The 140,364-nt window shown below is 37.3% G+C and overlaps 7 protein-coding genes and 3 pseudogenes across 10 annotated transcripts; 5 read left to right on the forward strand and 5 right to left on the reverse strand.

Annotated features, from left to right (window-relative positions):
* Positions 1 to 11,048: 11,048 nt before the first annotated feature.
* Positions 11,049 to 11,880, reverse strand: LOC147486274 (uncharacterized; annotated as a pseudogene). The gene has a single exon (XR_015201505.1). The product of XR_015201505.1 is annotated as an uncharacterized LOC147486274 (transcript).
* A 7,291-nt stretch (positions 11,881 to 19,171) lies between these two features.
* On the forward strand, positions 19,172 to 24,431 carry LOC147486275 (5'-3' exoribonuclease 3-like). The gene is made up of 19 exons (XM_086573696.1): positions 19,172 to 19,395; positions 19,508 to 19,610; positions 20,250 to 20,326; positions 20,414 to 20,605; positions 20,805 to 20,924; positions 21,057 to 21,119; positions 21,212 to 21,367; positions 21,457 to 21,621; positions 21,729 to 21,806; positions 21,892 to 22,059; positions 22,153 to 22,290; positions 22,748 to 22,843; positions 22,953 to 23,048; positions 23,547 to 23,617; positions 23,715 to 23,843; positions 23,916 to 23,992; positions 24,068 to 24,108; positions 24,196 to 24,270; positions 24,369 to 24,431. Exons 1-19 carry the CDS (start codon positions 19,213 to 19,215, stop codon positions 24,429 to 24,431), a joined length of 2,091 nt encoding a protein of 696 aa, XP_086429822.1. The 5' UTR covers positions 19,172 to 19,212.
* Positions 24,432 to 24,456: 25 nt separating this feature from the next.
* On the forward strand, positions 24,457 to 25,704 carry LOC147486276 (uncharacterized). Its single transcript, XM_086573698.1, has 5 exons — positions 24,457 to 24,493; positions 24,598 to 24,696; positions 24,770 to 24,845; positions 25,406 to 25,482; positions 25,584 to 25,704. The coding sequence occupies exons 2-5, from the start codon at positions 24,605 to 24,607 to the stop codon at positions 25,702 to 25,704; spliced, it is 366 nt and encodes a 121-aa protein (XP_086429824.1). The 5' UTR covers positions 24,457 to 24,493; positions 24,598 to 24,604.
* A 20,760-nt stretch (positions 25,705 to 46,464) lies between these two features.
* On the reverse strand, positions 46,465 to 47,730 carry LOC147486277 (uncharacterized). The gene has a single exon (XM_086571333.1). The coding sequence runs from the start codon at positions 47,280 to 47,282 to the stop codon at positions 46,659 to 46,661; it is 624 nt and encodes a 207-aa protein (XP_086427459.1). The 5' UTR covers positions 47,283 to 47,730; the 3' UTR covers positions 46,465 to 46,658.
* A 4,844-nt stretch (positions 47,731 to 52,574) lies between these two features.
* On the forward strand, positions 52,575 to 60,306 carry LOC147486278 (5'-3' exoribonuclease 3-like; annotated as a pseudogene). Its single transcript, XR_015202761.1, has 21 exons — positions 52,575 to 52,757; positions 52,870 to 52,972; positions 53,610 to 53,685; positions 53,773 to 53,968; positions 54,167 to 54,285; positions 54,418 to 54,480; positions 54,573 to 54,667; positions 55,342 to 55,417; positions 55,511 to 55,648; positions 56,110 to 56,205; positions 56,317 to 56,415; positions 56,912 to 56,982; positions 57,080 to 57,208; positions 57,281 to 57,357; positions 57,433 to 57,473; positions 57,561 to 57,635; positions 57,733 to 57,857; positions 57,962 to 58,060; positions 58,134 to 58,209; positions 58,768 to 58,844; positions 58,943 to 60,306. The product of XR_015202761.1 is annotated as a 5'-3' exoribonuclease 3-like (transcript).
* A 13,285-nt stretch (positions 60,307 to 73,591) lies between these two features.
* LOC147486279 (uncharacterized) lies at positions 73,592 to 74,053 on the reverse strand. Its single transcript, XM_086573699.1, has one exon. It carries the CDS (start codon positions 74,051 to 74,053, stop codon positions 73,592 to 73,594), a length of 462 nt encoding a protein of 153 aa, XP_086429825.1.
* Positions 74,054 to 84,544: 10,491 nt separating this feature from the next.
* On the forward strand, positions 84,545 to 89,106 carry LOC147486280 (uncharacterized; annotated as a pseudogene). The gene is made up of 8 exons (XR_015202388.1): positions 84,545 to 84,991; positions 85,067 to 85,157; positions 85,418 to 85,563; positions 85,841 to 86,085; positions 86,491 to 86,595; positions 86,684 to 86,867; positions 87,004 to 87,211; positions 88,315 to 89,106. The product of XR_015202388.1 is annotated as an uncharacterized LOC147486280 (transcript).
* An 8,518-nt stretch (positions 89,107 to 97,624) lies between these two features.
* Positions 97,625 to 102,177, forward strand: LOC147486281 (uncharacterized). Its single transcript, XM_086570755.1, has 8 exons — positions 97,625 to 98,090; positions 98,164 to 98,254; positions 98,503 to 98,648; positions 98,927 to 99,170; positions 99,581 to 99,685; positions 99,774 to 99,956; positions 100,094 to 100,295; positions 101,395 to 102,177. The coding sequence occupies exons 1-8, from the start codon at positions 97,726 to 97,728 to the stop codon at positions 101,889 to 101,891; spliced, it is 1,833 nt and encodes a 610-aa protein (XP_086426881.1). The 5' UTR covers positions 97,625 to 97,725; the 3' UTR covers positions 101,892 to 102,177.
* A 4,394-nt stretch (positions 102,178 to 106,571) lies between these two features.
* LOC147486282 (uncharacterized) lies at positions 106,572 to 107,006 on the reverse strand. The gene has a single exon (XM_086573700.1). It carries the CDS (start codon positions 107,004 to 107,006, stop codon positions 106,572 to 106,574), a length of 435 nt encoding a protein of 144 aa, XP_086429826.1.
* Positions 107,007 to 117,224: 10,218 nt separating this feature from the next.
* Positions 117,225 to 119,435, reverse strand: LOC147486283 (transcription factor DIVARICATA-like). The gene is made up of 2 exons (XM_086571360.1): positions 118,330 to 119,435; positions 117,225 to 117,969 (listed from the first exon to the last, which is right to left on the reverse strand). The coding sequence occupies exons 1-2, from the start codon at positions 118,713 to 118,715 to the stop codon at positions 117,471 to 117,473; spliced, it is 885 nt and encodes a 294-aa protein (XP_086427486.1). The 5' UTR covers positions 118,716 to 119,435; the 3' UTR covers positions 117,225 to 117,470.
* Positions 119,436 to 140,364: the final 20,929 nt, after the last annotated feature.

Consider the following 140,364-nt stretch of genomic DNA (forward strand, 5'->3'; position numbering starts at 1 on the left):
CATGAAGGCAGGTGAGATGTTTCTCAAGTAAAAGTTTGAAGTTGAAAACCGGCTTAAGCTGTAAGATTAAAAGACTTCGGTCTGATAGGGGTGGAGAATATGAGTCTAACCCCTTCCAGGACTTTTGTGACAAGAATGGCATTATTCATGAGACTACTCCACCATACTCTCCTGAGTCAAATGGAGTAGTCGAACAAAAAAACAAAACACTAAAAAAGATGATGAATGCTATGCTTGTAAGTTCTAGAGCTTCCCTGAACTTGTGGGGGGGGAAGCAATCCTATCTGCTTGCCATATACAGAATAGGATACCCAACAAGAAAACAGGGAATAAGACACCATATGAATTATGGAAAGGTCATGTACCTAACCTGAAATACTTCAAAATGTGGGGGTGTATTGCTAAGGTTCTTGTGAACGAACCTAAAAAGAGAAAATTGGGACCTAGAACTGTTGATTGTATGTTCATTGGTTATGCTCATAATAATGTTGCATATAGATTTTTAGTAGTAAAATCTGATAATAACTTTGTCGATGCTAACACTATTATAGAGAGTAAAAATGCTAATTTCTTTGAGAATTTGTTTCCTTTGAAAATTGGCATTGAGAGGTTGGTTGCTCCTAGTAAACAACAATCAGATCTGAAATTCTGAACAAGAAATTCGGAAGAGTAAAAGAGACAGAAAATCCACCAATTTTGGTGATGAGTTTTAAATGTTTCTTCTTGATGATGATCCTATGATGTATAATGAGGCAATCAGTTCTCGAGATGCACCTTTTTGGAAGGATGTTATAAACTCAGAACTAGATTCGATTATAGCTAATCACACATGAGAGATAGTTGATCTACCTCCTGGGGCGAAACCTATACGTTATAAGTGAATCTTCAAAAAGAAACTGAAGCTAGATGGTTCCATTGAGAAATATAAGGCTAGACTAGTAGTCAAGGGATTCTCCCAAAAAAAAGGCATTGATGATTTTGATACTTATGCTCCTGTAACTAGGATTTCTTCTATAAGAGTTCTAATAGCTCTCGCTGCTATTCATAATTTATTTATTCATCAAATGGATGTAAAAACTATATTTTTGAATGGTGATCTTGATGAAGAAATATATATGATACAGCCTGAGGGTACTATAGTACCAGGGAATGAGCAAAAAGTATGCAAATTGGTTAAGTCTTTATATGGATTGAAACAAGCGCCAAAACAATGGCATGAAAAGTTTGACAGTGTCATGATGTCTAATGGATATCACATAAATGATGCTGATAAATGTATTTACTTTAAATCTTTTGATGTGAATACATATGTGATTATCTGTCTATATGTGGATGACATGTTAATCATGAGTCCTAGCCTTGATGTTGTGAGAAACACCAAGATGTTCTTATCCTCCCAATTTGAAATGAAGGATTTGGGAGAAGCTGATGTGATTCTTAGAATCAAAATTATCAGAAATAGTGATGGGCTATACACTTTCACAAGAGCATTATGTTGAGAAGTTTTTGAAAAAGTTTAACTTTTATGATAATAAGCCTGTGTCGACACCTTATGAGGCAACTAGTGCACTTCAGAAAAATGATCAACATAGTGTCCTTCAGTCTAAATATGCCCAAATTATTGGTAGTCTCATGTACTTTATGAATTGCACTAGACCTGACATTGCTTATGCAGTTAGCAGGTTAAACAGATACACTTCATTGTCTAGCCGGGGAACATTGGAGACGCGTTAGAGACTAGCCAAGTACTTGAGAGGCACAATGAATTATGGCATACGGTTTAGACAAACTCCACCTGTGATAGGGGGTTATTGTGATGCAAACTGGATATCTGATTCTCATGATATCAAGTCCACTAGTGGTTATATATTCACCCTAGGTGGAGGTGCAGTCGCTTGGAAATCTTCTAAGCAGACCTTGATAGCTTGTTCAACCATGGAGTTCGAGCTTATTGCTTTAGATAAAGCAAGTGCTGAGGCTGAGTGGCTTATAAACCTCTTGGCAGATCTTCCTATTGGTACAAAACCGCCTCCAGCTGTACCTATGCATTGTGACTGTCAGGCTGCGATAGCAAAGGCAAAGAGCAAATTGTATAATGGGAAGCGAGGCATATCCGATGCGAGACTACTGATCTATAAAGCAGCTGTTGGAATCTGGAGTTGTGGCTCTAGATTATGTGAGGTCAGAGTTAAATTTGGTTGATCCTCTGACAAAACCACTTAACAGGAGACAAGTGGTTGAAACGTCGAGGGGATGGGACTTTTGCCTTAGATAGAGGGCGACACTGACGGCAACCCCGCCTATGTGATTGGAGATCCCATGAAATAGGTTCAAAGGGAAAAACAAGTCACCTCGTCGCTTTGGTATGCTATTGTCTTTCTTTGAGACGTCCACCCTATGACTAGATAACATTTTTTGTATACTTTGTATAACTTAAATTGCAATGAGAAAAGGATGAGTTATTTTACTCTTATTGGAATCCATAGTCCATTTTTTTATGAGATAGTGTATTTTAACTGCAATGTACACTTGATGGATATCCACCTATGTGAATGTAGAACTGGGTCAGTTCTTATGAGTATTCAATGCAAGTACTCTAGAGCATTCATGGAACACGAGGTAAGCCTTGAGGGGCCAAAAAGCCTTAACACCATGAAACGACCATATAATGAAAGAGCAATGTGGGTACATGTGATCTATTTTACTATAAAGGGAATGTTGGTTCAAAGATTTTTAATCCACCACTTTCCGTATTATAAGACATGTTACCCTATGGTGGTTCAAGCCCAGAAAACCCGATTATCTTATGCATTGTTTTTCGATTCTCTCTGGCATTTCGTTAACCCATTTATTTTGTAATATCCTATTCCAAAATAGTGGGGGACTATTAGTATTTTGAAATAGTGGGGAATTGTTGGAATCTCTATGAGTATTTTGAAATACTAGTGTGTGTGTGTGTGCAAAGTGGAGAAGATGAACTAAGTGTGTTCTCTCCACTTTAGTGCATTGTGGATAGTCCCACATTGGTTAACCACCACTAGCAAGTGAGGTATATGGGGAATTCCTCTACCATAAGGGCGTGCCCTTAGGGTACAAATGCTTTTGTGTTAGGAAGGAGGACTCACCCAAAGCCACACACTTGGGCTTACTGTCTAGTGGGTAGTGGCTAACTAAAAGCCTAAACTTGTTTTGCTTTTGCAGCAAGTTTCGATGGGTGTCCTATTACGAGTTGGTTTTTGCTACCTTATCAGTTTGTGAAACCGACTTTGAGCAGTCCTTCTCACATCTGGAAACCGGCTACCTCCTCTATATAAACACTGTTGTGCGTCCATAGAGAGTATCCAATCCAAAACTAGAGAAACAGAACTCATGACAGCCCTTCATCACCCCCCACACGAAATCAGAGAAACAAAACCTCATCCTATTCTTCTTCTCTTCTTCCTGTCAGCCGCCAGAGAGAGTTATATTGCTGTTCTAGAGGGTAGTATGTTCTGTTCTAGTGCAAAGTTAGGCTGCTGTTAACTATTGAATCATGTGAGGAAAACGCCACTGTTGCCTTTCTGCACCATTGGAAGGGGCGAAATCTTTTTTTAAGGACAGCCTAATCTGCGCCTTGGTTATTACCTTTTATTCTGTCCTTGTCTCTCTTTATTGTTTTCTTTATCAGCATACAACAACTTCTACTACCCAAGAACCTCTCTCTGGGCACAAATGGAGAGCTACCTTGATGCAAGAGTATTTCAGCAATACGTGGGCATTTCTTTCTATGGTTGGTACGGTGCTGTTGTCTTCCTCCTACTCACCACTGCACAGACTCTCTTTTCTGCCCTTTCCCAATTTACCAACCCGTTTCACACTTCTTAAGTTCAGGCCCAACAGATCAAGTTACAGGTGTGTATCCGGTTATAGATGTTTATTCTTACTGTTGTTGTTGTTGCTGCTGCTTATGTTAAATGTTAAGTGTCACCTCTTTAAGAACCGGCATTAGAGCTAATGGAGAATAATCTGTAGCTTGTTGTACATGTACCTACGACAGGTAATGAAGCAGCTGTGAAAATCAAGCTGCAGGTACTCAAGCTATATATTGGGTTGATTATCGGAAAAAAAATCAACCTATTGGGTCAAGCAACAGATAATCAAGCAGTTGTAGAAACTTTGTTGATCTCTTAAGCAAATTTAGCAGAATATATAACATAAATCTAAGAATCTACTGTTCCACACCAGAAACTTTCGAAAATAAAAAACACGACTACAATAGTTTCAGAACTTCTTTCAATCTAGCAAAAAGAAGTATAACCCACCCAATTAAATACTAAGTAAGAATCAACGAAGAAAACCCTGACTTCTTCATAGGAGTTGCCCTCCAAATTCCTACCCTGTTATTCATATTTCATTGTCTACAACATGTATCAAGGAAGAAATCTCCGTGTTACGTACAGCTCGCAAACAACAATGCAACTAACCAAACTGTAAGCTACATAGGCATAACTCGTACGTGAGTGTCAGTGTGTGTTTTTACAGCAGTTGCACTAGAACATTGGTTAACATTAAGTGGAGTTCATATTGAGAGGTTGTGATTTCGGTGTTATCTGCATCAGTGATTTTGGTGAGCTTGATCAGTGCATTGCAAATAAAAATAAGAACAAGTCGAAATGAATACATGTTAACTGAACTAACACTGCGCATATACGTTGTTTGCAATTGTGTTTCTTATGTTGTGCAAATGCTATAAAAAAAAAATGCAATAGGAAATTAGGAAGTGTGGAGACATGAGAAATATCCACAAGCTGTTGATCATCTATATATACTTCCAAGAACTCCAAAAATAGTAAAAGCGTAACACGAGCAATCAGTGGATGAGTAGTTTAAGGAAAAGAGATATGACAGAAGAATTACTCAGTACGTATATATTGAGGAGATATCTCTGGCAAGTTAGAATCAATGTGTTACTGCTAAGATAATTGCTCTAACCTCCTTCACTCAACTTACAGTATATGTTGGATTATACATTTCCACTTATACTAGTCGGATTCACCAGAGATATGAAAGAGATTTTGCAAATCGTGGGAGAGTTTCAGCTCCAGTTTTTGAGGACTTACCAAAATTTATAGGGTCTTTTAGGTTTTGGTCCTCCTAAATAATTGGTATTTGAAGTTTGGCCCGCATTGATCTGCTTATCAAGTAAGCGGAGAGAACGTTTTTGGGAAAAGTTGGGGTACGTGGGACAAAAGGTAGTTTAGTAGGTTTTGTCTGTCTGTCCTCACCTCTCCCTCTCTCTCCCTCTCCCTTGTTCCTTCCCTCTCCCTCTCAACCAAATCCTAACTCTCTCTCTCTCCCCACCCACAAACCCATCTCTCCCTCTCTCTTCTCCACCCTCCGCTCACGCCCCACTGCTTAGCGGTTTTCTAGTTAGGTTTTGGTCCTCCTAACTATCAGTCAACCAAGTTGACTGTTTATTGACTGTTGATATTTTGTAAATATCCGTCTTACCCTTACATATGTGAGTCACGTGTCAACTTGGTTGACTGTTAGTCAGGATGACCAAAACCTAATAAAACGATTAGTGCGGACCAAATCCCAAATACCAATTATTTAGGAGGATCAAAACCTAAAATACCCCAAAAAAAAATAAACACGTGTTAAGATCGATTAGTTGAGGAGGACCCCAAATATTGATTATTTAGGAGGACTAAAACCTAAAAAATCCCAAAAAAAAAGTAGAAGAGTTTAATTTAGTTTCCCCTTTTTTTCCTACTATATGTATTTTTAAGATTGTGATAATACATGTGTGTGTGTATAACAATGGTTTATATCAAGTTAATCTATACAGTATGGTGGTCAGGTTCCACTGTGTAAAAAATCATGAAATACGATTAGATTCAAAAAAACAATAACACACAAATTTTTTAATCCACACTCAAAAGAGGCACGTGTCAATTTGGTTGACTATTAATCAGGAAGACCAAAGCTTAATAAGCCGATTAGTGCAGACCAAATTCCAAATACCAATTATTTATGAGGACCAAAATCTAAAAGACCCTTAAATTTTGGATAGTTCTCTTTATACTGAATCAATTATTACAAGGACTCACAGGTGATGTTGCAGGTATTTTGTGAAGGCTGGTTATGCATTTATCTTTCTACATCAACGATGAATATTATTTCTTACAAGCTTTTGAGTGTGGATTAAGAAATTTGTGTGTTATTGTTTTCTTGAATCTAATCGTACTTCATGATTTTTTTTACACAGTGGAATAACCTGCCCACCATACTATATAGATTAACTTGATATATATAAACTATTGTTATACAGATACGTGCAGTGTATTATCACAGTCTTAAAAATACATACGGTAGGGAAAAATCGAGAAACTAAACTAAACTCTTCCACTTTCTTTCGGGATTTTTTAGGTTTTGGTCTTTCTAAATAATCAATATTTGGGGTTTGCTCCTCCTAAACTAATCAATCTTGACACAAGTTTTTTTTTTTTGGATCTTTTAGATTTTGGTCCTCTTAAATAATTAGTATTTAGGGTTTGGTCCACACTAATCGTTTTATTAGGTTTTGGTCCTCCTGACTAACAATCAACTAAATTGACATGTGACTCACACACGTAAAGATAAGATGGGTATTTACAAAATACCAATAGTCAACAAATAGTCAATTTGGTTGACTGTTAGTCAAGAGGACCAAAATCTAATAACCCGATTAATACGGACCAAATCTGAAATACCAATTATTTTGAAGGACCAAAACTTAAAAAACCCAAATTTCTAAGGCAAAGGCATTATGAAATACAATGATGTTGCCTTGGGCTTATAGATAGTGAGTTAATGCACCACCTCCCGAAGTAAATCTTCCCTAGGTGGCTAGGTAGTAGATACAACTATAATGACATGGGCAATTGAGGGTCCATGCTCGCTTTCCATCCATGTATAATAGAGATCAACAGCCTTAATCTGGAGCCTGGAGGTCCCCTTAATTTTGACCATTTCAAATATCAGGCTGGAGCCCTTAATCTTGACCATTTCAAACATCAGGCTGGAGCCTGGAGGTCCCCCTAATCTGGACCAATTCAAATATCAAAAGTGTAATATATATCAGTTTCTATTGCGTATTAATGTCATATGATCTTGAGCCAATTTTTAAAAAAACATAAGAGTTATATAAACTCCACCTTAGAGTGACTCCAACTAACCTCCACCATGCACTAAAAGTGTATTTATAAAATGAATTGAGGGCTGATTTTTTCTATGAAGATAGTGTTATCATAAGGGAGATCACCCTTAAAAAAAAACAAACAATTTAATTGAATATGTCATAAATATGGGCCATTGGATTAGGGGCAGCCCTGAGACTATAGGGCCCAAGCCGAAATCCAATTAGGAGGCGAACTAAAATGTGAATCATGAAAAAATAAATAAATAAATAGATATCTACAAATTATATGCCAATCTTACGGCCAACTGAGCTACTTGTGTTTAAGTCTATTGTTTACTAAGCTAATATACAATACATTGTTCGGAGGGTGGGGCTCAAATGTTGAGCCAACTTTTGGAGGGCCCAGCCACTCGCATTGGGTGGTGTGGGACCAACCACACCTCCCCTAACCTTTGGATTGTGACGACTAAAAGATGACGACTGTAGTCACTCCGTCTTCAAGGCCTTTACCCTTTGTGAATCGGATAAATACATACATTCTAAACATCTTTTGACAGTGTTAAGTAAGTCATCTTCAAATAAATGAGCTATATTTTTGTAAGAATGAAACCTACTTTAGTACACCCCTCAAGCCTTAGAATCTCAAGTTAATATTTCTTGCTTCCCTGCGATAAACTTTGCTTCTAAGAACAGTCAAGAGCAAAGATTTTCTTATTTAGAGCAAGCCCAATGGAGACAGGCAAATATAAGATGCTAGTAGTGTGCCACCTTGGTAATTTGGTATTTTTAGTTTGCAAAACATATTTAGCATGTCAAACCATTCTAATTGGAGTTTTTACCATGTTTAGTATATGTTGAACAACGAGGAAAATTGTGTCGTCTATTATCCACATAGAACAATCAACAACCAATAAAAAGAGTCCTATAAAAAAAAAGACACCCTAATGTCATGCATTGGGTTGTTTCCGAAAGGTACTTCTTGTGGCGTGATGGTCTCCGAGCTCAACACTTGTTGGATACCATGAGTGATGGTACAGCAACTATATCGTCTAATTTGCTAGATGCATTGACCTCTGTGGTGAATCTTTAGTTACAGGGACGATGTCCACAGCCGTTAGCAAAATTCATAGCGAGTGCTCCGCTTACTCCACTACTTAAGTCGGATAATAGTATTTGTCTTATAGTTGTGGGCATGATTTGGCTCCGTCTAGTCTCTAAGATTGCAATAAAATGAGTTTTCAAAGATGTGGTTGGGTACTTACAGGATTTCCAGTATGGGGTGGGTGTTTCTGGTAGAGTAGAGGTGATTTTGTACGGTGTCAACCGTATGGTATATGCTGACGGTGACAATACCTCTCTTTCTATGTTGCTGGTAGATTTTCAAAATATTTTTAACATGGTTGATCGGACCACCATGTTGAGAGAGGTGTATCCGATGCCCAGCTATTGCCCCTTGGGTCGAGTACTTGTATTGTCAACCTACGAGCCTATACGTGGGGGATGGCTACATTTGGTCTGCTACTAAGGTCCAGCAAGGCGACCCTTTGGTTCCCCTTTTTTTTTGCATTGGTGTCCTTTGATTCTACAGATCCAATCCAGTTGTCAATTATTGTTATAAGCTTGGTACCTAGATGATGGGACTCTGATTGGGAATACAGAACAAGTGGCAACAGCTTTGGGTATGATTCGGGAAAAATGACATTCTTACGGGTTGGTTCTTAATGTGGCTAAAACTGATATACTTTGGCCATCACTGGATCCATGTCGCTCTACTCCCGGTTTCTTTCCTTCAGATTTCTCACATCCCCAGCAAGGGGTCAGGTTGCTTGGAGGTGCAGTTAGCACTGATGCATCTTTTGTCATGGGTCTTGCTCGCAAGCATATTGACAAGGCTATAACTTTGATGGATCGTTTACTGTATTGGAAGATCCACAGTATGAGTTAGCGTTCTTTCGAGCTTGTGTTGGGCTATCTAAGTTGGTCTTCGTGATTCATACTTGTCCACCATTCATTTTCAGAGAGGCAACTAAGACTTTTGATCGGCATCACCGCAATATTCTCCAGGGTATTGTGGTTTCTGATGGTCCTGGCTTCGGTAATTTGCAGTGACGTTTATCAACACTCCCATTGCGTCTGGGTGGTTTAGGTATTTATTATGTCACTGATGTCTCTACATTTGTATTTGTGGCATCCCGTTTTCAGATTTCTGAGCTTTAGAACCACATTCTTAGGAGTTATGGTCCAATGCCTTTGGATGAGATTTTTGATATTTCTAGCAGTGCATTAAGTCTCTACTTATCCGATTTTGACCTCAATTATCTGGCTGTGAATGCTACCGTCCCCTCAAAACCACAAAATATTTTGGCGGAAGCGTTTTATGGTAAGATTGTTAGTTGCTGGTCTTGAGAGGGAGTTTGATTTATTTGCTCATCAAAAGACAGTCATGGGATGCTTGCAGTCGGAACAAGCAAAGGATTTTTACTTGCTATTCCGATAGAGAGACTTGGACAACATATGTCGCTGATAGAGTATCGTTCTATTCTCCGGTACCGTCTCATGATTCTTTTGTACTCTGACGGTGGTTTATGCCTTGTTTGCAAAAAAAGTAAATTGGGTGTGTTTGGGGACCATGCAACACATGGTCGATATTTTCCAGGTTTCAAATACTGACATGATCATGTCAAAGACATTTTATGCAATATATTTTGGAAGGCTGGAGTACAAGTGAAGAAAGAGGCTTCTGTCAATTTTCTCACTGATCCGAATGAGAGGAGATCAACACTTCGGCCTGTAGATATATTGATCTACAATTAGTCTGAAAGAAAGCATGCATGTCTTGATGTAACTGGAGCCTCTTCATTGGTAAAATTTGGGAATAGAGTCTTTGAGGTGGGAGAAGCAACTAATAGAACAGCGGCAGAAAATATTAAAAAAGACGAGAATGCTTGTAAGGCTAACCAGTATTGTTTCATTCTGTTTAATTTTGACACATTTGGTTTCAAATTAAACCAATCAATAATAAAAAGATTTTAGCTAATATAGGGTAGAAATCTTAGGAAAATATGAAGTTTAATGAACAGGTAGGGATAGGGATATGTTGTAGCCCACCCACAACCTTTTCAAATATATATATATATATATATATATATATATATATATATATATATATATATATATATATATATATAGGATAGAATTTTTGGATTCTTGTATTTGGGATATAATTTTGATTTGGGGTTTTGTCATAAAAATCAACATTATAATAGATTCATATTTGATAAGTTTTGGGGTTTCTATCCTATAACGGTAGATTAATTCATCTTTATAATTTGGTGGATGGTCTTCATGTTTTATGTCCAAATTGAAGCTTACACACATAACAATTCTGCCTTTTGTACACAAGTTGTGTACATAGTACATACAGCATATATTGTGCCCTCTGTTACCTTGAATTTAATTATAGCATCTGCTAGATAAGACCATAACTTTATATATTGTGCCCTCTGTTACCTTGAATTTAATTATAACACCTGCTTGATAAGACCATACCTTTCGCACCAGCCGAATTCAGACAAAATCTAGCAGCGCCATTGGAAACACGACTTCATCGGATGCTAAAAGCCGTATAGCACCTCTTAAATACAATTGTCATGTTTTCAAGAAAAAAAAAATACAATTGTCATGTCCTGGGCAACAATAGAATGTGATGCATACTTCCTACATAACGTTTATATTCCTAAAGATTTGTATTTAACACTGTCTTCCTTATCCTATACCAATTTAACATTGCTCCATCTTGAAAACAGAGCATCATAGATCCCATTGAAACCATCTAATATAATCTCTGAAATTAAAGATCCGTTGGACATTTCGAACTATGCAGGCATTATTCATAGAAAACTGTATATTGCGAACCTAGCTCATAAAGAAGAAAATGTCACTATCAAGATTACAATAAGAAGATGCGTAAGACAATAATTTTACTATTTCTAACAACTAGACCTAATTAATGTCAAATCCATATTTAAACCAAAACAAATACGTACAAAAAACATCTTACTCAAGTCAAGTCAACTGAAGTCAATCACCATGGCTATCTCTCTCCCCAACCTTTCTCTGCAACTCATCAATGCGAACAACAAAACAACAATCAATTTCCTTCAAATGCTTCACTTCACGAGGTGGTGAGGAAGATGGAGAGTAATAAGGAGGAGAACCACATGGTGTAAAAAATGGAGACTCTATCTCTCTCTCCATACTCATCATTACCACTTCTTCATCATTCAATGAATAACTACCCTTTGTCCTGAACTTTCTATCTGAACAAGATTTCTCACTTTCCAAATCTTCTTTCTCTTCTTCCTTGATAGTAAACAATACCCTTGATGGTCCTTGTATTTCCTGCATTTCTCGCCATTTCACTAACTCATCTTGTTGTTCATCGTTGATGGGATGAATGGTTGTTGAAGCAACGTTTGGTTCAGTCCTAGACTTGTTTTTGAAGCAGAACAAGTAGTAAAGAAGATGTTTTGAGGATGAAGAAATGGTGCTAGTAGTTAAAATTTCACCGGAGTTTTGAGATTCTGGTGAGTTGGTTTGTTTCTTTCGGCGGCAGAAGAGGTAACAGAGTTCAGTGAACAAAGCTATGAGTGAAATAACGAAAACTACAGTGAGTCAATTCCTAGTCGACTCAGATCGCTCATTTCTAACACTGGAGAGAAAAAGAGTCAAGAGCTAGAATCATAGAATTTTATGAAGGAGTGATCCCTGTTGTTGTGTGTTCTAAGAGCCGGTAAAACGGTAGATTTGAGTCATTTGACTGGGAAGTGAAAGGTAGAGAGTGAGTTGTAGGACCGTTGTGTGACTGGGTATAGAAGGTTGAGAGTAACGTATAGATATGGAAAAAGTAATTAAAGGGGGATTTTTTGGAAACTAGTGCAGTGAAAGCGATAGATGAAAAATAAATGGTGAGGTGATTGTTATTTTGGGTATTTTTAAAATTTTGGATTATTTTATGGACAAGAGGATTGAAATATTGAATGCTCCGTTCCACAAGTCAGAGGGAATTATGAATTATCAATGTGTGCACCCTCCTCACCATCCTTCAATTTAATTTCGAAGGGGGTCGATGGTGTAGTTGGTACTTGGTACTGTAGTACAAAATATCAGCATATGATTATTTATTGATTTCTGATTTATGGATATGTATCGTGAATATATATATATATATATTTTTTTAAGATATTTGATATTCTTTCACATGTAAATATTGTGGATATATCCAAAATATCGGCAAATATCATAGATATTGTGAATATTTTTTAATTTATCATGATATATTATTTATATTTATTTGAAATATAATGATAAATATTAAATAAAATTGTTACATATACAAAATATCATTAAATATCACAAATATAAAAAATATCATTGAAATATCATCGATATTTGCAGTCGTATATATCTCTGAACATATTGGGATATTTATATATCTTTTTCTGAAATCTAGATAAATATCGATAAATATCGCGATATATCGGGATATTTTGTACTATGCTTGGTACTATAGTTCGTGATTCCCAACAAACTTCAGAATTTTATTCGGAATTTCAATTTTTTAAAAAAACGGAATTCCAAATATAGAGTTGAAATATCTGAAATTCTAAAATTATATGAAATTCCGAATGTGATAGGAGTTGAAATTGAGTGAATTTCGGATTTTGGATTTATTGGAATTATGTGAATTCCAAACTGTGCTTGGTCCTTCGTACTTGGTATTTCAAAAGGGGTAGATGTGTCAATGCCAGTGATTTGGAGTTTTGGATTTCAAATATACACTAGATTATGATTATCAAACTGAGATCAGAGTTTGAGACAATTAATCAAGGATCCAAGGCTTTGATGGACCACGGAATTATTGCTGATATGATATGGAAATTCAACCAAGTAGAAGCCAAGAAGTATGCAACTTCTGTTATGACTTTTCAGTTATCAATTATGGTTATGATGGCGTTGGATATCGGCAAATATCATAGATATTGTGAATATTTTTTAATTTATCATGATATATTATTTATATTTATTTGAAATATAATGATAAATATTAAATAAAATTGTTACATATACAAAATATCATTAAATATCACAAATATAAAAAATATCATTGAAATATCATCGATATTTGCAGTCGTATATATCTCTGAACATATTGGGATATTTATATATCTTTTTCTGAAATCTAGATAAATATCGATAAATATCGCGATATATCGGGATATTTTGTACTTATGCTTTGGTACTATAGTTAAGTGATTCCCAACAAACTTCAGAATTTTATTCGGAATTTCAATTTTTTAAAAAAACGGAATTCCAAATATAGAGTTGAAATATCTGAAATTCTAAAATTATATGAAATTCCGAATGTGATAGGAGTTGAAATTGAGTGAATTTCGGATTTTGGATTTATTGGAATTATGTGAATTCCAAACTGTGCTTGGTCCTTCGTACTTGGTATTTCAAAAGGGGTAGATGTGTCAATGCCAGTGATTTGGAGTTTTGGATTTCAAATATACACTAGATTATGATTATCAAACTGAGATCAGAGTTTGAGACAATTAATCAAGGATCCAAGGCTTTGATGGACCACGGAATTATTGCTGATATGATATGGAAATTCAACCAAGTAGAAGCCAAGAAGTATGCAACTTCTGTTATGACTTTTCAGTTATCAATTATGGTTATGATGGCGTTAGTTTCTCACTCTACTATAGAGCGGTCAATGGATCGGTTTGAGTTAGATTATGGGAAATCCAAATCCGAACTGATAAAAGTTGGGAATTCAAAACCGAGCCGAATCAAAAGAAAATTGAGAACCTCAAATAATACTGAAACAAACCGAACCAATAAGATATATTGTAAATTAAAACCAAACCGAAAATTATAAAATTAATTAAATTTTAAATTAAATTCTAAATTAAATTAATTAATTTTAGCTATACAATTGATAAATATATACAAAATTATTTATAAATATTATTAAAATGTTATTTTATTGGTTTGGGTTAATATTGGTTGGGTGGAAAACAAATCCAGAACCAAACCAAACCAATATCTTACTTTTATTAGTTTGGTTTTGGATTAGTGGAGGACAAACCAAATTATCAAAATCTAAACTATTTTTTATTGATTTGGTTCGGGTTCGAAACTATTGGCAGCCCTATAACTATAGCCAGTAGGGTCACCCGTGCAAAACAAATTTGAACATAGACTGTGGCCTGGCCCCACTTATTTCTAGTAGTCTATCACTCTATCTACAGTTCTACACATTGAATGAATCGGGCTTAGGGGGGTGGGCAATGGGCGATTTAGGGCAACCCCTAAACATTTAAAGCCCTTCAAATATTAGAGGAATTAGGGCCTAACCCTCGCTTCTAAAATAAGATAGGGCGGGCCGGGTCATAAATCTAAATCTCAAGCCGACCACGACCACAGCCTAGCTTTTTAAGGGCTTTAGGGTCGGCTTTAGGTGGGGCTTTAGGGCTTTGGGGGTAGGCCTATATATTTTTTTTTACTACATGGGTTTTAAAACTTCATTTATATTACAAAAATGTCTAATAATCTACAAACTCAAAGTCCAACCAATCTAGTAATAATCGCAGTATAAGTCCAAAATTTAAAATCTTGACATCCACAATCTAATGAATCAAGACATCGAGAGTTCAAAATTTGTTCTTCCTCAGACTCAAACCCTCATTAAAATTACATTTAACATTGAAATACGTAGACAAATAATTATATTATCATTTTAAAGGAAGAAGTAATAGATATAACGAAGAAACATAATAGTTTTGGTTATGGTCATGGAAGTTGTTAAACTATTTGTAATATCATAAATTATTTTATAATAGATTCAAACAAATATAATATTACCTTTCTTCAATTTAAAAGTGATTCAAGCTTTGTATATGGAAATGAAAATATTGGCTTTTGAACAAGTGATGGAGAAAGGTTTGAGATTACAAATGTCATTTTTCGACAAAGGTTGTTTTGGTTTTACATGTTCAAATGTCATACGTATTTTTCTTTAATGGTGTGAAAAGGAAACTTTTAGTTTTAGACTTGACTTGGATGTGAATAAAAATATAATTTATAAAAATAAGTGAGAAAAGAAATTGAGAATAATAAGTTATGGACTTTGACTTGATGATCGAAAGGAATAAAGTCTTATTTTTATTAAATTTAGTCTTATTGTTTCACATTCATTTAAGTTGACAAGTTTTTGTTATATAAAGATGAGTTATTGGAAATACCATTGGGTGTAAGTGATAAATTACTGAAAGGAATGATGTTATTTTAATTGAAAATATTTAACAAAAGAGTTGGACAATTATGGTATGTGTATTTATAGTGAAAGTGTGAAGCAGGGGCGGTTAGGGCTTGGTTTAGGACTTAGTTAGGGTAGGGTTAGAATCGGGCTAATGAGGGGCTGAATTAGAGATTAGGGCCCATGTTTTAGAATCTTAGCCTAGCCGCCGCCTAGAAGGCATTAGGGCGGTAGGCCCTAACCTCATGAGGGCTTTAGTTGTGAGGGCTTTATAGGGGCTTAGGGTCCGGATTCGGTCGGTAGGGTTAGGGTCGTTAGGGCCAAATTCCCCCCTAATCGGGCTTATAATCGAGAGTAAGCTTGTGATGACCGGGTTGACAACCAACAAGGCAATTTGCGGACTGCACCTAACGAGCAAGCGGTGAGGCAAGTAGGCGACCACATTACCCGGGCACCTTTTGCAAATAGAGTGGTTACTCTCCATTTTTTGAGCAATTCATAAACTCATTCTAATCCAACCCCGGAGCGGATGGAGATTGAATACATCTTTCAATGCAAGTCCAATAGGGGTTATATGCAATGCCCAAAATATCGATATCGATGAATATATCGGTGTACCCAAAAAACGATATATATTGGATATATTCAATTTTGTTTGTGACCATTCCAAATTATTTAAAATATTGGAAATATCGGATATATCGGAAATATCATATATATATCGGAAATATATTAGAAATATCGGATTTATATTTAAAAATGGTCAAAAAGTCAACTGATATATATCGTAAATATCGGATATATCGATTATATCGACGGTATAAAATTTCATATCGGAAATTCCGATATATATCGGGAAAAAAATATTCAATATTCGGTGGATATATGTCGGAAATATCGATATCGGTGTACCAATTTACCGCGATATATCGAATATATCAATGATATTTTGAGACTTGGTTATATGGGCTGCTAAAGGCAAATATAGCACCCCAACTACAAAAATATCATTCTAATGAGACTGCTAAAAAGTCTTAAATTTAGAATAAATCAAAAATCCAGCCAAAGTTAAGACCTTCGCTAGCAGCTGCCATAATAAATTTCGGGATACGAACTGCCGTCTGTTAGTTATGTATGTACGGACGGCAGAAACTATGATGTCTGTCTCCCGTTTTAATTAAATGGACGGACGATAAACACTCTGCCGTTTGTACCTGGCAGACCTAAAAAACCAAAAAAAATATTTTCTACTAAAATTTATGTACATATAACTATTAAGTTTTATCGTTTTCTTACTAATCACCATTAAATTTTCTCGTTTGTACAATTTTTTTGCTTATATAAAAACCATTATCAAACTATATGAGATTAACTAAAAAAAACAATGTCTCCTCTTACATATTTATTTCTTTCTTTAGTTGCTTTCATGGCTATCCCCGAATGGTCTCACTAGTCGGATTGCCCTACCAGTGAGTATTCAGACTAAGAAATAGACAGTGAAGAAGAAAAAGATGATGATGATGAATGACTTCGAGACCCGTATTGTTATGAAAAGGGTAATGACGAAACAAATGATGATGAAGATGATGAGGATGAAGATTGATGCTCTGTTTTAATGTTCTATTTTATTTTCCTAATGTTAATGTTCTGTTTACCTTTAAAAAGTTTGAATAATAAAACACCTTTATAATAAACACATCAAATGAAATATTGCCTAAATGTTTATAATAATGTTCCTAATTATGTTCTCTTTATATTCTTTTATTTTATTAATATTCCTAATCATTATGTTCAGATTGCCCTATTTAGTTATTGTTTTTTGTTTTTGTGTGTGAGAAAAGAAGAAGAGTGAGGGATTGAAGAATTGAAGGAGCGAATTGAGAAGAGATTCGTACGTTATAGCGTCTGGAGTGTACAAACGACAGAATTTGTGTCGTCTGTTGTAATTTAACATACAGACGGCAGAAACTCAGCCGTCTGTCTCCCGAACTTAACAACTGTTAAAAAATGTGATTGGAATGATTTTTTTTGTTTTGGGCTACTAAGTATGGCTGAGCCTGCTAAAAGACCTCTGTGACACTTTTCAGCAGCCTGAACTTGCTCTCGGAAAGATTAAGTTTCAAAATCTAAAACCTTTGTTAACACTAATTAAAAGGAGCTAAGTGAGTGGTTAGCCCGTTATGTTTTATCGTACTTTTATTGGTACTGTGTTTTCTTTCTTATATTTCCAATAGGACAAATCTCTTATTTTGTTTTGGACTTGTATTTTGGTTGTTTTCTTAAATGCAAAGTAAATTATCCTCTAAAGGCATCTCTAATGGGGAGTGTAAACAATATAAAGTGTAAAATTTACACTTCAAATGCTAAAAAACTCCTTCTAACGGGGGTTGTAAATCATAGGTAATAAGTTATTAGTCAATAGATGGGGTGGGGAATTTTCCATCCCGCTATTAGTTAATGAAAAAACTCGGACGTCACTTATAGTAACGTCTGTTCAACTTAAAAACTCGAACGTCACTTCAACTCACGTTTAAAGCTTTATTTTTTTATTTGCGACGGTCTAAGTATGTCGCTCAATGATTTATAACTATTACAAAACACGGACATTACTTTGAATAATGTATGAAAATGGACCACTATTTGTTTTAAGCTTTTGCGACGGACCAAATCCGTCATTTTTCATTATTTTGAATGGGATGTGACAGTTTAAGTCTGTTGTTATATATTTTTACACATTTGTCTCAACTTACCATTGGAATAGTTACAAATAGTAAATATACACTTTATGTATTTGGGATTTAGATAGAGTGTATATGGAGGTGGATTTTTACACTATTTATTGGAGATGCTCTAACCCTTAGATAGAACATACGAGATTATTTTTATTAAGGAGATTTTCTATTTTTTATTTTTTATTTTTGTAAAAGATTACTTTGAAATTTCTAACATGGCCAAATTAGCTTTGCAATATTCACGGTCATTTGCTCGGTCCAAATTAAATATCCAACGCCACAGTACAAAATATCAGGATATAGGTATTTATCGATATTCAATTTCTGGATATGTATCGTGGATATATTCTCATCTTTGGGGATATTTGACATTGTTTCACATGTAAATATCGTGTATATATCCAAAATATCGATAAATATCGTAGATATTATATATATACATTATTTATATTTATTTAAAATATAATAGTAAATATTAAATAAAATTGTTATATACACAAAATATCGCCAAATATCACCAAATATATCCAAATATCATAAATATCGTCAAAATATAACTGATATTTATAGTTGTATATATCTCTAAACATATCGTGATATTTATATATCTTTTTCTGAAATCTAAATAGATATCTCCAAATATCACGATATATCGGGATATTTTGTACTATGTCCAACGCTATAAAATCCAAAAATATTTTATGAACCCAGATTCCTAGAAAATACAAAATCAAAATATCTGTGTTCCAGGGAACTCTAGAGTCGCGCGCTTCGTTAATCGTTATTTTGAGTAACGTACACAAAAACGGCTCAGGGGTCAAATGATATGATGACATCCTCGATAAGTGTTGGCATGCATAATTGTCTCGACTCTCCAATTCGTTCCCCTCGAAGCTTAGCGCGGTTCAAGTATAACCATAACTACTACTTAAAGTACATAACCGTAACTACTACTTCTGTGAGAGATTAGAGATTTAGAGCGAGAGAGAAAAATGGGAGTTCCATCGTTCTATAAGTGGTTAGTTGACAAGTACCCCAACGCGGTGGTACCCGTACGAGAAGCAAAAGGAAATGAAATAGACACTAGAGATCCTAACCCAAATGGAATAGAGTTTGATAATTTGTACCTTGACATGAATGGAATTATCCATCCTTGTTTCCATCCAGATGATCGAGTTTGTTCCTTTACTTACTTTTTCTAGTGTCTCTATGTGTCTTTATGTTCCTCTTTGTTGTAATAATATGCTTTGTTTTGGTATGTCTAAAATGTTTTTCATGTGCATGCAGGAACCACCAACGACCTTCGATGAGGTGTTTCAAAACATATTCGAATACATCGATTGGCTTTTTAAGCTCGTTCGGCCAAGGAAGCTGTTGTTTTTGGCAATTGGTGAGTTTTAATTCTTGTATCAACTTAAGTTGTCCATGACAAAAAGGTTGCAGTGTTGCTGATGCAACTCTTCAAATGCATTAATTATAACCATAAAAGTGGTTCGCTCAAAAGGAAAAGTAAATTACAATTTAAACTCGTACAAAAAAAAGCATGGCAAATGTACTGAATTTTTTTATTATACGATTTGTGCATGTCTCTGCTTACGTGGACTCAAAAAAAAAATCAGTCAATACTCAATATTCCTTGCACCTAAGAAATTGAACTTCAATTTAATGAAGGAGATATTATTGTTTGAAAGTATTTCAAAAGAAAATTTAAACATTATAGAATGGTCATATATATAAATTTCCTTCAAAACATCTGTAGGAAAGAAAAAGAGAAAAGCAAAATAATAAACCTTCAAAAGTATCAGTAGATAGAGTGAAGGAAGTTGAGCAGTGTAACTTGAAAAAAACTGCAATAGTATAATTGCCATTCCTACATGTAACTGAGTAACTGACTATGCATATTTTTACACAAGACAGCATTTTCACTTTCTAAAATGTAAAACTCAGCAATGTTGTCCATCTCGCGCCTCATCCAACTAGCTAATATAATATTATTTCATATTGTTATGGTGTTCATATTTTCATGTAGATGGAGTAGCTCCAAGGGCTAAAATGAATCAGCAGCGTTCAAGACGATTCAGGACAGCTAAAGATGCTGAAATCGCTGTGGGTGTTTAGTTGGTTTGTTTCACCATTATGTTTGTAGAATGCCTTTTAAAGTATTTACAGTATGTGCTTGTATGGGTATTGTAGGAAGCTGAAGAGGAACGCTTGCGAAAGGAGTTTGAAAGGGAAGGCAAGAAGGTTCTTCCAAAACAAAAGTTGGAAGTATCAGATTCAAATGTTATTACTCCAGGAACAGAGTTCATGGAAAAATTATCAAATGCTCTAGAAGTTTATATATGTTTGCGACTTAAGAGTGATATTGGTTGGAAAAGTATAAAGGTTTAATGCTAAACTATCTAGAGTGCTACCTAAATTTTGGTATTATGTATTTATCTAACCTTTTTACAGGATTATGGATATATATTACAAAGCTTTAAGTGTCCGACAACAATTCCCTGTTCCATGGAATCTTCATAATTAATGAATCATTATTTAAAACTTTATCATAACGGTTGATAGTATTTGATGTGCTTTGAAGGTTATTTTGTCTGATGCAAATTCTCCCGGTGAAGGAGAACACAAGATAATGAAGTTCATACGCCTTCAAAGGAACCATGATGGTTATAATCCAAATACTCGTCACTGCCTATATGGTCTGGTATGAACATCGAACTTCATGTTCTTGTGCCTCCAGTATGTCAATGCAATATATTTGATAATTGTTTATCCCTTGTAGTTTCCTCCGGGGTCATTACCATGTATTGTATCTTTTGGGTATGTTGTTATGCAGGACGCAGATTTAATAATGTTGGCCTTAGCTACCCATGAAATACATTTTACCATTCTAAGAGAGGTCAATTGAGTCCATAAATATGGATTTTGTTATTTCCATAAATACATTTCACTTATTAAATTAACAAATTTACATTAATAATTATTGTGTAGGATGTGATCATGGAACAAACGCGAGGAAGTATGGGTCGACCTTTACAGAGCTGCCTTTCTAACGTGACCTCTGCCTCTTCACCATTGAGTGAAGAGTGCTCTAATAAATGGAAGCCGGCCAATGTATCTAGAAAACCATATCAAAAACCATATCAGGTAGTCTTGCCTCGAACTTTTCTAGAAGTGCTTATGTGATGCCAAAAAGTCATTTGAATGTCTTTATTTATATGGTCATTTCTTTGCAGTTCCTCAACATCTGGACCGTGAGGGAGTATTTGGCGCTTGAACTGGAAATTTCTAGCCCTCCATTTAAGATTGATTTTGAGCGAATTATAGATGATTTTGTGTTCATTTGCTTTTTTACTGGGAACGATTTTTTGCCGCACATGCCCTCTTTAGAGATTAGAGAGGTCTATTGTCATGCCTGATAATTTTCAGAAGCAATTATTAATTGAATAAGCTTAGGTATATGAAGTTTAATTTTTGAAATATGTACTGATTTATATTGTATTGGCAGGGTGCGATTGATCTATTGATGGATGTATACAAAGATGAGTTTAAAACTCATGGAGACTACCTTGTCAATACACACAAAGTATATACTATCTCTTTGTTTTTACATGCATGGTAGAAACTTCAATGGCTGTTACACGTTCTGTAATTCAAATGTTTTTAAGCAGCTGGAGGAGAAAGCAGGATATCTGAACCTGAAGCAGATTGAAAAGTTCATACTTTCCATCGGATCATATGAAGAAAGAATATTCAAGAAAAGAATGAATATGAGCCAGAGTATGAAGAAGAGAATCATGCAACAAATGGCTAAAGAAATGGATGATCTGGAAATTAAGGTGAGCATATCCTGTGAAGTGCTTGGCCGGCCTTCACATACAATTCTCTTCAGCAGAGTATACTTGACTAGTTTTATTATCTTCTATGTGCAGGAAGAAGACCCATTTATTCAATTCCCTGTAAAGGACTTGGTGTTGAATGGAAGGCATGAGCATTGCAAAGTACCAACTGTGAATACTTCTAAGTCTGATTCAACATCAAGAGGAATGTGTGCTATTATTGAAAATGAGGTATATAAAATGTTTGAATGTAATTTAGAGCTTGTTCTGTTTATTTTGGTTAATACATAAATATGGAAGGTTATAGTTTTGGATGACTACTTTAGTTATCTCCTTGGAAAAACATCTAATGAGTAGATATAGGATTGTTGGGGATGCAAACAATAATTCTGTGCATTGCATCTCCAATATTTTTCTCAATTAATTGTCAATTAATGTGAAATTGCCAATGCAAGTCCTTTGTTCTACCACTCACTAAAGAGCGAAGCCAACATTTCAAATGGCCTGATTTAGTTTGAATAGCATGATTCATTCGATGGATAGTTTTGCTCTTCGTGATTCATCTGTAGGACATCAGAGGTCTTTACATAAACAAGTACATGTGGGTGGAAGCTGATTCTCTCTAGATGAAGCTAAGGTATGTCCGTCGTTTTCAGAATTGAATGAATCTCTTCCATGGTGTTTGCAGGTGCTGAAGAATACGGAAGAACTGAAGAGAAGGGTGAAAGAGGTAATACATCAGAAATCTGACTTATTTAAACTAGGTGGCCTGGAGAAAGACACGGTATGTGCTTGTTTCTTTGTGAGATTTTCCTTTGGTTTGCTATGCTCCTTGGAAGTACAAATGTTCATTGGAAACGTTTGTAAAGGTGGCAATCGGTTTTATCTTGCAGATCCAATTGGGTATGCCAGGTTGGAAAGAGCGATATTATAAGGAAAAATTCTCTGCACAAAGCGGGAGGGAAATTGAAAGTATACGTAAAGAAATTGTATGTACCGGTTGATATCCTTTTATGAGCACGTTTATGACTTCCTCGTTAATTTAGAATCGAAGTATCTGCAGAAGATTTGTGTTCCATTTGAAATTCAGCGCAAAGGTGTTGTTTATTGATTACATTACACATGGAACATTATTACCTTAACACATAAAGAAACCTTGAGAGATAGAAGGATATATAATGTTGACACTACATTCTGAAATAAATGATTGGATTATATTTGACTGATGAAAAATCTTTGTTATCCAAGCAGCGCCTTAGGCTTGTACAAATATCTTTGTCCTACTAATTTTTCAGTGTGCTTTATGACAAGCATCTACATGCATGGTGCCAATGTCACTCTCTTGTCAACAACTTACATTGACAACTTAGTACCAAATTGAAGGCAATCATGCTAGTGCTCTCAATCAGAGCAATTTCCATGTACTTGGGTATATAAGGTAGTATATATTTTCGGTTCTTTGAGTGTTCTCTTTTTATCCTTTGCAGGTTGGAAAGTACACTGAAGGCCTATGCTGGGTGCTTCAGTACTACTATTTTGGAGTCGGGTCATGGAATTGGTAAGTTCTGTTTGCATAGTGAAATTAGTTTACTCATGGGTCGATGTGACTTCGACATTCTTTCTGCTAAGAAGCTTACATCTGCTTTTGTGCGTAGGTTTTATCCTTATCATTATGGTCCATTTGCTTCCGACTTAAAGGGCCTTGGTGGGGTAAATGTCTCATTTAATATGGGGGTACCATTTAAACCTTTTGATCAGCTGATGGGAGTCCTTCCACCTCGTAGGTTAGAACATCTCCTTGCTACATTGTTTGTCATCTTGTTCTTCACATAACACATCTGAAGTTGCTTTTGTAGTATTTATGCGCTTCCCAAAGCTTACTGGCACCTTGTTACTGAGGAGCAATCCAACCTCATTGACTTTTATCCAACTGGTAATATCAATTTATATCTGGAATGTAATTACTACATTTTAGTCAGATACTAATTTTTTCTGTCCCAATGACCAGATTTTGATGTTGATATCGATGGGAAGCGGTTCTTGTGGCAGGTTTGCTCACCTCTTATTATGATGTAAAAGTCATTAACATACTTTTAACTAAGATCCATCGTTCACTTCAAATTTTATTCATGTAAGGGCATTGTTAAGCTTCCCTTTATCGAGGAAAAACGACTTCTTGCAGAGACCAGCAAATTGGAAAATGAACTTGAGGTACACTGTCATATTTTGTTATCCTTTTTCAGAAGGTAACTTTAGTCTTGAAGTTGTACATTTTGTTGATATTGTTGCAATCCATGATATGATCTCAGGAATATGAAATCAATAGAAATTCTGAGAGTAGGGAAAAGATTTTTGTATCGAAGTTCTCATGATTTTGCTTCTCAAATTTCTCTCTTTATGAGCAAAATGCAACTAAGAAAGAGATCTTTGCCAGGTATGAATGGACAATGTTCTGACAAGGATCTATGTTGTTATTTCTTAAAACTAAACATCATTCTTACAAGTGATATTTTTGAGGTGCTGTTCTCTTTCTCTCAGTGGGGATATGAATGGTTTTATAGCCCCATCTAGTGAGTATTCAGGCTACGATACCTCATCTGTGAAACAAGCGGAAAGTGCTACGAAGAACGATGTACTGTAAGTTAAATAACAAGGTTGTGCATATTATGAACTGAATTTTCCACAGAAGTAATAGTCTTTACTGTTCCAGGTGTGCAACATATGAATTCCCTATTAGCAACACACATATTCCTCGCCTTCTTGAGAATGTAACAATTCCAGAAAAGGTAGAGTTGCTTTGAAAATGCCGTCTTTACATTTTATTTTATGTTCATTTTGCAAAATTATTTTTGTTATAATTATATATGTATTTAAGTAGCTTTGTTGAAAGGTAAGATACAATGATTTCACGAATCCAAATGTTCAGTTAGCTCTTGATTTTTGTGTTTACTGCAAATACTTGTGGAAGAAGAAATTATCTTTCTGGCTTGTAGTTCTCGTTGAGAGTCGTCATTACTTTTTATAATTAAGAAGCCATAATTGAGTTGGCCTCTTACTTGTGTCCTTGTGATTTTTGTCAAGTTGTGATCTTTAAGATAGGTTATGGCATTGTGTTGTGAATACACACTTGATGATAAATATTTATGTAATATAAGTATACATATCTTTTTAGGCATTGACTCAAGTTTAGTATCTGAAAATAGGTTGATAATGTGCTGAGAACAGTCCTAACGTATCTGAAAAAATTCGATCCACGATTTTCTTAAACATCACCAGTGGAAACTTCTGAGACGTATATTTTTTTTCATATTTTCATCTGATGGAATTGTTCCCTGTATCTATGCAGACACTAACTGAAACAGACAATGTGAAGCGGCCACTTTGGCATGAGTATGAGGGTCATCGACCACCAAATTATAACAGGTAAGTTGGTTGATCCAAGTAGTATAATGTAGTTTTGCAGTTCACCTATAGAACCTGCATGCACTGGTCTTTTGGATATAACTAGAAATTGCTATCAGCAGTTTGCAAAATCAAGAAAGATACAGGAAAGTGATTAATGGGGGAAACGTTGCATCACCAGATGCAATGTCCGTCGGAAGGAAGCAGGTCATGCTTGGAGAGGCAGGGGAAGAGGAAATATAGAAGCAATTCACTCTACTCACAACAGGTCTCATAGAGGAATTGGTGCAGCTTAATAATGTATCGGAAATTGGTAAGTGGGGAGAGGTAGAGGAAAGACTCTGGAATCACAATGGAACAGAACTCCTGACTTGCGTAGGAGGATTCAGTCTCTACATGGTTCTCCTGCGGCAAGTGGGTATGGCAGAGGAAATGGAGCAGCAAACAATATGAGACCTATGACATCATATAGCTCCTCATTTGAAATAGGAAAGTGGGGCAGAGGTGGAGAGATGGATGATATCCAATCATCATGGAATCAAACTTCTGATTCTTGTAGGCGAGTTAACCCGTCTTTGGCACATGCGAAAGATATGGGATCATCATGGAGCAGGATTTCTGATTCCGGGCAGATGCGGGCCTTATCTGGTACACCTGTTGCCAGTACGAACAATGTCCCAGTCAGAGGCAAGGAGTATATGGTGTTATGGAGAGATCAAACTCCTGAGTCTAATAGGATAGTACACGCACCAAATGTTGGGAAGGTTGCTTCACCATCAGCAGGGGGATGGGCTGGTGCAGGAGCCAATCAAGGCCTCGGAAGAGGTAGGGGTGTTCCGATAGTACACACACCAAATGTTGGAAAGGTCGCTTCACCATCAGCACGGGGATGGGCTGGTGCAGGAGCCAATCAAGGCCTTGGAAGAGGTAGGGGTGTTCCTGAAGGAACATGGTTGGCAAAGAACAGTTCCTGAGCGTCAAGAAATGCCACAAAAAATGATAGTAATTTTGCCTGGCAGTGTGATTAATTACATCTGGTTGGACAAATGGTTAAGCGGAATATATTTGGACTTGCCACAGTGGTGACAGGAGGAAAATGCAAGCTACAATCAGACGACTCTGGCCTTTTTGTTGACACGTCAATGGGTTCCTCATTCTTGCGTTGATCCTATTTTTGGTGCAAGCGTCAGGAGAATGCTGCAAGCATCTTGTACTTGTTATATGGCAACTGTAAGTACAATGTGGTAAAACTGTAAAAGCGTATTTCTGGTGTACTTGTTATATGGACTGTAAGTAGAAGGGGTGATCGTATTTTGGGGAGTGTGGTCTGTAAGTTGAATGCGGTAAGCTTCTTGTATGTTTTTTGGACTTTTGGGTAGTGGCTGTAAGTAGGACGCGGTAAGCTTCTTGTAAGTATTACATGGCAACTTTATTAAACAACCTTCGAAACCAGACTGTTTATAAAGTAAACATTTGAGTGAGAAATAAGCAACAAATAAGGTAGCACATTGTCACATACATTTAATATTTTGAAAAACTAATAATAGTTCTCAATGCATACAAAACGAACACAAAAATCCCACCTTCATTGTTTTCAATAGAGCCAACCCTTCCATTCCAGAAGTCACATGTAAAACACCAGATTTCTTGACTACTACTTCGGTCGTGTATTCTCAGGCCCAGCTTCGAAGCCTAAAAGTAATAACATGTTTATAAAGCATAACAAAATTTACAGCGGGGAACATCCCATCAGTCACGTGATGTGCACACACAACTTTCTCAACATAACGTGACCCCAAACATTTGAACAACCATTGCACTCACTACATTAGAATACTCGCATACTCAGCAGCCTAGTGATTCGTTACTCGACTTCATCTCGTGATATCATCACCTATTACTGTCATTATTACCAACTTATCTTTAAGCTCATTTTCCGCCGTAACACATGCACCATTACAGCCATCCACCATAATTACAGAGAACACTATCATTACATCATATGCCAACTCAGATAGACCTACAACTGCTATCCACATACCTCTCACAGGCACATATCATCTACCTCGACCGCACGTCTGTATTCATCAGTACACGTGTCGCTTCTGATGCTTACTCTCAATAATTATAATAGCCATCCTTCAAAACTACGTGTGGCTTTATTCCAATCTCACTAACACAGTACTGGATATGTAGACATCTTTTTACTCATGAAGAGTAACCATTAACACTACATAAAATCATCCCCTCCTTAGAATAAATCCAATAGGGGCTATATGAGCTGCTAAAGGCAAATATAGCACCCCAACCACAAAAATGTCATTCTAATGAGATTGCTAAAAGGGTCTTAAATTTGGAAGGAGTAAAAAACGCAGCCAAAGTTAAGACTTTCGCTAGCAGCTGCCATAATAAGTTTGAGAGACGGATGGTATAGTTTCTGCCGTCTGTGTGTTAAATTTCGACGAATGGCAAAAACTGTGTCGTCCGTCCAAAAAAAATTCAACCTAAATTACAAAATAATGGACGGACGACAGAAACTATACTGTCCGTATCATTTAGCACTTCAAAATAGAAAATGCGATTGGATTAGTTTTTTGATTTTGGAGTGCCAAATTTAGTTGGGCAAGCTAAAAGGCCTATGTGGCACCTTTTAGCAGCTCTCTATTGGACTTGCTCTTATTACCACAACTTAAAAAGCTAAAAACTAAGTCTTAATCCTTGATGTAAATTTAGACATTTACAAAAAGTTGTGAAAAAACGCACGCGAATTTGATTAGTATTGTTGAAGGCTTGAAGCCATGTCAAGCCAGATGACAATTTATACACGATGTCTTTATTACAGCGTGTCAAATGTATTTCACGCTTCATTTTCTGCTACAGCATCTGACATGTAATTACTTTCTCTCCTAATCTCAGTTTCATACCATTTTCTACCTTCTTTGGCGTACAACTGTTGAGCAAGACACATTTGCATGAGCTTAAAGGTTTTAAATGAGGTGCCAGTAAAAACCTACTTTTAAGTCTTTAGATCTTTACCAAAAAAAAAGTCTTTAGATGCTTTAGCGAAAAAAAAGTGTGGGATAATTAATTGAACCCCTAGAATGACACATCACTATAGGCAAATTTTGGTCACAAATCATTGTTACATGTTACCAAAGCATCATTCCTCGAATCGACGAATCCCTTATATGAAAGTGTGTGTGATGTGTGGACGACTCTTGAATTGTCAGACATAGAAGCATTAGGAAAGACAGAAAACGATTGGACTGTTCACGGTAAATAAACTATATAACAATGCTCATGTGGTTGACCATCTATATATACCCGTTCCAATGGCTTCTCCACTATTTCTATAATGGCAGTTGTGACCTGCATACCATGCGAAACAGTACATAAGTTAAACAGAAAGATAACCACAGGACAACCAAGTTTTCACAACAAATTAGAACGAAAAGCATCTTCAACCTCTTTTTTCTTTTGAGTAGCTAAACTACCCATAACCTTCAATTTGAACCAAAATAGTTAATACGTTTTCGAGAGAATGATAGTCTGTGTTTGAATGAGCAGACGGGATACTTTGGACAAGGAAAGCACCACCTAGAATCAAGCAAGTCGGCCAAATGGAACCTACTAAGGAAACATCATAAGGAAAAATATCAATCTTCATTCCGTGGAAACCTCATAATCCAATAACCAAGTTTTGAGGAATTTTTTTAAGACTCGTCTCATGCAGGCTTATCTTCTCATGGTGAATCTGTATGTAATGCGGGTGTAAATTTCTTGGAAACAAGATGACCATTACTAGGGTGTGAAACAAATGATACTTAGTGAACAAGAATATCTGTGTGCAACAAAGGCGATCGACTCTAAATTGCGGTGTCTATTTAGGTGCATGCTATACGTATATCAATTAATTAAACGCCCCAAGCTACCTCCCCAAGTGAACCATGTAATAAACAAAAAGACAAACATAAACAGTAGAAATTAGAGTAATTGAGGACCTCCCTCAAGTTATATACATATAATAAAATGCGAATTTCAAATTATTTACTGCCCATGGTTAATGGCTCAACACGATGTTATGGTATATTTTTTAAATATTTTCAAACGTTGGTACAATTAGTTGTTTATCATAGGTTTCTTGAAATTAAAAAGGGTTAATGAGTACACGATGAGCCAATTAGAATTTTCCCACCGCTTTTAGATGAGAAATTAGAGTCTCTCTCTAAATACACACAAAAAAAAGTCAAATTGAGTTTACGGTGTTTTTTTTTTGTGTATATTGGGGGGCCCTAATTTCCTATGAGGGATCCTAATTGGCTCATCTAGTACCGGAGTAATACTCGTTAGCCCAATTAGATTGGGCCTGAAGCCCACCATTCTAATTTAATTTCGGATAAAAGACATAGACTTTTGTAATTATGTTAAAAGCCCACCCAGTCAATTTTTTAGTAATATTACAAATTTGTCCCTCACCCCATCTTCTCCAAACAGAAATCTAAATAGTTTGAAAAAAAAAAAAAAAAAACCCTAGTTCCTCCAAATTAAACTGAAAGTATGAAAAGTGTAACATGGAAATTTGAAATTTGAAATTAATGGCGATTCCACCGATTTTGTACATTAAAAACCGAGATCTACTCGAAACAAAAAACAACCAACTATTACAAAAGTAGGAAACTAAATTTAAAATTTTCATATATATTATATATATATATATATATATATATAATTTTAGTTGTATTTTGTGTTTTGGTTTAATGAACTTGCTTTTTGCTTAAATGAACATGAAGCTTAAATGTTGATGCTTGTTGTTTGATTTTACATGTTGTTTTCAATTGTCAACTCCTACTACAACATGGGTGTTACACTATACGTCAATTACCATTGCAACATGGATGTAGCATGATATTTGCTTTTACGACCACTTAGAGTTTAGAACTCTCTAAATTGAAGCAAAAGAAATCAAGGTTCCTTACTCACGATCTTCGTTGAGTAGAGTTAGAATAAGGATTGAACTACCAAAAAGTATAGAACAACTACAAATTGGATGTTACAATAAGGAACCTAAGGAGTAAGGGTCTATTATAAATGTTAGATTTTTATCATTCCTACTTAAACATTAAGAAAACATTAAGTTGAAAACATGCACTTGATACTAAAAATAGAAATTTGGAAGAGAAGTTGGAGAGTTAATCCTCCCTCATGTGAGCTACCATTAGTGTTGATTTGAAATAGGTTTTATTCTTCCTAAACTCATAGACAAGTCCCTAACGGAAAAATATAATTGATCCCTAGCATGCATGACTCACTTAAGAGCTTATACATGCTAGCAAGTGAAACCAAACAATGACTTATCTCTAAGCTCATTGTTTGATTTCTAACTAGACACTACACCAACTATCATTTTGGGATAGGATGTAGTGTTAGTTGTTTATCCTAAAAACCTACCAAACTCTCAACCAATGTTTTTCCCTCACATGAGTTGGATTAACTCCCCAAAAGGGAAGTTAGCTCATGATCCTTGGGACAAGGACTTATGAACTACTAAAAACTCAAAAGAGAAAGAGAGAGAGAGAGAGAGAGAATCCACAACCAAACTCACTTATATATTTCTAGAAGAACTAGAAGAACAAGTGTTCCTCCATTAAAACTATTACAAGCTTTTTCCAAATAAAATAAAACTTCCTTCTCATTTTCACTTAAGGAACTAAAATAATGCCATGGGTGGAAAATAAGTCAAGGGAGTAAATGGAGTGTCCCCCACCTTTGTCTAATTTCTTCTCCATTTGAGAGAAATCTCATTTCCTCCCACGTGAATTATCAAACCACATTGATTCATTTTTATCTACCACATTAAAACAAAGTGACACCTTGCCTTTTTCTCACTATTAACACCTAATCTAATTTATTACATGCAAGGTGTCAACTTTGCACCAATAATTTGTTATCTTTGTCTTGACATGCTCCATGATTGATGACTCATCCATCTTGTAGCCCCACATAGTGGTCCATGTAGTCCATTGGAAACCGGTATTTATTTTGGTTTACAACTTCAGCCTATGCGTAGAGTTCATGCATACGATTGTCCGAGCAGCTTTCTTGTGTCGATTCGGAGGCCCTGGTTAGAGAGGTAGGAGCTTTGGAAGTTTGATGCTTCAACGTGGATTTGGGAGAATTCATATATACTGATTCCTCGTCTTTTTATTGCAGGTTTAACCAATATTTCCATGTTTATCGCAAATACCGCAAAAGTATGAAAACACATTTATTTCATAATTATTAAACACATAATGAACCAAATTTATATGTCTCAATGGGGTTTCATAATACACTTTTGGGTGCTTATCACACTACCCCCAAACAGCACTTTGCTTGTCCTCAAGCAAAGAAGAGACACTAACTTAGATAAGTGGCAAAAATGTGTCCTAAACTAATTCTCGTTTACAGAAGATGCGATTGCATTGACCATATGCAACAAGGCCTTAAACCACTAGGAATTCCCTAGTGGACGAGTTATAGCCTCGTGAGAGTTTTCCAGAAAAGATACTCACAAACTTCATTTATACTACAACGATTCAAATGATGTAAACTTGTTTCCTAAATTAATCTCGGATATCCATACATCTCCTTAGAGGGAACGAGGATTTATTTCTTTGAAACTCAAGTTAATATGTATTCAATAATTAAAACATCTACATATGATTATTCATGCAGTGAACTTTTCATTGAAATATACTAGCAGGGTTGTTTTGGATCCTTGAGAGCATACCTAAATGGGTTCTCACGGGTATGTGTTGAAACACATATTCACTCAAAATTTTTCCACTCCGGGTTTTGTTAACTCCGGTGTGCAAGTGGGCACGTTTCCTTACATCTCAATGACGGTCGGAGGAGCCGATGTCGATCAATCACGTCTACTACTTATTATCACACCACCCTACTCCTAATTGAGCTTAGGTCTTCTTTATTAGGTATTGTGGGGCTTAGGTGATAGTGTACAAGAAAATGGAAATGGATAATCAAAATTCAGTATGAGAGAATAGGGTCTTCATATATATTTATACTAGAGAAATCCTTTTTCCTTTCCTTCTTCTAACTGAGTTTTTCCAACCTTGTTCTTAAGCCTCTGCGGATACTAAGATTTTTTTATAAGGCTTAAGAACATGATTCTATTTTCCTTTTCTGAAGCAAATCGATTTTTTTTTTTTTTTTTTTTTTTTTTGTTCTTTTTTTTTTTATAAGATTTTTTAAGAACATGATTCTATTTTTTGGGACTTATACACAAGTCTTTCTCTTTATTCTTTCCACATTTCATCCTATTTCATACTCATCACTTAGGTAGGTTCTTTTATTTGGTTTAATAGATGGGTAAGGAATTTTTGTGGTGAAAGTGAAAGGTTTGATGAAAGGTTCGTGGAGTGACTAGCGGTAATATTTGTAAAGGGGTAAGAATTTTTAGCTATATCGATCCAAAGAAGGCCTAAATTCTAGCCTAGGGTTCGGTGGTGATCAAGTAAGTAGATCGTAATTTCCTCTAATCGAAAAACTACTCCTCCGTGTCATCACACACAAATCACTCATATCAAGGCTTTTGGTTAGATTCTCACGGGATTTATAGTTTAAGTAACTAACCGTTGTTTTTAAACTTATCGCTATGTACAATCAATGATACTTCGGTACATGAATATTCATGAAAAAGATGTATAAAACTATTTGCGACGATTATCTAAAATTTCTTAAAACAAATCCTAATTGGGATACTAATGTGAGATTTCTAGACAATTTTCATCATTGAAAAGGAAACAAGACTTTGTCACTAAGTACAATTATTAATATGAAAATAAAAACTATATATAGGCTACAAGATGCCTAATTCTTGCTATAGGTTTAAAGCACCCCCAAAACGTAATGATGCTTAGTCCTCGAAGGATCAATAATTAAAAGAGAAAACACGAGAACCGCGGAGCAAAATTAGGGCTAGATTGTCGGAACCGGAGAGGTTAGAGATCATAATATATTATTCGGAAAGAACAAGAAAATGTTCAATAGCACACTAAACATAGCACACGATATAATAAACCCAAAGATATGAAACATGAAAAACAATAGCACACCAAACAAAAGGTTTAGCTAGATATATGTACAATGGCAAACTCAAGTTTACCATCCGGCCAGATCGTGAAGGTCTGGCGCCCTCTTTAAGGAAATGCATTTCCTTAGCATCGCCAATAGATAATAGTCCGCCAAATTTCTGCCCATTCTTTGTCTCCGGATTCCCTCAAATTGGTCTTCATCTTTTCGTCCTTTGGGTAACATCGAACATGCCTCGGTATCGGCGGGGCGCTTCCATTGACGAAAAACCCTCAATGAGCTTAATGATTCGTTTCTTTGGGCACATGGAATCCACCTTGACCCGATCATGAAAAGTAGCCGCAAACCTGGGAAATGTGTCTTCATGATTCGCAAGCGGTGATGGTAAAAGTATATACTTATCCGAAAAGTGCGCGAGCTCGTTTCAGGCCGAGACAACTTTCACAACCTAAAATGTTAAATAATGCATGACCCTGAGCTAGTGCACTGAATACCACGCAAGCAGCCTCATTGGCAGTAGAAAAATGCCAATCTCCCATAATGTTTAGGAGTACAAATAACATGGCAGTCCCCATGTTCATGGTCATGCTTGCTAATGGAATGGTGATGTTTCGCCATGGCACATGGCCATCTCCTTCCCGTTTGATCTCAAGACCATCACCATAAGAGTCGCGAAACGCTTGCCACTGAAAGGAACGGTAAGAATTATGAAAGATGTACTGCCAAGATGCAGCTGGTTCGTGATATGGGAGGTCCAAAGATGAGCAAGTTGTTGTTGGAAAAGATATGAGGTGTGTCATCAACTCGATTGTGAACCCGTCTAAGTAGAAACCATGCATGGTTGAATGCTGGTGTGTCATCCATATTAGCATAAAGTATGCAGCCAAACTAGGAGAATAAGTTTGGTGGGGTTGAAGAATTAGGGAAGACCACCCAATGTTTGTGATGTAATCATGGAAGAGATGGCCATAGGCATTGGAATCCATCATAGACCGAAAGGATTGTTCGTGAATGATTTTGGGAGGTACCATGGATGATGAAGATGCCATAGTGGATGAAGTAATAAACTAGGTAACGCAACTGGATGGAAAAATGAGTATGTAAGAAAATAGACCCTCCCCAGAGCACATGTTAAAATTATATTAGTCAACAATGGAAATGATGACAATCCTACTAAGCATTTCATACAAAATAAAACAAAAGGATAAGATAAAATACATAGTAACGACGGAAAAAACGTAATAACATATATGATTATATACTTATTGACTTAGTAATATCATGGATCCGATATTGATCTAGGAGATGCATATTTTGCACCGGACCGTTTAGGTCTTCTATTTGTTGGCCGAAGCTGCATCCGAATGTCCCTTTACCGGCAGAGAGTACGGTTTGATTTTCCATTAGAGCCGCGGATTTTGCAAGGATTGAGAATGAGTTTCCAAGATCTCTTCCCGTTCAACATCATGAGTTGCTTGGACGATCTTGGAAACTCAAGAGTTGTGATGATGATATTCGACGAAGGTGTAGTTCCCCAAACCCGATGAAGAAGCTTAATGCCTTCCATGGGGTTAATAATGTTCAAAGATGGCATTTTCATCAAATAAACGGTCGATTTGAGCTTGGGTTGTTCCCGCTCATTTATCGAGTATCGGTGTCCAAAACCAACGGAGTAGTCCGTTTGGAGTACCTTTATATATGCTTTTGAAGTGGTGTCTCTGGAGAAATTTTGGATAACCCTAACGCGATCATAATCTGCGTTACTAAAGTGGGTAGGGGTGCAGACGTTCTTGTTTTCTTGGTGATTACGTTCCAGAGGTGTTGGATTAGACAAAAATCATCTCTTTGAGTTTGCAAAATCCAAAGTAGGTGAATTTGAGGCTTTGTGACTTCTGTTTGGTGTGATGTACCTACCACATTATGTCCCAACCAGTGGAGCACAACACGTTGATTCTGTTTCAAAGAGCGTTGAAGAACAATGTGATGTGTATCTTCGAGGTTGCCATGAGATACGGTCGCTCGTAGTAAAGTTTTTGCGGAATCAAATGATGATTCTTGAACAAAGGGACTCCCGGGTATTTATTGGAATTTGAAGTATGTCGGAGATCATTTCCTTATTCAATTCCAATCGTTGTCCATAGGCATTGAAGTAGAATTTTCCATCTTCATAGCCGCTAAATTGGTAGAACATCAAAACCAATTCTCGTGAATAAAAAGCTGTTGAATGATATAGAAGAGGCGTCCATCCTCGACGTATGATTTCAGTGTCAAAATAAGGAGAAACCGCCGCCTTGAAAAGTTTTTAGGTAGTCTTTTCTGCCAAGTATTTTTTCTTGGTTGAGCCATTTCTCGAGGGAAGGATAGTGAGAATGGCTTAAAAAGAAGAGATTTATAGCCAACTGAGTCCAAGTGTAGTTAATGACCCATGTGATTATGAACAAAGATCATAGGGGATCCACAAAGAAGTCTTTGTCATGTCGGATATCCAAATATAATTAATGAGATTGTTGAATGTTTAGAAAATACGGATGAAAGTTTCACGGGGTAGTTAAACTTACGTAATTTCGTGAATTGATGATCATAACTCAAGAATAGAATATGGATAGAATAATCGAAATGATCCGTGACAAGTGTTATGTGTACCTTGTAGCGTCATGGATTTTCTCCTCGAACACCATGTGTATCCATTAATGATTTTGTTTGAATTTTTGGATGGCCTTTTCGTTGTTATGGTTTGCTTATTTATTTATTATTATTATTATTTATTATATATATATATATATATATATATATATATATATATATATTTTTTTTTTTTATGAAATATTATTATTATTTTATATATACATATATATATATTAGAGGCGAAAAAGACAACTAATAGACACAACTAATTAATACGGAACTTTTCCATTTAATACGTGAACTCGCACAAATGTGTGAGAATTATTTAACACACCATACTAATATACAAAATGAAAATCAGAAAAAAAAAAACGGTTACATAGATCTAGTTATTTGCATCGTGTTATGCATGAGTGACAAGAGAATGATGATAAACACCATCATCACAATTAATGTGATAGCCCATTCGTTGCTCCTTTTCCCATCGCTTCTAGTTTATTCATTATTGTCAAGAAATTGAAAGTTTGTGAAGAAGAAGTTGTTGAAGATCGAGAGAAGGGAATGAGTGAAAAAGGGAGAGGAGAGTTGTATTTATAACTTGGTTTCGACCGTTGGGCATGTGACCGCTTGGATCAGTCCGTTGGGTTCGACCGTTGGCTTTGAGAGTAGGCCCAATGAATCAAGGAGCAAACTCATATTTTTGAAAGTACTATATCTCGCATAACATAAATAATTTCTCATTTAAACTGTTCGAGATACAAAAATTATGAGAAATCAACCGAGATATATAATAATTTAGCACTAAAAATAAAAATGCGATGCATTAGGGAAATAAATGACATAGTCATTTTAAACCAAAGAAAATAGCGATCGGGAATCCTCGGGTTAGCGTAAGATGAACCCGGTTTCTACGCCTTCGGCCACCCACGAACTTCAATTTGAGCCGATCAAGGTGAATGTGGCCTATGGGATCAGAAGAATCGATCTTTGAATTGCGGGCCGATTAGCCATCATCATTCTCTGAATTGGCCTTGGCGATTTCTCAATTCTTCTTTGGAATTCATTTCGAAGTAATCATCTCTTCTGGGCGAAGAAACATCCTGCCAAGATACTAGAATTCATGTTCCTCAAGGCATCCATAGGAGTATTTATTCTGGCCAAGATGGTATCTTCGTTAAAAAAAACGGTGGTGATGAGGAGGAGGAGATGCGTTATCATGCTCAATGTCATCTCTAGCTACGGGTCCCAATGGTCCAAAACACAAGTCTCAAAAATTCCAAAATTCTCGAAGCCCTTGTTTCAATGAAAGGCGTAAGATTTGGAACCCTAAATTAAGCATAAGCCGAGTAACAAGTACGCCAAAGAGGAGCCGACCTGCTTGACGCGCCGAAGAATATGGCCCGTGAAATGGACCATACAGAAAGTGCTTCCTCTCCCGTAGGATCCACAGCCAGTGCAAGAAAGTCTTGTTCACGCCGACGTCTTTGAAGTTCCAATGACGTTGTCGCCCAACCATTGAGTGGCGGCTAATTGGTTACGTCGGCGAACGTTTGGTACCGCATGATTCGAGCCGGTGTTGTACTCCCCCGAGAAAGCGTGTCAAACATCAAATCCCTCGTGGTCGGATACTCGACAATAATGGGTCGGGCTATCCGAGTTAATCCAGATTCGGCATGCGGTATTCGAAATCAACTCCGCGTGAGTTCACGTTCCATCCCATCCGCCGTAATCAAAATTCGTCACCCGAAACCTCCATTGTTATAAAATTTCAACACCAAATCTTGAATATTGAGATGGGATTCGATGCAAAGATATTCCTTAATTTCTACTTCAATTTCCCTCATCAAAATGGGTGAAACATCCCTGGAATTATATAGATTTTGAAATTTTCTCGATCGTAATTGGTCTTCGTCTTTGCCATAAAGCGGTTTAAATTGAATTTTGATAGTGCAAATAGTAAGAGGAGGTGGAGGAGGTGCTTTGCTGGAGGAAGGGGTGGAGTTTAGTGGGGTTGACTACGCGGTCGATTCGAGTCGCCAGGAGTGGTCGCTACGGGTTTTATGTTGGGGACCAAGATCCGTTTTTGTGGAAGAAGAAAATAGGGGAACGCGTGGGTGCCTTGGCGTGGGCTTTGTACCGGATCGTGGGTTTTGGGTCGGGTCAAAAATTTTGGCCCAAGTACAAATGAATTACGAGAATTCTGTTATGTCCGAAATGTTCAAACTTCAAACTTGGAAATTGATTCGTTTCAACTCGAATTTTACCGGATGAGATATCGAAACGATCAAGATTAAAAATGCCATCCATTAGAATATGAAAATCACATTCAAAAATCTTTTTTTTTTTTTTTTTTTTTTTTTTTGGTTTTATTTATTTATCCTTTATATACAAAATGTACAAGTCGAGAAGAACGTGTCAACAACACCGGAAATCCAAATAAAATAACACATCACAAAGCGCCTTTAACTCGGGCAACTTTCATGTCCGCGGGGGAAGACCAATCCACCGGTTGTGGTTTATCCTTTATGTTTTGGGGCCAGGGTTTGGGGCGGTACCATCCTCGACCCGATGTGCAATGGTCTAATAATAATATTACCCTTAGTACATATGGTATAGCCTCAAAACGCCAAAGCAGTCACATAGAAAACTGAATGGTTGGTTCGGGGAATCCATTGCCCATCTGAACTATGAAATATCCGATGGTGCATATCACTTTCTTTTTGGGCACCATGCCGGTGCTAATAAAACAAAACGTGTATATACATGTTGGAGTCTTTTAACGTCGGATCCTCAAGGCGAATATGAGTCTTTTAACGCCGGATCCTCAAAGGCGAATGTGTAGTCTTTAACGCCGATCCTCAAGACGAATGTGAGCTTTTTAACGTCCGATCCTCAAGGCGAATATGAGTCTTTTAACGTCGATCCTCAAGGCGAATGTGAGTCTTTTAACGTCGGATCCTCAAGATTTAATCCCAACCCGTGGGAGCAGCGGGCGACGATGAAGTTTATCTGTATTTGGTGCCGCGTCGACAATAATATACCTTATAACGGCTCATCTCGGATGCAAAAAGATCAAGACACGGACGAAAGGAGTTTGGCCGGTTCATTTACACCACCCATCCTTTTCGCTTTGCTTTGAGCAAAAGTACTCGACCATTACCAATTGAGATGGGTGAGATTTGGACCAAATGATGAGTTGGAGTTTGGCGAGGAAGAGAGAATAGAAAGGAAGAAAGAAGGAGTTGAAATTTTTGGTACCCATTGTTTTCCCGGAGGCACGCTTTGCTTTCGATTATCGGAAGACATTTAAGCATTTAATATTGTAAATTAAACGATTCATTTTAATAACACACTTACTGACTCAAGGGTGTAACTTGAAAATTAAGGGGTTGGATTAAATTTTCCGATAAAAAAACGTGATAATAACATCAGGTTAAAGTGGGCTGGCGGTTTACAAGGGTTTTACATCTTAGCACTCTCCAAGAAATATAAAAGAAAAATAAAAGAACGGAAATATTCTAAAATGGTTAGTTCTTTCAGCAGCTACAACACATGGTTCGTTTCTTATCTCTTTCTGAAATATGTGAAAGGTCCCTCTCCATTTTTTTTTAATTTAGTTGGGTTCATCTTTATTTGTGATTGAATTTTCCAATTTCTTTCATGGGCGTACACTGTAGTGATTGGAATTTATGATACTGACTTTGGAGCAGGAAGAAACAAGACTACTTTCAGCAATATCGACTCGAAGGTGAACTTCATATAGGACAATGTTTCATACCAACACCCTTTGTCTTATCCTCTTCGCCCCGGCTTCAAAAATTATCGGTTTGTAATTAGAATTTGTAATACAAAAGATGACGAGCATTTGATAAATAAATCAACTTTAGTTTCTATTGTTTTGATTTTTGGTTCATCAATACCATTGTTTTGCATATAGACATGGTTGTTTGCACTCACAGGCCACAACCTTCCATATATAGGAAACCAAGTGAGACTCATATATTTTTAATTTCAGGTGCATTAACATCTAAACGTTCTTGGTGGTATTGAAAATTCGTGGGTATTATGGGTTTTAAGATTTGGACTTTTCACTAGCTGGAAGTATTGGTTTGATTTATGGTTTTGTTGGGGTATTACCTAGAATTGAAATTGATACACAGTTTGATACTAATCAATCAGTAGTAGTTAGAGTTATTCGTCTCGAATATTTGATAAATTTTTACTGCACTAGCTTTAGATTCTTTTTCTTTTCTCCATTTTTAGCAAAACATGTTGCTTCTTTTCCCACTTCAATAGATTTAGGCCATATACGTTGTGATAATTTTTTTGCTTCTTTTACGAGTTTTTCTGTTACAGGGTATGGCGATTCAGCCTTACCAAGATCTTGATAGCTTATGTAGAGGAACAGACTGAAGGAAAATAAGGGGACGGATTACAAGAGTGATATGATGGACTCCACTAATTTGAAAGATAAAAAACAACTCTTGGGCCTAAAATTTCTGCTATTGGATTCTAAGGTAGACACTATTCAGGCTTCATACTCATTGGTATTTTAAAGTTTGTGTTGCATCACTACTTTATTTTTTCCAGTTGTGGGCAACTAATATATTCGCCGAAATTTTCATCCGAAGCAGTAGCATAGTTTTTCTCCCTGATTTAATTAGGAAGCAGTAGCTAGCAAGGTAGGTGTTAATGCTCCTTGATAGAGTTTTTTGAGTGGTAGAAGATTACATGGACTAGAGGTATATGAGAAGCTATGACAACCATTTTATTCTTACTTATTGCTTTATTGGCTTCTTTGACATAAAGAAAAATTTATTGTTCCAATCTGTACCAAAACACTTGATTTGTTAAATCTACAATGTCCAGTGCGAGGATCAATTTCATTGTGCCAAATTTGGTTTTTAAAAACAATTTGAAGTTTGGGGATAGATATATGAATTGGTTGAATTGGGTGTAAACATGGCTACTCAATGGGTATAACGTGGCTAAGGGAGGTATAATGGCTTGAAGTTTGTGGGTAATGAGGAAGGGGTATTATATGTTAACTGCAGTGGGACAATTATCCATTTTTTTATAAAGTGTTGAAGGGTGCAAAACCTTTTTAGTTCCAAGTACTTATAGCTTATTACTTTCCAGTAATGGACACATATTTTGTTTTGGGCATATAGTGTATACGCTTTATTGGTTAGTTTTTAATAAAATAATGAAGTATGGGAGCAAATTGCAGACTAAACAAAAGCTTGGAAGTTCAATCCCTCTTGAGATAGTTTGCAACATTGAGTAGGAGTCTCGATCAATTAAACAACTATTTGTGCTTACTATATATTTGACACATGTTGTTGTTGTTGTACGTTGAAATTAAAGGAATTGTAATAGGTCATTCATAATCCGTGATGATTATTTTTTCTTTGCTTTGAAATATTGAAGCAATTGTTCTCTCTCTGTTAATGGACTTAGATTAGTTCGATGAAGACAAGTGTACAAGAGAACCAATACATAAACTTGAAGAGTAAGGATATACCAAACCAAAATTAAGGTCCACCTATTCATTTGGCTATCTAATATTCTCTTTTCCTCTTCCAGTAGTTGTCCACATATATTTTCCACTTGCCCTTTTACTAAATGAAGAAGAATGCACTCTTTATTTTTTGTGACATTGGAGATTGCTATGGCAAATAAATCTTCAATTAATGGTAAGTTAGTTGTCTCTAGAACCAATTTTAGCTTGGGAATGATTTGGGCATATTCATTGTAGTCAAGCTTTACCATTTGAAATCAGACTTATTTTTTTTATTTTTTTTTTAGCAGGTGTGTTCGTGACTTCCACAATTGATTTCCAAGATATAAAATCATTTTCTTTTCTTTATAGATTTTGAAATGGAATGAATGTTTTTTTTTAATGCTAACTAATTTTTTAAAAGATATCACTTTTGTGTTGATGTCATTATTCATCCTCTATTGTTGGATTAATTGGTTTCACGATTGGTGTTATGTACAACCAAAATTTTCATAAGGAAGTGTAAATAGGTTTTCACAACTCCCATACCTATTTTGGGAATAGAGGTACACTTTTGCAGCTCTTTTTCACAATACAATAAAGTTGGGAAAAAACCTATGAATTATGGAATTTTTATGGTATGTGACATCGATACCATTTTTAAATCAACTAGGAACAAAAACAATTACTGTAATGAAGATTCTTTTGAGATTTGACATAGTTAGTACTATTGTTGATGGTTAGATGAGTTCTTGTGGTTACTTCCAAATAAAATGGAAATTTCACTAAGATTAGTAGACTCACCGAGCTTAAAGTTAGTGATGTTAAGTTTCTCCTTTTTTTTCCTGATAATCCTCGATGAGAAATTTAGCCTCCTAAAGTCTAACATTATTCTTTTCAACATGAATACAACACCTACAATATTGGAATGTATGTGTATTCACCCAGTTGCAACAAACACAGCTCAATCAAGAATGCCCAAGAGAAATTAGTAGAAGTTGTTAAGGCATGACAAGTAGGTATACCACCAGCCTTCTTGCCCATCGAATATAAGATAAATTGTGGAAATTGATGAACCTCCCAAAGCAATTGACATGCATGTACGAGTAAGAGTTAGCATTTTTTTGGATAATCATCGTTGAAGCTCCTCCCAAAGCAATTGACATGTATGTACGAGTAAGAGTTAGCATTTTTTTGGATAATCATCGTTGAAGCTTGACCTTATGGTTTGTTGTACCTTGGATGGTTTTACTTAATGTATAATTAGTTAATGTTGTATTGTTGTGTACTTTATTTCATCAAAGTTTTTACTTTATCCATTGCAATAGTTGGCTCATCTGTATTGAAGTTATATGTGATATTTGGTGGAAGTCATTGTTGTACAAGTTATTTGCAGATTGTAAATAGCTTAACCATATATTTTGCCTTTGTCTGTAGTATACTTCAATAAAGAGTTTTTTTTTTTTTTTGCAAAATACATATATTAAGTGAATTTGATGACTTATATTAACTTTCTTTTAATTTTTAAGCACAATGTGCATCAATCAATAAATGTAAATACAACTGTGCCGAAGGCACGGGTTATACCTAGTATCTAATATAACAAGGGAGGGAAGTTTTATGACCTACGGCTGGGATTCAATATGAGCAGGTATAAATCGAGGGCCACCGTTCCGCCACATGTTGGAGTTTGATGGCAATTAAGACTTCCCATTAATTTACCAAATCAAATAATAGTAATTAAGACTTCTATTTATTAAATCAATAAATAATTATAGTTAAAATTTGTTATTAATTAAGCAAATCAATAAATAATGGTTTAATTGGTAATTAAAACTTTTCATTAATTTATTAAATCAATAAATAATGATAGTTAAATTTTTTTATTAATTTTGCAAATCAATAAATAATGGTTTAATTAGGTAATTAAAAAATAATTTTCCAATAATATCAAATTAATTAATGCCTTTGCAATATTTCAAAAATTAAAATAAAGAACTCAGTTCAATCAAAATTTTCAAATTTTGTTTTTATTATAAAAGTTGATATTTAAGGAATCAAAAATCCTACACATCGATTGTTCCCACATAGTCACCACAGTGTAAGGTTTTTGACACCCGACAACAACAAGTTTTCGAGGAGGCCACCCATCCTATGACTACTCCTACATGAGCAAACTTCACTACATAGTTTCCATGAATCCATAAATCGAAAAAAAATCTCTATGTTGGGATTTGGCGAATGAATTACTTATGTCTCGGATCTCAAACAACTTCATAGATGATGCTAGAATTCATACATGAGGCTTACCCTGCCCCACGGGCTAGGCACCTTTCAAGTACCTATTTCAACCTAAACTTCACGGGCTGAAGCGATGCAAGATATTCCCACATGGGCGGGGGGTATTATACTACATGCCAAAGATTTAGACTATCTAAAATACTAAAATAAAATTAGCAAATTATTTAAGGTTTCTACCATTTTTCCAAAAGCAATTTATTAAAAGACAAGTCTAAGAAAAAATCAAAATAAAAAATAACAAGTTTATTGAGAAGTTCTTATAGAGATGATCAACAGTTCAATGAGGTTTTTTCATGGGTATTTTAATTTCTTAATTGATAGCTTACAAGAATTTAAAAACGGATCGGAAAGTTATGACAAGTATGAATTGGATATTACTACAGAGTTAACTGGTTAAAATATAGGATGAGACATACTCTAAAATAGTTGGATTTCAATCTGAGTCAATAACATGTGAGACGTTAAAATATGAGGACGACAAAACCATTATGCAACACTTTAAAATGGATAGTTGGTTTACATCGTCTCGATGAACAGTTGGAATTATAGAAAAACTATGAGTTAACGAAAATGAAATAAACAAAAACAATTCAAACCCATAAAATGAAATCAAATTATGAAATTTAGGAAAAGTACGTACCTCCAGTGCATGTAGTCACCGTTTATATATATATATATATATATATATATATTAAGTTTCTTTTGAACTACAAAATTTCATGTTCAGTCCGTTGAAGTATGTTCAAAATAATTTTTGTAGAGTGAATTTGACACAAATCTTTTTCTATTTTTTATTTCATGTCTTATACTTTTACCGGTTATTAATGAAGTAAGAGATGAGTCAGGTGTCTTTGTCATGAGTCGAACAAGAGCAAATTAACATTTGTTGATATACCTTACAATGTGCAAAGGATTGCTCAAAGTGTAGTTAACACATTGCAGTGAATATTCTCAATTGTATAGTATGGTTCAATTACTGCCCAAGATAACTTTGGTATATTTGCAATTTGCATAGGTTTTTGTTTACATTTTCAATGTCAACAGTGGTTGTATTGCTTCAATATCCCAAAATAACAAACACACACGAAGGTTTTGCCAAAATTCTTTTGCGACATGGTGTTCATAGGCGTGTAGAGATATCACCAAAGATAAAAAGAGGCGACAACATAATTTGTGCCTTCATGGCTAAAGTTGGATTTTTATATCATATTCATATTTTGTATATATATATATATATATATATATATATATATATATATATATATATATATATATATATATATATATATATATATATTTTATTATTTTTTTTTTGTAGTTTATTTTATTTTTAATATCGAAACTAAATCATTAGGAGGGTGTATATACATGCTAGGGATACATATTGCCAAAACATGTGTGATGTATAAAGTTTGTGGACAAGCACATTTAATGTATCATATTAGTCAAAATTGTTTCGGTTGGATGAATTTTTCACAAGTACTTTTTGTTTTTGTTTTATTTCTTGAAATTGTGAAAAATACATGAATTAAAATATATATGTTCAAGACAAAAAACTGTACCAAAATCATAAAATAATGAATCAATAATTATTATTTAAATAAGAGACGAACATAGAGATGATGTTTGTTAAAACTGTGGCTAGGAGAAATATTAGTGAATCTAAACAAGAAAAAATAATAATAAATAAATAAATAATATTAAAAAAAATCAATGCAAATCAAGAAATTTAAAAACAATTGGCACGGGCATTACCTAGTATATAATATAGGATAGAATTTTTGGATTCTTGTATTTGGGATATAATTTTGATTTGGGGTTTTGTCATAAAAATCAACATTATAATAGATTCATATTTGATAAGTTTTGGGGTTTCTATCCTATAACGGTAGATTAATTCATCTTTATAATTTGGTGGATGGTCTTCATGTTTTATGTCCAAATTGAAGCTTACACACATAACAATTCTGCCTTTTGTACACAAGTTGTGTACATAGTACATACAGCATATATTGTGCCCTCTGTTACCTTGAATTTAATTATAGCATCTGCTAGATAAGACCAGAACTTTATATATTGTGCCCTCTGTTACCTTGAATTTAATTATAACACCTGCTTGATAAGACCATACCTTTCGCACCAGCCGAATTCAGACAAAATCTAGCAGCGCCATTGGAAACACGACTTCATCGGATGCTAAAGGCCGTATAGCACCTCTTAAATACAATTGTCATGTTTTCAAGAAAAAAAAAATACAATTGTCATGTCCTGGGCAACAATAGAATGTGACGCACCCAATGTTTATGATGCATACATCCTACATAACGTTTATATTCCTAAAGATTTGTATTTAACACTGTCTTCCTTATCCTATACCAATTTAACATTGCTCCATCTTGAAAACAGAGCATCATAGATCCCATTGAAACCATCTAATATAATCTCTGAAATTAAAGATCCGTTGGACATTTCGAACTATGCAGGCATTATTCATAGAAAACTGTATATTGCGAACCTAGCTCATAAAGAAGAAAATGTCACTATCAAGATTACAATAAGAAGATGCGTAAGACAATAATTTTACTATTTCTAACAACTAGACCTAATTAATGTCAAATCCATATTTAAACCAAAACAAATACGTACAAAAAACATCTTACTCAAGTCAAGTCAACTGAAGTCAATCACCATGGCTATCTCTCTCCCCAACCTTTCTCTGCAACTCATCAATGCGAACAACAAAACAACAATCAATTTCCTTCAAATGCTTCACTTCACGAGGTGGTGAGGAAGATGGAGAGTAATAAGGAGGAGAACCACATGGTGTAAAAAATGGAGACTCTATCTCTCTCTCCATACTCATCATTACCACTTCTTCATCATTCAATGAATAACTACCCTTTGTCCTGAACTTTCTATCTGAACAAGATTTCTCACTTTCCAAATCTTCTTTCTCTTCTTCCTTGATAGTAAACAATACCCTTGATGGTCCTTGTATTTCCTGCATTTCTCGCCATTTCACTAACTCATCTTGTTGTTCATCGTTGATGGGATGAATGGTTGTTGAAGCAACGTTTGGTTCAGTCCTAGACTTGTTTTTGAAGCAGAACAAGTAGTAAAGAAGATGTTTTGAGGATGAAGAAATGGTGCTAGTAGTTAAAATTTCACCGGAGTTTTGAGATTCTGGTGAGTTGGTTTGTTTCTTTCGGCGGCAGAAGAGGTAACAGAGTTCAGTGAACAAAGCTATGAGTGAAATAACGAAAACTACAGTGAGTCCAATTCCTAGTCGACTCAGATCGCTCATTTCTAACACTGGAGAGAAAAAGAGTCAAGAGCTAGAATCATAGAATTTTATGAAGGAGTGATCCCTGTTGTTGTGTGTTTTAAGAGCCGGTAAAACGGTAGATTTGAGTCATTTGACTGGGAAGTGAAAGGTAGAGAGTGAGTTGTAGGACCGTTGTGTGACTGGGTATAGAAGGTTGAGAGTAACGTATAGATATGGAAAAAGTAATTAAAGGGGGATTTTTTGGAAACTAGTGCAGTGAAAGCGATAGATGAAAAATAAATGGTGAGGTGATTGTTATTTTGGGTATTTTTAAAATTTTGGATTATTTTATGGACAAGAGGATTGAAATATTGAATGCTCCGTTCCACAAGTCAGAGGGAATTATGAATTATCAATGTGTGCACCCTCCTCACCATCCTTCAATTTAATTTCGAAGGGGGTCGATGGTGTAGTTGGTACTTGGTACTGTAGTACAAAATATCAGCATATGATTATTTATCGATTTCTGATTTATGGATATGTATCGTGAATATATATATATTTTTTTTTAGGATATTTGATATTCTTTCACATGCAAATATTGTGGATATATCCAAAATATCGACAAATATCATAGATATTGTGAATATTTTTTAATTTATCATGATATATTATTTATATTTATTTGAAAAATAATGATAAATATTAAATAAAATTATTACATATACAAAATATCATCAAATATCACAAATATAAAAAATATCATTGAAATATTATCGATATTTGCAGTCGTATATATCTCTGAACATATTGGGATATTTATATATCTTTTTCTGAAATCTAGATAAATATCGATAAATATCACGATATATCGGGATATTTTGTACTATGCTTGGTACTATAGTTCGTGTTTCCCAACAAACTTCAGAATTTTATTCGGAATTTCAATTTTTAAAAAAAATGGAATTCCAAATATAAAGTTGAAATATCTGAAATTCTAAAATTATATGAAATTCCGAATGTGATAGGAGTTGAAATTTAGTGAATTTCGGATTTTGGATTTATTGGAATTATGTGAATTCCAAACTGTGCTTGGTCCTTGGTACTTGGTATTTCAAAAGGGGTAGATGTGTCAATGCCAGTGATTTGGAGTTTTGGATTTCAAATATACACTAGATTATGATTATCAAACTGAGATCAGAGTTTGAGACAATTAATCAAGGATCCAAGGCTTTGATGGACCACGGAATTATTGCTGATATGATATGGAAATTCAACCAAGTAGAAGCCAAGAAGTATGCAACTTCTGTTATGACTTTTCAGTTATCAATTATGGTTATGATGGCGTTAGTTTCTCACTCTACTATAGAGCGGTCAATGGATCGGTTTGAGTTAGATTATGGGAAATCCAAATCCGAACTGATAAAAGTTGGGAATTCAAAACCGAGCCGAATCAAAAAGAAAATTGAGAACCTCAAATAATACTGAAACAAACCGAACCAATAAGATATATTGTAAATTAAAACCAAACCGAAAATTATAAAATCAATTAAATTTTAAATTAAATTCTAAATTAAATTAATTAATTTTAGCTATACAATTGATAAATATATACAAAATTATTTATAAATATTATTAAAATGTTATTTTATTGGTTTGGGTTAATATTGGTTGGGTGGAAAACAAATCCAGAACCAAACCAAACCAATATCTTACTTTTATTAGTTTGGTTTTGGATTAGTGGAGTACAAACCAAATTATCAAAATCTAAACTATTTTTTATTGATTTGGTTCGGGTCAGAAACTATTGGCAGCCCTATAACTATAGCCAGTAGGGTCACCCGTGCAAAACAAATTTGAACATAGACTGTGGCCTGGCCCCACTTATTTCTAGTAGTCTATCACTCTATCTACAGTTCTACACATTGAATCGGGCTTATACTGCGAGAGTAAGCTTGTGACAGACTGACAGGTTGACAACCAACACCGGCAATTTGCAGCACCTGCACCTAACGAGCAAGCGGTGAGGCAAGTAGGCAGCCACATTACCACAGCACCTTTTGCAAATAGAGTGGTTACTCTCCATTTTTTGAGCAATTCATAAACTCATTCTAATCCAACCCCGGAGCGGATGGAGATTGAATACATCTTTCAATGCAAGTCCAATAGGGGTTATATGCAATGCCCAAAATATCGATATCGATGAATATATCGGTATACCCAAAAACCGATATATATCGGATATATTCAATTTTGTTTGTGACCAGTCCAAACTATTTAAAATATTGGAAATATCATATATATCGGAAATATCATATATATATCGGAAATATATTAGAAATATCGGATTTATATTTAAAAATGGTCAAAAAGTCAACCGATATATATCGGATATATCGATTATATCGACGATATAAAATCTCATATCGGAAATTCCGATATATATCGGGAAAAAAATGTTCAATATTCGGTGGATATATATCGAAAATATCGATATCGGTATACCAATTTATCGCGATATATCGAATATATCAATGATATTTTGAGACTTGGTTATATGGGCTGCTAAAGGCAAATATAGCACCCCAACTACAAAAATGTCATTCTAATGAGACTGCTAAAAAGTCTTAAATTTAGAAGAAATCAAAAATCCAACCAAAGTTAAGACCCTCGCTAACAGTTGCCATAATAAATTTAGGATCTTTACTGCGCGTCACATTAGTTATTTTTATGTGAGGGACGGCATAAACTATCATCTATCTCCGTTTTAATTAAATGGACGGACGATAAACACTTTGCCGTTTGTACCTGGCAGACCTAAGAAACCAAAAAAATTATTTTTCTACTAAAATTTATGTACATATAACTATTAAGTTTTATCGTTTTCTTACTAATCACCATTAAATTTTCTCATTTGTACAATTTTTTTGCTTATATAAAAACCATTATCAAACTATATGAGATTAACTAAAAAAAACAATGTCTCCTCTTACATATTTATTTCTTTCTTTAGTTGCTTTCATGGCTATCCCCGAATGGTCTCACTAGTCGGATTGCCCTACCAGTGAGTATTCAGACTAAGAAATAGACAGTGAAGAAGAAAAAGATGATGATGATGAATGACTTCGAGACCCGTATTGTTATGAAAAGGGTAATGACGAAACAAATAATGATGAAGATGATGAGGATGAAAATTGATGCTCTGTTTTAATGTTCTATTTTATTTTCCTAATGTTAATGTTCTGTTTACCTTTAAAAAGTTTGAATAATAAAACACCTTTATAATAAAACATCAAATGAAATATTGCCTAAATGTTTATAATAATGTTCCTAATTATGTTCTCTTTATATTCTTTTATTTTCTTAATATTCCTAATCATTATGTTCAGATTGCCCTATTTAGTTATTGTTTTTTGTTTTTGTGTGTGAGAAAAGAAGAAGAGTGAGGGATTGAAGAATTGAAGGAGCGAATTGAGAAGAGATTCATTACATTATAAGCGTCTGGGTGTACTGGGCGTGAGAATTTAATAATCGTCTGTTGTAATTTAACATCTGAGGCAATTTAAACTTCCGTCTGTCTCCCAAACTTAACAACTGTTAAAAAATGTGATTGGAATGATTTTTTTTGTTTTGGGCTGCTAAGTATGGCTGAGCCTACTAAAAGACCTCTGTGACACTTTTCAGTAGCCTGAACTTGCTCTCGGAAAGATTAAGTTTCAAAATCTAAAACCTTTGTTAACACTAATTAAAAGGAGCTAAGTGAGTGGTTAGCCCGTTATGTTTTATCGTACTTTTATTGGTACTGTGTTTCCTTTCTTATATTTCCAATAGGACAAATCTCTTATTTTGTTTTGGACTTGTATTTTGGTTGTTTTCTTAAATGCAAAGTAAATTATCCTCTAAAGGCATCTCTAATGGGGAGTGTAAACAATATAAAGTGTAAAATTTACACTTCAAATGCTAAAAAAACTCCTTCTAATCGGGGTTGTAAATCATAATAAATAAGTTATTAGTCAATAGATGGGGTAGGAAATTTTCCATCCGCTATTAGTTAATGAAAAACTTCGGACGTCACTTATAGTAACGTCGTTCAACTTAAAACTTCGAGCGTCCACTTCAACTCACGTTTAAAGCTTTATTTTTTTTATTTGCGGACGGTCTAAGTCCATTAAGCTTCAGTGATTTATAACTATTACAAAACACGGACATTACTTTGAATAATGTATGAAAATGGACCACTATTTGTTTTAAGCTTTTGCGACGGACTAAATTCGTCATTTTTCATTATTTTGAATGGGATGTGACAGTTTAAGTCTGTTGTTATATATTTTTACACATTTGTCTCAACTTACCATTGGAATAGCTACAAATAGTAAATATACACTTTATGTATTTTGGATTTAGATAGAGTGTATATGGAGGTGGATTTTTACACTATTTATTGGAGATGCTCTAACCCTTAGATAAAACATACGAGATTATTTTTATTAAGGAGATTTTCTATTTTTTATTTTTTATTTTTGTAAAAGATTGCTTTGAAATTTCTAACATGGCCAAATTAGCTTTGCAATATTCACGGTCATTTGCTCGGTCCAAATTAAATATCCAACGTCATAGTACAAAATATCAGGATATAGGTATTTATCGATATTCAATTTCTGGATATGTATCGTGGATATATTCTCATCTTTGGGGATATTTGACATTGTTTCACATGTAAATATCGTGTATATATCCAAAATATCGATAAATATCGTAGATATTGTAGATATTTATTGATATATATACATTATTTATATTTATTTAAAATATAATAGTAAATATTAAATAAAATTGTTATATACACAAAATATCGCCAAATATATCCAAATATCGTAAATATCGTCAAAATATCACTGATATTTATAGTTGTATATATCTCTAAACATATCGTGATATTTATATATCTTTTTCTGAAATCTAAATAGATATCTCCAAATATCACGATATATCGGGATATTTTGTACTATGTCCAACGCTATAAAATCCAAAAATATTTTATGAAACCCAGATTCCTAGAAAATACAAAATCAAAATATCTGTGTTCCAGGGAACTCTAGAGTCGCGCGCTTCGTTAATCGTTATTTTGAGTAACGTACACAAAAACGGCTCAGGGGTCAAATGATATGATGACATCCTCGATAAGTGTTGGCATGCATAATTGTCTCGACTCTCCAATTCGTTCCCCTCGAAGCTTAGCGCGGTTCAAGTATAACCATAACTACTACTTAAAGTACATAACCGTAACTACTACTTCTGTGAGAGATTAGAGATTTAGAGCGAGAGAGAAAAATGGGAGTTCCATCGTTCTATAAGTGGTTAATTGACAAGTACCCCAACGCGGTGGTACCCGTACGAGAAGCAAAAGGAAATGAAATAGACACTAGAGATCCTAACCCAAATGGAATAGAGTTTGATAATTTGTACCTTGACATGAATGGAATTATCCATCCTTGTTTCCATCCAGATGATCGAGTTTGTTCCTTTACTTACTTTTTCTAGTGTCTCTATGTGTCTTTATGTTCCTCTTTGTTGTAATAATATGCTTTGTTTTGGTATGTCTAAAATGTTTTTCATGTGCATGCAGGAACCACCAACGACCTTCGATGAGGTGTTTCAAAACATATTCGAATACATCGATTGGCTTTTTAAGCTCGTTCGGCCAAGGAAGCTGTTGTTTTTGGCAATTGGTGAGTTTTAATTCTTGTATCAACTTAAGTTGTCCATGGCAAAAAGGTTGCAGTGTTGCTGATGCAACTCTTCAAATGCATTAATTATAACCATAAAAGTGGTCGCTCAAAAGGAAAAGTAAATTACAATTTAAACTCGTACAAAAAAAAGCATGGCAAATGTACTGAATTTTTTTATTATACGATTTGTGCATGTCTCTGCTTACGTGGACTCAAAAAAAAATCAGTCAATACTCAATATTCCTTGCACCTAAGAAATTGAACTTCAATTTAATGAAGGAGATATTATTGTTTGAAAGTATTTCAAAAGAAAATTTAAACATTATAGAATGGTCGTATATATAAATTTCCTTCAAAACATCTGTAGGAAAGAAAAAAGAGAAAAGCAAAATAATAAACCTTCAAAAGTATCAGTAGATAGAGTGAAGGAAGTTGAGCAGTGTAACTTGAAAAAACTGCAATAGTATAATTGCCATTCCTACATGTAACTGAGTAACTGACTATGCATATTTTTACACAAGACAGCATTTTCACTTTCTAAAATGTAAAACTCAGCAATGTTGTCCATCTGGCGCCTCATCCAACTAGCTAATATAATATTATTTCATATTGTTATGGTGTTCATATTTTCATGTAGATGGAGTAGCTCCAAGGGCAAAATGAATCAGCAGCGTTCAAGGCGATTCAGGACAGCTAAAGATGCTGAAATCGCTGTGGGTGTTTAGTTGGTTTGTTTCACCATTATGTTTGTAGAATGCCTTTTAAAGTATTTACAGTATGTGCTTGTATGGGTATTGTAGGAAGCTGAAGAGGAAGCGGCTTGAAAAGGAGTTTGAAAGGGAAGGCAAGAAGGTTCTTCCAAAAAACAAAAGTTGGAAGTATCAGATTCAAATGTTATTACTCCAGGAACAGAGTTCATGGAAAAATTATCAAATGCTCTAGAAGTTTATATATGTTTTGCGACTTAAGAGTGATATTGGTTGGAAAAGTATAAAGGTTTAATGCTAAACTATCTAGAGTGCTACCTAAATTTTGGTATTATGTATTTATCTAACCTTTTACAGGATTATGGATATATATTACAAAGCTTTAAGTGTCCGACAACAATTCCCTGTTCCATGGAATCTTCATAATTAATGAATCATTATTTAAAACTTTATCATAACAGTTGATAGTATTTGATGTGCTTTGAAGGTTATTTTGTCTGATGCAAATTCTCCGGTGAAGGAGAACACAAGATAATGAAGTTCATACGCCTTCAAAGGAACCATGATGGTTATAATCCAAATACTCGTCACTGCCTATATGGTCTGGTATGAACATCGAACTTCATGTTCTTGTGCCTCCAGTATGTCAATGCAATATATTTGATAATTGTTTATCCCTTGTAGTTTCCTCCGGGGTCATTACCATGTATTGTATCTTTTGGGTATGTTGTTATGCAGGACGCAGATTTAATAATGTTGGCCTTAGCTACCCATGAAATACATTTTACCATTCTAAGAGAGGTCAATTGAGTCCATAAATATGGATTTTGTTATTTCCATAAATACATTTCATTTATTAAATTAACAAATTTACATTAATAATTATTGTGTAGGATGTGATCATGGAACAAACGCGAGGAAGTATGGGTCGACCTTTACAGAGCTGCCTTTCTAACGTGACCTCTGCCTCTTCACCATTGAGTGAAGAGTGCTCTAATAAATGGAAGCCGACCAATGTATCTAGAAAACCATATCAAAAACCATATCAGGTAGTCTTGCCTCGAACTTTTCTAGAAGTGCTTATGTGATGCCAAAAAGTCATTTGAATGTCTTTATTTATATGGTCATTTCTTTGCAGTTCCTCAACATCTGGACCGTGAGGGAGTATTTGGCTTTGAACTGGAAATTTCTAGCCCTCCATTTAAGATTGATTTTGTTTTAATTATAGATGATTTTGTGTTCATTTGCTTTTTTACTGGGAACGATTTTTTGCCGAACATGCCCTCTTTAGAGATTAGAGATGTCTATTGTCATGCCTGATAATTTTCAGAAGCAATTATTAATTGAATAAGCTTAGGTATATGAAGTTTAATTTTTGAAATATGTACTGATTTATATTGTATTGGCAGGGTGCGATTGATCTATTGATGGATGTATACAAAGATGAGTTTAAAACTCATGGAGACTACCTTGTCAATACACACAAAGTATATACTATCTCTTTGTTTTTACATGCATGGTAGAAACTTCAATGGCTGTTACGTTCTGTAATTCAAATGTTTTTAAGCAGCTGGAGGAGAAAGCGGGATATCTGAACCTGAAGCAGATTGAAAAGTTCATACTTTCCATCGAACATATGAAGAAAGAATATTCAAGAAAAAGAATGAATATGAGCCAGAGTATGAAGAAGAGAATCATGCAACAAATGGCTAAAGAAATGGATGATCTGGAAATTAAGGTGAGCATATCCTGTGAAGTGCTTGGCCGGCCTTCACATACAATTCTCTTCAGCAGAGTATACTTGACTAGTTTTATTATCTTCTATGTGCAGGAAGAAGACCCATTTATTCAATTCCCTGTAAAGGACTTGGTGTTGAATGGAAGGCATGAGCATTGCAAAGTACCAACTGTGAATACTTCTAAGTCTGATTCAACATCAAGAGGAATGTGTGCTATTATTGAAAATGAGGTATATAAAATGTTTGAATGTAATTTAGAGCTTGTTCTGTTTATTTTGGTTAATACATAAATATGGAAGGTTATAGTTTTGGATGACTACTTTAGTTATCTCCTTGGAAAAACATCTAATGAGTAGATATAGGATTGTTGGGGATGCAAACAATAATTCTGTGCATTGCATCTCCAATTATTTTTCTCAATTAATTGTCAATTAATGTGAAATTGCCAATGCAAGTCCTTTGTTCTACCACTCACTAAAGAGCCGAAGCCAACATTTCAAATGGCCTGATTTAGTTTGAATAGCATGATTCATTGCGATGGATAGTTTTTGCTCTTCGTGATTCATCTGTAGGACATCAGAGGTCTTTACATAAACAAGTACATGTGGGTGGAAGCTGATTCTCTCTAGATGAAGCTAAGGTATGTCCGTCGTTTTCAGAATTGAATGAATCTCTTCCATGGTGTTTGCAGGTGCTGAAGAATACGGAAGAACTGAAGAGAAGGGTGAAAGAGGTAATACATCAGAAATCTGACTTATTTAAACTAGGTGGCCTGGAGAAAGACACGGTATGTGCTTGTTTCTTTGTGAGATTTTCCTTTGGTTTGCTATGCTCCTTGGAAGTACAAATGTTCATTGGAAACGCGTTTGTAAAGGTGGCAATCGGTTTTATCTTGCAGATCCAATTGGGTATGCCAGGTTGGAAAGAGCGATATTATAAGGAAAAATTCTCTGCACAAAGCGGGAGGGAAATTGAAAGTATCGTAAAGAAATTGTATGTACGGTTGATATCCTTTTTATGAGCACGCGTTTATGACTTCCTCGTTAATTTAGAATCGAAGTATCTGCAGAAGATTTGTGTTCCATTTGAAATTCAGCATAAAGGTGTTGTTTATTGATTACATTACACATGGAACATTATTACCTTAACACATAAAGAAACCTTGAGAGATAGAAGGATATATAATGTTGACACTACATTCTGAAATAAATGATTGGATTATATTTGACTGATGAAAAATCTTTGTTATCCAAGCAGCGCCTTAGGCTTGTACGAATATCTTTGTCCTACTAATTTTTCAGTGTGCTTTATGACAAGCATCTACATGCATGGTGCCAATGTCACTCTCTTGTCAACAACTTACATTGACAACTTAGTACCAAATTGAAGGCAATCATGCTAGTGCTCTCAATCAGAGCAATTTCCATGTACTTGGGTATATAAGGTAGTATATATTTTCGGTTCTTTGAGTGTTCTCTTTTTATCCTTTGCAGGTTGGAAAGTACACTGAAGGCCTATGCTGGGTGCTTCAGTACTACTATTTTGGAGTCGGGTCATGGAATTGGTAAGTTCTGTTTGCATAGTGAAATTAGTTTACTCATGGGTCGATGTGACTTCGACATTCTTTCTGCTAAGAAGCTTACATCTGCTTTTGTGCGTAGGTTTTATCCTTATCATTATGGTCCATTTGCTTCCGACTTAAAGGGCCTTGGTGGGGTAAATGTCTCATTTAATATGGGGGTACCATTTAAACCTTTTGATCAGCTGATGGGAGTCCTTCCACCTCGTAGGTTAGAACATCTCCTTGCTACATTGTTTGTCATCTTGTTCTTCACATAACACATCTGAAGTTGCTTTTGTAGTATTTATGCGCTTCCCAAAGCTTACTGGCACCTTGTTACTGAGGAGCAATCCAACCTCATTGACTTTTATCCAACTGGTAATATCAATTTATATCTGGAATGTAATTACTACATTTTAGTCAGATACTAATTTTTTCTGTCCCAATGACCAGATTTTGATGTTGATATCGATGGGAAGCGGTTCTTGTGGCAGGTTTGCTCACCTCTTATTATGATGTAAAATTCATTAACATACTTTTAACTAAGATCCATCGTTCACTTCAAATTTTATTCATGTAAGGGCATTGTTAAGCTTCCCTTTATCGAGGAAAAACGACTTCTTGCAGAGACCAGCAAATTGGAAAATGAACTTGAGGTACACTGTCATATTTTGTTATCCTTTTTTCAGAAGGTAACTTTAGTGCGAAGTTGTACATTTTGTTGATATTGTTGCAATCCGTATATGATCTCAGGAATATGAAATCAATAGAAATTCTGAGAGTAGGGAAAAGATTTTTGTATCGAGTTCTCATGATTTTGCTTCTCAAATTGTCTCTCTTTATGAGCAAAATGCAACTAAGAAAGAGATCTTTGCCAGGTATGAATGGACAATGTTCTGACAAGGATCTATGTTGTTATTTCTTAAAACTAAACATCATTCTTACAAGTGATATTTTTGAGGTGCTGTTCTCTTTCTCTCAGTGGGGATATGAATGGTTTTATAGCCCCATCTAGTGAGTATTCAGGCTACGATACCTCATCTGTGAAACAAGCGGAAAGTGCTACGAAGAACGATGTACTGTAAGTTAAATAACAAGGTTGTGCATATTATGAACTGAATTTTCCACAGAAGTAATAGTCTTTACTGTTCCAGGTGTGCAACATATGAATTCCCTATTAGCAACACACATATTCCTCGCCTTCTTGAGAATGTAACAATTCCAGAAAAGGTAGAGTTGCTTTGAAAATTCCGTTTTTACATTTTATTTTATGTTCATTTTGCAAAATTATTTTTGTTATAATTATATATGTATTTAAGTAGCTTTGTTGAAAGGTAAGATACAATGATTTCACGAATCCAAATGTTCAGTTAGCTCTTGATTTTTGTGTTTACTGCAAATACTTGTGGAAGAAGAAATTATCTTTCTGGCTTGTAGTTCTCGTTGAGAGTCGTCATTACTTTTTATAATTAAGAAGCCATAATTGAGTTAGCCTCTTACTTGTGTCCTTGTGATTTTTGTCAAGTTGTGATCTTTAAGATAGGTTATGGCATTGTGTTGTGAATACACACTTGATGATAAATATTTATGTAATATAAGTATACATATCTTTTTAGGCATTGACTCAAGTTTAGTATACGAAAATAGGTTGATAATGTGCTGAGAACAGTCCTAACGTATCTGAAAAATTCGATCACGATTTTCTTAAACATCACCAGTGGAAACTTCTGAGACGTATATTTTTTTTCATATTTTCATCTGATGGAATTGTTCCCTGTATCTATGCAGACACTAACTGAAACAGACAATGTGAAGCGGCCACTTTGGCATGAGTATGAGGGTCATCGACCACCAAATTATAACAGGTAAGTTGGTTGATCCAAGTAGTATAATGTAGTTTTGCAGTTCACCTATAGAACCTGCATGCACTGGTCTTTTGGATATAACTAGAAATTGCTATCAGCAGTTTGCAAAATCAAGAAAGATACAGGAAAGTGATTAATGGGGGAAACGTTGCATCACCAGATGCAATGTCCGTGAAGGAAGCAGGTCATGCTTGGAGAGGCAGGGGAAGAGGAAATATAGAAGCAATTCACTCTACTCACAACAGGTCTCATAGAGGAATTGGTGCAGCGAATAATGTATCGGAAATTGGTAAGTGGGGGAGAGGTAGAGGAAAGACTCTGGAATCACAATGGAACAGAACTCCTGACTTGCGTAGGAGGATTCAGTCTCTACATGGTTCTCCTGCGGCAAGTGGGTATGGCAGAGGAAATGGAGCAGCAAACAATATGAGACCTATGACATCATATAGCTCCTCATTTGAAATAGGAAAGTGGGGCAGAGGTGGAGAGATGGATGATATCCAATCATCATGGAATCAAACTTCTGATTCTTGTAGGCGAGTTAACCCGTCTTTGGCACATGCGAAAGATATGGGATCATCATGGAGCAGGATTTCTGATTCCGGGCAGATGCGGGCCTTATCTGGTACACCTGTTGCCAGTACGAACAATGTCCCAGTCAGAGGCAAGGAGTATATGGTGTTATGGAGAGATCAAACTCCTGAGTCTAATAGGATAGTACACGCACCAAATGTTGGGAAGGTTGCTTCACCATCAGCAGGGGGATGGGCTGGTGCAGGAGCCAATCAAGGCCTCGGAAGAGGTAGGGGTGTTCCGATAGTACACACACCAAATGTTGGAAAGGTCGCTTCACCATCAGCACGGGGATGGGCTGGTGCAGGAGCCAATCAAGGCCTTGGAAGAGGTAGGGGTGTTCCTGAAAGAACATGGTTGGCAAAGAACAGTTCCTGGGCGTCAAGAAATGCCACAAAAAATGATAGTAATTTTGCCTGGCAGTGTGATTAATTACATCTGGTTGGACAAATGGTTAAGCGGAATATATTTGGACTTGCCACAGTGGTGACAGGAGGAAAATGCAAGCTACAATCAGATGACTCTGGCCTTTTTGTTGACACGTCAATGGGTTCCTCATTCTTGCGTTGATCCTATTTTTGGTGCAAGCGTCAGGAGAATGCTGCAAGCATCTTGTACTTGTTATATGGCAACTGTAAGTACAATGTGGTAAAACTGTAAAAGCGTATTTCTGGTGTGACAGCAAGTACTTGTTATATGGACTGTAAGTAGAAGGGGTGATCGTATTTTGGGGAGTGTGGTCTGTAAGTTGAATGCGGTAAGCTTCTTGTATGTTTTTTGGACTTTTGGGTAGTGGCTGTAAGTAGGATGCGGTAAGCTTCTTGTAAGTATTACATGGCAACTTTATTAAACAACCTTCGAAACCAGACTGTTTATAAAGTAAACATTTGAGTGAGAAATAAGCAACAAATAAGGTAGCACATTGTCACATACATTTGATATTTTGAAAAACTAATAATAGTTCTCAATGCATACAAAACGAACACAAAAATCCCACCTTCATTGTTTTCAATAGAGCCAACCCTTCCATTCCAGAAGTCACATGTAAAACACCAGATTTCTTGACTACTACTTCGGTCGTGTATTCTCAGGCCCAGCTTCGAAGCCTAAAAAGTAATAACATGTTTATAAAGCATAACAAAATTTACAGCGGGAACATCCCATCAGTCGCGTGATGTGCACACACAACTTTCTCAACATAACGTGACCCCAAACATTTGAACAACCATTGCACTCACTACATTAGAATACTTTCGATACTCAGCAGCCTAGTGATTAGTTCTCGACTTCATCTCATTGATATCATCACCTATTACCTCATTATTACCAACTTATCTTTAAGCTCATTTTCCGCCAGTAACACATGCACCATTACAGCCATCCATCATAATTCTGAGAGAACACCATCATTACATCATATGCCAACTCGGATAGACCTACTTGCGCTATCCACATGCCTCTCACGGGCACATGTCATCTACCTCGACCCGACGCGTCGTATTCATCGATTACGGTCGTGTAAACCCGATGCTTACTCTCAATAATTATAATAGCCATCCTTCAAAACTACGTGTGGCTTTATTCCAATCTCACTAACACAAGATCTTGGATATGTAGACATCTTTTTACTCATGAAGAGTAACCATTAACACTACATAAAATCATCCCTCCTTAGAATAAATCCAATGGGGGCTATATGAATTTGCTAAAGGCAAAATATAGCACCCCAACCACAAAAAATGTCATTCTAATGAGATTGCTAAAAGGGTCTTAAATTTGGAAGGAGTAAAAAGCGAGCCAAAGTTAAGACTTTCGCTAGCATTTGCCATAATAAGTTTGAGAGGCCGGATGGTATAGTTTACTGCCCCGTCACGTGTGTTAAATTTCGACGAATGGCAAAAACTGTGTCGTCCGTCCAAAAAAAATTCAACCTAAATTACAAAATAATGGACGGACGACAGAAACTATACTGTCCGTATCATTTAGCACTTCAAAATAGAAAATGCGATTGGATTGGTTTTTTTATTTTGGAGTGCCAAATTTAGTTGGGCAAGCTAAAAGGCCTATGTGGCACCTTTTAGCAGCTCTCTATTGGACTTGCTCTTATTACCACAACTTAAAAAGCTAAAAACTAAGTCTTAATCCTTAATGTAAATTTAGACATTTACAAAAAGTTGTGAAAAAACGCACGCGAATTTGATTAGTATTGTTGAAGGCTTGAAGCCATGTCAAGCCAGATGACAATTTATACACGATGTCTTTATTACAGCGTGTCAAATGTATTTCACGCTTCATTTTCTGCTACAGCATCTGACATGTAATTACTTTCTCTCCTAATCTCAGTTTCATACCATTTTCTACCTTCTTTGGCGTACAACTGTTGAGCAAGACACATTTGCATGAGCTTAAAGGTTTTAAATGAGGTGCCAGTAAAAACCTACTTTTTAAGTCTTTAGATCTTTACCAAAAAAAAAGTCTTTAGATGCTTTAGCGAAAAAAAAGTGTGGGATAATTAATTGAACCCCTAGAATGACACATCACTATAGGCAAATTTTGGTCACAAATCATTGTTACATGTTACCAAAGCATCATTCCTCGAATCGACGAATCCCTTATATGAAAGTGTGTGTGATGTGTGGACGACTCTTGAATTGTCAGACATAGAAGCATTAGGAAAGACAGAAAACGATTGGACTGTTCACGGTAAATAAACTATATAACAATGCTCATGTGGTTGACCATCTATATATACCCGTTCCAATGGCTTCTCCACTATTTCTATAATGGCAGTTGTGACCTGCATACCATGCGAAACAGTACATAAGTTAAACAGAAAGATAACCACAGGACAACCAAGTTTTCACAACAAATTAGAACGAAAAGCATCTTCAACCTCTTTTTTCTTTTGAGTAGCTAAACTACCCATAACCTTCAATTTGAACCAAAATAGTTAATACGTTTTCGAGAGAATGATAGTCTGTGTTTGAATGAGCAGACGGGATACTTTGGACAAGGAAAGCACCACCTAGAATCAAGCAAGCCGGCCAAATGGAACCTACTAAGGAAACATCATAAGGAAAAATATCAATCTTCATTCCGTGGAAACCTCATAATCCAATAACCAAGTTTTGAGGAATTTTTTTAAGACTCGTCTCATGCAGGCTTATCTTCTCATGGTGAATCTGTATGTAATGCGGGTGTAAATTTCTTGGAAACAAGATGACCATTACTAGGGTGTGAAACAAATGATACTTAGTGAACAAGAATATCTGTGTGCAACAAAGGCGATCGACTCTAAATTGCGGTGTCTATTTAGGTGCATGCTATATGTATATCAATTAATTAAACGCCCCAAGCTACCTCCCCAAGTGAACCATGTAATAAACAAAAAGACAAACATAAACAGTAGAAATTAGAGTAATTGAGGACCTCCCTCAAGTTATATACATATAATAAAATGCGAATTTCAAATTATTTACTGCCCATGGTTAATGGCTCAACACGATGTTATGGTATATTTTTTAAATGTTTTCAAACGTTGGTACAATTAGTTGTTTATCATAGGTTTCTTGAAATTAAAAAGGGTTAATGAGTACACGATGAGCCAATTAGAATTTTCCCACCGCTTTTAGATGGGAAATTAGAGTCTTTCTCTAAATACACACAAAAAAAAGTCAAATTGAGTTTACGGTGTTTTTTTTTGTGTATATTGGGGGGCCCTAATTTCCTATGAGGGGTCCTAATTGGCTCATCTACTACCGGAGTAATACTCGTTAGCCCAATTAAAAATCACCACAATTTATTGTTTGACAGTGAGTGAATTAATTAATTTTCCTTAATTGTTGACAATGATTTCGGTAAAATGGTTATTTAACTCTTAATTGATGATAATTATTATTATTGTTTTGGGCATCCATGTAACTTCTAACTTCTGCAAAGGTATCAATCAATTTTTTTGAATTTGGATATCATTTAATAATGGTTTAAATGACCAAATTTAATACATAACTAGTGCATGTGTTTAGTTTTTACCACTTTAACTAAACCACCGTGGTTTTACTTGAGATAGATTTATATTTTCCTAAAAAAATAGTACCAAAGTCGGTATGAAATTCATCTTTTATTCTTTTTCATCCTGACCAAATCGGTGTTAGATATCTTTGGTTCCTAAAACGTAGTCTTCCTTCCTAAAAAATAGATTTTCTCGACAAAAACAGATTTCATTAAGTCTTTGTTTCCTAACAAAATTTCTTTTGTTTTATTTTCAACTGATATAGATTTAACTAATCTAAATTAACAAGGCTAATTAAATCAGGTGTGCGAGAACAAGGTCGAACCCACAAGGATAGCTATCTAGGAATAATTGAAATATAAAGTTTATTTAACCTAATCCGACCAAATAATTATGGCTGTTGATTTGAAAGTTGTTTAACTACTAATTAAAACTATATATTTACTTTAACTATACTATAAAAACAGTGAAATTTGAATTAACTATGAAAGGTGGAAACACTAAGGCACTTGATTCCACCCTAGATCGTTGTAGGTTCTCCAATTTAACCAATTTAAAGTTCTCTTTTATTTTACGAGTATTATGAGGGAAATGTAACCCTAACTTACTCGAATATGTGATCGTTAAGTCCTAATATGCATCTATGTATGCGGTTGATTGAATATGTCTTCTTACAACACAACTTCTCACAAGCTTATGTAGACATTAAAAGTCGATGCTTAGATAATTAACGACACTTAATCTAACTATTGATTAGTCAAAACATGGTATCACATGCAAGATATAACCAATGAAAGAAGTTCCACTAAAAATTAGTACGAAATTAATCAAATCACCATTATGTAATTCGAGAACAGTAAACAGTGAATAAAAGAAATCCTACGCAAGTATAGGGCTTTCTCTAAGCCCTAGCTTAGAATTTAGCTACTCATAAACATGGTGATGGAAACAAAAGAGGAAAAAAGAGAAGTCATTGACAAAACCATCGTCCCATGTGGTGGCTTCTTCTCCAGCAGCTTCTTCTTCTTCTAGTATTTTATGTGATGAGGGTGAGAGAGAGAGAGAGAGAGCTCTCAACTTTCTTTGTTTATATAGGGTTTCTTTAGGGTGTGCAAGTCTTGGGATTGCTTTAGGAAACTTCCTTTCAGTGTTTGACTCATTTTTGGAACTGTCCAAATCGAATTCCAAGTGGTGGCCGGAAGCAAGCTGTGAAGGGTTAAAGGAAAACATTGTAATTTTGCAAAATCTAGAAGAGGGCACGAGAGCGCTCTTGAATAGGCATATTAGGGCGGGGGCGCGCTCTGACCTCTTGACAACAACACTTCAAACTTTGAGAAGTTCTTCATAATCTCTCATATATGCTATTTCCAACCTTGTTTTATATATTCTCTATGGAGTTAAGTCGTAAGGATCTTACAACTCCATAAAGTCCTCAGTCTCTGCCCATTTCGTAGTATTCACGTCGATTTCTATAAAACCGATGAAACAAGACTAATTAAAGAAACTTATACTAATTAACTAGACAATATAATATAAATATGGGCATAAATATGTAGCATTTATGTGTTTAATTATCATCAACATTGATCTCGAGATGTATAAAAAGATTTCATTAAGTTTTTGTTTCCTAACATTTTTTTTTCAACACTGATCTCGAGGTGTAAGATTCAATCTCAGCCACCACATATCTTTTCCTATATTAAATCCAGACCGCCACTCAGAACAGTCATATTATGTTATAAGAAACAACAATTGAACAATCATATTATGTTCGATCTCCACAGACGGTGTCAATGTAGTAATCAAGAATCTTCTACTAAGATCAGCAATGAATTGAACTGATTTGAATTGAAATGATCATAAGAAAGAGATGAAACTCAAGCTTTATTGTTTATCATTAATGGTGGTTACAAATCGCTCTCTCTCTCTCTCCTTGTTTTGCTCTGGTTTTACAAGTATTTTGCTAATGAATTCAGAATCTCCTTTTTTTCCCCTGATCATCACTTTATATAGTCCATCAGTTGTAATGGTATGCCCAATCCTGTTCTGACGAGTGTCCATTCCCCTTCTTCTCCTTCCTTTTCCCGCTTGTTCATGTAACATATGAATTTACACGCGAGATATCGATATTTTGAGTTACAATATATGGGCTGGAATATCGGGTTGATGATATTTGCCCACGACAATATTGATAAAATAAAATAAAATATTGTAATACTACAAATCTACAATGCATTAGTACTTGTAACTTAGTAAGACAACATTGTTAATCGAGGGATCACTATTTAATAACTTGTTAATTGAACCCCTAATGAAGATAATTACAAACCTAATAAAGGAAATTACAACTACTACATTCTTAGTTAGTATATGCGGTTAGCTTTTTGTACGTTATATATGACCACACAAACGACTTCTTTCATCACTACTACAGAAAATGTCATATACCACTGTTTTTTAGAGTGGTAAAAGGTGTTTTACCACTGTTTCTAAACCGTGGTATTAGGCTGGGTGGTAAATACTTTTAACAAAACCGTGGTATAAACTGTACTTATTAACCACGGTTTTTCCTAGAACCGTGGTAATAACTATTTCAAAACCGTGGTATTAGACCATTACGAAGTACTGATATTTTCGGAAACCGTGGTATAAAGTCACCATATTTGTCACTCTTTTATCATAGCCGTGGTATATAAATTTTTTATTTAAAAAAAAATCCCTGGTTTTTTAAATATTCCAATCACCTCACACTAGGGGTGGGCAATGGGCCGGGTCGGGCTAGCCCGGCCCTAAACATTTAAAGCCCTTAAGATATTAGGGCCGGGTCAGCCCGGCCCTGAAGTCAGAATAGGGCCGGGTCACAAGTCTAAACCTCAAGCCCCTCGACCACTAACCCTAGCCCTCTTTAAAGGCTTTAGAGATTAGGGCTTTAGGTAGCAGGGCTTTAGGGCGGGCCTATATATTTTCTTTTTTACTACTATGGGTTTAAAACTCATTTATATTACAAAATGTACAATAATCTACAAACTCAAAGTCCAACCAATCTAGTAATAATCGTATAAGTCCAAAAATTTAAAATGCACATCCACAATCTAATGAATCGGAAGTACATCGAGAGTTCGAATTTGTTCTTCCTTGTACTCAAACCTCATTAAAATTACATTTAACATTGAAATACATAGACAAATAATTATATTATCATTTTAAAGGAAGAAGTAATATATATAAAGAAGAAACATAATAGTTTTGGTTAAGGGTCATGGAAGTTGTTAAACTATTTGTAATATCATAAATTATTTCTGTGTGATGATTTTTCCTAATCAAGAAACACAAATATTTTGTTGATGATCAAAGAACAACTTGAAGTCTTGAATCAATAAGAAGAAGAGATTTAGAAGATGATGAGTTGAACCACGTTCTTTAATGGTCGCCTAACGATCCCGTGTGTATAGGAATCAAACTCAAAGCGTGTAGTTCAACTATTCTATTTATAAGAATAGATGAAGTTTCCCAATTAGTGTTTAACTAGGAGACCATCTCTTGTTAAATATCATCTTGATGAATAGATAAGATTTCCCAGTTAGTGTTTAACTAGGAGACTGTCTCTTGTTAAGTCTCATCTTGACTCTTCTAGAAATCCATGTTTCCCAAGTCAAATAGGTCTCCTTTATTGACTTAAACATGAGAAAACATGTTTAGGTTCGGAGTAGTAGTTAGAGCTCCGAGCCTAGTAGTTGAGTTCCGGATTTGGAGTCCATAGTTAGGAGTTGGTTATACGAACCTACTACTCCAACTAGTTCCAAAGCCCATGAACCTGCTCCGAACCTAGTAGTTGAGTTCCGGATTTGGAGTTCATAGTTAGGAGTTGGTTATACGAACCTACAACTCCAACTAGTTCCAAAGCCCACTAACCTCGTTCGGACCTAGTAGTTGAGTTCGATTTGGAGTTCATAGTTAGGAGTTGGTTATAACTAACCTATTACTCCAACAGTTCCAAAGCCCACTTAACCTCCTCTTCTTATCTCACTTCCGAACCTAGGAAGTATCTTACTTCGAACCTAGGAAGTAAGAGGATTTGACTTGAGATATGTTCTCGTACTTTCTACCCATACCAAAACCATATCCGAGACTTAAGAAGATACTGCAACGTGTTGCATATCTATTTACTAAAATATGCACACACAGATGCCCCCTTTTTTTTTATTCATGGGTTGTGAATCAAACCCTTAAGGAAAAAGGCCTGGTAAAATGGACGCGACGTCTTATGCCTCGACTTTCTCTGTGGAATGTATCGGCAAAATTTCGCATTACTTCAGTACATGGAATTGTAAAGTTGGACCTGCCCTGACCATGCCCCGTACCTCGTATATTAAGCCGAACTTGCTGAAAACTGGTCCTGCCATGCATTGTGATGATCCGGACGTGGTCAGATCAACCCGACCCATGTTTCACAAAGATCGGGACTTCTTGGTAGTACATTCCGGAGCTAAATTTTGTGAAAGCCGGACTTGACATCACCATGCCCCGAACCTTGTATATTAGGCCGAACCTAGTATATGAGGAGCTAAGCACAAGTTCGAAATTTGTCAAGTCCGGACATCCCAGGTATTATAAAGATCCGGACTTAGATAGATTTTAACCAAATCACCTAGACTCGGAGGTGCAACCCGGAACTGTAAGTGTAATCCGTAATTGGGCCTGGCGGAACTTCAAATGGGCCTTGCGAAATTGAGCTGTTAACATAATCCAAAAAGATACCCTTCGCTACCTAATTGCTTGAAACCCTCTCTTCTTCCTCCTTCCAAAATTCAAGATTCAAAAATGTTGTTCCCAACAGCCCCAACAGCTCCTACAGATTCAAAATTCCTATTTTCTTTTGTTTAAGTCACATCTTCAAAAGCGTGGTTCACTGAATTCACATCCTCAAAACCAACAAAGCATTGATCAAGTAATACCACCAACTACCGATGAGTCAAGAAACAATCATCTGCAAGGTATCCGGCAAACCAGAACCTCGAACAAACTTCACCAAAACGTGCTTTTGAAATCAAACAAATCTGTTTCTCAAACATTGATCGCCATTGATCGCCATTGACAAGATTGAAGAGTTGTGAGACATCAAGAGAAGGTAAGTAAACCGGCCGGTTCTTTTATTTTCTTTGATTGAAACCCAAAATTTACTTTCAACCGTTTGCTTAGTTTAAATTCTCTTATTTTATTTTCAGCAATCAATTCGATTTCCATCGGCCTGATGTTGGGTGTTGGTTGGTATTGTTGTATGGGTTTTCTAGCGAGGCTACACGCCCAGTTTGATCAAGTCAAGATCGCGTGTTGCTACTGGCAGATAACGATGTCTCATCAATCATCTGCTGAAGTTCCATAAGTAGTGAGGCAGTTGTCGGATACGGATCTGATACCCACCACTATAGTTCCGATGATTCATTGTTGAAGCAATAATGCTGCGGGTTACAGAGCAGCTTATAGATGCTACACCGGTTGTGCCCAAAGCTAAAATTCCCACAATAGATTGGAACGCTTATTCCTTTGGGGATATATCCGACTTAGAAAAGATCCGTAATGCATTTTCGATTCGAGGAAATCAACATCGTATATCCACAAACCATCGAATCTTTGGGACTGATGAACATCCCTTAATATATCTTGGATTATTAAAAGTCGGACTCGCCTCTCCGTTGCCTTCGTTTATGGCAGATGCCCTCGAAAGTATTTCCAAGTCTCAATCAACAGAGTAATGCCGTGGTTCGCTCAGAATGTCACGATATGCACATATTGGGCGAAAACACAATATAGCTGTGACTTGTGGGGTTATTGCCCACTTTTTAAACCGTTGAGTTATAATAACGGAGATGCTACTCTTTCTACTAAACCCGAGGTGAACGATCATATGTTACTTAAGGTAAAATAATGATGACCATCGGCGGAAATATGCTATCTGCGTGATCGAGGGAAAGTGGAGTAATGTTACCTTTGATGATGGTCGAAAGATAATCCGGTCTGGCTTTACATTATCAAAAGATAGAGTTGATGTTGAACTGCCGTCTCTAACTACTGAAGAGCTAAATGCCGTGACGGCTCTTATCGCACTCCCAATCTCTATGAAACGCCCCGCTTTCCATAGTTCCGGATCCGTTGTTAATCTCTGAGTACCTTACAATGTCCCCAACGGAGTTGCGAACATTGGAACCCGGAGTTGGGTATATGGGAGGGAATCCTGGAACTGCGATAACGTTGTACCCAAAGGAGGCCCTTGTGCCAAAGGAGGTCCTTGCTCTTATGTCCAAGCCCGATCCAAACTTGAAGAAGAGAGCTCCGAGAAAAACTAATAAACCCCCTCTCGAAGTTGTCAGGTATGCAAGAGTTAGTAAGCCGAAGGTGATTGAGGCTACGAAAAAGCGTCTCACTGCAAGAGAAAGGGTAGGAGAAGTTCCAGGAACTGGGGGTTCTTCCGATGCGATCATTATATACGAAGCTGAAGACCTCAATGGGACTAAAAGTCTAGACGGTATTCCATCCTCAAGAACCAAGATTACGATGGAGACACCCAATTTGCAACTTCTTCTTCATGAGCCTGATGTGGAAACGGGCATTGACACCACGGGGGAAGAGAATAATGATATTTTTTCCTTGACCGATATTGAGAGTTTGGACCTCGTGCAATCCGATCCGGTTGAAAGTATGATATCTGATGCCAATCAAGGTCCGTCCACGAAGTCAAACAAAAGGAGGGATCCAATTACTCAAGATGTGGACGTTCGGGTGGGGAAAAAGAGCAAAACAACATCTTCCAACACTGGGACAGGTCCGAAACCATTCGTTCCAGTTCCTAGAGTACTGGGATTATCAGATCATCCATTGATTACTGACCAAGATACGCTTAAGGATCCTGGCGTTGCTATAGGATTGATTGAATCGATGACGCTACCCAAAGAGAAAGCTAAACATAAAAGAGTACTCCGCTAAATGCCGGGCCCGAACGAATGTGTCGGCATATGATGAAGGTAATTCACAATAACTCTTCATTGTCTGTTTCTGCATCCATATGCAAGTTCCGGATACTAACTATAGTATTCTCAACACTGCAGGCTAGCATGGATGTATCTACAACTTTTGCTCTGGTGCGTAAGAACCAAGATGAAATGGATAAATTCACAAAAGAGAAAGCTGACCTGACCAAGGAACTCCTCGTTTCTAAACAAATTATTAAAAGATTGGAGTGTGATAATGATATTATGAAGAGCAAGAATGAGAGTCAAGCCAATGAAATTGCACAGGTCAGAGCCGTCGAGAAAGAGCTTAGGAAGACCAGATATAAGAACAAGAGTCTCGCAGAAGAACTCGAATTTACTAAACTCGAACACCAGGAGGTCCTTAAAGTAAAAAACAATCTGATTGAACGAGCTGCCCATTTCGATGGTCTCCGCGAGGCATGGCAATCTGACCGAAGTCGTTTGAACGGTGAGATTGCTACGTTGAAGAATCTAAAGATGCATTATGAGGACAAAGCCACGGCCTTGCAAGGAGAAATGAACCCTCTGAAGTTCGAACTATCCGAAGCTTGTAAAAAGGCAGCATTGGCAGAATTGGAGCTGACCCAGTCTCGGTTGGTGAATACGGAGTTAGGAGAATCACTTAATCAAGCGAATGCGGAGTTGGAGCTGTTGAGAGCTCGACTTCCCTCATCCCCTAAATCTGTAACTGCTCTAGTGCCGATTCCCGAAGCTCCTGAAGGGAGTGCGAAGGAGATAACCGAGTTTTACACCGAACTAGTTGATGTAGTCAGGACCGAAGCATACAAGAATGGCATCTCTTCCGCCTGTCGCGTGTTTGACATTCCTGAATCAGAATATAACAAGCGGTATGATGAAAAACTTGGAAAAGCTTGGGCATCCGGAACCATCTCTGCTGATGATGACGTTTTGTATCCCGATCTGGAGGTAGATGTCGACGTATTGCAGGTGAAGTTGGAGAACGATCTAGCCTTGCAAAAGTATCAACAAGGGTCGGAAGTGGAAGGTTCAGAAGGGGAAGGTCCGGAAGAGGAACATGGTGTTGAAGCATATGGAGAGGAGGAATTGGCAGAGGTATCAGGAACTGTAGTGCCGTCCTTGGCAACACTCGGATCGACACCCGAAGGAGTAGCTCCTGAAGACATGTGATTCATTCCTTGTAACTCCTTAAAATGCCATTTGAGTTGTAATCAGCTTATCTGTCAGTACTAGACCTTTGATTAGCTATACTTGAGTGTTTATTTTTTAATCAAATTATGCTAAATTCGATGAAAAAACAATCAAGTATGTGTGCCACAAGTTTTTTTTTTTTTTTTTTTTTTTCAAACGTAACTCATAACTCTAATGCCCCAAGTTTATAAGGGACAACAAAGAACAATCGTAGGAAAGTAGGGTATACCCCTCAGATTCGCTCCCCCGTGAAGATCAGAATGTTTGAAAAACTAATGCATAAATCGACACTTATAGACATAAGGCATTAGAACTGCGCTTAGCTAGATAAAATCTAAGCTAAGTGTAAAGTTTCATAAGCACATACATGGAGCAACATATGAGATCTTTCACTCATTATCCAAAGAAAGCTTTCTTCAGGTTCTGATACAAGTTTGGCCAACATGTGGGATCTTGCACCCAACATCCAAAAAGTATCCCAGTATAAAAATTCACATTCCGAATCTTAGAAAAACAAGGTTTTGTAGGAAAATAGGGTTTGTCCCTGTGTCAATTCCTGTAAATACCTTTAGTTTTGTTAAGAAATAAGACTTTGTAGGAACGTAGGGTGTGCCCCTGTATTAGTTCCTGTAGAGTCCTTAAATGATCTGATATCTAATGCATAAAACGACACTTATAAGCATAAGGCATTAAAATTGCACTTAGCTAGATAAAATCCAAGCTAAGTGTAAACTTTCTTAAGCACACACATGGAACAACATAGGAGATCTTTCACTCATTATCCAAAGAAAGCTTTCTTAAGGTTCTGATACAAGTGTGGCCAACATATGGGATCTCGCACCCAACATCCAAAAAGTATCCCAACATAAAAATAATAAATTAAAAGAAACAACACTCTGAAGAGAGAAAGATAACTTTTATTAAAAATACTTGCGGAAATTCGCAATGTTCCATGGGTAACACTCTAACAAAGAGAAAGATAACTACTATTGAAAAAACTTGCGCAAGTTTGCAGTATTCCAAGGTTTAACAAAAACTTCACCATCCATGGATTTAAGATAGTAACTACCATTGCCAACTATCCTATCAACGACATACGGACCTTCCCAATTAGCTCCTAATTTCTTAGGCGCTGGGTCCATCTGAGGAGGACCAAATCCCCTTCCTTGAAAGATCGAGGTCGACTCTTTTATCAAAGAGACCTTTTCACCGGTGGCCGATAAGATGCTAGTCGAAGGTCAGCAGATTCTCTTTTTCATCCAACAAGTCCAATTCCGACAAAGAATTTCCTCATTGTCAAGGGTGAGTACTAAATCTGACTTCTCGGGTAGTGACCCTCATCTCAAGGGAAGGACAGCCTTCGTACCATAAGTGAGAGTGAAAGGTGATTCTCCAAATGAACGCCGAGGAGTTGTTCGGTAGGCCCAAAGTACTTTAGGCAACTCCTTAACCCACAATCCGCTTCCACGAAGTTTCCGCTTTTAAATTATCCAAAATAACGCGGTTAGAGGCTTCACCGACCGCTACCTCGAGGATATCCAGAGAAGAGAAAAGTTGCACAATGCCCCAATCTCGCAAAAGCGCAGGTTTTGGTGCCCCCAAATTGCGGTCCCATTATCGAAAGAATGACTTTAGGTAATCCGAACCTGCAAATGATATTGTTCCAGATGAACTTCGTGACATCAACCTCCCTGATATTCGCTAAAGGAACTGCCTCTATCCACTTAGTAAAATAATCTGTTGCAACTAAAAGGAATTTCATGTTGCCAGGAGCTATGGGTAGAGGACCAACAATGTCCATTCCCCATTGAGCGAAAGGCCACGGAGACGCCAAGGGATGGAGCTCTTCGGCCGGAACATGGATGTAGTTAGCATGTCTCTGGCAAGCATCACACTTCCAACATAGCGTCAAGCGCCTTTAAGCATATAAGGCCAAAAGTACCCCTGTCGGAGTATCTTGAGTATCAAAGATCTGCCCCCAGATGATTTCCACATTCGCCCGAGTGTATCTCTTCAAGTAAAGTATGAGCCTCGGCATGAGTAACACAACGCAGGTGAGGTCCTAGGTAAGACTTCTTGTACAAGTTGTCACCAACAAGTAAATAACGTCCCACTTTAGCTAACAACTTCTGTGCTTCCGTCTTTTCTACCGGAAGAGTGCCATTTAAAAGATAAGAACGATACGGATCCATCCAAGTCCCCACTGGAGCTTGCAAAATTGGAGCCACAAGACAAACTAATTCTCTTTCAATACTAGGCGCTGACTGATATTCGACGGGAATGGAACGAGCTTCGATATCCCCAAGCAAAGAAGCTAAGTAGGCAAGTGAATCGGCATGCCGGTTGTCCAGCCTAGGTAAATTAATGAAGTTTAGATCTTCAAAATGAGAAGTAAGAGATCTAACCAACTCCAAGTATTGAGCCATACGAGGGTCTCGAAGCCAGAACCACCCTCAAACTGTAACAACTAATTGAGAGTCACTGAATAACCGCCGATGTCGTGACTCTAAGTTTAGTGCCATAGACAAGCCCGCTAGCATAGCTTCGTACTCAGTTTCGTTGTTAGATGCCTTGAACCCCAAATGCACTGATTTTTCTAACTTAGTGTTATCTGGAGTCAAGAGTACCGCACCAATACCTGCTCCTTGGTCATTGGAAGACCCATCTACGAACAACTTCCAACCTGGGATATGACTCCAAGGTCGAACCGGACTATGAGGAAGTGAGTTAGGTTCGTCTAACTCCATAAAAGCAGGAGGTGACTTTTCCGAATCTGCTTCCATTGCCGAGGCTGAGGTATCTAGAGGAAAATCGATCAAGAACTCAGCCAAAGCTTGCCCTTTCTCAGAAATTCTCGGCACATAAATAATGTCAAATTCCCCTAATTGAATGGACCATTTCAAGAGACGCCCGCCCTATCCGGGTCTTGCCAAGACCGACTTCAAAGGATACTCTGATGACTCGATGGTGTGAGCTTGGAAGTATGGTCGTAGCTTCTCAGAAATAAGATTAGTGCTAGAGCTATTCTCTCAATCTTCGGATATCGTGGTTTCGCATCCGTGAGGGCTCTACTAACAAAGTATACAGGCTTTTCGATATTCCTCTCATCAATTGCACTAATACCGCTACCGATGCCATGCTCGGAAGAGGCTAAGTATAACCCTAAAACGCCTCCCTTGCTTCGGGTAGTGAGCACGGGAGGGATGACAAATAATTTTTAAGTCCTTAAAAGCCATCTCACATTCGGTCGGTCCAATCAAAGCCGTGATATTCTTCCTTAGTAACTTGTACAAAACCCGACACTTATCCAAACTCCTACCGATGAACCCGTTAAGGCGGTAAGACGCCCCAACCAACCACGCACCTCTCTTTCGAGACCTTGGAGAAGGCATATCAAGAATAGCTTTGATCCTGGTCCGGGTTAGCTTCAATTCCACGCTTAGTAACCGGGGATGTCCTAAGAATTTCCCCGAGGTAACACCAAAGGTACATTTAGTCGGGTTAAGTTTCATCCGATATTTCCTCGGGATCCGAAAGACGCACGAAAGGTGTGCAAGATGATCGACTTCTTGTTTATTTTTTTGATCGAGGTCGCCGACATAGACTTCGACAAAATCACCAATATGATCTTTGAACATCGCTGCGGACTAAACGTTGGTACGCTGCCCCCCGTGATTTTTAAACCAAAAGGCATAACCCGATAACAATATGTTCCTCGCGGCCGTGATGAAAGTAGTATGCTCTTGATCGAGGGTACATGAGTATCCGGTTGTAACCCGAAAAGCCGCCACAGAAAGAGAAGATCTCATGTCCTGCAGCATGGCATCGACCAATGTGTCAATACGAGGAAGAGGAAAACAATCCTTCTTACAAAGGCTTGTTCACATCCGTGATAATCATACTACACGCCAGGTTCCCATTCTTTTTCTTGACAAATGACAACATTAGAGATCCAAGTAGGGTATGTGATATTTTCAGATGTACTTGGCCTTAAGCAATTTATCCACTTCTTTGTCGATAGCCTCGACGCTCGGGACCCATCTTTCTCGAAGTTTCGCTTTAACCGCACGACGCTCGATCCAAATTGAGCTTATGGCAGCGATGGAGGGATCAATTCCGTGCATATCCTCATAACTCCAAGCAAATATATCTCGAATTCTTGTAAGAAATTTATCAACTCTTCTCTAGTCTTTGGGTCCAACATGGTGCCAATTGAGACTCGCCGAGGTTCGGGACCATCTCCTATGTCGACTTTCATTAACCGGTTCCAATGTTGGTGGAGTCCTCCTCCTCATCCGCCCTATAGAATCTAATGGAATTATATCCAAAGGTGCCAAACACTATGTCTTGAGAGGGAGACTCGCTCTGTAATTGTTATTTGGTGCAATTAACCTGCCCCTGTTATTGGAGCAGTTCCTCGAACCATTTTTAGAAGAGCTGCATAGCATCGCTTTGGAAGCTTGTTGATCTCCTTTGATCACCACGATATTGCCTTGGTGAGGGAACTTCAAGGTTTGGTGATAAGTACTTGGAACCGCCAAACGATGAAGCCAACTCCTACCAAGAATAGCATTATATTGCGTGAACTCCCCGACAATCGCGGAAGTTGACATTTAGAGCGACGCCGCCAGCTTTTTGATCATTCAATTCAATCTCTCCTACTGCGATCGGGCTATGTCACCATTAAATCCATACAAAGAAGATTTCACGGGACGAAGTTCCGCTTCTAGAATCGGCATTTGTTTGAAAGCATGATAGTAAAGTATATCCGCGTAACTCCTGTGGTCGATGAGGATCCTATGCATATCACACCCAAAGAACTTCTAAGGACGTAACCAACGATCCGAAAGTGTGGAAAGAAAACCCCTTTTGCATCGCCATCGCTGAAAACAACCGCGAGTTAGATTCCTTGGTCGGTTTGAAGTGACATTGTTAATACTTTCGCAAATGCTTCACCGTCTTTCCCCGGTACCTTTGCCCTCTACTCAACTCTTCAAATGGGCATTTAGAATTGCCCCCAAATGATCGTGGTGAATCACTACCTTATCCGCTCCTCCTCAGATTGACGGTACATTGGTGTCGAATTACGTAGTATTCTCAATCGAGTACCCTTTATATTCGCCTAGTAACCCTCGGGTCTATGAGATCCCTGAATTCCATGTTTAAGAGACCTACAATTTTAGTTCCATGACCGCCTGCTTATGGAACTTACAAGATAACGCTTGTATTCCTAGCTCCAATAGCACCGGTTTCATCTTTGGAGGGTTCTTTAACATGTTCTTGTTCTTGATGGCCTCAAGATGTCCTCGTAGGATGAGTTAAAGTGGTAAAGTCCCTATCCAACGGGGTAGTTGCTCACTTCCCGACGGTCACTAACCTTTTGCCTCTTGGACTTATCTTGATAGGAATTTCGCCGACCGACTTGTGGTCCGACCGCGGGTTCCTCGGACTTCCTATCATCATAATGACTATCGTAACTCCTACCAACGGAGCGAGGTGACACCGGGTTATCACTCTTTTATGAGAAGAGTCCCCGTCCAATAGGTCTTCTTCCGCCCGCGATACTTATCAATCCGAGCCCGCAAACTCGCCATGTTCGAGGCTTTTTTCTTCAAAGACGGTATAGACCAGAAGCGGGATCTAATCCTTTTCTAAAGGCCACAATGGCGAGGGTCTCATCAACGTTGTCAACATGCAATTGAACCTCGTTAAATCTTTTGGTGAAATCCCCGATACGGCCCTTCGGATTTTCATATCAAACAGTGCATCACGGGTTTTAATGTAGGGTCGGTTGCAACTGAATTTCGCGAATGAAATTGATGGATAGCACCTTAAAATCGTGGATGCTGCCCCCGGTAGCTTCTCGGTACCGATGAGTGCCGAAGTCCGCCAAACTTGAAGCAAAATACCGCACAAATAATGATCTTTCGTGAGAAAGACCCACCATTGCTTGACGATAACCGAGCACATGAGAGACCGGATCTCCTTTTCCATTAAATTTAGAGAACTTCGTGGTTTATAATCATGGGGATGTATCCACTCATAACATGTCGCGGAAAAAGGAGTTCCAATGTCACCCTCGATTGCGTAACCAACAACCGACTCATCCATCTTGGTTGGTTTCAACCTCGTGAGTTCCTCTAGTATTGGCGCTTTGAGTTGTGCGAGAGTAGTCGGTTCATGAATTTGAGTTCTCTCGTTGTTGTACCTCAGACTGGACTCTCATAGTTCTCATCTTGATGATAACGTGGTTCCGTTCCGAGATCGAAAGTGGAGGAGTTTGCAAAACTGGATCGGGAACGGAGGGATTCGAGGCAATGAAGGTTCCCTTGAAACCGAAAGTCTTCTTCGGCTTTGAGGTTGACCTCAATAGTTGTGGATTCCGGCAAACACATTCGGACGCCCATCCTCGCACCTTGAGAACTTGAATACCAAGAGAAGCCGGTTCGGTGAGCTCGAAGTGTTGGGTTGGATCCAATTCCGGATTATAATCCGAACTGGTTGGTCGCTATGATACCCAAAGAAAGTAAGGTATATAAGGTGTAGGACGAACCCTCACTGTGGTCGGAGACTTGGTGGCGGAACTGCCGCCTCGTGGTTTCCATCAAGAGGCAACACTCTTTCGAGGTGAACGACTCTCTGGCGGCGGTAGTAGTCTTGTAAAAACGCAAACGAGCCTCCCGTCGATTAACGCTCGCCATCACAAAGATCCATGATGGCTTGGTTGGTTATGGCAGATTGGGGAGTATCGTTGTTAGGCTCATTTTCTTCACGCACTGTCCAAAACGACATCTCCCCTACGCTCAGATTGTCTTTGAGAAGTAACATGGGTTATTGATCTCGTTATTCCCTCGTTACTTTGATTCGCGATTGGCTCTTGTAGTAACCATGATTTTGAATCAAAGTGAAGAAAATATATATATATATTTTTTTAAAGAACAACAAACCCAAGAAAAATTGGTAGGTAGGAGAACCTAGAACCGAAAAAAATTTCACCAAGAAATCAAATCAATTCTCAGATAGTTTCCTACGACGGCTTTCAATTGTGTGATGATTTTTCCTAATCAAGAAACACAAATATTTTGTTGATGATCAAAGAACAACTTGAAGTCTTGAATCAATAAGAAGAAGAGATTTAGAAGATGATGAGTTGAACCACGCTCTTTAATGGCTGCCACGATCCTCGTGGTATAGGAATCAAACTCAAAGCGTGAAAAGTTCAACTATTCTATTTATAAGAATAGATGAAGTTTCCCAATTAGTGTTTAACTAGGAGACCATCTCTTGTTAAATATCATCTTGATGAATAGATAAGATTTCCCAGTTAGTGTTTAACTAGGAGATCTGCCTCTTGTTAAGTCTCATCTTGACTCTTCTAGAAATCCATGTTTCCCAAGTCAAATAGGTCTCCTTTATCGAATTTAAACAACAGAAAACATGTTTAGGTTCTGAGTAGTAGTTAGAGCTCCGAGCCTAGTAGTTGAAGTTCGGATTTGAGTCCATAGTTAGGAGTTGGTTATACTTAACCTACTACTCCAACTAGTTCCAAAGCCCATGAACCCGCCTCCAACCTAGTAGTTGAGTTCCGGATTTGGAGTTCATAGTTAGGAGTTGGTTATACTTAACCTACAACTCCAACTAGTTCCAAAGCCCACTTAACCCTTTGGGACCTAGTAGTTGAAGTTCGATTTGGAGTTCATAGTTAGGAGTTGGTTATACTTAACCTATTACTCCAACTAGTTCCAAAGCCCAATTTAACCTCCTCTTCTTATCTCACTTCCTAACCTAGGGAAGTATCTTACTCCAACCTAGGAAGTAAGAGGATTTGGACTTGAGATATGTTCTCGTACTTTCTACCCATACCAAAACCATATCCGAGACTTAAGAAGATATCGCTTAACGTGTTGCATATCTATTTACTAAAAATATGCACACACAATTTCTATAATAGATTCAAACAAATATAATATTACCTTTCTTCTAATTTAAAAGTGATTCAAGCTTTGTATATGGAAATGAAAAATATTGGCTTTTGAACAAGTGATGGAGAAAGGTTTGAGATTACAAATGTCATTTTTCCTCGACAAAGGTTGTTTTTGGTTTCTATGTTACAAATGTCCGCCTCAGATTTTGCTTTTAATGGTGTGGAAGGAAATCTTTAGTTTTAGACTTGGCTTGGATGTGAATAAAAATATAATTTATAAGAAATAAGTGAGAAAAGAAATTGAGAATAATAAGTTATGGACTTTGACTTGATGATCAAAGGAATAAAGTCTTATTTTTATTAGGCTAGTGCTCATTGTTCTTCATGGCCGCTTAAGTTGACAAGTTTTTGTTATATAAAACAAGTTATGGAAGTACCCTTGGGTGTAAGTGATAAATTACAAAGGACAATGTTATTTTAATTGAAAATATTTAACAAAGAGTTGGACAATTATGGTATGTGTATTTATAGTGAAAGTATGAAACAGGGCGGTTAGGGCTTGGTTGGGCTTGGTTAAGGTCGGGCCTATGTTTTTGAATCTTAGCCCTAGCCAAATTTCTAGAAGGCATTAGAGGGCGCCCGCCCGGCCCTAAACTCTCAGGAGGGCTTTAGTTGTGAGGGCTTTATAGGGCTTAGGGTGGTCGGGTCGTCGGGTCGGGTTAGGGTCGTTAGGGCCAAATTCCCACCCCTACCTCACACAATGCCTTCATAAAATAGTTATGCATTTCACATTCCATTTCATCACAAATTCAAAACACCATAATCAAATTCCAATCGAAAAATCCAAATATATATATAAAGAACCTCCAAAACCAACTTATTTCATCTTGTTCTCAGACAGAATGAAAGAATAACAATAGAAAAAAAAACATATAATTCTCTCAGAACTTCACCAAGAACATTCTCTTCGTGGTTTGACATTCTCGGCCCCAAGAACATTCAGCCAATAATAAGCAAAGTTTGATCACCTTATGAAAGAAATAGTTGGATTAACAAATAAAGAAAAGTACATGTAAAAACAGTTTATAAATTGTATAACTAACCACTTATATATGATACCTTGTTAATGAGCACATACCTAATGGGCACACTTGATGAGGTTTTGAACCAACGACCGATGCAAACTTATTGCCACAAGGAAAGTACCGCAGTCCATACGAGAAAGCTGTTCAAAGCTCTGAATGAGCACTCGTGGCATCGGTTGGGCTTCGAGGAAGCAAGGTAAGAGCTCTCGAATCGGCGCTACAATCAAAGTCACCACTCGGTCTAGGTGCAGTTCCACTCAACTCCCTAAAAGTCCGTTCTTTGACAGAGATTGCACAGCTGGTTGTCTAGATGAGAAGTTCCTTTCAAATATTAAGACAAGCTAGGATTGGGGACTGCTCTGATAGTTGCCTGACTTCAACTGGAAGCCCATTATCTCCATTGGGTGTGGGGTTGCAATCTGCAACAATCAAGAAAAGGCCAAGTCACTGACTTGGGAGAGTACAGGAAAGATCAGACTCCATTAGTCCCCACTATGCAATATATTCAGACGCAATATGAAAAACTAACACTTCTCCCCTAGTGATGCTTTATTTAAGTAACTCCAAATGATCAGATTCTTACTTTCTTAGCGATCCTTTTGCAATTTAATGTCAAAACTCAACAAAGTAATACCATACATAACCACTAAGACAATGAACAAGCGCAACACATACTAAACTTAAACCCCATGTACCATTTAAAACATATCAACACCCAAACATTAACCCTCAAAAGAACCAAACATAAAAGAGCAAAACTTAGACCCGGCTCATGTATAAGTAAATAAAATAAGAATCGAAAGAAGAAACATACCCCAAACAGCGGTGCACTCATCACTTGTAGCACTAGCCATAATGTATATAATCGTCCCGGGAGAGTGCACCCCAGTTAACTAACCACCAATCTTTGGTTTTAGGATCCTAACAAAACAAAAGAATTAGTAGCTATACTCAATAAGAACGATAAAAAACACACTTTGTTTTATCCATGACAAATGTCAATTGAAGTTAACAAACCATTCTAGAGACAATCTAAAGTAAATTAAACAATGGAAAATTTCACTTACTAAGGAGATAGTAAGAGCCAATTTATGTTGATCTCCATCATACTTGGAAACTGGCTCTACAAGCTCACCAATGGGATTGGATCACTTACATTCATATAAAGGGATTGTAATATAACGAACAAAATAATTAGACAAAGCATTTACACCGAACCAAATGGAACATGTGCAAGGCAATGGAATTTACATGAAAATGACAATAGGGCTTTTTTTTCCCCAGAAAGGACCTCCTCTTCATGAAGCTCATAATCGACCTGGAAACAAATTAATTTGAAAAATTCTATTATTGAAAAATAAATAAATAAAGGACAAGTTTTTATATCTCAAGTAGTCCATAAATTCCAACAATTGGATCTACCTTCGGTGCGGCAGTTCAATGTTTTAGAATTAATCTCCTATGAGGATGATTTTAATGGTGAGAATATCATCTTCATCGATAAATAATTTTTCAATCCATCTCCATGTGTACCCCACTAAAACCGATGATGGAAGTTGTGTATAAAAATGTGTACATACACAACCCAGTGTCATTTAAGTATTGAAGCCCATAAAAGCGTAAAGAAACAAGGGAATACCGTCCTTTGAAGACTTAATTTTATAGCTTAATTAAAACCTTAGATAAGACGACCTCACCCACTTCATCTGCCTCTTCACCCAGATCTTTGAGATCTCATACCAAATTCCACTGTACTTCAAAGTCCGGCCAAGCTTAAATGGGCATGCACTGCAAAACAAAAATGCATTAAAAACCTCCATTACATTTTATTTTATCGACCACAATATTTCCAAGTAACTGAAATTTGTAAAAGCTATTATAAAAGTAAGGAGCAAAAAATAAAATAAAATCACCATATGAATCCAACAAAGATCTAGTAGTTCATAAAGCATACAAGAAAATATTTGAACTCCTAACAATGCTAAAAAAAAAATGTCACCTTAAGGATATTGAGACCATTCATGTCAACCCAATCCTTGAAGACCGGACACATGTCATCCACCACTTAATATACTCCCCGTCAGATTAAACCAACTAAATATTTGTTTGTCATTTCTACTATTCTTATATCAGAGAAAAAAGTGTAACTTACCTAAACGAGTATTGCTTCATTATATTTGATGTGACATTATATAGATCAATATATATGCACCATTTGACTAACTTTTCTCCAAGAGTCATTATGTTCATGAGATCCCTAATTCGTAAGGGACAACAAACGACATAGGAGGAGTAATCCAATTAAAGGGATCAAAATTCTTGCCACCTTTTTCACCCCGAGAGGAAACACAACAAAATATGTGCACTATATCAATTATCAAGGCTATGTGAAAGCTTCAAAAAAAACCTTTGCAAAACACACATAAAGCTAACGGGTACTAAATCATGTCTTCAACTTAAAGCAAGAGCACAAAAAACACTATTGATATGTAACCTCAAAATTTTAGTACTCATGATCCTTGATACTTTCGAAAGTTACCTTACTAAACAGATGAAGAACAATTTCTAGGAAATCTATAGAATTAATTACAAAATTCGATTTTTACAACTAAATACCCAAAAAATTTAGACTCTAAATTTTGCAGAGAAAAATTTCTTCTAGTTCAATAATAAGAACCTACTTACAAGAAAAAGGGAGACCTTACATCTATTCTGCAAAATTTGAGAAATTAATTAATTAACCAAAACAAGAACTTGCATAAAAAGATAACCTTGCAACTTTATCCATAGGAGAGAGAGGTGGAGCATCATTGTTTGAAATAATGAACTGGATCGAGAATAAATTGGGGAGAGATATAGTGGAAATTGGACAAAAAAAACCCTTAGTGACGATTTTCTAGAAGTTGGATGAGGGACTTTTCGCGAGACATCTTTTGCCCCTTTTTTTCGATTTTTTATTTACCCTTATTTGTTTTGTTTTCTTAGTGAGTGGTTTGGGGCGGGCCGCTTTTACCCATAATGAGAGAGGTGGAGCATCATTGTTTGAAATAATGAACTGGATCGAGAATAAATTGGGGAGAGATATAGTGGAAATTGGACATAAAAACCCTTAGTGACGATTTTCTAGAAGTTGGATGAGGGACTTTTCATGGAGACATCTTTTGCCCATTTTTTTCGATTTTTATTTACCCTTATTTGTTTTGTTTTTTCTTAGTGAGTGGTTTGGGCCATGCCACTTTTATCCACGGTAGGTGTAATGTTTCGATACATAAACCACCTTTTTTCGAGAAACAGTTGGGAATTCGAATATCAAAACACAAATTAGGGGCCATATTGGTAGTATCGTGGTATATGACATATCAAATACCACGCAAAGTGTACCGTAGATAAACAGTGTTATTTGAACATACCTAAATTAGAAAAGTAAAGTGTACCGTGATAAATGACTATTAGCCACTGTTATTAGAAAAAACAGTGATTTATGCCGTTTGACCGACCGTGGTAAATGACTTCAGTGATTGAGCTCTATCACTACGCTTCCTATGAGAGTGCACCATCCTTGATCTTTAATGATTGTAGATGAACGAAAACTAAAGCATGAGGTCATCTGCAAGAGTACAAGTGTTTCAGTGATGCAACCTATACATGTATAGTACGTTGTATTTTATATAGCATATAAGAACGCCACAAAGTTTTCGTGTAGATAAATCATCAATGAAAATGGGAATTGGGAATTACTCATTTTGTGACCTTGAGGAAAAAAATTGTTACTATTTAAAATGACCAAAAACCTTGACCCCACACTCTTGGAAACGAGTATAAAAGTAATAAAACAACCCCAAAACATCACATCATCGACACAACTTAATGACGTGCGGGTGTTTTGTAGGGGAAATTATTTCCCACTCCTTCCTATTTAAACAAACTCGATGTCCAAATTCCAAACCCGAGTTTCCCGTACGACACTTGAAAACATTGAGAGTGAGAAAAATGAGTAGAAATTACATGATTTACAAAAACCCAAACGAGGCAATTGAAGCAAGAGTAAAAGATCTGCTATCTCGCATGACACTGATAGAAAAGCTAGCCCAGATGACTCAAATCGAAAAAACAGTCGCCACGTCATATGCCCTTACCGAACTCTCAATAGGAAGTATACTTAGTGGGGGTGGAAGTGGGCCATTTCAACGGGCCGCACCGTCTGATTGGGCCGACATGATTGATGCTTTCCAGAAGTCGGCCTTGAAATCTCGGCTTGGAATTCCGATTATATATGGGACGGATGCGGTGCATGGTCATAATAATGTTTATGGTGCCACTATTTTTCCTCATAACGTTGGCCTCGGTGCCACCAGGTAAAGTGTCAGAGTCTGTTTTACTTGCTTTATATTGATGAATAATAATGTGTAACAATTTATTTGATTTTACAGAGATGTTGATTTAGTTCAAAGAATTGGGACTGCTACTGCTCTTGAAGTGCGTGCAACTGGTGTACATTACACTTTTGCACCTTGTGTTGCTGTAAGTTGTTATTAACAATAAACTCTCTTGTTTACATGTTTTACTATTGTTAGTGGATAGTGGATAGGATGATATAATACAGGAAATAGAAACTTGTACATTGTGTTATTCACTGATGTTCAAAGGAATGTTTTATGCATTGTATCGAATTCTATGCGTCTTAGAGAAGTGGATTTTCAACAGTTACGTGTTTTTTTTATTGTACTTCTTATATGTTAACAATGTTGTTTAGCATCGTGGGACAATGGATTTTGTAACAGGTCTGTAGAGATCCAAGATGGGGAAGATGCTACGAGAGTTTCAGCGAGGACACTGAAATTGTGAGGAAGATGACTTCCGTTATTTCCGGATTGCAGGGATTGCCTCCACCAGGACACCCTAACGGCTACCCTTATGTTGCTGGAAGGTAAAGAAGATGACAATAGCCATTCTTTTTTACTTTAATCACGTTGTTTCTTTTACTCTTTTTAAAATATAACAAAGTCCTCCAAATAAAGAATATTTGGAAAATGAGACATTATATGGATGTGAATTTGTTCCAGGTCTAAACGACCTTCCAGAGATATTTAGGAACTTATGTTGTTTCTAATTTTGCTTCCTTCAGTTACTGTATACTATTTTAGTCCAATTACTTATGTTGTTCCTTTGAATACTGATACATTGAATTGTTTGTTTAAGTGTAGAACTAGTGTTGTTGCCTGTGCGAAGCATTTTGTTGGTGATGGGGGTACTTACAGAGGGATTAATGAAGGGAATGCTGTATTACCATTTGATGATTTCGACCAAAATTCATATGGCACCTTATGTGGACTGTCTATCTCAAGGAATTTCAACTGTTATGGCATCTTACTCTAGCTGGAATGGGAGCAAGTTGCATTCTGATTATTTTCTCCTAACTCAGATTTTAAAAGATAAGCTTGGTTTCAAGGTAAGAGAACATGTTCTTGGATAAAAACTGTGTAAGCCCCTTAGCCAATTTGTTCTCAGGAAGACATGTCTATTGAGCATATAAGTACATGATCCATTGCATTTCATATTGGTGTTTAAATAATCATTTTTGTGATGTGTAAGGTCAATTGAAAAAAGAATAACTTTGTGGATTATATGATTAGGACTTGGTCTTTGGCTGGATACCCATGATTGTTTACCCCTGTGACTCTGATAGTACTCTTATTTTATTGTGGTCCTGTAGTCTCTTGCTTAGGGTTATTACATTTTTTTTTCGCTTTCCAGTATCGTGATTCATGATTAAGAATTGCCACATCTTGTTTATTCTGTGGTATTTCGAATATCTTATGCATGGGAAGTAACTAAACGAAGAATTCTGCTGCAGGGTATTGTAATATCTGACTGGGAAGGTCTTGACCGTCTCTGTCGTCCTCATGGATCAGACTACCGTTACTGCATTTCAAGTTCAATTAAAGCTGGAGTGGACATGGTAGAAATTGATCGAAGATTATTAAAATCCTGATATATAGGTTATTCTGAATTGCTTACAACTCCACCCTACCTTAAGAATTTTTCAGGTGATGGTACCTTTCAGATATGAAAAATTCCTGGAGGACTCTATACATTTGGTGGAATCAGGGGATATACCCATGGCCAGGATCGATGATGCTGTAGAGGCATCCTCAGAGTCAAATTTGTTTGCGGGGTCTATTTGAACACCCATTGACTGATAGAACCTTTCTAGATGTAGTTGGTTGCAAGGTAATATTAACACAGATTCGCTACCCTAGTTAGTCAATGTTATTTGTTGTAACTTTTAGCCCACAAATAATCTTGTGCCTTGTTCACACTTAAATTTTGTTTGTTTTTTTTCGGTACTCTTCTTATTTTTCTTTAGAGTCACAGAGAATTGGCACGTGAAGCTGTTTCAGAAATCCTTGGTCTTGTTAAAAAAAATGGAAAGGATTCAAAGAAGCCGCTTCTTCCTTTACATAGAAATGCTAGTAGAATTTTGTTGCTGGAAGACATGCAAATGATATTGGGTACCAGTCGCGGAGGATGGACGATAACATGGCATGGTAGCGTGGCAACATTACAAGGGGTATGTGTTTCTTTTACTTATGTTGTTTTTAAATTTTATTTATTTTTTGTTGGATTTAGCTCATGATATTAGCATAAGCATATTCGAATGAAAATACAATTAAGTCAGTCACCGTATCAATGGGTGGGGAAATGAAAAGAACAATATATTTTCTTGAAAGATTAAATCTCTTCTTCTTTATTAAAAGATGTGATTAAATAGTTGCACGTAGGCTCAATTTTAGGCTTCACGCTAAGCTGCTCTCTTGGTTCTTTTCAGTTAATGATCAAATGTTGTTTTACAAAATTCTTTTTCTCTTTGTAAGTCTCACTCTCTCCTTCATTCTTTATATACACTTGGCTCTTTATGTACACTTGACCCATCTAGCATTCTAACCAAGTTTCTTCTTTGTGTCAAACATAAGTTGCTTCATAGGATTTTTAACAGTTTCTTGACATGATTTACAAAATTGTTCAGATATTTAACTTCACTTGTGTTTTATATTGATAAGATAAGGCTTGTGGCATCATCATGTTTTCCTTTTTATGCTGGGAATTGGTTTAGTTGATAATCCAGTGGAAATGTGCTTGTTTATTTGCTAATGAGGATTCATGTTTCTCCCACCTGAAATTCTTTTGATTTTGAAGTTGCAAATTTACCCTAAGCACCTGCCTGATTATCAATCTCACCTTCTGTTTTCATCAACTTTCTTCTTATTTTGTAGGTTCTAGTTCTTGTAGTTTTGGTCTCCTAGCTGTCTTTCCATAGAATTAATATTTGTCAAAAAACTCTTCACTAGATCTCTGAAATGACACCTACTTTGATGTTCTTTTTTAGGCATGTATTAAAATTGATATGAATTATCAATCTAATTGTATTTAACAACATGGATCCCTATTTCCTGTGCAACTCTTTGTAGCCTTACACTTTGGGCATCTTCACATATTTCCCCGGGAAAGTATTTTCCCAATTAAAACTTTCTCATGACCCGTTCCATCCGATAATGTTGACTTATCAATTCATATCTGCGAAAATGTGCAGTCTCCTTCTCATACACTTACTGTTGTATTAGAAAAAATATAGCTTGACCTTCATAATCTTATGTAGATAATTTATGTGTTAGGGCAGCTTAAGTCTTGGATGCTGTCAAAGCAACAGTAGGAGATAAGACAGAAGTTATCTATGAGCAATATCCAACGCAGAACTCATTTACAAATAAAGATTTTTTCCTTTGCAATTGTTGTTGTTGGGGAAGTTGCATATGCAGAATCCTTGGGTGACGATTCTGAGCTTAAAATTCCATTTAATGACACTGAATTGGTAAAATCAGTTGCTGAAAAAGTTCCAACACTGGTGATTCTGATATCTGGTAGACCCTTGGTTTTGGCCCCCAGAGGTACTAGAAAAGATAGATGCCTTAGTTGCTGCTTGGTTGCCAGGAACTGAAGGAAAAGGAATAACTGATGTCGCGGTTTGGAGATTATGATTTGAGGGCTTGCTCCCAGTGACATGGTTCAAAAGGGTGGATCAATTGCCTATGAATGCTGGGGATCAATCTTATGACCCTCTATTTCCGCTGGGATTTGGGCTGAGGTTTAATTCAGGAGCCAGCAAACCGAGTAGTTGTGACTATCCAGGGTGGCAGAACATTAGACGCTATCCAAGGAAGAAAAAAAAAGTGAAAAATGTAATGGATCTTGATAAGCTTGTTCTACCTAGCTCTAGCTCTCTTGCTCTTGCTCTGGTTCATCCCCTTGTTGTATTCAGTATTTTTCTTACAATCATGTATCATATCAGATCAGTTGTTGCTTATCAGAATGTAAAATTCGATGTATATGGTAACTTGAACGAAAAGAAAAGTGCTGGACAGTTGGAAAAGCCTTTAATCAAATGATGCACACCTTATATGCAAATTACAAAGGTTGAAAAGGATTTATGTTATTATTAATTCTTCATGTCTTCAGGAGTTCTGGAAGCAAGACATTGATGGAACACAGTATACACCACAGTTGTATGAATTGCTGCACATCATTATCTAACCATTTCAGATAATCATAGTAAACTAAGAATCTTTAATTGCCGCTGCGAAAATATACACACAAATTATGTACAAGTTATTGTTTTTATACCCAGATATGGTTTTGTAGTGACTTGTGCAGTACTATTCACTCGGCCATTCTCAACTTCAGAGGGTCTTAAAGTCCAAAGGATGCTCTCAGATGAACAAGGGGAGAAGTTGGATTCTGGGTGCAAAATAATGGCCTGGCCACACCCGAAAGAATCATGTTTAGATCAGTATCGTATGATCAGATTTTACAACCTTTGAAATCCCTCTGTAACCTCGGATCTTACACCTCTTTTCTTTCTCTCTCTCTCGTTTTTCTTTTTTCCTTCTTCTTCTTCTCTCTCTATCTTATACTCCCTAACCGCTAACCGCCTCGATTCCACGATTCTTCCACTCTCGCCAGCTCATAGACCCATTAACCGCCCCACTACCGCCTCTAAGTACCGCTGCCTATATCCCCGTACTTCACTCTCTCGTTTCTGCTACCTCGGCCTTGAGACATGTCATCCCTATGGTCATGAATTTGGTAGATAATAGTCGCCCCTCTCTTCCGAACCTCGCTGAAGAACTTCGCTGGGGGTCCCGAGATATTCTCAAATTTATCGACCAAGGGCCCCCCTTCTTTTGCTTAATGATATCAACGTGTGCTTTCTCTCAACGGGCACGTATATTCTCAAAACGGACACGCAGCTTGCTCGTTTTCACATGCTTAAGATGTGCCTGCGAGCGCCATGATTACGCTAACTCCTCGACACCTCGCTTCTTCGATATCCACGCATTTCATCCTCGACCATTTCTTTGGCCTGATATTCCCTGAAAATTACTTCGTTACCCCGGGATGCCTCAATCCCGGCCAAACCCTCAAACCCCCATCTTTTCCCATTATTTTTCCATTTTCATTCTCTAACCTCAAGACTCTCTCTTCTTCTTTTCCTCTTTCCTCCGCTTCTACTTGTTCCTTCTTGTTAGCATCTTCCTCCAGCCGTTCTCTTTATCTAAGCATCGCTCTCGCCATTCAGGTTTCTTCCTTGCTTGTTTTATCGGTTTGCTCTCCTTCCTCTTCCTCTTTTTCCATTCTTGGTTTTTTATTTAGTTCGGACATCGTTTCATCTCTTTTCCCTCACTTCCATTAAAGTCAGGTGGATATCTTTATCTTTAATCGAATTTTGGAAATCCCTCGCTTTGCCTCGCCCACTCTCGAATATCATGTGCGCCGAGTCCAATTAATTAATTTTCCTTAATTGTTGACAATGATTTGGTAAAATGGTTATTTAACTCTTAATTGATGATGATTATTATTATTGTTTTGGGCACCCATGTAACTTCTAACTTACTCAAGCGTATCAATCAATTTTTTTGAATTTGGATATCATTTAATAAGGGTTTAAATGACCAAATTTAATACATAACTACTGCATGTGTTTAGTTTTTACCACTTTAACTAAACCACCGTGGTTTTACTTGAGATAGATTTATATTTTCCTAAAAAAAATAGTACCAAAGTCGGTATGAAATTCATCTTTTATTCTTTTCATCGACCAAATCGATTGTTAGATATCTTTGGTTCCTAAAAACGTAGTCTTCCTTCCTAAAAATAGATTTTCGACAAACAAAACAGATTTCATTAAGTCTTTGTTTCCTAACAAAATTTCTTTTGTTTTATTTTCAACTGATATAGATTTAACTAATCTAAATTAACAAGCTAATTAAATTAGGTGTGCGAGAACAAGGTCGAACCCACAAGGATAGCTATCTAGGAATAATTGAAATATAAAGTTTATTTAACCTAATCCGACCAAATAATTATGGCTGTTGATTTGAAAGTTGTTTAACTACTAATTAAAACTATATATTTACTTTAACTATACTATAAAAACAGTGAAATTTGAATTAACTATGAAAGGTGGAAACACTAAGGCACTTGATTCCACCCTAGATCGTTGTAGGTTCTCCAATTTAACCAATTTAAAGTTCTCTTTTATTTTACGAGTATCATGAGGGAAATGTAACCCTAGCTTACTCGAATATGTGATCGTTAAGTCCTAATATGCATCTATGTATGCGGTTGATTGAATATGTCTTCTTACAACACAACTTCTCACAAGCTTATGTAGACATTAAAAGTCGATGCTTAGATAATTAACGACACTTAATCTAACTATTGATTAGTCAAAACATGGTATCACATGCAAGATATAACCAATGAAAAAGTTCCACTAAAAATTAGTACTGAAATTAATCAAATCACCATTATGTAATTCGAGAATTAGAAACGGTGAATAAAAAGAAATCCTACGCAAGTATAGGGCTTTCTCTAAGCCCTAGCTTAGAATTTAGCTACTCATAAACATGGTGATGGAAACAAAAGAGGAAAAAAGAGAAGTCATTGACAAAACCATCGTCCCATGTGGTGGCTTCTTCTCCAGCAGCTTCTTCTTCTTCTAGTATTTTATGTGATGAGGGTGAGAGAGAGAGAGAGAGAGCTCTCAACTTTCTTTGTTTATATAGGGTTTCTTTAGGGTGTGCAAGTCTTGGGATTGCTTTAGGAAACTTCCTTTCAGTGTTTGACTCATTTTTGGAACTGTCCAAATCGAATTCCAAGTGGTGGCCGGAAGCAAGCTGTGAAGGGTTCTGGAAAACATTGTAATTTTGCAAAATCTAGAAGAGGGCACGAGAGCGCTCTTGAATAGGCATATTAGGGCGGGGGCGCGCTCTGACCTCTTGACAACAACACTTCAAACTTTGAGAAGTTCTTCATAATCTCTCATATATGCTATTTCCAACCTTGTTTTATATATTCTCTATGGAGTTAAGTCGTAAGGATCTTACAACTCCATAAAGTCCTCAGTCTCTGCCCGTTTCGTAGTATTCACGTCGATTCCTATAAAACCGATGAAACAAGACTAATTAAAGAAACTTATACTAATTAAATAGACAATATAATATAAATATGGGCATAAATATGTAGCATTTATGTGTTTAATTATCATCAACATTGATCTCGAGATGTATAAAAAGATTTCATTAAGTTTTTGTTTCCTAACATTTTTTTTTCAACACTGATCTCGAGGTGTAAGATTCAATCTCAGCCACCACATATCTTTTCCTATATTAAATCCAGACCGCCACTCAGAACAGTCATATTATGTTATAAGAAACAACAATTGAACAATCATATTATGTTCGATCTCCACAGACAGTGTCAATGTAGTAATCAAGAATCTTCTACTAAGATCAACAATGAATTGAACTGATTTGAATTGAAATGATCATAAGAAAGAGATGAAACTCAAGCTTTATTGTTTATCATTAATGGTGGTTACAAATTGCTCTCTCTCTCTCTCTCCTTGTTTTGCTCTGGTTTTACAAGTATTTTGCTAATGAATTCAGAATCTCCTTTTTTTCCCCTGATCATCACTTTATATAGTCCATGGAGTTGTAATGGTATGCCCAACTCGCTCGACGAAAGTGTCCATTCCCCTTCTTCTCATTCCTTTTCCCGCTTGTTCATGTAACATATGAATTTACACGCGAGATATCGATATTTTGAGTTATTTACAATATATGGGCTGGAATATCGGGTTGATGATATTTGCCCACGACAATATTGATAAAATAAAATAAAATATTGTAATACTACAAATCTACGTACAATGCATTAGTACTTGTAACTTAGTAAGACAACATTGTTAATCGAGGGATCACTATTTAATAACTTGTTAATTGAACCCCTAATGAAGATAATTACAAACCTAATAAAGGAAATTACAACTACTACATTCTTAGTTAGTATATGCGGTTAGCTTTTTGTACGTTATATATGACCACACGAACGACTTCTTTCATCACTACTACAGAAAATGTCATATACCACTGTTTTTTAGAGTGGTAAAAAGTGTTTTACCACTGTTTCTAAACCGTGGTATTAGCTGGGGTGGTAAATACTTTTAACAAAACCGTGGTATAAACTGTACTTATTAACCACGGTTTTTCCTAGAACCGTGGTAATAAATATTTCAAAACCGTGGTATTAGACCATTACGAAGTACTGATATTTTCGGAAACCGTGGTATAAAGTCACCATATTTATCACTCTTTTATCATAGCCGTGGTATATAAATTTTTTATTTAAAAAAAAAATCCCTGGTTTTTTAAATATTCCAATCACCTCACACAATGCCTTCATAAAATAGTTATGCATTTCCCACTCCATTTCATCACAAATTCAAAACACCATAATCAAATTCCAATCGAAAATCCAAATATATATATAAAGAACCTCCAAACCAACTTATTTCATCTTGTTCTGTATTGCAATGAAAGAATAACAATAGAAAAAATATATATATATAATTCTCTGTAACTTCACCAAGAACATTCTCTTCTGTGTTTGACATTCTCGTCCCAAAAACATTCAGCCAATAATAAGCAAAGTTTGATCACCCTATGAAAGAAATAGTTGTGATTAACAAATAAAGAAAAGTACATGTAAAACAGTTTAGAAATTGTATAACTAACCACTTATATATGATACCTTGTTAATGAGCACATACCTAATGGGCACACTTGACAGGTTTTGAACCAACGACTGATGCAAACTTATTGCCACAAGGAAAGTACCTGCAGTCCATACTCGAGAAAGCGTTCAAAGCTCTGAATGAGCAGCTCGTGGCATCAGTTGGGCTTGAGGAAGCAAGGTAAGAGCTCTCTGAACTGGCGCGCAATCAAAGTCACCACTCTGTCTAGGTGCAGTTCCACTCAACTCCCTAAAAGTCCGTTCTTTGACAGAGATTGCACAGCTGGTTGTCTAGATGAGAAGTTCCTTTCAAATATTAAGACAAGCTAGGATTGGGGACTGCTCTGATAGTTGCCTGACTTCAACTGGAAGCCCATTATCTCCATTGGGTGTGGGGTTGCAATCTGCAACAATCAAGAAAAGGCCAAGTCACTGACTTGGGAGAGTACAGGAAAGATCAGACTCCATTAGTCCCCACTGTGCAATATATTCAGACGCAATATGAAAAACTAACACTTCTCCCCTAGTGATGCTCTATTTAAGTAACTCCAAATGATCAGATTCTTACTTTCTTAGCGATGCTTTTGCAATTTAATGTCAAAACTCAACAAAGTAATACCATACATAACCACTAAGACAATGAACAAAGCAAAGACACATTACTAAACTTAAACCCCATGTACCATTTAAAACATATCAACACCCAAACATTAACCTCAAAAGAACCAAACATAAAGAGCAAAACTTAGACCCAGCTCATGTATAAGTAAATAAAATAAGAATCGAAAGAAGAAACATACCCCAAGCAACAGTGCACTCATCACTTGTAGCACTAGCCATAATGTATATAATCGTCCCGGGAGAGTGCACCCCAGTTAACTAACCACCAATCTTTGGTTTTAGGATCCTAACAAAGCAAAAGAATTAGTAGCTATACTCAATAAGAACGATAAAAAACACACTTTGTTTTATCCATGGCAAATGTCAATTGAAGTTAACAAACCATTCTAGAGACAATCTAAAGTAAATTAAACAATGGAAAATTTCACTTACTAAGGAGATAGTAAGAGCCAATTCATGTTGATCTCCATCATACTTGGAAACTGGCTCTACAAGCTCACCAATGGGATTGGATCACTTACATTCATATAAAGGGATTGTAATATAACGAACAAAATAATTAGACAAAGCATTTACACCGAACCAAATGGAACATGTGCAAGGCAATGGAATTTACATGAAAATGACAATAGGGCTGTTTTTTTTTCCTGTAAAGGACCTCCTCTTCATGAAGCTCATACTGACTGGAAACAAATTAATTTGAAAAATTCTATTATTGAAAAATAAATAAATAAAGGACAAGTTTTATATCTCAGTAGTCCATAAATTCCAACAATTGGATCTAGCTTCGGGTGCAGTTCAATGTTTTAGAATTAATCTCCTATGAGGATGATTTTAATGGTGAGAATATCATCTTCACTGATAAATAATTTTTCAATCCATCTCCATGTGTACCCCACTAAAACTGATGATGGAAGTTGTGTATAAAAATGTGTACATACACAACCCAGTGTCATTTAAGTATTGAAGCCCATAAAAAGCGTAAAGAAACAAGGGAATACCTGTCCTTTTGAAGACGACGATAGCTTAATTAATTAAAACCTTAGATAAGACGACCTCACCCACTTCTGCATCTGCCTCTTCACCCAGATCTTTGAGATCTCATACCAAATTCCACTGTACTTCAAAGTGTGAAGCCAAGCTTAAATGGGCATGCACTACAAACAAAAATGCATTAAAAAACCTCCATTACATTTTATTTTACTGACCACAATATTTCCAAGTAACTGAAATTTGTAAAAGCTATTGTAAAAGTAAGGAGCAAAAATAAAATAAAATCACCATATGAATCCAACAGCATCTAGTAGTTCATAAAGCATACAAGAAAATATTTGAACTCCTAACAATGCTAAAAAAATGTCACCTTAAGGATATTGAGACCATTCATGTCAACCCAATCCTTGAAGACCAGGCACATGTCATCCACCACTAAATATACTCCCTGTCGTATTAAACCAACTAAATATTTGTTTGTCATTTCTACTATTCTTATATCAGAGAAAAACAGTGTAACTTACCTAACGAGTATTGCTTCATTATATTTGATGTGACATTATATAGATCAATATATATGCACCATTTGACCAACTTTCTCTCCAAGAGTCATTATGTTCATGAGATCCCTAATTACGTAAGGGACAACAAAGCGACATAGGAGGAGTAATCCAATTAAAGGGATCAAAATTCTTGCCACCTTTTTCACCCCGAGAGGAAACACAGCAAAATATGTGCACTATATCAATTATCAAGGCTATGTGAAAGCTTCAAAAAAACCTTTGCAAAACACACATAAAGCTAACGGGTACTAAATCATGTCTTCAACTTAAAGCAAGAGCACAAAAAACACTATTGATATGTAACCTCAAAATTTTAGTACTCATGATCCTTGATACTTTCAAAAGTTACCTTACTAAACAGATGAAGAACAATTTCTAGGAAATCTATAGAATTAATTACAAAATTCGATTTTTACAACTAAATACCCAAAAAATTTAGACTCTAAATTTTGCAGAGAAAAATTTCTTCTAGTTCAATAATAAGAACCTACTTACAAGAAAAGGGAGACCTTACATCTATTCTGTAAAATTTGAGAAATTAATTAATTAACCAAAACAAGAACTTGCATAAAAAGATAACCTTGCAACTTTATCCATAGGAGAGAGAGGTGGAGCATCATTGTTTGAAATAATGAACTGGATCGAGAATAAATTGGGGAGAGATATAGTGGAAATTGGACAAAAAAAACCCTTAGTGACGATTTTCTAGAAGTTGGATGAGGGACTTTTCGCGAGACATCTTTTGCCCCTTTTTTTCGATTTTTTATTTACCCTTATTTGTTTTGTTTTCTTAGTGAGTGGTTTGGGCCAGGCCGCTTTTATCCATACGAGAGAGAGGTGGAGCATCATTGTTTGAAATAATGAACTGGATCGAGAATAAATTGGGGAGAGATATAGTGGAAATTGGACATAAAAAACCCTTAGTGACGATTTTCTAGAAGTTGGATGAGGGACTTTTCGCGAGACATCTTTTGCCCATTTTTTTTCGATTTTTTATTTACCCTTATTTGTTTTGTTTTCTTAGTGAGTGGTTTGGGCCATGCCACTTTTATCCACGGTAGGTGTAATGTTTCGATACATAAACCACTCTTTTCGAAACGGTTTGGGAATTCGAATATCAAAACACAAATTAGGGGCCATATTGGTAGTATCGTGGTATATGACATATCAAATACCACGGCAAACAGTGTTATTTGAACATACCTAAATTAGAAAAGTAAAGTGTACCGTGATAAATGACTATTAGCCACTGTTATTAGAAAAACAGTGATTTATGCCGTTTGACCGACCGTGGTAAATGACTTCAGTGATTGAGCTCTATCACTACGCTTCCTATGAGAGTGCACCATCCTTGATCTTTAATGATTGTAGATGAACGAAAACTAAAGCATGAGGTCATCTGCAAGAGTACAAGTGTTTCAGTGATGCAACCTATATATGTATAGTACGTTGTATTTTATATAGCATATAAGAACGCCACAAAGTTTTCGTGTAGATAAATCATCAATGAAAATGGGAATTGGGAATTACTCATTTTGTGACCTTGAGGAAAAAAATTGTTACTATTTAAAATGACCAAAAAACTTGATCCCACACTCTTGGAAACGAGTATAAAAGTAATAAAACAACCCCAAAACATCACATCATCGACACAACTTAATGACGTGCGGGTGTTTTGTGGGAAATTATTTCCCCACTCCTTCCTATTTAAACAAACTCGATGTCCAAATTCCAAACCCGAGTTTCCCGTACGACACTTGAAAACATTGAGAGTGAGAAAAATGAGTAGAAATTACATGATTTACAAAAACCCAAACGAGGCAATTGAAGCAAGAGTAAAAGATCTGCTATCTCGCATGACACTGATAGAAAAGCTAGCCCAGATGACTCAAATCGAAAAAACAGTCGCCACGTCATATGCCCTTACCGAACTCTCAATAGGAAGTATACTTAGTGGGGGTGGAAGTGGGCCATTTCAACGGGCCGCACCGTCTGATTGGGCCGACATGATTGATGCTTTCCAGAAGTCGGCCTTGAAATCTCGGCTTGGAATTCCGATTATATATGGGACGGATGCGGTGCATGGTCATAATAATGTTTATGGTGCCACTATTTTTCCTCATAACGTTGGCCTCGGTGCCACCAGGTAAGTGTCAGAGTCTGTTTACTTGCTTTATATTGATGAATAATAATGTGTAACAATTTATTTGATTTTACAGAGATGTTGATTTAGTTCAAAGAATTGGGACTGCTACTGCTCTTGAAGTGCGTGCAACTGGTGTACATTACACTTTTGCACCTTGTGTTGCTGTAAGTTGTTATTAACAATAAACTCTCTTGTTTACATGTTTTACTATTGTTAGTGGATAGTGGATAGGATGATATAATACAGGAAATAGAAACTTATTCACTGATGTTCAAAGGAATGTTTTATGCATTGTATCGAATTCTATGCGTCTTAGAGAAGTGGATTTTCAACAGTTATGTGTTTTTTTTATTGTACTTCTTATATGTTAACAATGTTGTTTAGCATCATGGGACAATGGATTTTGTAACAGGTCTGTAGAGATCCAAGATGGGGAAGATGCTACGAGAGTTTCAGCGAGGACACTGAAATTGTGAGGAAGATGACTTCCGTTATTTCCGGATTGCAGGGATTGCCTCCACCAGGACACCCTAACGGCTACCCTTATGTTGCTGGAAGGTAAAGAAGATGACAATAGCCATTCTTTTTTACTTTAATCACGTTGTTTCTTTTACTCTTTTTAAAATATAACAAAGTCCTCCAAATAAAGAATATTTGGAAAATGAGACATTATATGGATGTGAATTTGTTCCAGGTCTAAACGACCTTCCAGAGATATTTAGGAACTTATGTTGTTTCTAATTCTTGCTTCCTTCAGTTACTGTATACTATTTTAGTCCAATTACTTATGTTGTTCCTTTGAATACTGATACATTGAATTGTTTGTTTAAGTGTAGAACTAGTGTTGTTGCCTGTGCGAAGCATTTTGTTGGTGATGGGGGTACTTACAGAGGGATTAATGAAGGGAATGCTGTATTACCATTTGATGATTTCGACAAAATTCATATGGCACCTTATGTGGACTGTCTATCTCAAGGAATTTCAACTGTTATGGCATCTTACTCTAGCTGGAATGGGAGCAAGTTGCATTCTGATTATTTTCTCCTAACTCAGATTTTAAAAGATAAGCTTGGTTTCAAGGTAAGAGAACATGTTCTTGGATAAAAAACTGTGTAAGCCCCTTAGCCAATTTGTTCTCAGGAAGACATGTCTATTGAGCATATAAGTACATGATCCATTGCATTTCATATTGGTGTTTAAATAATCATTTTTGTGATGTGTAAGGTCAATTGGAAAAGAATAACTTTGTGGATTATATGATTAGGACTTGGTCTTTGGCTGGATACCCATGATTGTTTACCCCGTGTGACTCTGATAGTACTCTTATTTTATTGTGGTCCTGTAGTCTCTTGCTTAGGGGTTATTACATTTTTTTTTTTCGCTTTCCAGTATCGTGATTCATGATTAAGAATTGCCACATCTTGTTTATTCTGTGGTATTTCGGAATATCTTATGCATGGGAAGTAACTAAACGAAGAATTCTGCTGCAGGGTATTGTAATATCTGACTGGGAAGGTCTTGACCGTCTCTGTCGTCCTCATGGATCAGACTACCGTTACTGCATTTCAAGTTCAATTAAAGCTGGAGTGGACATGGTAGAAATTGATCGAAGATTATTAAAATCCTGATATATAGGTTATTCTGAATTGCTTACAACTCCACCCTACCTTAAGAATTTTTCAGGTGATGGTACCTTTCAGATATGAAAAATTCCTGGAGGACTCTATACATTTGGTGGAATCAGGGGATATACCCATGGCCAGGATCGATGATGCTGTAGAACGCATCCTCAGAGTCAAATTTGTTGCGGGTCTATTTGAACACCCATTGACTGATAGAACCTTTCTAGATGTAGTTGGTTGCAAGGTAATATTAACACAGATTCGCTACCTAGTTAGTCAATGTTATTTGTTGTAACTTTTAGCCCGCGAAATAATCTTGTGCCTTGTTCACACTTAAATTTTGTTTGTTTTTTTTCGGGTACTCTTCTTATTTTTCTTTAGAGTCACAGAGAATTGGCACGTGAAGCTGTTCGTAAATCCTTGGTCTTGTTAAAAAATGGAAAGGATTCAAAGAAGCCGTTTCTTCCTTTACATAGAAATGCTAGTAGAATTCTTGTTGCTGGAAGACATGCAAATGATATTGGGTACCAGTGCGGAGGATGGACGATAACATGGCATGGTAGCGGTGGCAACATTACAAGGGGTATGTGTTTCTTTTACTTATGTTGTTTTTAAATTTTATTTATTTTTTGTTGGATTTAGCTCATGATATTAGCATAAGCATATTCGAATGAAAATACAATTAAGTCAGTCACCGTATCAATGGGTGGGGAAATGAAAAGAACAATATATTTTCTTGAAAGATTAAATCTCTTCTTCTTTATTAAAAGATGTGATTAAATAGTTGCACGTAGGCTCAATTTTAGGCTTCACGCTAAGCTGCTCTCTTGGTTCTTTTCAGTTAATGATCAAATGTTGTTTTACAAAATTCTTTTTCTCTTTGTAAGTCTCACTCTCTCCTTCATTCTTTATATACACTTGGCTCTTTATGTACACTTGACCCATCTAGCATTCTAACCAAGTTTCTTCTTTGTGTCAAACATAAGTTGCTTCATAGGATTTTTAACAGTTTCTTGACATGATTTACAAAATTGTTCAGATATTTAACTTCACTTGTGTTTTATATTGATAAGATAAGGCTTGTGGCATCATCATGTTTTCCTTTTTATGCTGGGAATTGGTTTAGTTGATAATCCAGTGGAAATGTGCTTGTTTATTTGCTAATGAGGATTCATGTTTCTCCCACCTGAAATTCTTTTGATTTTGAAGTTGCAAATTTACCCTAAGCACCTGCCTGATTATCAATCTCACCTTCTGTTTTCATCAACTTTCTTCTTATTTTGTAGGTTCTAGTTCTTGTAGTTTTGGTCTCCTAGCTGTCTTTCCATAGAATTAATATTTGTCAAAAAACTCTTCACTAGATCTCTGAAATGACACCTACTTTGATGTTCTTTTGGCGCATGTATTAAAATTGATATGAATTATCCGTCTAATTGTATTTAACAACATGGATCCCTATTTCCTGTGCAACTCTTTGTAGCCTTACACTTTGGGCATCTTCACATATTTCCCTGAAAGTATTTTCCCAATTAAAACTTTCTCATGACACGTTCCATCCGATAATGTTGACTTATCAATTCATATCTGCCGAAAATGTGCAGTCTCCTTCTCATACACTTACTGTTGTATTAGAAAAATATAGCTTGACCTTCATAATCTTATGTAGATAATTTATGTGTTAGGCACAACCGTCTTGGATGCTGTCAAAGCAACAGTAGGAGATAAGACAGAAGTTATCTATGAGCAATATCCAACGCAGAACTCATTTACAAATAAAGATTTTTCCTTTGCAATTGTTGTTGTTGGGGAAGTTGCATATGCAGAATCCTTGGGTGACGATTCTGAGCTTAAAATTCCATTTAATGACACTGAATTGGTAAAATCAGTTGCTGAAAAAGTTCCAACACTGGTGATTCTGATATCTGGTAGACCCTTGGTTTTGGCCCCAGAGGTACTAGAAAAGATAGATGCCTTAGTTGCTGCTTGGTTGCCAGGAACTGAAGGAAAAGGAATAACTGATGTCGTGTTTGGAGATTATGATTTCGAGGGCTTGCTCCCAGTGACATGGTTCAAAAGGGTGGATCAATTGCCTATGAATGCTGGGGATCAATCTTATGACCCTCTATTTCCGCTGGGATTTGGGCTGAGGTTTAATTCAGGGAGCCAGCAAACCGAGTAGTTGTGACTATCCAGGGTGGCAGAACATTAGACGCTATCCAAGGAAGAAAAAAAGTGAAAAATGTAATGGATCTTGATAAGCTTGTTCTACCTAGCTCTAGCTCTTGCTCTTGCTCTGGTTCATCCCCTTGTTGTATTCAGTATTTTTCTTACAATCATGTATCATATCAGATCAGTTGTTGCTTATCAGAATGTAAAATTCGATGTATATGGTAACTTGAACGAAAAGAAAAGTGCTGGACAGTTGGAAAAGCCTTTAATCAAATGATGCACACCTTATATGCAAATTACAAAGGTTGAAAAGGGGATTTATGTTATTATTAATTCTTCATGTCTTCAGGGAGTCTGGAAGCAAGACACTGATGGAACACAGTATACACCACAGTTGTATGAATTGCTGCACATCATTATCTAACCATTTCAGATAATCATAGTAAACTAAGAATCTTTAATTGCCGCTGCGAAAATATACACACAAATTATGTACAAGTTATTGTTTATACCCAGATATGGTTTTGTAGTGACTTGTGCAGTACTATTCACTCGGCCATTCTCAACTTCAGAGGGTCTTAAAGTCCAAGGATGCTCTCAGATGACAAGGGGAGAAGTTGGATTCTGGGTGCAAAATAATGGCCTGGCCACACCCGAAAGAATCATGTTTAGATCGTATCTGTATGATCAGATTTTACAACCTTTGAAATCCCTCTGTAACCTCTGATCTTACAGCCTCTTTTCTTCTCTCTCTCTCTCAGTTTTTCTTTTTCCTCTTCTTCTTCTCTCTCTCTCTCTATCTTATACTCCCTAACCGCTAACCGCTTCCTGATTCCACGATCTCCACCTCGCCAGTTCATAACCGCTAACCGTCCACTACTGCCCCAAGTACCGCGGCCTATATCCTGTACTCTCACTCTCTGGTTTCTTAAGTTACCTCGGTCTTTGAGACATGTCATCCCCATGGTCATGAATTTGGTAGATACAAATGCCCCCTCTCGGCCCCCCGAACCTCGTGAAGAACTTCGTTTGGGGGTCCGAGATATTCTCAAATTTATCGATCCGCGGCCCCTACTTCTTTTGCTTAATGATATCAGCGTGTGCTTTCTCTCAACGGGCACGTGCTATCTCTCAACGGACACGTGCTTGCTCTGTTCTCTCACGCAGCGTGCTTAGCATGCCCGCATCGCGTCATGATTACCCTGCGGAACCCGACACCTCGTTCTTCGATATCCACGCATTAAGCCATCCTCCACGGACCATTTCTCTTGGCCTTTGGATATTACTCCCCGGAAAATTACTTGGTTACCCCTGATGCCTCGAATCCCGCTCAAACCCTCAAACCCTTCATCTTTCCCATTATTTTTCCATCTTTCATTCTCTAACCTCAGCACCTCTCTCTCTTCTTCCTCTTCCTCTGCTCTACTTGTTCCGCTCTTCTTGTTAGCATCTTCCTCCAACGGTTCTCTTATCGGTTACTGTCTCTGTCATTTGTGCTTTCTCTTCCTTGCTTGCAGCTGCATTGAAGGTCAGGTTTGCTCTCCTTCCTCTTCCCTCTTTTCCATTCTTGGTTTTATTTAGTTCGATCCGTTCATCTCTTTTTCCCGCCCATTTAGGTGGGATATCTTTATCTTGATCGAATTTTGGAAATCCCCGCTTCTTTGCCTCGCCCACTCTCGAATATCATATGCGCCCGGAGTCCTCGAACTCCTCGTCGTCCGATCGATCGATCGGAGACCCCACCCTCTAGATCTAGTAACACCATCGGCCGGATCGGACTCTCCTCTCCCTCCGCGGCGACAAGCCCGCCGCTATCCCTTCTACCTCGGGGAGATCGTTTAAGCTTCCCCACCCCCTCACACTACCATGAGACCCAACCTAGACGCAGTCAAAGCCGCTTATGGCATCCCGGATGATGTCTTTGTTAGAGCATGTGTCGGGCATAACTCATTTCCCCATCTTGTAGAACAGCGGCGGGGGCACGGTCGTTACCGTTGGGCAAATAGTAGCGGCTTAAGGTTCCCCCGTCTTTGCTTGACATAGAAGTATGCAATCACTTCAACATTCCGCCATGTCAAGGCATTGGCAATTTTGGCGTGTCATATGCGCTGCCAACTTTTACAACAAAACCAACTCTCCCCGGATCAAACTCCAGCGATGTCATTGCCCATTACTTCATCAAAAGAGTACCAAGTTTGGCGGTGTAGGCTATCAATCCTTTTGTAGTTAGATCCACGAAAGAAATCTTTCATTCTTCACATCACCACCACCTCGATAAAGTGTGGCACCATTACCCTTTGTATGTGTCAGGGAACTTTTGTCGGTGGACATCCCTTCCGAGGTTTCTCTAAGGCACTTACACTTTTCGGGGCGGTAAGTGTATCCGGCGATTGGTGTGTCCTTGTATTCATTCTTATCCGTCTTTGACCTTGCCGCTAACTTTCTTTGTCCGCGGGTTGGAGGCCCGATTCTCATTCACAACTTTACAGCGGTGTCTACTCCGCAATCTTCGAAACTCCAGCGATCCGGGAAGCGACCGGTCGCGGCCTTCTAGGCATTGATCACGAAAAAGCCACTCCGGCTCCTTCTCGACCCAACCTCAAAGACTTGGCCCGTATCAAGGCCCTTTCTATCGTCGCCTCCACCTAAAGAGATTGCCCAAACCTTCTCCCCAAGACTAAGAAGAGGCTACACCAAAAGATCTCTCATTCACAAGCCGAGGCCCTTAGAGCCGCCGCGCGGACCAAGAAACCCTCTACATTTTGCTCCGGACCAATCCACCCCAGCAGGTGTCCCCGGCTCATATTCTTCCCTTGCTGATTGGGAGGACGATTTTGTAGTCTCCGACTCCCCTCCGCCCACCCAGAACATGGATGTCAACAAACTCAAATTGTGGGACAGCGACCCTGAAGATGAGCAGACCGACTCGGCACCGCAGGGGCCACCCGCCAAGAGGTGTAGAACTGCGGGAAACACCTCCACTCCTGCTGCCCCATCCGCCCCAGTAGCTGCGCCCCCACGGCCGTTGGTCCCATCGCGCCGTCATGGTAAGGATCCCGTGCCCGTTGGGCCTGAAATCTGGCATCCCGAGTTCAAGGCCAGGGATCGCCCCGTCACCACTAGAGACTCCGCTTTAGACAATGCCGCGGTGGCTGCCTCTCTGTTCTTCTCATCCCATCTTCCACGAGATCAAGCCTACGGTGACTTCGGGAGCGTTCGGCCACCGCTACGCCATCTCTTTGGGTGGGAGAAGGTGAGTCTCATCTTGATTCTCTTGCCTTGCATCACTACTTTGTGTCACCTCTAACTCCCTCTCGTGTTCGGTGAGCACGGATATAGGCTCGTCATCCGGGGATTGACTAACACCTTGGACACCACGGAGGCGGTGAAGCGGGGAGATCCATGGGCGGGGGCGGTGGAAGGCAAAATATGCCAAGCTGGAGAAAGAACGCGATGACTCTCGTATCGCGGCCCTCAAGGCACACAACGACAATAAGGTCACAGAAGGGGCTCTCCGTCAGCAAATAGCGGACCTTCAGGCTAAACTGACTAGTGAGAAGGCAGCAATGGAGGCCGCCGCGCAAACCACCCTTGACCAATCCCTGGCAGCTGCCTCTGACCGCTTCCGCACTCTAGCAGAAAAGAAAATCGCTAGAGAGCGGCGCGCCGGATGGCCCGAGCTTACACGCTTTGGGAGACTTCTTCCCTCGCCGCCTCCTGCCCTTGACCAAGCCGCCGATCCAGCTGCTACCTCCCCTCCGCTGTCTGACAAGGAGCCCGGCACTGTCCCGGTGGCCACTGATGAGGTAGTGAACATATCCGAAGGCTCACCCCAGAAAGAGATGCCCGAGGACACCTCTACTCCCGCACCCGCCGAGGAGCAGTGATCGGAGTTCAACTCTTTGTTTTATATCTCAATATCTTTTGTAATATACTTGTTCTTTACTTGGTGTTCTGGATATTATGCGTGCCCCGTATTTCTGGGTGTTCCCAGCGGGCTCAAACCTTTGCCAATCTCGATGTATTCCAGATATTTTTGGGGAAAATGTTTTTCCAAGTTGCTCAACTATATTATGCTTAGCTGTCTGTGACAATTTGTTTTTGGGGCCGCACAGTCCGCCCAAAATTTGTTTCTGGACCACCGCATCAGCGGATGGCTTCCCATCTCACTGTCTCTGGCAGCTGTGTGGCTATTTGGGGGCAGCTTAGTTTGCCCCCAGTTGGTTTCGGACCTCGTCGTCCGCGAAGGGGCTCTCGTCCCCTCCGTTATCTCTCTCTCGGCCGTGAGGCTCTTTGGGAAGCGGCTTTCGGTTTGCCCCGGTTGGTTTCGGACCTCATCGTCCACGAAGGGCTCGTCCCCTCCGTTATCTCTCTCAGCCGTGAGGCTCTTTGGGGGCGGCTTCGGTTTGCCCCGGTTGTTTTGGACCTCATCGTCCACGAAGGGCTCGTCCCCCCATTTGTCTCTGGCCGTGAGGCTGTTGGGGCGGCTTCGGTGCCCCCGATTGGTTTGAGTGTTCACGGCCATTACACCGCCAAATTCTTTGGTCTCGATTGCACCTGATTCGATGACAGCATGGGCGACACATAACATCATCATACACTTAAATGAGAATCTCTGTTGATTCCAGAGCTTGTCTTTAATTAAAATAAAACTGTACAAAGCATCACTCATAAAATTTCTTCAACATTCTTATGTTCCAAGGTCTCGCGATGATGTCCTCCCCGCCGTGAGTCGTAACCGATAGGTCCGGCCCCTTCCTTCACCGACCACGGTGTATGGCCCCTCCCAGTTGGGCCCCAACTTTCCGTCCTTCTCTTTTCTGGTGGCTGGGGTTACTCTTCTCAGAACGCGGTCCCCCAACTGGAACTGCCGTGGCTTCACCCTCTTGTCATATTGCCTCTGCAATCTCCTGTGGTACTCTTCCAACTTGATGCGCGCCATATCCCTCCTTTCCTCTGTAAGGTTCAGGTCCGCAGCTAAAATAACTTCATTGACTCCTCCCTCTACGGCTCTGGTTCTCGTTGTCGCCTCCACCATCTCTACGGGAATCACCGCCTCCACTCCATAGGCCATGGCAAATGGCGACTCTTGAGTGGAAGTTCGTGGTGTTGTTGATGCGCCCATAGCTTTGATTCAACTTCGTCGCCGCCCCCTTTCGATCTTCTAACTTCTTCTTCAAATTATCCATTATTGTCTTGTTAGAGGATTACGCCACGACCATTCCCCTACGGATTGTAAGGAGTGAGAATCCTTGCTTCACCTTGAATGCTTGGAGGTGGCGTACTTTGCCCCGATGAATTGAGTACCGTTGTCTGCGATTATGGTATGCGGCAGCCCAAATCGGCAAATTATATTTTCCCACAGAAATTTCTTGACTTGCTCCTCCTTAACCTGCTGCAGTGCCACACCCTCAACCCATTTGGTGAAATAATCCGTCGCGGCCAACACGAACCTTCGTTTGCCACTGGCCAGGGAGCGGTCCAACGATATCGGCGCCCACATCATGGCGAAAGGCCAAGGGCTGAATACCTTATGCAAAGACTCAGCAGGAGCATGTATCAGCGGTGAGAATCTTTGGCATTTCTCACACCTCTTTGCATACTCCGTTGCGTCCCGCTTCATGTGCGGCCAAAAATACCCTTGAGATAATAATCGATGTGCCGTCGTCCTACCGGCAGAATGACTCCCACAATCCCCCTCATGAATCTCACTCAAGACCTCTTCTGCCTGTTTAAGCCCAATGCATTTCAATAACGGTCCGCTGACATTGCGTCTGTATAAGTCACCTTCTATCAGAGTGTATCTTTGAGACACCTGTTCCATTCTTTTTCTCTCCCGTTTGTCCTCGATCTCTGACCCCGCAAGGAAACTCTTTATGGGTTCCCTCCACCCTGTCTCATTCTCGGTGACTCCCAAAACTGTTTCACCCTCTGACGTACTTGGTTTGTTCAGCACCCTAATTTCGACGGCTCGGCCCTCAGTTCCCGGTAGCACCGCCGCAACATATGCTAATGCATCGGCGTGTCGGTTCTCACCGCGGCCCAGGTGGGCGAACTTGATCTGAGTAAACTTGTTAGCCTTTCTCTGTAATACCTCTAAATATTTTGCCATCACGGGGCAGAACGCAAACTCTCCGTTCATTTGACATATTACCAAATTGGAATCTGAATACACCGTTAATTCATTCACCCCGAGATCAGCGGCCATTTCCAACCCTGCTATCACCGCCTCATACTCTGATTCATTGTTCGAAGCTGCGAACCCCAACTTCATCGATAATTCTAATCGGTTGTTCTCCGGTGTAACCAACACCACCCCGATCCCGCTTCCGGTGTCGGTCGCGGATCCATCTGCAAAGACCCTCCACCCGTTTCTCATATCCCGAGGGTCGAATGGGTCATGACTAGGATCGCCTCTCGTTCCATAACCATTTCCTCTCCCCATGTAGGGTCCTCGGGGAATTCGCGGGGAATTACGCCATAGCACAATGCCTTCTCTGGCTGTGTCGACTGGTACTCTATGTCGTATGAACTCAGCACTACCGCCCACTTCAACATTCTTCCTGACTTTTCCGCTTTCAGGGCCTGTTTGAGTGGTAAATTTGTCACCACCACTACCGAGTGAGCATCGAAGTACGGTTTTAGTTTCAAAGCTGAGAAAACCAACGCCAGAGCGAATTTCTCGATCCTGCTATATCTGGTTTCTGCATCTAACATGGTTTTGCTCTGAAAATACACCGGCCTCTCTACCTTGTCCACCACCCTTATCAACACGGAGCTGATTGCGTACTCCGACACCCCCAAGTATAGATACAGTTTTTCTCCTTGCCCTGGTCGCGACAAGATAGGGGCTCTTCCCAAATAAACCTTTAACTCCTGGAAAGCTTTTTCACACGCCTCGGTCCATTGGAAGTCCGTTGTTTTCCGCAAGAGCAGGTACAGAGGTCTGCACTTGTCCGAGGATTTTGAAATGAATCTGTTGAGAGCCGCGATTCTTCACGCCAACCTCACGGACCTCTTTCACATCCGGGGTGATTGCATCTCTACCAAAGCCGATGACCGGTCCGGATTTGCTTCTATTCAGCGGTATGTGACGATGTAACCCAAGAACTTTCGGCGTCACCCCAAAGGTGCATTTGTCGAGGGGTTCAACATCGGCTTGTATGTCCGTAATATTGCAAAGCGTCTCCTTCAATCCCTCGGATGTTCCTCCTCGGTCATACTCTTTTCCCACCATGTCATCTATGTAGATTTCCATTCCCCCGATCTTGCTCTCAAACATCTTCTCACCTATCCTCACGAAGGTAGCCCGGCGTTCTTCAAGCCGAAAGGCATTGAGATTATAACGATAAACTCCCCTCTACTATAAACGCGGTTTTGTCTTGGTCCGACTCATACATGAACACGATTGTATCCATAGATCGTCCATGAAAAGAAGAACTTAAACTCCGCGATCCGATCCACCAACTTCGTCTATCAGCGGCATTGGGTAACAATCTTTTGGACATTGTAAATTGACATCCGTGAAGTCGACACACATTCTTACTTTCCCATTCTTTTTGGAACCGCAACAATGTTGGAGAGCCATTCCGTGAATTTGCATTCGCGAATAATCCCCCGCTTTCAACCTATGTATCTCCTCCCGTATCCCCTGCAGCATCTTTGCGGCTTTAAGCCTCTCATTTTTTGCGGATGGGCTTGGCCCTTCTCTCATATGCAACTTTGTGACAAGCAAATTCTGGATCCGGTCCACCCGGATCCTCCCGGACCATCGCGAACACATCGTTGTTCTCAATCAACAAAGGCGGTCAACTTTGCTTTCCAACTCTCCGATAAATCGGCCCCAATAGACACCGGTTTCTCCTCCTCTCCGGTACTTACGTTCCTTTGTCTCCACCTCATCCATTGTCTTCGCCCCGCCGGCAACTCGGGACCGTTACGCGATCTGCGTGATTGCTTCGCCTACCGTGTCCGCCCTCTTTCCAGCCCCCTTATGCCGCATGCATTGCGGATCAACTCTCGAACCACCACCGGTGTATTCTTTGAGCAGCGGCTTGGTCTCCTCTTATCTCGTACATTTCTCCTCCTTTAGTCGGGAAGCGGATCACTTGATAGTAGGTGGATGGAATTGCCTTCATCTCGTGAATCCATCTCCTTCCCAAGATGGCATTGAATTGCGATGTGGAGTCCACAACCATGAAGCGGGTGAACACCGTTACGGACCAGCGATTCTTGGTAGCTCCGGTTCCCTATGGGTTCGGTCATGCTACCGTTGAATCCAAACAGATTGGTCGGGGAGGCTTCAATTGTTTCTTCTCAATATTCATTTCCTCCATAGCACCGCTAAACAACAAATCAACCGAGCTTCCGCAATCTATTAACACCCTCTTCACCATGTAATTACCCATCGCAATTATTTATCACCGGTAGCGATCCTCGTGGGGAGAGATTACCGCTTCGGATCCTTTGGTGAGAATTCTATCCTACCATCCCCCCTCCGTGGCCCTCGCACCGGCGGTCGCGGAATGCTTTCGAGACCTCATTTATCTGGCTGTAAGTTTGGGCGTCCTCGACTTTGTCGGTGAGCATTCCTTCCTCTTTGTTTCCCCTAATGAAGATGACATTGATGGTTCCTAGGATCCTCGCTACGGCTGGCGCTTCTTTGACCGGATCGCCTCCCGATGAACTCTCTCTCAAAGAACCCCCTTTTCTATCATTCTCTCTACCAGCCACGCGCAAAGCGAAACACTCATTGGTTACGTGGTTTGGATCCGGTGGTATTACTTGGCGAAAGCGGCTTCTCTTCCGGTTCTCTAGGCGTGCTTCTCGGACCTTCAAAATACTGCATCCCTTTGATTAGCGGCAATATCTCCTCTAAAGTTTTGTTCAAAGGAGTTGTCGCTATATCGCGGTATGGTTTTCTCTCGCGAGTGTCTCTCCTCGCTATGTCTCGACCTCTCTCAGCTTTGTGTGTCTCTTCCCTGTAAGATCCCCCTTCACGGGCCGCAGCCTTTCCTCTGTCTTTCCGGTCGTTCTGTCCTACACTATGCACTGATTTCTCCGTCTTCCTAGGCTCCTTAGCAGTTCTCTGCAGTATATCCTCATATCGTATGTATTTCTCGACCTTTGGATACAGTGCATGTAACGTCGTGACTTCGATTTTGGACACAGATTCATGGACTCTAGTACCCTGCTTCAACCCATGCTGGAATGCTATTACTGCGGTGTGCTCATCCAAATTCTCGACCCTCAACGTCTCCTCCTTGAACCTACACAAAAATTCCCTCAGCGTCTCGGCGGATTTCTGTTTGACATTGAAGAGGTCCGCGATATCCACTATTCTTCGTTTCTGATGAATGAAATGGTCCACGAATGCCTGCTCCAAATCCTCGAACTTCTTTATACTGCGCGACGTCAATCGGTAATACCAATCCGAAGCTCCCCCTTTCAGACTAGCGGGAAACATCATGCAGCGGAGTCCGTCATACTTACTCTCTTGCCACAGCGGCATCTGCTGCCTAAAATGGTGTAAGTGGTCCGCAGGATCACCCTTCCCGTCATATCGCTCGAACCTCGGTTGCGTAAACCTCTTCGGTACCTCGGAATTCCAAACAGAATCCGCTAGCGGGTTCTGATTAAGTCCGGCTACTACCTTCCTCACCGCCCCTTGGCTTTCTTTTTTCCGCCCGTCCGACTTATTTCTCTATCCTTTTCAATCATCGCTGGATCACCTCGGCCGTGACCCTCCCTCCGGATCACCTCTTGGCCCCGAGGCTTCCTCGCTCTGTTCCCCCCATCTCGCTATTTCTCGGCTCTCTAGTCCCTCCCCTCTTTGTGTAGTTTCCCCTTTCTCTTCTAAGATCTTCATTCTCCTCCCTCAATCTCGCTACTTCTTCCGCAAAGTCCGGTTGCCTCTGCCGTCGCGTCTTGAACTTCCTCTGGTGTTTCTTCCAACTCCACACTCAGAGCCTCTCCCTCATCGATTCCCTCTCTCACTTTTTTTGGTCTCCCTCTCCCTTTCTTAGTCATCGTTGCCATCCTATAACCCTTTCTTCTTGTCTCTAAACCGTAGGTCACTTTCGTGTTTCCCCACCGGGCGGGCCAAATGTATGATCGATTTTACAACCTTTGAAATCCTCAGTAACCTCGATCTTGACCTCTTTTCTTCTCTCTCTCTCTCAGTTTTTCTTTTTCCTCTTCTTCTTCTCTCTCTCTCTCTCTCTTATACTCCCTAACCGCTAACCGCTTCCTGATTCCACGATCTCCACCTCGCCAGTTCATAACCGCTAACCGTCCACTACTGCCCCAAGTACCGCGGCCTATATCCTGTACTCTCACTCTCTGGTTTCTTAAGTTACCTCGGTCTTTGAGACATGTCATCCCCATGGTCATGAATTTGGTAGATACAGTATCCTCAATGTGTAACGCCAAAACCGAAAAATATTATATCTATATATCCGCGATATATTTCAGTTTTTTGCCCCTCCGATATAGAGATAGTAAGATATTTCGGATGGATATATTGATATAATTTCAAACCGATATATATATCGGGTTTTCCAATATATCGATATATATCGACTGATATATCTGATTTTGACTGCCGACTTTGTTGACTTTGACCGATGTTTGACTGATTTATTATTATTATTCCGATATTTATGATATATATCGCTATATATCGACGATATTTCCCGATATATTGACACAAAATTTTTTTGACCAATTAACAAAAAGGGATATATCGACATTTTCGATATATTTCATTTTTTGAAGGATCTGAAATATCGCCCGATTTCGAAATATTAGGCTTTGGTGTAACGACTTACGACCCGCCCCATCCTACCACATCGATACTGTCCCACTTACCTCCGACAATGTAGCTTCCCAGGAGGTCACCCATTCTTGGAGTGTAGCTTCCCAGGAGGTTACCCATCCTTGGACTACTCCTGCCCTAGCACGCTTAACTGTGGAGTTCTCACCAACCGTTGCCCATACCCAGGCGAGGTGTCTTTCCATTATCAAGAAATTGGTCCTAAGGCCCAATTTTGGGGAAAATGAAGTCTAGAGGACACGGTTTTTTATGAGTAACTCACAATGACAAATTTTGGGAAAAAGTAACTCACGAACCCATTATTTTAAAATTAGTAACCCTCAAGGACAAAATAAGTTGGCCCCGTCTTTTTATATTTTTTAAAATGTCAGGTATACCCTTCTGTGAAAATAACCCTCAAGGACAAATTATCTAGATTTAAAATAAATATTTTCCAATTTTACCCTTTCTGTCATTTTACTGTGAACAATGAGTATTTATACCTTCTGCTGGTGTATGAACAATGATTGTTCATATCTAAATAGGTGAATGTACCTTATACAATATATTGATTCAATGTTCATCGACTATGAACATTCAATGTTCATACCCAAGGACTATGAACATCGAATGTTCATATCCAATCAATGTTCATACCCAAGGACTATGAACATTGAATGTTCATATCACTATGAACATGAACAATTGAATGTTCATACCCAATCAATATTCATACCCAAGGACTATGAACATTCAATGTTCATACCCAAGGACTATAAACATTGAATGTTCATGTACATACCTAAAGGACTATGAACATTAAATGTTCATACCCAATCAATGTTCATACTAAATACACCGGGTCGTTTCATCTGGGCCGAGACGTTAATTATTTTGCGTCAGGGGTATACTTGACATTTCATCTACCCGATCCATTTTTTATTTTGCATCAAGGGTATACTTGACCTTTCATCTATCCGGTCCTTATGAGTTACAAAAATAAAAAGGTGTCCTTGAGTGTTACTTTTTCGGCATTTTTGTCCTTGAGAGTCACTTCCTGTTCCATCATACCACTCCTCGGCCCACGCCTAGGGGTATCACACAATGCATACAGTGGTTTCATCATGCTTGTGTGGTCTTTATCTTGCGGACTAAATGGAAAAATATTTTGGGAGTATTCTTTTTTTATGACAGTGACGACAAAGATTGCTTTTGGTAAAAAAAATCATTAGTGCATTAATCCAATTAGCAAGTTGTAACAATATATTAATGATTATATTAAATTTTAATGGATCTTCACTTTTTTGTTTCTAGATATTCTTTTTGTGTTGTTATATAAGAAGGGATAGGAGGGTTCTAGGAACATATAATACAAAAACACGTAAACAAACTCATGATTGTTACAGCATTTCTAAGTTTTAGATTTGACTACATTTTTTTTGTACATATAATCTTCTAACTACTTTAAATATTGTCACAAAAAATTATTAAAATCCAAAATTTGTAACCCCATCGTCGAATGTAGTCAACAAATTAAGAAATTTGGCTAATTGTGGACAATTCATTTTCACATTTTTTGATAATATATTTGAATAGTTTAGATTTTTTTATTATTATTTTGATTATTTATGACAATTGTTAGAATAGTTAAGAGATGTATCTACAAAAAAAATTAACCTAATTTAAAACTTATAAATACCCTAACGATTTTGAGTTTGTTTAGGTGTTTTTATAACTTATGTCCCTAAAACCCATATAAGAGCATTTCCAATGCAAGTCACTCATATTCACCTCCACGTATGCTCAATTTTCCCTCTTTTCCATCGTTTTGGTGAAAAGCAAGGTGAAGTTGCCCAATGCAAAAGTGACTATTATTCTCGGACGGAATGTTTGATTATGTCTGAATGTAAAAATCGAAAAAGCGCATTCCGTCAAAAAAAAACTGAAAAAATTTAAAAACACACACGAGACGGAATAATACATCCCGTCCGAAGTTTCCAACTCAAATATTATCTCAGTCGCAAGTTTCACTTTCGTTTTGACTTAGTGAATAAGTCAATCTCATAGTCACCTTTCCATTGGGCAAGAGTTTTTAGCATTTGGAGGTGAAAATTCTCCATTCTCCCTCATATTGACTTACATTGGAAATGCTATAAGAAAAACATTACTGATAACAAGAAACTCAGATCTCGTCGGCCACTCAATAACCTCACTAACAAGGTATGCTCAAATCTCTTCGGCCACTCAATAAGCCCACAAACCTCCAAACTCAGAACCCACATGTGCTATTTCATTCCTTGTGGACATGCTGATGCGTGGTACAATGACAGATTGACAGCAATTTGAAGAGAAAAGAATCAGAACATCGTTAAAGAAAGAAAGGAAAAAACAACGTGACTACTAAGTGTAAAGCTGTGTGACTATGTATGTGGTCTTAATCACTCAAGGGGTAGGTCGAAATTTTAGAATAAAGGAGTCAAAGTGCTTTCTGTGCAACTTGAAAAAAAGCTCCTCTTTACAAAGAGGAAGTGGGTAAGTTTGTCATTTATGTGACAAAAGTTGATGGGAATGATTAATTTGCTTGAGTTGCCTTGAATTCTTTTGTTAATGGCGGGACCTTAAACTATATATGCAAGTGAGATAGGTGAGCACCATACTTTTGGTGACAGTTGCAGCAACAACACTGGTGCATATAGCAACCATTAACTACAAAGTAAAGAATGAAAAATAACTGATAACAGATTTTCAAATGCACAATGAGAATGAAGAACTGCTCGTTTAATTGCAATTAAGTTGGGAAGATTTAAAAATTACAGTCTGGTCTCTGGTGAAGTTATTGTTTGAGGTCAAAATGTGGAGATTGGGAGTGAACTAGTTGGACAGTGAACAAGAATGTCACTTCATATACAGCATATCCATAGTTTAGCAAATGTATTCTCATAACTGGCCGGAGTGGACCAATAGAAAAAGTGGTGTTGTGTGGACCCCCCCTCCTTTCCTAAGAATTTCAGGCATATTGCACAAATGGATTACACTCTTAAGTTTCCTAGAATTAGATTTTACAAACCATGATGATATACAGTGAAAAGTAGAAGTTGGTTTTTGATGATACATCATGCATAAATACTGTTTATTGTACACTGTACTTTACGGAATGGCGACTTATCATTATATAATTGCCTGAATCAACCTTCTTTCTTAGATAAAGAAATAGCTAGTTAGACATAACTCTTGATTAGGAACAAGATTCTTCGGTGCTTCCCGTTTTTGTGGAGATAATACAACTGGTGTTGTAAGATAATAGATATGTAATCTTCCTTGATTAAGGAAAAGTAAGTCTTTGTTGAACTTAACAAAAAGGTAGATCCCCTGTTGAGGTTCAAAGAATGCAAGTACGTGCTTTTGGATTAGTCGGTTGGTAATCTAATCACAAAACAATCATGCCAATTGAAAACGCGATTTTGTACTACGTATTAGTGTCGTACAACATGGATGACTAGATCCGCAAAAGAGAAAAATCTTAGATAAGGCAAATGCCATATAGAAGTAAAAGATTAAAAAGTGATCTACGCTACAATTGTAATCTGACATGGATTTTGATATTCATAGTTAATTCCTTAGAGCATCAGTGTAGGATCTTCCATCACTGTTTGCTCTCATAAGGAAGAAAAGGTGCAAAGAGGGAGGAAAAAGGAGAGACTACTGAAGCATGAGATGCTTAAGACGGTGGAACATACACTCAGCAGCGACTAGGTTTAGAGTTAGTTCAGTCAAGTAGGCCACATTGGAGGTATAAATCTTGGATTGCATAAAAGGTTTTGAGAAAAGTAAGCTATCAGATACCACTGTGGAATGCGAGAATGCTATGTGACTAAGCCAATATGTACTGAGAATCCAATGACATGGCTTTCAGCAGATTCGACTGGTTGCTCTTTAGTCTAATGGATGCTCTTTTAAGTGTGCTAATTGTATCCACGTGTCAAACCACTAACTCAATATATAAGGTAGTGTCACATCCAAAATTGCCACCGACCTACATAACAAAATCATTAGCATCTAATTACTTGGCATTTGGCTTATTTCCGTGGCTAAGAAATGTCAAAGTCCTGAATCTGGGAAGGTTTTTGAGTCGGGTTGGATCGTTAGTAAATAGTTTCAAGTTTAAACAGCACATCTACAGATATTTAGGATAGGTGGTGAGGAACAGTGACAGTAATTTGAAAAGGCGGCTAGATAAGTGATAGAGTTCATAGTTTCTAATTTTCTATGAAGATTAGTGTAAAGTTCACAATGGTTCAGAGCTAACAACATTAATATTTTGGAAAATACGCTTTACAGGACTTTATCTTCCAACAAATAGTGTCAACGAATTCCACCTAAAACATACATAGATTTCAGCTGATGCTTCAAAACCAGTTGCCGACATTGGCCTCGCACCTGTTAGCTAAACTGCATTTCTAAATGCTAACCAGTCTTTCAGTTGATTAAATATATCGTCAACTGATAAGACAATTATTATCTAGTCAACCCTTTCAAAACCATTTCTATATATTCATCTGAATATGTCCTTACAGTTCTAATTGCATATCATCATACAAGGACTCAAGGAGAACGCTCAGAATGGTCTCCTTTAACAACAAAGACCGGTAATTGATATGTGAAGCTCAACATTGCCTCTCTGCTTCTAAAGATCACTATCCTTTGAAAACACCCAACAAACTTGAACAGGGTGAGGATTGCACATTACATCCTTTGAAAACTCAGCTGACTGTGAACTCAACCATGAGGGAAACATTGTGAGGATTGCATCTGAAACATTGAACCATGTCCTCCTATATGAGCCCCATGAATAATTCCTCTATGAAGATCTTGACCTTCCATTTTCACCCCATATGAACTAAGCCCAAATGGAGGCGGCACAAACATGTTTCCATTTGTTGAATTAAAGACCATACTTGCTCCATCATGAGGCTGATTCCAATGGAATAGTCCTTTGGTTGTGCCACATAAATCAGACTGTTGTTGAAGCATTGCGGTTTGATCCATAGAAGGTGATGTACTATTGTCTGGTGAAGGAGGCCTAGTATCTGTAAGATTGACTGTCGTGATATCATGAATGCTGGATCTTCGCTTGTCTTTACCTCCCGAAAGCTGCCTGATAAAATACTTTTGAGCATGACTAGCAACCTGTGTCGGCGTTCTAGTGATCACAAAGTTCCTGGAGATATTTCTCCAGTCTCCTTTCCCATACTTTTTAAGACCTAACAAGAACAACCTGCATTTATAATTATCGAAAATTTATGTCACCAACTACAAGAAGAAAAATGAAACCTATCTATTGAGGCGACCCTAATTACCAAAAATTACTGTAATCATCAACAAAAAAATCTTGAAACACCGTACATTACAGAGGTGAATAAGTGATCATAGTATTTATCAACAAAATTAAGCTTCCACAACAAATCATTTACTCTTAAACATTGTGGTCATGTTGATTAATAAATTCACTATTGAGATAATAGAAATTGTGATCAGTCTTTATGTTTTAATCTCAAATATCAGCATCAGTCTACTATCACCAAATAGTAAACTGATTAAAGCTCAAAACAGATAACATTATAACAAGGAAACTCACTTGTGCTCTTCCTCAGTCCATGGAACCCCTTTCTTCCTCTCTTGATCAGAAGGCCTAGCTGAAGAACCTCTCTTCCCACACGAATCATACGATTGTCCAAACGTTCGATTATTCGCCCAGTCCAATGTGAAAGAAGATGTAGTATACCCAGGAATAGGAATCAATCCAGCTTCAATATCACTCACATCGTTTAACAATTCATCGTATTGGTTCCTCACATCGTCCACACTCTTCCCTGGGATCATTGCTGCTACCTTTTGCCATCTATCTGGAGTTTCCTTGTCATATATCGCAAGCGCATTCTCAAACAACTTATTCTCTTCATGTGTCCATTTTGTTGAACAATAAGATTGAGGTGTAAGAATTTCCATCCCCCACTTCATCATTTCAAACTTATATATCTATTATAAGGTCTATAAAAAAATTCTACTAAATTTCCACAAACTGGTTCATCTTATAAACTAACAAGTTCAAGCAAAATGCATTAAATGAAGAAGCATTTGAAGAGAATCAGAATAGCTTTTCATACAAGCATGAGTCTGAAGAATCTAAAAAAGACACGCTTTACCAAATTCGAAGAAAATCAGTAAAAATAACAGATCTTGCTGCAGAGAACACTGACTATGAGATCTAAAACAGTAAAAGAAACAACCCCAAACCTATATTTTGAACAATAGAACAGAGTGGGTATGAAACTTTGAACAAACTTGAGCTTATAGAAAAAAGTTTGAAACTTTTCTAGTACTGAAACTTCCCAACTCTTTAAACACAACAACTCAACACAGAAAACAAACCCAAAGTGTAAAAAGAAGCTCAGAAAGCTAAAACAAGAGGAACACAAGAATCTAAAGAATCTACAGAGAGTAGAAAAAGAAAAGATCTCTTCTTCTTTCTTCCCTTTTTCCTTGAGTGTAGTGCAACAAAGGAAAAGCTGAAGAAATGAATCCAAGAAAGAGATGCCACCTCCTTTGTGTAAAGAGAGAGAGAGAGAGAGAGGAGGGGAGGGGTTAAAAGGTTGGGTTGTGATTGGGTGAAATGGTGTTTGTGGGCACTGCAAGTTTTTGCAACTAATGAAAAAGTTCCATGTCTCTCTCCTAATAAAATATGTCACTTTCAGCCATTTTTTTTTTCTTTGTACTGTGCAGTAATTTAGTACTGGACACTGAACATTGTTCTCTCAGGTAATGGAACAGCCAACCAGAAAAATAATTGGAAGTAAATTGTTTAAGTTATTCTTTTGTTAATTACTAAGATATTTCTATTTTTCTTACTTAATTAATTATCTTTAGGAAAAGTGCTAATAAAGGTGACAGGCACCTTCCTTTTAGCAAACGCCAAATACTCATCTTCGAGTTGGATTATAATGTTGTGCACAAATTAACTAGCTCCAAGATGATCTAGAATTCTGTAAAGAATTCGATGCAACAATACATGGCAGTGATTTTCAATGGTATTACAACTACGGGTGCCCAAATTTGGATAATTATAAACTGGCAGCTTGACTTACCGAGCCTGAACATATTGTTAAGACATAATCGAGTTACCTCTGCATGAAATTTTCCTTCGCAATTACTTAAAGCAGTGATATTGTTTGCTAGAGTAAAATTTGGCATATGGTAATTCAAGTAATCAAGTCCATTTTATTTGTTGGGTGTGTGGACATCAATAGTTTATTTATGTAAATTAGCATTGATGTCTTTTCTTAAAAAACCCCACACCTTGATCAAGAACAAGGTGGCTAAATGAGAACAATATTGATGCTAATGAAATGTGTAGACCTAACAAATGGTATTAGAGTCCGGTCCCGGGTTAGTTGGACTAAATGCCCCAGCCCTACAAGGTGAGGAGTTGATGGAGTGGTTGTTGCATGCGAACTCAAAGCGTAAAATTTGATAAGGGTTTAACTGTGATGGCGTCTCTTGTGCAACTCAGGCACATGTGTGATTCAAGTGGAATTTGTGTGTTGGCATGTAATTCATTCCATGTCATTCAAAGAGGGAGATTGTTAGGGTGTGTGGACCAACATCAATAGTTTCATGTACATCGCCAAGAGATGAATTAGTCACTAAGTACAAAAGTGTGGATCTCTATAAACTAGTACTGAGACATTTTCTGAAAAAACCTCGCACCTGATCAAGTTCAAAATGGTTAAGTGAGGACAATATCAATGCTAGTGAAATCTATAGACCTAATATTATTCACTCAACAATTTACAAGTTGAATTGAATATTTGAATCACATATCTAAACACTTTTTTTTCAAAGTCCACACTCTAGTTTTCGAAGTTCCTTTTTTATTTTATTTTTATGCAACCGAATGGGCGAAAGTGCGAAACTCTTCTTTGGGACCTTTACTTCACCTACAAGCTTTGAAGTTATTTCGGTTCGTTTTGATATGAGTTTTACTTCTCTTTTCTTCATTTAGGTAACTCTTAAAGAGAAGCAATCTATCCAAGAAGAATAACTACCATATTCTAGAAGAAATCCTGCCAGGACGTGTTAACCATTTTTGTAGGCCGAAATGCCACCACCAGACCCCGAGAGGTATAATTGACCATGAAATCGAGTGGCGACTGTAGGAAAAGTGAGTGTAAAGCCTATGACCTCAACTCCATAGGACTCAAGGCGACGGGCTAAACGTACCCATTGACGCTACTGCTCATTAGTATTATTATACGCAGTAGGACACCTATTGAAGGACCATCGCCCATAACTTGAAATCAAACAAATATGAATGGTTCAAAAAGAGAATGACATATCATCGAGAAAATAAATGGGGAATGACCGACACCATGACCGACTCAAAAACATCTTTGGATTCAAGCCATCAGACTAAAATCAAGAAAAACAGGTGGAGGGATGAGATTGGTAAAGAATCAGACATGCAACTATAGTGGTGTGGGACCAATTGTACATTAAACTAGTACAGAGTAATTAGAAGATTTTAAAAAGGTCCCTCTCTTGCCAACCAACCAACCATTGCTTTCAATCATTTTCTTGTTTTTAGTTTTAGTATAATTTTTATTGAAAATTTATATTTGTCCGACCAATTATTTGATATATATGGTTCATGAGATTTTGAGTTTTCTCTCAACCATTGGTTACAACCAGGCGGTCCCCTTCCAACGTGACCGATAGTTGCAACGTCTGGGGTTCCTCACCGTAAATTGCATGGAATTAGTTCCACACTGAGCACTTCCATGCATACTCAAAGAGAAAATTTGTTTTTGCCTTTGCTGGACTATGTGCAATTGTGCAGCTCACAAAATTTTCCCTTTCCTATTTTAGTAAGAATAATGGCCAAGAAAACGAATTGGCAATTGAACATATTCTCCTTGGAATACTCTTCTCCTTCAGTCCTTTTGTTGAATTTGTTCCAAATTGATCTTGTCTAATCGGTTAATTTATTTCTCTTATTTTTTTTTTTTTTTTTTTTTTTTCTATTTTCTCCATTACGTATTGTGAGCTAAAGGGTGTAATAGAATTGTAGTCACCCCACGCCCATTGGTTAGGGGTCGCAAACTCACAATCTTCTAGGGTCTTTGATTAACTCGTGCATTTCTTCTCTTTCTTTTTTGAAGTACATATCAACCATCGGGAAAATTTCTAAGTAATATTCAATTAATTCAAGGACACTGTAGGCCACCAATTCTCATATAGTTAGACCAAGTCCAATAGAAAGCTGCTAAAACTTTGCCACATAGAATTTTTAGGATTTAACTTTGCCGACCAAATATGGCAAGGCAAAACTTTTAAATTTCATTTTAACCAATTTTTGTAATCTGTTGAAGTTTAACACATACCACAAAAAAAAAATGTGTCGTCCGTCTTTCAAAGCTTAATTATGACAGTCGCTAAACAAGGTTCAAAAATTTACAGGATTTATCACACCACTAAATTTAAGACCTTTTAGCAGCCCATTAGAATAGTCATTTGGTATTTGAAGTGTTATATGACATTTAACAATCCTATATAGCACTATATTGGACTTGCTCTTAGGTTACAAACGATGATCTATGACACTGCCTTGTTATTATTGTTGACATCGTTGCTGTTGTTGTTCCTTGTTCATCATTTTCATGTCCCTGTTTTAGTTCTCCGAATGGACTAAGTGCTTAAACAAATCAAGTTTAACTCTTAATTAAGATACAAAATATGTCTTAGGTCTCTAGGGTTGACCTACTCCAATAACACCTATCCGCATTCAAAATCAGATGAGTATTTGTCACATGTTCAAAGCCATGTGGAGTTGTGGACCTCCTTTAATGTGTCATCTTGGGTTTCGGACCATATTAAATTAGACACGTCAATTTTCGACCCATAGAGCCCATGACTCACTTGGAGTTTTCTTCACTTTACATGAGCATGAAAGTGAGTTTGATTAGGCACATTACAACAGCTAAAACCTGAAACTAAAGAGCAGTTCAGGAAAAAAAAAAAAAAGGTCAATAGACAAACTCTTGTTAATTAATAAGCTTGATCATGTGTGTCATTGTTTATAATCTTGGTTTAAGGGCTCCCAATTACATGGGAATCTAAAAGTGTTCGTTAATTAAATTAGAACAGAGAAGGTTCTTTGTACTTAGAGATGTAGATGAATATACGGTATAGTAATTTAGCGTGTTTAGGCTAAGTGGCTAATCATTAGAGGTTGGCACGTGTACCTGTGAATCTGTGATTGATGCTACCATTGCTTAAGGTTATTTAGGTTCATTGTTTATTACGAACAGATGGCTTTGAAGTTGGTACTACTTTGTGTCATATTCTCTATACTTTCTGAATACTTCAAAGTTCAATCCTATACATCAAAGACATTGAATTTTAAAAAATGGAAAAACTGTTTCAACTAGAAAGGTAATCATATAAACTTGAAAAAAGTGCTTCTGTTAGCAAATGAGAATTCACCAAATGGAGGGCTTTGATCATTAGAATATCATACCTAATGTTCCCTTTCATCTCATTCAAGCTAAATTTTGCGAGAAATGGAAATAGAATCCATAAATTGCATACTGGACTGTAATATTTAATTTTTCCTAATTGTCACTTTTTTTTTTTCGATAACCACCACCATATCTATATATTAGAACATAGTAATATCAGTTACAGAGTTGGAAATACTATGGGGAAGTTGAGTCCATGAGGCTCCTTTTATAGCCCAGGAAGCAATCTCATGTGCCAACCTATTCCCAGTTCGCCTGATCCAACAAAACTTAAATTCACTAATCCCTGCAACTAGAGTTTTAATATGATATACAATGGAAGAAACTTTCCAACCTACATCTGCTGCAGAATTATCAGCTAGTACTAGCATAACACTTCTGCAGTCACCCTCGAAAATGACGTGTTGTAGACCCATCGTATTGTTGCGATCATCGCAGCCTATCTCTGCTCCTTCCAGCGTCCAAGAAGAAAACGCTTGTAACATGTTGTCGAAAAGCACCATCAAAATTCAATTTTATACCAAAGGGGGAAGGCGGAATCGAATACTAGTTTCCTCATTAGAGCCAAGTAACGGCTATTATTGATATCGGAATTTTGCATAAGACTTCACCTTTTGTCTTCCGAGAATTGTATTGTGTAGCATTCTATTCACCTTTGTTTCATGATGTTCCATCTTTTGCCTTGACTCTAGATCTGGTACAACAATAAGAGGCTATAAATACCTCTTCTTCTTAAATATTCTTCCGTGCTCTCGGACGGACCCAATGAAGTGCTATGAAGATCAACATGTATCATGGATTGAGGAGACATACCATTTTAGTCCACTCACATTTGAAAAATAAGTGCTCAATTTGTTTCGATAGCCTTGTTGCAGAGTATACATGAAACATCTCCCTTGAACTTGTGTTTATCGAGCAATATGGATGGCAACCCCCATATACAATTCTAGGAGAAATAATGAGTATTAGAAGAACTTTAAGTTTCCTTCTTCTTGAGCACCTTTAGGATTGAAGGAAGAATTAGTCACCAACTCATCTTGCTTAGTAAGAAACCTATAAGCAGTTTTGACTGATAACTTGCCATTTTTGGATGCCGGCCATATGATTTGGTCAGTGATAAGGCTTGGTCTGATGATAATAAGGTTTATGGAGTTCTTGATTGGATCAGGAAACAATTCTCCCAATCGATTTTGGTTCCATGAATGGGACAGAGGGTTGATAAGATGACTTACCGTAAGACCGGCTATAGATGGGTTAGGTTCGAGATAATCTTTAAGCAAGATGGGTTTAGAAAGATGTGTAAGCCAGGGATCATGATATATAGACACCTTTGATCCATTTCCAATTCTCCACAGATAACCCTCCTTGAAATCTTTCATAGTTCTGACTATACCTCTGAAAAAATAAGAAGTACTAATACCTAATTGTCACTTGTCAGAGTTGTATTGGAATTGAAGGTGCAGAGACATTTGTATCTAAAGTGTCACATACTTCATGAGTTTTTAACTGCACGAAATAATCTGACATTAAGATTAAACATGTGACTCGGAGTTAGGAATTTTAATTTGGATCTCAGATTCAACCCCTCTTGCTTATAACTGCAAAGTGTAGAATATGCTGTTCATTTTTGACAACGCAAAACTAATGGGGCGATGCAATAATGGAATGCCGAGCTTAATCTAGCAGCGTGCATGATTACAGAATTAAATTTTTAGTTCTCATCAGAGATGTCAGTTGAAAATTCGCCTTATTCATACCAAAATGTTGAAAAATAATAAAACCAGGCGTGTATAATAACTTCGCAGAATTACTATAATAGTACCTATTCTTAGTCAAACAAGTTGTTATAATTCATTATGAGGAAAATAGGGGTTGCGAATTCAACCTACTTAACCTATTTAAAAAGGAATTAAGAAATCCGAAAATGTTAGAATATACATACTATCAAAAATTGAAAAAATAATGAACCTTATTATATCGGAATTCTGCCGGATATTTTGGTTTTTTAAAAAAACATAAAAAACAACAAAATGTTGAAATATTGATGATTTCAAAATTAGTAGAAATCAAAATATGACATGGGTCGAAATATTGTAAATTTCAATTTTCCAAATTTTTTGAATTTTGAAATCCTGAACTATGATTATATCTACAACATTGTTTATGATTCCGAACGGAATGCCAGAATTCCACCAAATATTTCAGTTTTTCAAAAAAACAGAATAAACAACATAGAGTCGAAATATTAATGATTTTGAAATTAATTGAAATCAAAATATGATACAAGTTGAAATATTGTGAATTTTGTTTTCTAGATTTCCCGAATTCCAAAATCCCAAATATGATCTACAATGCTCTCAGCGGGAAAGATAATGGTAAAAACGAGAATTAGAACTTGCACTGATTCAGTGAGTAGTAAGCTTCCCACTTGCACATAAAAACTATAAGTCTAACCAGTTATTGCACAACAATCTGATGATTCCGATCTTAATTGAACAGGACAGTTGAAAGAGTACTCTACTTGAAAATAAATCAACTCTTAGAGGTAAAACTATATCAAATTTTTAGTGTTACATGTGTGTGCACTCTATCGACTATTCTAATCAGAGCTGCCCCTCAGAGTTAGGAGAAGGTCCGAAGGAAGGGTTGGTATTGGTGGAAATGATGGTGACAACAAAAAGAACATAAAATAGGGCTGGCACTTGGCAGGTTTTCTATTGGTTTTTGGTTTAACCAGAAATAGAAAGATTCTTTTCCTTTCCCAAAAGTCAAGAAGTCTGACTCAATTACGATTTTGGGATCACTCTCCGGTTTCCGTGTGGACCAATTCCAAATTTCCAACTCATGTGCGCGCGTGCAACTTGCACTCACGAGGAACTCTCTCAAAGTTTCAATTTTTTAAGTTTTAATGTTTCCATGTGGCATAGCAGCATGATGCTCCTTCGTGTCCTTTCCCTATTGGACAAAATGCCTTTGTCCTAGTAAATGATTTGTTAGAGATTTAGAGCTGTCATTTAATTTTATATATTAATTTTTTTTTCGTAAAGTTAGATGATTGTATTATTCAGAGTTGTTGAATGGAATATCAAGTGAGAGAGCACCATGAGATTGCTCGTGAAATTGGACTTGGAATCTTGATCAAGAGCCAACCAGGCCAAACAGAAGTGGTGAGTTTTTGCTCCTTCTGGAAGTAACAAAAAAATATAGAGCAGAATCACCTATGCCAAGGAGTGGACTTCTTAATTTCGTAGTTCGGTTAATAATTTGTTGTTGCAGTCTTGCAGATTAATAGATTGAGACATCGAGAATGAGTGATTGGCTGATAAGAGATATAGAGTTTGTTTCACCAGACGATCGCAATTCGCAATTATGTTGTCGCAGCATTTCAAATCCAAAAAGAATTTGATGTTTACTTTTGCCAACTATTAGGACATTTTCAATGGAAGGTGTAAATTATTTAAAGTATAAAGTTTACACTCTAAGAGCCTATTTGTTCTCGAGAAAATGCTAGAAAAAATAAAAGAGAAGAGGTGTAGTCTATCTTTTTCATATTTTTTTTGTTGTTTGTTTGCCCTTGAAAAGGAAAAACTGCTTCCGTGCAGAAACAAAACTAGGAAAATGGAAATGGTTTTGAGTCCATGGTTCAGACTTAAAAATTTTAGGGAAAGGAAAAGAAAAAAAAAAAAACAGTCATAATTTATTTTCTTTTCCACAGTTTACCAAACAGATACAATTTTAAAAATGTTTCCATTCCATTCCACTCATTTCCTTTCTATAGTGGACCACTTATTTACTTTCCTTTCCATTAGTTAAAATTTAACAAACAGTTCCTAAATGTCAAAATTTTGTTTCCAATGGGGGTGTAAATCTCATGTGATAAGCTAATAGTTAATAGAGGGAGTGGAGAATTTCCCATCCTGCTATTAGTTAATAAACATCTCAGGCGTCACTTGAACTAACGTCTCAACTAAAACAAAATTCGGACGTCACATAAACTCACGTCTTTGTTTTGTTTTTGGAGAATTATAACGTTTGCAATGGGCAAAGACCGTTATTTATTGGCTGCGTCAGTTTTAGTTAACCACGGACGTTACTCGAAGTGACTTGTGTTTTATTTCTTTTTTAGTTAAACCAATTTCCGGACTTTGACCATCGTCTTTTCTCAGTTTTTTTAATTTTACAAACTCATAAACTTTGTTGCAGTGAATACCATTTTGGGTGTTGAAACTATTAGTGTGTAAGAGCGGTTATAAAATCCTAGTGACACTTATTTAGAGGTGTATATATACACCCTCCATTGGAGATGCTCTTAAGACCATAACTTTTAGCTAGATCTAAGTATCTAACTTTCATTTGTACTTAGAAGTAGTTCAAGAAAATCACCCCATTGTGAGTTTGTGACAATTATCAATTCCATTCTTAGTTTCTTGGACATTAGTGATTGAGACTGGTAGAATGTCCCACCTTCAAAGCAAAAGAGAAGCGGAAGACGCATTTATCACTATGAGTGATATTTCTCTTCGTTGTCTTTCCTTACTAATTTAAACACTAGGAATCTATCAGTAAATCACCTACATCTTTTTCTCATGATGATTATTTGTCCATCTATGTGAACTGAAGAGATAAACACTGTTATGGTATCCACATTCATAGTACAAAATATCTTGATATATCGCGATATTTGGGGATATCTATCCAGATTTTAGAGAAAGATATATAAATATCACGATATGTTCAGAGATATATACGACTACAAATATCGGCGATATTTCAATAATATTTGTGATATTTGAAGATATTTTGCGATATTTAGAGATATTTGGCGATATTTTGTATATATAATAATTTTATTTAATATTTACCATTATATTTCAAATATATAAATAATATATCATGATATATCAAAAAATATCTACGATATTTATCGATATTTTGGATATATCCACGATATTTGCATGTAAAACAATATCAAATATCCCCAAAGAAAGGGATATATCTATGATACATATCCAGAAATTGAATATCGATAAATACCCATATCCTGATATTTTGTACTATGTCCACATCTATGCGAACTGAAGAGATGCATATTATCCCTGTTATTCGTGTTTTCACACTCCAATGTCAATCACACCATTGTGAGTTTGTGACAGTTATCAATTCCATTATCAGTTTCTTAAACATTAGTGATTGAGACAGGTAGAATGTCCACTTTCAAAGCAAAAGAGAAGAGAATAAGCATTTAGAGTTACCACTAGGGATGTCCAAACGGGTACCCGACCCAACCCGAACCCAATTTTTCGGGTTTTGAATGGGTATCAGGTTACCCGGGACTGGCCCTATTCTTTACGGGTCGGGTATTTGTTGGATACATGTGACCAAACCCTACCCTAACCTTATATTTCGGGTACCCGTCGGGCTCGGGTATGATAAAACCCAAATATATGAAATAAAAGAATATTAGATCTCTTCATCAGGAACGTTATTTTCAGCTATTAGATCTCAAGATCTCAAGAAAAACCTCTTTTTCATCCAATTAATCAAAAGCCATCTTCTTTTATTGGATTTGATCTGTTTAACTTTAACATCGTAAAGTCACCCAAATGATCATCAAATATTCAAAGACACATGATTGCATTTTTGAAAAAAGAGAAAAAGACAAAAAAAGTAGACCAAACAATGCAAAACAATTCCAAAGACAATAACTCAATAAGATTGATGGCTTTTTGGGAGGGAGTTTGGCTTGTGGTGGTGTGAATCCAACCTATTGATTTGACAATAAGATTGATGGCTTTTGGGAGTTTAGAACTTGTGGTGGTGTGAATTGACTGTTGATTTCTTCACCGCCGTGGTGACCACATTTAGAAAGAGATATTTGAGGAGATCTTTGCAAATTTTCTCGAGTGAATGCAAACTTAAGAAGACCATCAAACCCACCAATCTCTTCATCAAGAACGTGTGATTGGGTTGTCTTGTTCTTAGGGAGTTGTTGGAGGGAAGAGAGAGAAAAGTAGTAAGGGTACGGTCAAAAGTAATTTGTCTTGAAGACTCAAAAGTATATAGTAATGAGTAAAAGACCAAAGTTTGTTGAAGATAAATAGATAATAAATGAAATTTAGAGCTGTTAGGAATTATGGTCTGGTTCGGATTCGGGTTTTGGTCAGGCATTTTTACCCTTTATAACCGGGTTTTGGGTTTGGGTTCGGTCCGGATATGGTTTCAGGCTTTTTAACCCTTTTAACGGGTTTAGAGCCAAATTATCGGGTTGGGTTTGGGTTTAAATAGTGTGACCAAATCCGACCCTATGTATTTCGGTCTGGGTTCGGGTTCGGGTTTTGTCGGGCTCAGGTAGGGTTCAAGTGCCGGTTTTTTTTTTCGGGTTTCGGGCGGGTTTCGAGAATGGACATCCCTAGTTACCACCCAACTAGACCGGAAATTAGAGTCATCCCTCCAAATACAAAAAAAAAAAAAAAAAAAAAAAAAAAAAAAAAATTTTGATTGTTTTTTTTTTTTGTGTGTATTGAGGAGGGAGGGGCAGATCCTAATTTTCCAGGGTTAATACTCGTTAACCCAAAATCAGTGATATTTCTCTTCGTTGTCTTTCCTAATTACTAATTTAAACACTAGGAATCTATAGTAAAAACCTACATCTTTTTCGGTAGTCAGGACTCAGGATGATTATTTGTCCATCTTAGTCAACAATCAATAGATGCAACCATTGACAAAATATAAATTCAGTGACCCAGTCATAATTACACCATAATGAATTTAGATTTTGTCACTCCGTTGAGTTGCGAACAAGTGTTTATTATTTATTTCTGGTGTCATCTAATTGACACTGGAGCGTGAAAACACGATTAACACGGATAATATGCATCTCTTCAGTTCACATAGATGTGGATACCATCACAATGTTTATTATTTATTTATGGTGTCGTCTAATTAACATTGGATTGTGAAAACGATTAACACGGATGATATGCATCTCTTCAGTTCACATAGATATGGATACCATAATAGTGTTTTTATGTTCCAATCTCAGTGTCCAGTCAAGTTGCTGTTAGAAATGAATACAAGATTTGGTTTACTTGATGTCGTTGATGATGAAGTGTAGCAATAGAATTTGAGACTTAAAAGCGGTTAGGAATGGGAAAGGGCTCTAAGTATTGGGCCTAGGGAGGAGAAGGATGGACTTAGAAATTCAATTATCTGATGAAGAACGAGTCTCAGAGCTACCAATAATACCACTCTTTTCTTTGTGGAAATGGATGGCGACGACATACTGAAATTGCTCATTGACACAATTGCACCACACTTTTATCTGTTGGGGGCACCCTAGGAAAATGCTCATTGACACAATTGCACCACACTTTTATCTGTTGGGGGCACCCTAGGAAAATGCAAATGCTCATTGACACCCTCTCCTCCCCCTTCCGTTCAGCCTTTTACTTTATTGTTGCACCATCACCATGATGCTAAAAGTTCAATTAACTGGTCCAACTAATCATCCAAATTAGAACAGACACCAGTGCAACTAGTTAGGTAACAATGAGCAATATATGATAACTAGGAGAAGAAGCTCACGCGTAATAGATATCAGTACACAAAACCCATGCAATATATATTTGTAAAAACTGCGCCCTTTTGTGTATTTCTGCGAGGGCAACGTCTCTAAACCCCGATTTTTTCTGAATTCCTTTGCTCTTTAAGGTTAACAATTACTATGAAAGAAAGTTCACCAAAAATAAACAATGAAATGTGGTAACTACAAAGAGAAAACAAAATACTTTTAACATCCATGGTCAAACTGTCAAAGTGAATTACAACTGAAAGGAAATCCGAACTTTCCCCCAATATTACGATGGACACAATTACAACCATGCGTGGAGCAACAAGATTCTGGCAAATCGAAGTTACATATGATGTAAAAACTAGAACAACCTTGAAACTCCTTACAGCTTTTCATGGCAATGATGCCTTGATCCCATAATTACTTTTCACTTGTAAGTCGACACGCTAAGACCAAAATTTGAAATTAGGCCCAATCAAAATTCTCATGGATCGATCACTGCTGAGGCAGAGTTCGCTTGAAATTGGAGTTTGTTCACTCATATAAAGTATGTATGTTCAAATAATTGGTACAAAATAGGGAAAATACCAACTGAATTAATATGTGACCAACTCATATAAAGTCTGCACTGACGGGATTTAAGGAAATCACGATCGAGTTTTTCAGATCCATTAGCACTGTTCTCAGCACATTATCGACCCAGCTTTATATACTTTGTTTACATAATTCTATATCATTAACTGTGTATTCACAACCAGAAAAACTTTGGTCGAGGGTTAGGGTGGTAAGCCAACTTTGATCCAACTTCACCCGCGAATGGTAACCTGAACATGGGCAAATGCCACAACCTATCTTAAAGATCACAAGATGCCAAAGATCACTAGGACACAAGTTATAGGCAAACTCAATTATGCCTTCTTAATTATAAGAAATAATGGCCAGAAAGATGGGTTTTGTTCTGTGGGATATATATATATATATAAGATGCTGATATTAGCGCTCCCAAGGAAAACCTCGTTGACTCCCTTCCCTCCCCGTTTAGTCCACCATAACCATGATTCTCAAAGCTCAATTCGCAGACCCTAATCACCCTACTAATCTTCCAAACTAGAATAAACACCAATGCAACTAGTTAGGAAACAAGGAACAATAGGTGATAACTGGGAGGGTTAGTTAGACTTACCCCCCCATTACTAGTTGCAATTAGTGTTACCTCCCCGTTTTCAAAAATATTAGTGATACCCCCCCATTTGAGTGATCCAACGGTCAGATTTCTTCATCTGAAAAAAAAAATTTATCTCGTAACCGTTGGATCTTGCAATTGGGGGGGTATCACTAATATTTTTGAAAATGGGGGGGTAACATTAATTGCAACTAGTAATGGGGGTAAGTCTAACTAACCCTAATTGGGAGAAGACGCTCATGCATCTCACAATAGGTCATCCATAACACAATGAGATAATGGTTAATATTTTTCAATAAGTCTAGTAGATTACCATATGATGATTGTCATGACCCGTGTATAGAAGAATAGAGCATGAAGAACTGTAATCATTTATGTTGTAACCAATTCCGTTGTAACTGTCTAACTAACTAGAGAACTCCGTCTCTATATATAGAGGCTGTAATCATTTTGTAAAGATCAAAAAGAAATTTTTTCTTCATCCTCATTCTTTATTTCAAAGTTTTGTAAATCTCTTCATGGTATCAGAGCGGTTTGAAGTTGTGTTCTTCATCAATCTGCAATTAAAACTAAGAAGCTAGATCTTCAAATCACAGTAAGAGTTCTTTGAATCATCAAGTTTTTCTTTCGATCTTCTTCATATTACTCTCAAACTTGTTTCATATTTGTTATAATAACATCAAATTCTTCCGCTAGCTCTTCTACATCATCTCATATGAATTCAATAAATATCAATCATTTTGTTCCTATTAAACTCAATAAGGACAATTTTCTACTTTGGAAGTCTTTGCTTCTTCCAATTCTCAGAAGTAATAACCTACTTGGTCATGTTGATGGTTCATTTAAATGTCCTCAAAAGTTCATTTGTACTGATAATGGTGAGGTAACAACTACTGTTAACCCTCAATATCTTGACTGGATCAAACAAGATCAAACTTTGTTAATCTGGATTAATGCCACTTTATCTGAAAGTGTGCTTCCGTATGTAATTGGGATGTCTTCATCAAGAGATTTGTGGAATGTTTTGGAACGAAGATTTGCAGCTATTACTCAATCCCATCAACATCAATTGAAAAACAACCTTCAAGCTACAAGGAAATGATTCAATGGGAGAGTTTTTACAGAAAATTAAAGAAATTTCTGACAACTTAGCAGCTGCTGGTGTTATAATTAGTGACGCAGATTTGATCTCTTATGTGTACAATGGGTTATCTTCAGAATATGAAGCCTTTTGCATTGCTGTAAGAGTAAGGAAAGAACAAGTTTCTTTTGATGAGCTACATAATCTCTTATTGAGTGAAGAAATCACAATTTCGGAAAGGAATAAAATCTGGTTACTTCTTCTCCTCAAGCCTTTGTTGTCAATAGATTTTCTAATCAAGATATATCTCAAAATGGTTATAACAACTCTTCTTATCAAGGAAATGGATATAACAATTATCGAGGTAGGGGGCGATCAAGAGGACAAGGATGTTATAATACCAATTCAGGAAGAGGTTACAATACACAGACCTATCAGAAATATCCTCAAGGATCAACTTTGGCTTCGGCTTCTCAAATTCCACAAGATTCTAAACCAAATAACACAAGCAATACAGGAAAAGTTCAATGCCAAATCTGTGGCAGAACAGGACATGGTGCTATTGATTGTTTCAATAGAATGAATCATGCCTACCAAGGGAGACAACCACCTTCCAAGCTTCAAGCAATGGTTGCTCAAAGAGGCTCAGTTCCAACTTGTTCAACTCTTGATACACAATGAGTGGCTGATACAGGAGCAACAAATCACATGACTCCAGATATCAATAATCTGGCACAACACTCATCTTATATTGGAAATGACAAGGTTCTTGTTAGTGATGGTCAAAGCCTTGACATCAATAATATTGGTAATTCCTATGCTCACACTTTCAATTCATCCTTCAAGTTGAAAAATATTCTACATGTTCCTCATATATCCCAGAACTTACTCTCAATCCATCAATTTATTAAAGATAATCATTGTGAAGTAACATTTACTCCTACTGCTTTATTTATAAAGGATACTTTGGGGAAGACTGTTTTCAAAGGGACTTATGAGAATGGCTTGTATCTCATGAAGTTTCTCCGTCAATCATCTAAACCTCAGTCTTGCATCTCAACTCATTCTACCTCAAATAAGTCTGGTGCATTCGTGGGTGTCAAGACCACTGCTCAAAACTGGCATTGCAAATTAGGACATCCAAATCATGTTTGTTTTTCTAAAATCATTTCAATATATAGTCTACCTATGCTTGGTAGGACTGTTGATTTGTCTTTTTGTTCTGCTTGTAATAAAGGAAAGAATGTTAGACTTCCTTTTCAATCATCAAATTCTTGTTCTATAAAACCATTGTAATTTATTCATAGTGATTTGTGGGGGCCATCTTCTATTCCATTTGTTATTGGGTTTTTATATTATGTGTCCTTCATTGATAACTACTCTAAGTATACATGGATCTTTCCATTGTATAAGAAATCAAATTTCTTTTCTATATTCCAAATGTTTAAAAGTTCTGTTGAAAATCAACTTGAAACAAAAATCAAAAGTTTCAAGTGTGATGAAGGGGGTGAGTTCAAAAGTACTATTTTCAAGTCATTCTTAAAAACTCATGGTATAAATCTTCAGTATTCATGCCCCCATACTCCCCAGTAGAATGGTATTGCTGAGAGAAAACACAGGCATATCACAGAAATTGCAAGAACATTAATAGTTCAAAGCAATGTTTCCCCAAAATACCGGGTTGATATTTTCAAACAGCTGTGTTTCTTATAAATACCTCAAACAATGTCAGTAACACCTATTGAGAAGTTGTCAAACAAAATTCCAGACTATACTTTTCTCAAAGTTTTTGGGTTTGCTTGCTATCCATGGTTAAAACCCTACACATCATCTAAACTTGAACCTAGAAGTATAGAGTGTGTATTCTTAGGTTACAGTTTGGATCACAAGGGATATCGATGCTTAGATCAACAAACTGGCAAAATTTATACATCAAGGCATGTAGTGTTTAATGAAACTCATTTTCCGTTTAAATCATCCCTATCTATTTCTATTCCATCAATACCATCTACAACTAAATCTTACATGTTTGTTCCTTCATTACATCCTGACATTAGTGATCCAGTCTCTAATGAAGTGTTTTCCTCTGTTCCTATTTCTGAACCTCTCACTACTTCAGTTCTCAATCTTCCTATAGAATCCATGTCTTCTACAAATGCTAGCCCTGTTGAACAATCAACACTTAATCCAATTTCAAATACTACTGCAATCATCCCAGTCCCTCCACCTCAAAGACAATCAAGATCAAGGTCTAGACCACCTGCAAATTCTACACTTCATACAAGATCAAAATCAGGAATCTCAAAGCCAAAGAAAATATTCACTTCACTTGCTACAAAACATCCTTTACCTTCTGCTTTTGTATCCCATCTAGAAGCCAAAGTCCCAACACCTACATGTTATACACAACCTGTAAAGCATCCAGAGTGGAGAAAAGCTATGCAAGCAGAGTACAATGCATTGATTCAAACAGGAACATGGTCTTTAGTTCCTTATGAATCTTACCAACATCTTGTCAGAAATAAATGGGTTTTTAGATTAAAAGAGAAAGTTGATGGTTCTATTGATAAGTATAAAACTAGGTTGGTTGCAAAAGAATTTGATCAAGAAGAAGGTGTTAATTATAATCAGACATTTAGTCCAGTGGCTAAGGCTTCAACTATTCGAATGATTCTCTCCATAGCTGTTCAAAAAGATTGGCAAGTTAAACAATTGGATGTGACAAATGCTTTTCTGCATGGCACTCTGAAGGAAGATGTATATATGGTTCAGCCACCTGGTTTTATTGATCCACTAAAGCCTCATCATGTTTGCAAGCTGCACAAGTCATTGTATGGACTTAAACAGTCCCCCAGGGAATGGTATGAAGCCCTTATGACAGTATTGGTTGATATAGGTTTTACTCTCTCTCAAGCTGATCTTTCTCTATGTGTAAGAACTACTTCTCAAGACATTACTTACTGTCTGGTATATGTTGATGATATAATCATCACAGGAAGTTCTAAATCTTATTGTCAAAACTTGATTGATCAGTTGAGTAGAAAATTTGTCATGAAAGATTTAGGTGACTTACCTTTCTTTTTGGGATTGGAAGTAACAAGAAATAATGATGGGATGTTTTTAACTCAAACAAAGTATGTGTTAGATGTTCTAAAGAAGACAAAGATGGATGGCACAAAACCTTGCTCCACCCCATGTTCAACATCTACAAAACTTGATAAAACAAGTGGAGAAGAATTCCAAGATCCTACTGAATTCAGATCACTAGTTGGTGCTCTTCAGTATGTTACTTGGACAAGACTAGACGTTAGTTTTTTAGTAAATCAGGTTTGTCAATTCATGCAACAGCCCAGAAGTACTCATCTTGCTGCAACAAAGAGAATTCTTAGATACTTAAAGGGAACTATTCATTATGGTATCAAAATACAAAAAGGAAGTACTCAAATAAGAGCATTTTCTGATGCTGATTGGGCAGGATGCCCTTATGATAGAAGAAGATCAATTACTGGTCTATGTGTATTCTATGGATCTAATCCTATTATTTGGAGTTCCAAAAAGCAAACTACAGTTTCCAGATCTTCAACAGAGGCAGAATACAGAGCACTTGCCTACACAGCTGCAGAGATTTATTGGTTGTGCATTTTACTAAAAGAACTTAAGGTTTTTTTGCATGATTCTCCTATTTTGTGGTGTGATAACTTAAGTGTTATTGCCTTGCCCATGAACCCTGTGTTTCATGCAAGGACAAAACACATAGAAGTTGATTTTCATTATATAAGAGAACAAGTTACTAACAAAGTTCTCAGGTTACAATATGTTAATACAGAAGATCAAGTTGCTGATATATTCACAAAAGGATTAGCAGCTAACAGATACTCAATGCTTCAACAACAACTTAATGTTGTGCCTGACATCACAAAAATTTCAGCAGGAAGTTCAGTTTAAAGGGGTGTTAATCACAGCATGAAGAACATCAGAAGTTCAAGCTTTTTTGTTTACTCTTCAAAGCTTGAGGGGGTGTATAGAAGAATAGAGCATGAAGAACATCAGAAGCCACGTGTCTCCAACTCAGCAGTTAGTTATAACTGTAATCATTTCTATTGTAACCAATTTAGTTGTAACTGTCTAACTAACTAGAGAACTCTGTCTCTATATATAGAGGTTGTAATCATTCTGTAAAGATCAATAAGAAAAATTTTCTTCATCCTCATTCTTCATTTCAAAGTTTTGTAAATCTCTTCACCGTGAAGCGTGATTTGCAAATCTGAAAAGTTGCATTAAGAAACTTGGAAAGAAACATTAAAATCCAATATAAGGTTTGGAAGAAGATAAGACAACGACCAACCAAACTTTTGCCAAGTGTTTGGGTAAGAACTCACCCAAATACACTAACGATCTTGTTAGGGAGATTGTTCTATGTAGAATTGTTGAGACTATACCATCAATGGCTGCCTACGTATCCAAACGTAGTTCTTTGTTGAAATGATTATTGGGTATTTATAGGAAAATGAATATGTTAAGCTTCTTATTGCCTAAGATATCATTTCCTTATTTGATGGGATATTTCTCTCTTTATACAAAAATCTTTCCAAAAGCTTTATACGGAAAGAATCTCTTGACATATCTTCGGACCTGCTATATATAACTTGGGTGCTACATTAGTGGGTAGTGTCATTGCTCCACTACGCCAGAATGCAACACTAGTAGGCAAGCGGAAATGCCATAGTAGCGGGCAAGCAAGTACGCCACATTAGTGAGCGATTCTTATAGTAGGGCAAATATGCAGATTTAACCCTCGAACTTCTCAATTTTTACCACTTACCCCCACAAAGTTCACTTCAGACAATTTTAACCCTGTACTTGTAAAACATATCCAGCTCTATTTTTCTAGTTCATTTTCAGAATTTCTAATTTCAGTCTTCCGGTGCCGAAAATGAACTGGAAAAATAGAGTTGGATACATTTTACAAGTACTGGGTTAAAATTGCCTAAAGTGAAATTTGGGAGGTAAGTAGTAAAAATTGACAAGTTCGAGGGTTAAATCTGTATATTTGCTCTTATAGTAGTACCTAATGATAATCGTTCGTAGGGGTACAAGTACACTAGTACATACACCAAGTACTTCACCTTGGGTCAGAGTACTAAGCAATCAGAACAACTTAATATCAGATCTCAACAAGCACTCAGTATCATTCACAACTCGAATTAAACCACATTAAAAAACATCAAAGGTGGTTCACATTTGAACTCATTTATCATCTTTGATTGTTCCCATCGAATCAGCATAAAAATGTTTGATGCAGTGAGAAGATAGAACTAGTGCGACAGCAACCACTCGAACTGAAAAAATATAAAGAACGTTGCAGTTTTAAATCCTCATCCCTGCACTCCTACTAGCACTACTGACAACAAAGACGCAGTAAGGGAACGATTCAAAAAGAAATGGATTGACTTCACTAGGATAATAATGGAGACGGGATAAAACTCAATAGATGGTCACAATCTTTAGGGCTTTAACAGGACAGACAACCATCTTAGTCCCAATCTATGAAATAAAGTTATTTTCTGCTTTAACCAGATAACTGGCTGGTGGAATGAATGACGTAATGTGCCGCAATTTATCACACCTAGTATGTCTACCCATTGGCTTCTCATTTTTCTGGTTATCATCCGTATAGTAAATATTGCAAATTTACAAATAGAGCTTTATGTGCTTAAAGATTCGCTAGTGTGCTTGCTTCAGTTACTGCTAAAGACCAATACCAGACATGTTTAAAGACATCGTAGATGGCCTTGGCACAACCCTAGGGTTTTCCAATTGTGAGTTTGTGACCACTGCTAGACTTCGTACCCGCCTACTGGCTTCTCATTTGTGGTCATCATCATTATAAGTTCGCAAATACCTATTCATACACAAATGCACATTTTGTTTTATGTACTTAAGGGCATCTCCAATGGGGGTGTAAACCATAAAAGATGTAAAGTTTACACCCCCCAATTTCAAAAAACTCATTCCAATGGGAGTTGTAAAGCATATGTAATAAGCTAATAGCTAATAGAGTGAGTGAGGAATTCTCCACCTGAATACAAGTTGTTAAAAAGCTCGGGCGTCACTTGGAGTGGCGTGAATTTAAAATATGTTCGGACTTCACTCCATGTGACGTCTCTCTCTAGTTCTAAAGTGTCGATTTGTGAATTTTAAACTTGGACGTCACTTTAATCCAATTTTTTTAAAACTTCTCCCGTGGGAACTATAGAGTGTGGATAATTATGGTCCATACATCACTGTGCAATTGGAGTTGTAAGATGCTAATGGCACTTAGGTGGAGCCTATGTCAAGCTGTGATTTTACACCCCTCCCCCGGAGATGCCCTAATTGGTATTCTTGCTTCAGTTGCCGCTTAAACAACCATATCCCCATAGTTCGGGATTTCAGAATTCTCGGAATTCCGACAAATCCAAAAATCGAAATTCATCAAATTTCGACCCCTATCATATTCAGAATTTTGATTGATTTCGGAATAATCAATATTTCGACTCTATATTCGGAATTCTGATTTTTTGAAAAACCAAAATATTGGGCGGAATTTTAAGGTTTCGTTCAGAATCATGAACACTGCATATCCCACACCACTACAAGACTTTTGTTAGATCACAACAGAGGGCCTGACTCAATGCAAAGGTAAGCTTGCCCTTTTGTGACCTTGAAGTCATGAGTTAAGTCAGAGTATCCGCTTGCTGGTAAGGCTGCATACATCTGACCAACCCAAACGGTGACCTACTAGTGGGAGGCTTGTGCACTAGGCTAGTCGTTCATGATAGACTGAATAAATAGTTAGAACCTAGATAAGAGCATCTCCAATGGGGGGTGTAAACTGTATAGAGTGGAAAATTTACACCCCAAGTGTCAAAAAATTCTAGGGTGAACTAATATTACCCTCCCACTGGATGAGCCAATTAGGATTTCTCCCCCACTAGATGGGAAATTAGGGTCTCCCCCCTAAATACACACAAAAAAAAGTCAAAGTGGGTTAACCGAATTTATTTTGGCTAATCTAGTGGGGGGGGGGGGGTAATACTAGTTAACCCAAAATTCTATCCAATGGGGGTGCTAAACCGTAAGTAATAATAGTCTATCAGTTGATAGAGGGGGTGGGGAATTCTCCATCCCGCTATTAGTTGATAAAATAGCCTGGGCGACACTCCAACACACGTTCCAAAAAAAAAAAAAAATCGGACATCACTTGAAATCACGTCTCAAAA

The sequence above is a fragment of the Coptis chinensis genome, chromosome 7 (assembly GCF_015680905.1).
Source record: "Coptis chinensis isolate HL-2020 chromosome 7, ASM1568090v1, whole genome shotgun sequence".
In the NCBI taxonomy this organism is placed as follows: domain Eukaryota; kingdom Viridiplantae; phylum Streptophyta; class Magnoliopsida; order Ranunculales; family Ranunculaceae; genus Coptis; species Coptis chinensis.

What these genes read in the sequence shown, in the direction of transcription:
- LOC147486275 (XM_086573696.1), top strand. Translation starts at nt 19,213, where the DNA reads ATGGGAGTTCCATCGTTCTATAAGTGGTTAGTTGACAAGTACCCCAAC. An exon ending in GTCACTGCCTATATGGTCTG is followed by an intron (nt 20,925 to 21,056) that starts GTATGAACATCG and finishes GTTGTTATGCAG; the next exon opens with GACGCAGATTTAATAATGTT. An exon ending in CATATCAAAAACCATATCAG is followed by an intron (nt 21,368 to 21,456) that starts GTAGTCTTGCCT and finishes ATTTCTTTGCAG; the next exon opens with TTCCTCAACATCTGGACCGT.
- LOC147486276 (XM_086573698.1), top strand. Translation starts at nt 24,605, where the DNA reads ATGAATGGTTTTATAGCCCCATCTAGTGAGTATTCAGGCTACGATACC. An exon ending in GCTACGAAGAACGATGTACT is followed by an intron (nt 24,697 to 24,769) that starts GTAAGTTAAATA and finishes TTACTGTTCCAG; the next exon opens with GTGTGCAACATATGAATTCC. An exon ending in CGACCACCAAATTATAACAG is followed by an intron (nt 25,483 to 25,583) that starts GTAAGTTGGTTG and finishes TGCTATCAGCAG; the next exon opens with TTTGCAAAATCAAGAAAGAT.
- LOC147486277 (XM_086571333.1), bottom strand. Translation starts at nt 47,282, where the DNA reads ATGAGCGATCTGAGTCGACTAGGAATTGGACTCACTGTAGTTTTCGTT.
- LOC147486279 (XM_086573699.1), bottom strand. Translation starts at nt 74,053, where the DNA reads ATGGCTCAATACTTGGAGTTGGTTAGATCTCTTACTTCTCATTTTGAA.
- LOC147486281 (XM_086570755.1), top strand. Translation starts at nt 97,726, where the DNA reads ATGAGTAGAAATTACATGATTTACAAAAACCCAAACGAGGCAATTGAA. An exon ending in CTTTTGCACCTTGTGTTGCT is followed by an intron (nt 98,255 to 98,502) that starts GTAAGTTGTTAT and finishes ATTTTGTAACAG; the next exon opens with GTCTGTAGAGATCCAAGATG. An exon ending in TAGATGTAGTTGGTTGCAAG is followed by an intron (nt 99,957 to 100,093) that starts GTAATATTAACA and finishes ATTTTTCTTTAG; the next exon opens with AGTCACAGAGAATTGGCACG.
- LOC147486282 (XM_086573700.1), bottom strand. Translation starts at nt 107,006, where the DNA reads ATGGGCGCATCAACAACACCACGAACTTCCACTCAAGAGTCGCCATTT.
- LOC147486283 (XM_086571360.1), bottom strand. Translation starts at nt 118,715, where the DNA reads ATGATGAAGTGGGGGATGGAAATTCTTACACCTCAATCTTATTGTTCA. An exon ending in TGGACTGAGGAAGAGCACAA is followed by an intron (nt 117,970 to 118,329) that starts GTGAGTTTCCTT and finishes TTATAAATGCAG; the next exon opens with GTTGTTCTTGTTAGGTCTTA.